At 33.0% G+C, this 144,179-nt stretch overlaps 2 pseudogenes; both read right to left on the bottom strand.

Moving 5' to 3' along the window:
• Window positions 1–32,251: 32,251 nt before the first annotated feature.
• LOC120597833 (cysteine and glycine-rich protein 2-like) lies at window positions 32,252–142,431 on the bottom strand (annotated as a pseudogene).
• On the bottom strand, window positions 59,375–59,493 carry LOC120597955 (uncharacterized; annotated as a pseudogene).
• Window positions 142,432–144,179: the final 1,748 nt, after the last annotated feature.

The raw sequence follows: 144,179 nt of genomic DNA, 5'->3' as shown, positions 1-144,179 counted from the left end.
CTGGACTCCAGACTGCGGGAAAATAAATTTCTGTTGTTTTAAATCATTACAGAGACTTTTAACTCCCAAAAGTAAACATACTGCCTCCAACTTCACTGAGAGAGGTTAGTTCTTCTGAATGCCCTAAAGAAACTGAAAATTATCAGTGCAAGTGTCTGTAGATGGCTTAAGCATGAATGTGCATGAAAAAAAGCAGGAACGTGGCACAAGTCTTAGGGTATAATTGCAACTTGGAATGAAAAAGCTATCTTTTATACATTTCTTAAAAATTAGAATCCTTGGCATTTATATATATTATTTATTTAGTTTTAGAACTTAATTGTTGTACTTCTGACACAAACTATCCAGATGTAAATTGTCACCTTCCTTGAGCCTTAGTGTCTTTATATGCAAAACAAAGAATTTTGAATCGCAAAAAAACACTTTTGTTCTAAAAAAAATCTCATTCTAATTTTCTAGTAAATTTTCAACATAAAATTAATTTTGTCATAAAATTATTAAATCGCTCAATAAAGTACGCTTATAGAGCTGATCAATTTTGATAAATTATTGCCATAGAAATTCATCAGTGGGTTATCTGCATTTTAATTGTTTATATTCAATCTATTTCACTCTCTTCCTTTGTGAGGTAGTACAACGATTTAAACACATGGGTTTTGTTAGCACTGACAAAATCAATTGTCGATTTGACTCTTCCTACTCACTGATACAACTGTATTATGTTCAATAGCATTGATTCCATGACCTATTTTACATATTCACTTATATTAATGACTAATTATCACTATGTATCCTTAACGTTGAGATGAGAAACCTGTCTGTAATAATTAACGTTTTATGGGACCATTAAAATCTCATTATTTGCTTATTATTAATGAAGTAAAGTAAATTTGCCTTTGTATTTGAATACAAAAGCTGACATATGTTAATAAATTGAGGATATCTCAATTGGGGATTTAATGGATGAAACATAGACAAATAGACATCAATAAGTTTAGTATTTTTTTAATTTACTGTTGTTCATTTCTGTACAAGAAGCTTTTCATCTTTAAGTGTGTACTCGATATTCATTTTTGCCTGTTCTAACTTACCAAATAACATGTTTTTTCCCGAATGCATATATAATTAGAATTTTTTTTATTTAGAGTATTTTAGATAATAGCTTATAAATATTTAGAATGTCTGAAAAAAATTAGTCATGAGCATCAGAATTTTTTTGCTTCAAGTATAAACTTAGTGTATAGATTATACTGTACAATGCCATATGTGACATTTGAGACTTCAAAATGTGAGTAGTCTAAATTGAGATGGGTTTTAAAGGCATAGCAATTTTTTTAAATTTATGACATAAATTTAAAGATATATTTTATTTTAAAGGTATAGCAATTTTTTAAATTTATGACATAAAAATAATAATTATCTCAATAATTTTATATTGACTTTATATTAAAATGATAACATTTTGACACTATAAGATTAAATAAATTTTGTGGTAGGGGTTTTCCAGTCAAGATGGTGGAGTAGGTAAATGCTACGCTTGCCTCCTCTCATGACCACATAAAAATTACAACTACATAACAGCCATCATTGATAATCACCTGAAGTCTAGCTGAACAGAAGTTCTACAACTGGGGACATACAGAAGAGGCCAATTTGAGACTGGTAGGTGGAACAGAGAAGCTGAATACTCTGTGTGGTGATTGAGAATCAGGAGAGATATCTCAGCTGTGAGTTTCCCCTGCTTAGGAGCAAGGGGTTCTGGCCCCACACTGGGCTCCCTAGTCCAGGGTTCCAGTACCAAGAAAAGAAATCCTCACACTTCTGGCTGTGAAAACCAGTAGAGATTGTGGCTGAGATAGAAGGCAGTGGGAGTCCAACCATTCCTCTTAAAGGTCCCACGTGTGAACTTACTCACTAACTGACTCACTCCTTCTCAGCTCCAGAGGTGGAGCAGCAGCTCGAAAGGTGCCAGGGACATAAGGGGAGGAAATGAATTGTCCAGCTTTAGGCAAGGGCTGGAAGAGCAGCTTTATTCAAGAAAGAAGCGCTGGCAGAATCTATTGTCTCTTTGTTGAGTCCTCCCCACTTCTGATGTGTAGATGCAGGCATCTACAATATCTGAGCTTCTATCAACCTGGCTAACACTGGTCACTCTGCCCTGGTAATTCCATGACATCCCACCCAACTTGAAGACTTACCCAAGCTGCTTACTGTGGCTTTTCCATACAAAAGGCCTGTCTTGGCTCATGCTGTGGCCATTCCTAAAATCTGTCAAAGGTTCACTATCTCAAATAAGTTCCTCTTGCTGATCAGCTTTATGTGCCTGGTACCTCTTGCTGACCAGCTCTGGCATTAGTGGCCACCAGCCTTGGTTGATGGGTTGGCCTCTTTAAGCACTTTAAAGCCTAGCATGGGTGGCAGCCATTGTTGAATTTCTTGGTGGCCCCAGGTCAGGTAAAGGTTGTGGCTGAACTGGGCCTGAAGCAAGACTCCTCCAATGAGGACCCAGGCCATCATGTCCGGTAGCCAGATTTGGACCCTGCTGGAGCAACACGCAGGGCCACATCCTAGGATAACACGCCCAGAGGGCAGACTGGGTAGACACCAGAGCCCTGTTAAAGTGAATCCTGCTTCATAAGATCAGCCTCTGCACAACAACTTCTTCACTATAGTCACAGACAGTCCTCACAACCAATGAGTCCAATAGTCAATCCCTCCCACTCATGTGCTAAAAGCAACTAAGGCTGACCTCTAAAGACAGCACACACAACCCATTCGAGAGACACACTTGGAGCACCTAGCTCAGGTGACCAGGGAAGCCTGTACCACTGGGACCCACAGGACACCTACTACATAAAGCCACTCTGCTAAGACTGGGAGACAGAGCAGCCTTACTTATACATAGAACCAAACACAGGGAGGCAGCCAAAATGGGGAGACAAAGAAGCATGTCCCAAATGAAAAAAAAACAAAACAAAACAAAACCAGAACAAAACTCCAGAAAAAGAATTAACAAAATAAAGATAAGCAATTTACCAGATGCTGAGTTCAAAACACTTGTTATAAGGAAGCTCAATGAATTTAAGGGAAGAGTAAATAAAAGGAAGAATTTTAACAAAGAGATAGAAAACACTAAAATGGAAATAGAAAACATAAAAAAGAACCAGTCAGCAAAGAAGAATATGACAACTGAAATGAAGTCTACATTAGAGGGATTCAACAGCAGATTAGATGAAGCAGAGGACTGAATCAGTAATTTAAAAGATAAGGTAGCAGAAAATGTCCAATTAGAACAGCAATAAGAATCAAGAATACAAAAAAAACGAGTATAGTTTAAGGGGCCATCTCGGATAACATTAAGTATACCAACATTAGCTTCATAGGAGTACCAGAAGGAGAAGAAAGAGAGCAAGGAATTGAAAACTTATTAGAAGAAATAATAACAGAAAATTTCCCTAACCTGGTGAAGAAGATAGACATACAACTCCAGGAAGCATAGAGTGTCCCAAACAAGATGAACCCAAAGAAGCCCGCACCAAGACACATCATAATTAGAATGCCAAAGCCTAAAGACAAAAAGAGAATCTTAAAAGTAGCAAAAGAAGAGCATTTAGTTACCTACAAGGGAGCTCAGTTGATTTCTCAACAGAAACTTTGCAGACCAGAAGGGATTTGGCATGAAATATTCAAAGTGATAAAAAGCAAGGACCTACAACCAAGATTAGTCTACCCAGCAAAGCTATCATTTAAAATTGAAGAACAGATAAAGAGCTTCCCAGACAAGGAAAAGGTAAAGGAGTTCATCACCACCAAGCCAGTATCACAAGAAATATTAGAGAAAGAGGAGGAGGAGGAGGAGGAGGAGGGGAGAAGGGGAGAAAGGGAGAGGAGGGGGAGGAGGAAGAGGAAGAGGAGGAGGAAAAAAGAAAAATATGAATAATAACATGGTAATAACTACATATCTATCAACAATTATTTTAAACATAAATGGAATAAATGCTCCACTGAAAAGCCTAAATAGATAAGAAAACAACACCCATACATATGCTGCCTACAAGAGACTCGCTTCAGAACAAAAGACACACGGAGACTGAAAGTAAAGAGATGGAAGAAGATATTTCATGAAAATGAAAGTTAAAAAAAAAAATAGATGAGGATAGATGGGGTAGCAATATTTATATCATACAAAATAGACTTTAAAGTAAAACCTATAAAAAGGGACAAAGAAGGACCCAGTAATCCCACTTCTGGGTATTTATCCAAACAAATCCAAAATATTACTTCAAAGAGACATGTGAATCCACATGTTCATTGCAGCATTGTTTATAATAGCCAAGATATGGAGGCAATCTGGGTGTTAATCAAAGGATGAATGGATAAAAAGAGGTGAGATATATATATATATATATATATATAATGGAATATTACTCAGTCATAAAAAAGAATAAGATCTAGTTATCTGCAACAATGTGGAAGAACTTAGAGAGTATTGTGCTGAAAGGTATAGAGTCAGATAGAGAAAAACAAACGCCATATAATTTTATTTACATATGCGATCTAAAGAACAAAATAAGCAAACAAACAAAACAGAAACAAACATAGATATAGAGAATATTTTGATGGTTGACAGATGGGAGGGGTGTTTAGAAGGTAGATAAAAATGAGGAAGGTTTGGGAAGTACAAACTGGTAGTTACAAAACAGTAATGGGGTGTAAAGTGTAGCATAATGGTCAATAATATTATAATAACAATGTATGACATTAGATAGATACTAGATTTATCAGAGTGATCATTTCATGTTATATAAATGTCTAATCACTATGTTGTACACCTGAAACTAATATAATATTTTATGCCAACTATAACTGAAAAAATGTTTAATTATTTTTAAAAACTCAATAAAACAATTCCATATGTTCTACTAAAAATATTAAATAAACTATAATATTAACCTGATTTTATCTTCATTATTTTTTTAATGCCAATACTAGAAAATGTATACTTAAATACAGTAACATTTATGGCTCATGACTTCCTGGATGGACAGTGATGGTCAATATAATAATTATTAAAGCTCCTGTACACTACATATTAAAGCTCCTGTACACTACATATTACAAGGAAAAGGTTTTATAAGAGAGGATAACATTTATTGAACTCATATTATGTATATGACTTTATCCTATTTCTTTTACATATGATCAATCCTCACAATAATCCTCTGAGAATGATGTCATTATTTTTTCCATTTAACTGTTAAGACTTCTGAAGCTTAGAGTGATTAGTCAACTTACCTTTTTTTATAAGCCTGGTTAAAAATAAAGTCAGAAGCCAGAGTGTTAATTATCTGCTACTTGCAATGTTCTTAGATTTAACAAATCAAATTTCTGGTGGAAGATGTCAGAGGTTGCTTGTTGTCTCCAATATCTATTTTCCCTTTATCATAGTAATAAAATTTCTAATTTTAGTCAGGCCCTGCATTTCTCAATCCACTTGCAGTTATTTATACTATATGACTAAGGTCTAGCCAATGTCATTTAAGCAGATGGAAATCTCCTCAGAAAGGCAAAGTGTGTCCTTTGCCCCTTCTTCTTCCTTTCTCCTGGAATGTGTGTGATATAAGGAATCAAAGTAACCAGTTTAGACTATAAGACAGCTTTAAGGATAAAAACCACTCCTAAGGATAAACGACAAGATAAAATAGCCTGTTTCCAGAAATTTTACACAGGAGAATTGACCTAAAAACAGTTAGATGGCTTACCTCAAGACTTTCACATGTGAGAAAAATAAAAGCAGATATTGTGTAAGTCACTGATGTGTTTGGTCTCTGTTATTTTTAAATTAATTTAATCCTGTTTGATAAGAATAGTAACTAAATAGCCTTTAAAAATTCAATAAAAAATGTTTCTGTAATTTTAATTTTCTGATAAACAGTAATTGAAAAGCCTGAAGTTTAATGATAAGTTGGCAGCAAGAAATAACAATATTTTAGCCAAGGGATTTATAGGGCTTTCTGGCCATGGTAAGAAGCAGAAAAGGTAGAAAAGGGGATAGAACTTAACACATAAACAACAAACAAGAAGATACAACCTGACAGAGTTTCTCTATAATTGTGCACAAAACCATTTTTTGCTTGAATCTCAGGGATACCTTTTACTCTTAACTAGTGCCATTTGGTGTTCAGATCTCTTTCCCAGCACAATCTTGAGATCAGAGATGCCATAAACATGCCTTTAAGTGGTAGACATATGCTAACAGCAAGAACAAGATCAGTACTTTCTTTGCTAACCTAAAGACATCAAAATGATAAAACTTCGGAGGAAAATGCTCATTTCTGATCTGTCTCAACTATGAGATCAGAGAAAATGCACAATATGTAAGAACAAACTCCCCTCAGACACCACTGCTATACAAAGTGTAGAGCTGAAAAGTAGTACAAAAATGCCAACAATAACTGACGTTTCCAAATGCAAAGTAGACAGCTAGAACGAAATGAGGATGCTATTTATTTTATTTTGCTACATGCTCAAGGCTTGATTTTCATTTCTCCCACTTTCAGATTGCCAATTTGCTCATGAAGTTTTTCATTAAACTTTCAGCTGACAGGCAAGTGATAGTCTTCAAACCTGGGATTAGTTGAGTAATAGGAATCTTCGCTTGAGGCTCTATCTGCATTTCTGAGGCAGAGCAGCATCCAGGAGTTCTGCCAGAGGGCATTTTTACAGATGGGAGCAAATTCTAGATGAGTATCTTTCCTCATACATTTCCTCCACCCAAACTTTTTCATTGAGTCTTCCTAAATTTCTTTAAGCAGTCTCGCCCCCTTGAAATTCAAGTGGAAGAAGAACAGGCAAGCGTAGAAACTGACAATCAGAAACAGTATTGTTTGTCACGCCTTTGTTGAAATACAATTGAGTATGGAGACCAAATAGCCAGACTTTGAGGAAGTTTACTAAATCTATTAACTCAGTTAAATTTGTAATTTAAATTTAATTATGCTAACAACAACTCTCAGTGGCCTATTTGAAACTGTTTTCCTCATTGACATTTTTTACTAATTATTCTAATTACATAATTTTCTTTAATTTATACACATTGTGTACAAAAATCAAACTTTCCCTTTTAAAACACTGGAAACTAAAAGCAGATAAAACGAAAACTTATTTGGGTTATTTTTCTACAGCAAATAATGTATTTAGGGCTAACGTATTTAAGAAATGAGAATTTTGCTTTAGAAAAGTAGAGAAAGCAAAAATCCAAGCAAAGTGTGAATTTGCAACTTAGAAAAACTGGGTTAAGGCTTTAAAACTAAGGAACAAACAAAATAAACACAATTATTTAGAAAATATTCTGTTTTCCTTAAATCATCTTAAAGTTTTAAAGGCGTTGCTTCTACACAAGTGCCAGTGAAACAATCTACTCTGCTTAAAGATTTAAAATAATTGTTAAATTTTAGTATGCCTGAGTTGTAGCCAAATATCTTGGAAAACCTATAAATATTTCTCTGACGACTTTGAATATATGAAGTGACTCTAAGTTAATGAAAATTGAATGGGGGCTGGAGTTTCTCCCCAAAGTCTAATGTTTAGAATTTTAATCTGCCATATTCAGTCAGCCCTAATTACAGGACTACAGCGCTATGCAGACATCTATCACTATGATATGACTCTGGGGAGGCGTGTGTGTGTAATTAATCATCACGAATACTTGCCATTCTCTCTTTTCCCCTGTGAAGATTAGGAGAGAGATGAGTAGAGTCACCACATTGTGTAAACAGCTCCACATCTAATCGATTCAATTATTTTACTTTCTTAGAAGAAAGGCCTTGTTTTAAAAAATCACTGTTTTTTTCACTTTTTAATATGTATTATATATACATAAATATATTAATATATGTTAATATATTATTATATTTTATATTGTATTGTATTAATTATATTGTATATTAATGTATTAATATATTTATATTTTATAATATTTTAATGTATTGATAATATTATTAATATTATTGCTAATATTAATATATTACATATATCAATATATTATATATATTTTATATATATTCATGGGCATTTTCTTCTCCTCACCTGAAACGGGTGAGCTGTTTCACTGGGTGAGTGTTAGAAGGTAGGTATTACTGACAGTCTTATGAAGAATGTACTGTTCTCTCTCAAAGGACAGCATTCCTCCATGTGAATCTCCAGTGCTTATCCATGAAACACCTGGCTTTTCTTTGGAGATTTCCATCCAGCTACTGAGAGAGTCTGACCTTTGTTAACTCATGAATTAATTCCAAGACTGCCAAATATGTGTTTGTCTCATAATTGCTCTTACAGATAGATCTGTGCCATAAGCTATGATTAAATACTGGGAGAAAGGTTATTAATAGATAAAAGAAAAATAGCTATTGATGGAAATTAATGAATTTAGAATTCTGTAGCACCTATATATAGATCACAAATACAGTGAGACAGTGAATATTATTGAACTTTAAATGTTGAAGAATATTTTTCTGCTTGACCATCAACAGTTTGTGAATAGCAACTTTTGCATATTCTATGCTGATATCATTACATACTCTGCAGAATAGTAAGGAGAAAAAGGGTGGGAATTGTCTTTCAATATAAAATAGTAAAGAATAAAGGAGTTTATTCTCTACACTTTCCCAAGGAAATTGAGTTACTCAGTCAAAATGTACTTACATTCAAAATTTCTAATTCAAAATTTTTTCCATCAGCAACTTAGAGTAGATAGAAACATAGGTCGCTAGATCCAAGGTTAAAAAAACCATTGAAAGTATCAGAGTGGACCATAAAAATGGTCAGAGTGAAGCAACTACTGGACTTTGAAGAAAATTTGCTTTTGTGGCAACTCTTCCCAGTAGATAAAGCAAGACATCTTAAAGACATAATGTTTAAATTTGGGGCCTTTGTTTTAAAGACAAATCAAGAGGTTCTTAGAGCTCTGAGGAGTAGTTAGCAAATGAGAGCTTATATCTGAGATCAGAAACAAACAAAAGCCCGCCAGTAAAAAAGTCCCAGAATGAATGCAGCAAGAGCAAATGTGAAACAGAAATTGCCTAAAGACTAAAGTGATGGCTGAAACAGAAGCAGAGTACTAGAACTTGAGTTATGAATTAGAATGTGGACTTCAATAAACAAAGACAGAATTAAATGAGCCGTCCGGATGCAAAGATCAGAGCTGATATTCTGCTTCTACCTATTTTAAGCTAAATTAATTCCTGAATTCCTTATTTAGAGAAAGCATATGTATGTTACCAAGACTCTTGACACTGTAATTTTGGCAATTTAGGATCTGAGGGAAAAGTCAAAAAAGAAAACACTAGGCATGCAGTCTGAGCAAATTTTAGTTAAGTGTTAGCTCCAACCCTTACTAGGGAAGCAGACTGTGATCAATCCAAAATTTGTCTCAGGTAGGAAAATATTTTGGAAGAGTAATTTTTATAGATTTTAAAGATTTTATTATACCTTCTTCTTCCTCCTCTTCCGATTTCAGCCCCTCCACAACTACTCTTATAAAATTATGATTAAGACACATTATTGGTAAGAAAGTTCGTATTTTGGAGAGTCTTTAATTTCTATTTGTTTGTTTATATTATTTTTCAAATTGCTCTAGATACTCAAGATCTTGGTACTCTCCTTACAATGTCGACTATCAATGATTTCATATTATGTAAACATTTTCCTGTTAGTAATTCAAAAGCCACATTGAAGCAGCTTATTTATTTATTATGTATGTATGTATGTATGTATGTATGTATTTATTTATTGTGACATTGGTTAAAAAAAATCCAATAAGTTTCAACTGTACACTTTAACAGTAAGGCAAATGTATATTTACTCTGCGCGTTCACCTCCCATAGTAAGATTTCTTTCTGTCATCACATATTTGACCTCTTAAACCCCACCTACCTCCCCACTCCCTCCTCCTCTTTATGCTCTGGTAACCACTGGTCTATAATCCATGTCCATGAGTCTCTGTTTGTTTGTCCTGTTTCTTTGTTGCTTTTAGGTTTATATCCCACATATAAATGATATCATATGATTTTCAACTTTTTCTGTCTGGCTTATTTCACTTAGCATGATTATCTCGAGTTCTATCCATGTCTTCGCAAATGGCTGTATTTCATCTCTTCTTATGGCTGAGTAATATTACATTGCATATATGTACCACAGCTTCTTTAGCCAATCATCTATTGTAGGATATTTTGGTTGCTTCCATGTCCTGGCCACTGTGAATAATGCTGCTATGAACATTGGTGTGTAAATACCTTTTCAGATATGAGTTTTCACGTCTTTGGGGTAAATACCGAACAGTGGGATTGCTAAATCATATGGTAGATCAACTTTTAGTTTTTTGAGGAACCTCCATACTATTTTCCATAGTGGCTGTACCAATTTGCAGTCCCACCAGCAGTGTGTGAGGGTACCATTTTCTCCGCATGCTCTCCAACATTTGTTATTAATTGTCCTGTTGATTATAGCTATTCTAACAGGTATAAAATGGTATTTCATTGTGGTTTTGATTTGCATTTCCCTAACAGATAGCGATGTTGAGCATCTTTTCATGTATTTGTTGGCCATTTGTATGTCCTCTTGGGAGAAGTGTCTGTTCAGGTCTTCTGCCCATTTTTGATTGGATCCTTTGTTTTTTGTTTTTGTTATTATTGAGTCATATAAGTTCTCTGTATATTTTGGATAATAGGCACTTATTGGAGGCATTGCTAGCAAATATATTTTCTCATTTGGATGGTGATCTCTTTACCTTGTTGACAGTTTCTTTTGCTGAGCAGAAGCTTTAGTTTGATGTAGTCCCAATCATTTATTTTTGCTTTTACTTCCCTTGCCTTTGAGGTCAAATTCATAAAATCCTCTTTAAGTCCAAGGTCCTTGAGTTTCATTCTTATGTTTCTTCTATGCATTTTATTGTTTCAGGTCTTATATTCAGGTCCTTAATCCATTTTGAGTTAATTTTGGTGTATGGTGGTAGATAACAGTCTGGTTTCATTCTTTTGCAGGTGGCTTTCCAATTTTCCTAGAACCATTTATTAAAGGGGCTTTCCTTTCTCGAGTGTATGTTTTTTGGCATTTTTGTCATAAGTTATTTGTCCATATAAATATGGGTTTACTTCTGGACTTTCGATTCTGTTCCACTGGTCCGTGTGTCTGTTTTACTGCCAATACCTTTCCGTTTTGATTACTGTCTCTTTGTAGTATAATTTGAAGTCGGGCAGAGTGATGCCTTCAGACTCGTTCTTTTTTCTCAGGATGGCTTTGGCAATTCAGGGTCTTTTGTGCTTCCATACAAGTCTGATGATCTTTTGTTCCATTTCTTTAAACAATGATGATGGGATTTTGATGGAGATTATATTAAATCTGTATCATGCTTTAGGTAACATGGTCATTTTAACTATGTTGTTTCTTCCAATCCAAGAACACGGAATATCTTTCCATTTCTTTGTATCTGCTTCGATTTCTTTTAATAGGGTCTTATAGTTTTCATTATATAGGTTCTTCTCATGTTTCATTAAGTTTATTCCTAGGTATTTTATTCTTTTTGTTACAATTGCAAAAGGAAATATTTTTCCACTTCCTTTTCTGACACTTTGTCGTTAGAGTATAGGAACGCTATGGATTTTTGAACGTTGATTTTGTAACAACAAACTTTACTGTATTTGCTTATTGTTTCTAGTAGTGTTATTGTGGAATTGTTAGGGTTTTCTATATAGAGAATCATGTCATCTGCAAATAGTGACAGTTTGACCTTTTCGTTTCCTATTTGGTTGCCTTTTATATCTTTCTCTCGTCTGACTGGACTCGCTAGGACCTCCAAGGTTATATTGAATAGCAGTGGCGATAGTAGACAGCCTTGCCTTGTTCCTGATCTTAGAGGGAGGGTTTTTAGTTTTTCACCATTAAGTATAATGTTGGCTGAGGATTTGTCATAAATGACCTTTATTATGTTAAGGTACTTTTCTTCTATACCAATTTTCTGAAGTGTTTTGATCATAAATGTATCTTGTCAAAGGCTTTTTCTGCATCTATTGATAGGATCGTATGATTCTTATTTTTTAATTTGTTTATGTGATGTATCACATTAATTGGTTTGCATGTGTTGAACCATCCCTATGTCTCTGAGATAAGCCCACTTGATAGTGGTGTATAATCTTTTTAATATGTGCTATATTCAGTTAGCTAGTATCATATTTAGGATTTTTGCACCTGTGTTCATGAAAGATATTGGTCTGTAGTTTTCTTTTTTGTGTGTTATCTTTACCAGGTTTTGGTATCAGGGTAATATTGGCCTCATAAAATGAGTTGGGAAATATTGCCTCCTCTTCGATTTTTTGGAAGAGTTTGAGGAGAATAAGTATTAAATCTTCTTTGAATGTTTGGTAGAATTAATTGGTGAAGCCATCTCGTCCTGGACTTTTATTTTTGGTAGGTTTTTGATGATTGTTTCAATTCCCATACTGCTGATCAGTCCATTTAGATTTTCCAGTTCTTCTTGTTTCAGTCTAGAAAGGTTGTATTTTTCTAAGTACTGGTCCATTTCTTCTAGGTCATTATATTTGGTGTTATTTTTTTTTCATAGTATTCTTGTATGATCCTTTATATTTCCACGATATCAGTTGTAGTTTCTCCTCTTTCATCCCTGATTTTGTTTATTTGTGTCCTTTCTCTTTTTTCTTTAGTGAGTCTAGACAGGGTCTTGTCAATTTTATTAACCTTCTCAAAGAACCAGCTCTTTGTTGCATTAATTTTTTCTATTTTTTTTCCTGTTTGTTTTCAATTTCATTTATTTCTTCTCTAATTTTGATTATTTCTTCTCATTTGCTGACTTTAGGCTTCATTTGTTTCCTTTTTTAGTTTTTTAAGATGAAGTGTTAGGTTGTTTATTTGGGTTCGTTCTTGTTTTTGGAGATAGGCCTGTAGTGATATGAACTTTCCTTTTATGACCACTTTTGCCGTGTCCCAAAAGTTTTGATGTGTTGTACTATCATTATCATTCATTTCTATGTATCTCTTGATCTCTCTTTTTATTTTTTCTCTGATTCAGTTATTTTTCAGTAGCATGTTGTTTAATCTCCAAGTATTTGTGGTTCTTCCTGATTTTTTTTATAGTTGATCTCTAGTTGCAAAGCATTATGATCAGAGCATACGGTTGGTATGATTTCAGCCCTCTTATATTTGTTGAGGCTGTCTCTGTGTCCCAGTATGTGGTCAATTCTTGAGAATGTTCCACGTACACTAGAGTAGAATGTATAAGCAGCTGTTTTGGGATGGAAGGCTCTTAAATGTCAGTTATGTCCAATTGGTCTAATGTATCATTTAAAGATGTTATTTCCTTAATGATATTCTGTTTGGATGATCTGTCCATATCCAACAGTGGGGTTTTTGGGTCTCCTACTACGATAGTGTTTTGGTCTATTTCTCCCTTTAGTTCTGTTAGTAATTGCTTTACACATTTTGGGGCTCCCTGATTGGGAGTATAGATATTAGGAAGTGTTATGTCTTCCTTTTATCATTGGAAGTGCATGATTCCTTTTATCATTATGAAGTGTCCCTCAGTAGCTTTCTTTACCTTTTTTATTTTGAAGTCTATTTCGTCTGATATTAGTACCGCTACTCCCACTCTTCTCTGAATGCCATTTGCTTGAAATATCATTTTCCGCCCTTTCATTTTGAGTCTATCTTTGTTTTTGGAACTGAGATGTGTCTCCTGGAAGCAGTGTAAAGTTGGGTTTTGTTTTTTAATGCAATCTGCAACTCTGTGCCTTTTTATTGGTGATTCAGTCCATTTACATTTAGGGTGATTATTGAAATACGATGTGTTCTTATAACCATTTTATCTTTTGCTTTCTGGTAGCTCGGTATTTCTATTGCTTCCTGGTCCTTGTGTTTCTGTTTTCTTTATTTTGATTGGCTTCTGTGGGTTTTCCCTCTGGTTCTCCTTGTTTTATGTTATATACTTCAATTTTGAATCTTTGGTGTGTGGTTACCATTATGAATGCATAAAGGATTGTTATATATATATATATATATATATATACATACATACATACATATATATACAGTTCTTCGTTTTCTTTTGTGTGTGCCTTATCTCCATTCTTATTTGGAAATTTGGATCTTTGAATCCTCCCCTTTTCAGTCATTGTTGTCTCAATTTGTCCCTATGTATGCTGAATATGCATTACTATCTTTCTATAGCAAATCTCTTCTCATTGTTTAAGCTTTTCATACTCTGTTCTTAGTAATGGTTGCACTCCTCTGCTTCTTTTTGCCTGATAGTCACCTTACTCCTAATTATGTTTTTTTTGTTTGTTTGTTCAGTCATTTTGTTTTAGGCGAGCTGACCTCTTTCAGTATTTCCTGTAGTGTAGGCCTCATAGTGGAGAATTCTCTCAATTTTTGTTTGTCTGAAAAGGTCTTATTTTCTTCTTCATATCTAAAGGAGAGCTTAGCTGGATACATTATTCTAGGCTAGTAGTTCCTTTCACTTAATAGTTTAAATATTTGATTCCATTCATTTTTGGCTTGTAAGGTTTGTGCTGAGTAGTCCGACAATAATCTAATGGGTTTTCCTTTGTAAGTTACCATCTTCTTTTCCCTGGCTGCCCTGATAATTTTGTCTTTGTCATTGAGTTTTGATAATGTTAATACGATGTGTCTTGGTGAAGGCCTTTTTGGGTTGAGATAATTGGTTGTTCCGTTGACCGTAAATTCCAAGCTCCAACTCATTCCTTAGCTTTAAGAAATTCTCATCAACTATTTGTCTGAAAATGCTTTCTAGTCCCTGCTCCTTTTCCTCATCTTCGATAATGTCCATTATTCTATGCTTCCTCTCCTGATGTTATCAACTAGTTCTTGCATTTTTCTTTCATTATTTTTCATCCTTTGGTTTCTCTCTTCTTCCTTCTGATTTATTTCTAGATTTCTGTCTTCATTATCACTAATCCTTTCCTCCAGTTGTTTGACTCTATTTCCCAAGCTTGATATTTCATTTTTCAAGTCTTACAGTGTGTTTTTTATCCCCAGAAGATCTAGTCTGTTTTCTTTGAGGGTTCAATCTCCTTGCTAAAAACTCATTCTGCTTATCTAGTTGTTTTTTCAATTCCTGAAATTGTTGATATGACCCATTTTTGATCTCACTGAGTTTTTTCAGAGGTACCATCCTGAATTCTCTGTCATTTAAGTCACATATTTCTATTTCTGTAAGCTTATTTTCTAGAGATTTTTCTCTTTTTCCTGAGCTCCTTGTTACCCTGGTTGTTCATGGTATTTAATGGACTATTTCTCTGCCTAGGCGTTAATGGAAGTGTATTCTGCTTTTTCTCCAGAAAGATTTATTACATAAAGGTCTCTTAGTCTGCTAAAAAGGTGCTTTTCTTCTGGTTTCCAGTAGGTGGCGTCTAAGGCTCTTGGAAACCTGCTTTATATAAAGCCCTAAGAATGCCTTTTTTTTTTTCCTTATAGATCTTTAATCATGCTTGCTACCCTCAGTCTCTGTCCCTGTCAGTGTTAGGCACAGTTTCAGTAGCATTTGCTCAGATTCCCCTGGGGCTCCACAGTGTTTGGTATTGGAGGGTATGGGGGGAAGGCCCCTCTGGTTTGTAGGATGTGGGCAATATTCAGTTTATTCTCTGAATCTATGACTTTGTTTCTGTTTTGTTTGTTCATGTATTTTGTTTTTTTAGATTCTGCATATAAGTGAAATCATATGATATTTGTATTTCTTTGCCTGACTTATTTCACTTAGCATGATACCCTATAGGTCCATCCATGTTATCACAAATGGTAAGATTTTGTTCTTTTTTATAGCTGAGTAATATTCTGTTGTATATATGTACCACATCTTTCCATTTCTCTATCAGTAGACACTTAGGTTGCTTCCATATCTTGACTATTATAAACAATGCTGCAATGAACATAGCAGTGTATATATCTTTTTAAATTAGGGTTTTGTATTTTTTTCAGATGATTACCCAGAAGGGAATTGCTGGGTCATGTGGTAGACCTAACTTCTAAAGCAATTTCTCCCTCGAATTTTTGGAGAGGATTTAGAAAAGGCTTAATTCCAAAAATGTTTTTTAAAAATATTATAAGAATATCAGTTTTTCCTTTGAAACAACAAAAGAGTAGAATTGACCATCTTTTTTGTAGAAAAATAATCCATAATTCACTTATGATTTCTAAGTAAAGGCAGAAAAAAATATATATAAAGAATGATACCGACAATGTGAAGGAAGCATTTTATGAAGTGAGAGGAAGCAAAGACAAAGCCTGATCGCCAGCAATTTAAAGACAAAAGCATTGAAAAGGAAAATGGATTATCTCAGGTGAAAGCTTTTTTCTTTTTCATTGTACTCATGTTTTAGGTCATCCTTTTATCCAAAAGTGCTGATTCATCAGCTTGAAGAAATGATTAAATTCAATGCCAGGTATAGTGTCATGTTCTTTATGGGAGCTTAGTAAACATTAATCAGGAGAGCGGACGAGAATTTACAAAGCAGGAAAACAGTGACATACAGAATTGTGACATACAGTAGAAATTGTCAAAGCCCTGGCATTTAAAATATGGGCTAAATGTCATTGTCTTTCTTATTTTGGTGACTGTTTCATGTGCAAGTGAACTCTGTTGACAAGTGAATAATTCTGTTTATCATGAATTTCTAATCACTTTATAACATAACGTTCTTTTTTAAAAAAGTGAAAAAAACTAAAGTACTAACATGTGTCTCTCCAAATTGTTAAAGATGTTTAACATCTTTCTAAGTCATGAAAATGATATTCGTAACTCTTCAGTACAAAAGATGCAATTATTGGATCTGAAGATTTATTATGTTCACAATTATACATTTTAGTAATTAAATAGATAAATATTTAGATAACTTACTATGAGCCAGCCTATCAACAATATGAATACCACTTCTGTCAATTATTAAAATTATAATTATTATTTAGCTGGTAACTGAGTTGCACACTGTGTGCAACTAATGTGTTAGGGGGCAAGGGAGAGAGATAAAAGAGGCACAGAGAAAGGGAAAGGCAGGACAGGAAAATAACATTTAGACATTCTGTGGGTACTTTCTTATATGTTATTTTACTTAGTATTTAACTTTACATCACCCCTGCAAAATAAAAGTGATTGCCCATCTTCCCTATATATTTTAAAAAATTCTTTTCTTAACAAATAAAAACAATTCTTGCTTTAAAGTCATGTGATTCTCCTAGCAATTAAGTTTGTAGGTAAGAATTGAAGCTATGTCTACTTTACTTGTGATTTTATAGTTTTAACCACATTGCTCCAGGATCTAGGGGGAACACTTCTGCTATCACATTGCAATTTAGCTGTGTTATATCATCCCTAGTTTAAAAAGAAACTAATGATTCTAGGAAACTATAGCAAGTTTGAATTAATAGCCCATTTTGCTTAATGACACAATTATTTGAAATTCCACTGTTTATCACTGTTTATTGTGGAAAATAGTTGTAATTTTCAGAAACCAAGCACATCAGTTTATGCATTATCACCTGTACTCTAATTTTTTCCCCATTTTGGACATCACCTATTATAATCTCATCTTTCATCTTCTTTGTGAGGGTCATGCTTGAAACACTATGCCCTTGGAAGCTCTGAATAATTAATTAACAATCCATTAATCTTCAGTCTTTCACTTCTGTTCGTTTCCTAATTTTATCTAATATTTAACCTTCCACTGAAGATAAGGCTTTGCCTACTTCCCTGAAATCTAGGAGTAGACAGGGTGTCCTCCAGTTTTAAAAGCTCCTTTTTAAGCATTTTTCTTTCCTGCTGCCACATTTTACTAGTCCAACTTATTCTACTGTATTAATTTTGTTCAATTATCAGTACGCTCTTGTCTGCATTTTCATTTTCACTTAATTTGTATGTACTGACATCATTAAAATGGCTGCATTGAAAATATTCACAGCTTTCTTGCCCACTCAGCCTTCATCATCCTTGAATGCAGGATCTTCCATCTCTGCACATGCTACTAAAGTCTGGAGGTAGCTGGGGGAACATATCACAAGCATGGTGATAAATTTCACTATTATTTAACAATTGCAAAAAACATACAGCACTGCAAAGGAAACTATTTTTCTGGTGGTATCTTTTCCCTTATTTTTCAAGTTCTCACCACCTCCTTTCCTTGCCACCCTTTACTCTCAGATAATAATTTCACTTCATATTTCATTGAGAGTAAATAAAATCTAACACAAAAAATGAACTATTATTTTTCAACCAATGCATTTATGATCCAATACAAATTTATGTGCTTAATCTTCTTTTCTCTTATTTTCTTACTATTATCAAAGTCCCTTCTTTTTATGTGGTTCTGGATAATATAATTTGTTTTTACTCAAAATTTTAGCTTACTCACCATACATCACTTTCTTCTGAATCATCAAATTATCTTGCTCCACTGGGTTATTAACATTAGTTGATCTAGTGTTTCCTATTAAATGAATTATAACTTCACTATCCAAAACACAAACTTCTCTTTGATGATACAAACCGTCCAATAACAGTTCATTTCCTATTCCTCCTCATAGAAAACTTTCAAAGCATCTTCTACAATTTGTGTCTGATTTTTTTTTTACGTTCTATTTTCTCATCAACAAATTTTAGTTGGCCTTCTGTCCCCACAACTACTGAGACTAAACTAACTATGATGATAAAGAAAAAAAAATCACATAGTCAAACTTATCAATGTTTCTTTAGCTTCATCAATCTCCCTTATTTCCTGGGGGTAGTTTCTCTCTTAGATTCCTTAAAATCATACATCCCTGACTTTTCTTTCCCCTCTCTCTTCTCCTCTCCAGGATAGACCTAAATAGAACTTTAAATATGAGTATGTCCCAGGGGTCAAGGTAGAGTACTTACTTTGTTTTCTATTTATCCTCCATTCTGAATGATTGTATCCAACACTGTTGTTTTAAATAATATTTATTTGTGATGATTACTCAATTTGTATGTTCATATTGCTAATCCAATATTTTATTAGACATCATTAGTTTGATATCTAATAGGCATCTCAAATATAGCTTGTCCAATACGTATTACTACTTGTATCTCTTCCCAGGAGTCCCCTTCTTAGTAAATCACATTGCAAAGCCCATAACTTGGGAAACATCCTTCTCACTCATGTTTTCTTTGTCTGACCCATTATTAAGTGCTCTCAGGAATAACTAAAATATTTCTAAGTATACCAACTTTCTTGTCTCATTTTCTAGTTCGCATTCATTCCATTTTTCATATAGCATTCAGAATGATGTTTTTTAAAAATCTAATTAATGTCTCTTTCTAACAGTAAAAATTCTTCAGTGACTTTACATTAAAAAAAAATCAAATCCAAACTTCTTACTACATACAGCCTTCAGGCCTACCAGCTGTCACATTCTATCTGATTCTTAACTCGTTTTTATTCACCATCCTATAATCATACAGACTTCCTGTTTGTTCCTCTTCCTTACCTTAGGGCCCTAGCACTTGTCCATCCCATTCTTTGCATTAAACTGCTTTTCTTGAAGACTTCATAGTACTGATACCTTTATATTTCTTATTATTCAGCTCATGTCTCAACTATAGAGAAGCCCTCCATTTACCATGTAGGCATGTTCCATTATTTTATTGTGTTATCTCGTTTATTCATTTTATTTCAAAATACCATATTATTTTTCTTTTCTACTTAATGTAAATACAGTCCCAATAGGATTTTCTCTATTCTGACAAAAAGACAAGACCTAGCGCTTTCTTGCCTAGAACAGTCACTTGCACATACAAGGGGCTCAATGATTATTTATTAAAGAATGAGTCAATGAATATGTCATGTCCCAGAATTATCATCAAGGGAATAAAAATGCTTTAAAAAAGAGGCTATAATACCTAAAGTTCAAAAGCTCATTATAATTTTCATTAGAATTTCTTTTGTATAAATATGATAATAAAGATGTTGCTATTTCTAGAGTATCAGCAGAGATAGTTACTAGTGCAGAATGTGGGCAAGATGAGTCTTAAAAGTGAGACATGAAAGTTCCAAAAGATATATAATTTTTTACTTCAGAAATTCTAATACTTTAAAATTTAGTTTTCTTATCATTTTTGGAAACGTCTTATGTTTCTTAAAATAGTAATGAGCCACATTCTGCACACTAAGTCTGTGTTTTGATTGAATAGGTACATAGCACATGCGATGGAGATGGGGATAGTTACATTAATAGACTTTCTGTTTTCTTTTAAGATTAGATCCATTTCAGAGATGCTACTATGTTTTTAACTCTAAATCCATTAATCTTCTTTTCCTCTGTTATAGACTTATTTTTTTCTTGGTATCTAAACCTTTAAATTCTGTTTCTATTTTAAAAGTTAAAAAATCACTCCACAGAAATGACAGAGTCGTAAATCAGTGGTGAGGTAAAAAGAACTCCAGACATGGGTAGATATATTCACAGTGGTCATCCTTCATTATCCAAAAGTTAAGGGCAAGTATATTGATTATTCCAGAATCTAAATTGATTGATTGTTAAGATACTCAATGGTGATTATTTTTTAATTATTTTAAAGAGTCATCGTTGGGATACAATTCTTCATGGATCTCCCATGTTTATGTATGTCTTGAGAACAAGGCTCTAACTGCTCTTTTTTCCAGACTGCCTTATCAAGGCTGTCTGTATAGCAAACAACGTTGGGAAATATAATGTCCCCTTCTTAAGAAAGAGATGGTCATACTGACTGTACAGTACAAAATATTGAGGGTGCCTATGCTCAGGGTTCCTCTCTTGTAATGAAAAACATTATTTGTGCAGTTATCATCAGGTTCTCTTTACACCGCCATGTGAGAACTGAGGCTTGGGAACTGATGCAAAAAATGATGATATTTGAGTTACTGCTATTTTTCTGAGTAGTCAACTCTTTTGTCTCTAATCCAGGAGTTTTGTGCCTTCTATCAATATTTGTATTGTGATGCCAGGCTAAATTGCTTGTGAGTAGGTAAAAATTTCAGATCCTTCACAGTTCTTAACAGTCATCAGTATTTATGTAGTATTCTATATGTTAATCGATGTCTTTTGTTTTCTAGTGGTAGTATCTGTTTATCTCCCATTATTGACTATTTGCATAGCATTATGGCATGTTTTTTATTGTATAAATCAAACCCTATTAAAATATAATTCTATAGTACTATATAAACATCTATACTACTCTTTTTTGTCTGTTAGAAATTAACTTTGACTTTTTGTTTTATTTGCTCAATTCTTGGAAAAAACATAAAAAATAAACATATTTTGAGTTAAATTTAGAAATTTTTATATTAGAGATGTGTTCCCACAAAAATCTGGAAATATTTCATCTAATACAAATCACTTTGGGGAAATTTGAGTATTTCTATAAAAAATATTATATATTTGATAGTTTCTGTGTATTTTAAATCTAGGTAAACCTCAGAATCAGATGGTTTAATGAAAAATCAGTCCGTTACATAAACTCATTCAGAAACACATAAGTTGAAATATATCACAAACTAAATTGTCATTACACTATGAGTTCTTCATAGCTTTATGAGGTATAAATTCTTAAATAATTACATTGTCTGTAACACCTCTCCCTGATTTGTTTGTTTGATTATGTACTTATTCATTCATTTTAGAGAACTCTAACTGAGATACCTGGACTTGTGCTTTTAGGCCTTTAGATAGAAAAATAGGATCTTATTTGCCATACATACATATTACTTTATTTTTAACTTCCTAAGTGGACCCACTCATTATCTTGATATTCGTAATTAGTTGAATAAAAATATATTCCAACAACTCATCAAATTTAAATGATTAAAAATAACTGCTATAAGTATGTGCATTCAAACAAAATGCTTTCTGTCTTAGAATTTAGATGCTACAGAGGAAGGTACATTAAAATAACAGGAGTGGCCAGCCAAGAACCTCAAAATATATGATTATCCTAATGATTTTCTAGGAAATCCACATATAATAAATTTAGCCATATATGAGAGTAAATAATTAGATAATACATGTTATTAGAGGATCCAGAATTCAAATCATAGTAGCTTTAAGAGAATGATATTAGAGAAACAAGATTTGAATTTAATAAATAAAAATTTGACCAAACATGTATCAAACTCTTAGTCCATTTGGACAGCTAAACCAAAATACCACAGAGTAGATACTTACAGACAACAGAACATTATTTTTCATAGTTCTAGAGGCTGGGAAGTTCAAAACACTGGCAGGGTGAAGGCCCTCTTCCTGGTGCTTAGCGCCTTCTCTCTGAATCTCTATAGGGTATCTTTTATAAGAAAATTAGTCCCATTAATGAGACTCCACCCTTATAATCTATTCAACTCTCAAAGGTCCTACCACCTAATACCATCTCGTTGGACATGAGGATTTCAACAAATGAATTTTCCAGGGGACATTTTCAGACCAGAGCATAAGCCAAATTTAGAGACTAAAGTTGTCTGTCATTTATCATATATATTACACATATATATATATACACACACACACATATATATATATATAACATAACATTCTCTATATAGTGTGTGTGTTTACCAAGTATTTACTTGTGCGTCAAGTATAGTGTATAAAATAATGATCAAAACAATTAAGAACCCTGACTTTGAAAGCTTACAGTTCAAGAGGCATTGACTAAGTAATTATTTAATTAATTTAAATACACAATTTTGCTAAATGCTATGAAATAACTATTCTGGTGTTATAAAAAAAAAGACATAATGTAGTTTCACACTAAGGTAGACCTTGTAAGGACATGTTGGACACAGTGGGGAGGAATATAAGTAGAAGTAAACATAACAGAGTCTCTCTGATGTTGGTCTTAAGGATATGTAGATTCTAACAACCGTGTTCCTTTAACAAGATTTCCCAAGTTGAGGGATAGTATTTGTTGCTAGTAGCTAAAAGAGATTTCTCGATATCTGCTAATTCCTTCATTCTGCTTTCATGATCACCAAACAGGCTTTTAATAATGTGGTACTTGATATAACTAGCCTTTAGTGAGGAAGAATATGAGTCATATTTCACATTCTTGTACATTTTATTAAACATTATTTGGATTATAATTTGACTTTACATGTTACTAGGCTGCAGGAAGAAAAAGTGCTAACTTCAGCATTCTTGTCACAACTGCAGTTTTATTACAAATTAGCCTATTAGCATTTGAGCTCTTTTCAATCAGTCTATATGAGCTTAGTTAATGTGGGCCCAGTTCAGAGACATGGATACTTTTTAAATGTTTCTCCCCAAGTTAGTCTGTCTATACTTAAATCTTAATCAAATTACAGAGAGTGGTGAATTCTTTGAGATAAATGTGTGCAGTAGCCAGATTGGGTGGCCAGAAGGAGCTCTTTAGTTTACACACTCTTTTCTTTGTAAAATAAGAACTGTTTATTCCTGTATAACTGATTTATAAAAGATAAGGGACCATCCGTTTATGCATGCCTGTCTAGTGATTAAAAGTGAGTAGGAAAAAAACAATAGAAGTTGTACTGGATTGTATAAGTTCATGTTTGATAGCCAGTATTACTTGTATACTCTTCCCAATGAAGATAGTATGCATCTTGTTAAGGAATGATAAATGTAAATTTAGAAATAAATAGAAAATAGACTCTATTTTTGATGTTTACAGATGAAAATTATCAAATGTAACTCTTAAAAATAAAATTATTGTAGAAAATTATTGATAGTGATAGTAAATATAAAAACAAACCAAAATTGTTGCAATAAATAAGTGTCAATGAAAATATATAGATAAAAATCCTTCCAAGAAATGATCTAATGCCTTCGCCCACTAACTCTCAGGAGGATATTTAGAGTGAACTTCCCTTGCTGTGATATTAGCATACGTGTGTTTTCTTACCTACTATAACCTTTACCACATAGACTATATTTCCCATATGATAATTTACTTAGCTGCATATTAACATGGCTTGTCTTGCATTATTCATAACGCTATATTCTACTGTACTCTCAAACTGACATCTCAGTAACAAAAAAATAATAATTGAAGATGGAAGTCAGCTAAACCACAAATCAGCATCCAGTGAATTTATCTCATTTATAATCTTTAAAATCCCTAAGGATATTAGGTCATAGAAGTTTGGGAGTTTTCCTAACAAAGCTAAATATAGCTGATATTCTTCCTTATTAGAAAAAATTTTAGTAAGGTTATTAATTGAGAAATTAAGTTATAATTGTTTGGCATTAATATTAATTCTCCTTATAATAGGCAAGAAATTACATGAGCTTAAATATTATTTGCTGCTTAATATATAAACATTTTATCTTTAATATTCTAAAAATATTTTAAATGTTGCATGATTTATGATACATATTCTTTAATGTTAACTTACATTGTAGATGTTTAAGAGTGATATAGAGAAAAATACCATACAAATAACAGCTTAAATATAGAAATATAAATTGGTATAAGCTGTATGAAAAATCCTTCCCTTTAAATTGTCACATTTAATAAACAGGATTAAATTTCAAGAATTGATTATTTACCTCATATTATGTTTTCGGATTATGTGACTATATAGACAGATTAATAATTATCCTAATGAAAAAAACTAATGTCATTTCCTCAAATTTCTAATTATGCTCTGTGCTTATTTTTTCCTTGGTTCAGGATTTTTAAGTTCACACTCAGTCCTGTTGTAACTTAAGCTTTTGGATGCATCTGCTACATTGTAATTTAAATAAATTTGCACAGCACTTGAAACTGTGTAAAAATTATTTCTGACATAAACCATTGTTGAAATAGTAACATGAGTAAGACATTCATAGAGAGAAAACAAACTAACAGATTTTTCCATTGAGTTTTAATACTAACCTTAATAAAGGCAAAAATTACTTTGTTTTTTCAGTCATGGCACTTTGGTTAAAAATGACAACAGAACTCAATCTATCCTTGGCACAAAAAGAGCTTTTTGACTCCAAGGACTAGCACTATCTTCAGGCATGGTTGACTTCAGGAATTCAGAGTCATGGGAAGTCTTTATCTATTTCTCCTTTTCTCAGCTTTGCTTGACTTCATTCTCAGATAGATGCTGTTCAAGTAAAGCATCGAGTTTCCCCAGGCAACTGCCAATTTATATGTTCCTTGGAGGTTGGCATGACAGAGAGAGGAAAATAAAAAGCATGTGTTTTTCCGGTTTTCTCTAGTGAAAATCCCAACATACAATGATATTTGGACTAATTTCTTGTCCATGGAATGAAGAACTGTGATTAGTCAGATATGTGCATCTGCCTATCACTGGGGTTCAGAAGGTATTTTCGAACCCGCCTAAACTAATCATTAATAAAGACAATGGTAAAATAAATCTTTAAAGACAGGGACCCTGAGCAGACCAGAAATGAATATTCTTGCTCTTCCTAGCCCAAATCTACTATCTGGAGGAATTTCAAATAATACGTTTTTTAAATTTTATGTTAAAAAATATACCTAAATAAAACTTTGAAAGTTTTTTCTGCATTTAGTTATTACCAGTAAGGTAAAACATATTTCTCAAAATATTTAATCTATTTCAATAAATGAAATATTTGCAAAGTATTCTGTATGCTGAGTAGCATTACATCCCAATTCTATAGCAATAGTTATATTTATAAATTGTGGAATAATTCTAAATTTGTGTTAAAATAATCAACTCAAGATTATTTGTAGAAACAAAACTGAGTTTGTGGTGATTCCAATCTCTTTGTTTTTTGTTTGTTTGTTTGTTTTTTGGTCTCTTATTTGCCACAAGATTTTACATTCCTATTAAATTTGCTATATAATGGCAGATACCTGAGAAAGCAGCTGAGAATATGAACTTTGAGATCAGAATTGATGGGGGTTTATAAGATTGGTCTTTTTTATTAGCTGTGCGTCTTTGAGTAAACGTCTCAACTTCTCTTAGCAGCAGTTTAGAGCAGATAGCCTATGGCCATATTCTTGCCAATGGCATCATTTCCTTTGCTCTAATGTCTCATGTAAAAATTAATCTAACCCTCTGACTTTTCTGAACATGAACTTATGAACAATTAAAAATAAAATAACATAACCAAGCAGGCAGGTGCTACTCTATATGTGTTGACTTCCATCTCCATAAGGCCTTCAACACTTTCTGAAAATTCTCTATATTTTCCATTCTTCAATTACTTCAAACCTCTATTTCTCTTCTCAAACCTCCCATATGATACTGTTCCTTTTCTTTTCAGACTCCACCAGCTTCTATCCTCCTTAACCCCAGGCTGCTCCACACTCTCACCCTTTGGTTCTATTCCTTCTGCCCAAGCTCGATGCTCCTCGTCAGCTTCTGATAGCATCTTTTGCTTCTCAGGACTATCCCACCATTGACTGCCCTTCTCTATAGTTCACATTTTTTTTTCCCTCTGTTACTAATACCCTCTGTATTATTTTGATATTGTTGTGGTAACAAATTACTATAAATTTAGTGGTTTAGAACAAGACAAATTTATCTTATAGTTCTGGAGGTCTAAAGTCTTAATTGGTCTTAGATCGCTAAAATCAAGGTGTCAGCTAAAATCAAGGAAGAATCCATTTCCTTGCCTTTTCCAAGTCTTCGAGACTGCCTGGGTTTCTTCACTTGTGGTCCCCAGTTAGCAGTCATATGTTTTCAAACTCTGAGACCATCATCTCATCTTCTTCTCTGGGTCTGACATGTCTGTCTTCCCTTTGTGAGAACACTTATTATATTGAATCCATCCAAATAATCCAGGAATATCTTTCTATATCAAGACACTATCTTAATAAATCTGCAAAGTCACTTTTGCTATGTAAGGTAACATATGCCCAGGTTTTAGAATTAAGATATAAACACATTCGGGGAACCATTATTCTGTCTACCACATTTTCCTATTGCCATTATTCAAGGCTCATTTCTTTTCTATCCCGATTCTTTAACTCAATTTTAATATCTCATTTCCGACTTCTTCAGAGCCAATCTTTCTGAGTTGTCTACACAATATTTTTTCCTCATCACCTTACATAAATACACACACACATTTTATGTAAACTAATTTCATCAAGGCCACCATGAATTTTCATCACAAAATTCTCAGTTCTTATTTTACTTCATCTTTCAGCAACATTAGCACCATTGACAACATGTTGCTTCTTGAAAAACATTCCTATAGGCTTCTATGATATCTACTTTTCTAGTTTTCCACCTATGTCTCTTATTTTTTGTTAGTTTGCTTTCAGTATTTTTTCCTGCTTATTATTTTTATATTACTTTTCTTAAGGTTCTGTTTTTAGCCTTATTCTCTACTCACTGTACACAATCTCTCAAAATTGTTTTAAAAATTTCATCATTTCAAGCTCCTTTAGGAATACCAATAATTTCCAGTTTCTAATTTTAGAGTAGACCTCTTTTTTTATTCTATATCATATACACAACTAATTACTATAATTTTAGATGGTGACAGCACTTTATGACTTAATCCTTTTCCATTCTGGATTTGTTATATTTAAACATTGTTACTAAACTCAGTTCCAACTGCTTGCTGTCCATAATTCAGTAACTCCGGAGATAAGAGTTTGGTAGAAGGAAAGCAGGTTTATTCAAGAGCCGGCACACTGAGAAGACTGCGAACTTCTGTCACAAAGGCCCTCTTGCTGCTCTAGTGCATGCTGGGTTATTATGGGGAGAGGGCTGAGCAAGGGATCAGGGGAAAATTCCAAAGCCCAGAGAGAGAGTTGCTTCTTGGAAGGGAGAGGCGGGCAAGGCCATCTATCTTGTCTTCTGGCCTTGGCTTCTTTTTCTGTCTCACTCACTGTCCTCATCTCTCTGTATTGTTTCTGTCCCTCTGAGTCTCTTTAAGTTCTCTCACTCTCTGCCTTTGAGAGGAGATCGCGCTCTGTATGTGGAGCGTTATCCCTTCTCTAATAAACTTTCCTTTTTGATCCTAATTTTGGCGTGCATTTGAATTCTCCCTTGCAACTCAGCCAAGAACTAACTCTCAGTGCAGGGCTTCAGCTTCCCACCCACCCGCACTCCCAGAAATTTGCCCTGTCTTGCTTCAAAATGGCACTCATCTCCTTCTACGGTAACTGTTATTTGCTTTACCACATCAATCAGAGGATGTTGAGGTTCATGGCAAAGTTTACTCATAGTGCATTATATAATTCCTATAGAATTATGAACCTTTTCTATGTACAATAGTTAATTGTGAATGGTTAACAAACAATAATTTTCTTTTTTACTTTTTTCAATAGAAATAAACCTGAAAATGCTAAAACTGTCTACTTAATATGAAATTGTGCCAACAAATAAAAGTTACCATATTTCTATTAATCAGAATTGCACATTTAGCAAATTTGAGAGAGACACTAGCATCTTGGGTTTTACTTCTGCAAGTATTGCAAGAGAAGGAAATATTTTTCAAATCAGAGTGCAAATCTTTAAAATTATAGCATTCGTCATTGATTAGTTTCTTTTTTGACTTTTACATGGATGGTGTTTTACAGTTATTCGAATATCTTTTTCATTCTGAGAAAGCAAGTTTATTGCTAGCTGAACCCTATGATGAGAACCAAAAGATGTGAAAAATTGAGAGTCAATTTTTCTGTCTTACTGCGATTGCCAAAACAATCCATATATAATCTACCTAAATAAAAGACAATGGAGAAATGGTATTAGCATAAAAGCCTAGAGGAGAGATATCCTAAAGTGTTTTTGTTTTTTTGTTGTTTTGTTGTTGTTGTTGTTGTTGTTGTTGTTGTTTGGTAAATGAATAGCAGTATGGTACACAATGCTAGAAATGCATTGAAATGTGAGCTTATGTAATTTCCTAAAGTGGATCAGGGTGGCAAATACTTTACTACATTATCTTGTCCTGATGCTTGTCTACATCAAGTTCTTCAGAGCTATTGGACAGTAAGATGGAGCTGAATTGGCTGCAACATTGTTACATTATCAAGACTTTATTATCATCATACTCTGAATGATGAGCATTATTCTCAAGGAGCCATGTTTACTAAGAATCCACTATGCTCAAGACACTAAGGGAATTGCAATAGGTAACAATCAATACAGTAATCTTAACTTGATTAATTTATAATTTACAATTTTTGTTTTAAATTATATTAAAGAAAAGCTTGGTACCCTCTTCCTTGTTATGCGAATGAAAACATGATTTTATTTTCTTAAGACTCTTCATTTATCTTTCTGTAAAGTAGTTTTGCCATATGTCTACCTAGCTTCATTAATTTAAGAACATTTCTCATATATTTAAAGAAGTGAGCAGGAAAATTAAGTTAGATAAAAACTTACTAACATTATGAGCTTTAACGAAGCTAATGTAAAATAATAAAACATAAAAACAATATAATGCAGTTAGAAGACCAAGAAAATCATTTAATCACATGACTAGAACCCGGGAAGAAAGAATCTGTATGCTGGACACAGATGTAGCACCAACACAAAAGACAGAGGTTCTCTTTAGCACTATTGTGTAACTTTATTTGGGTACAACGGAGGTGAGAGGGGAGTACTAGCAGTCAGATCCAGATAGTGTTCATGAAAGAAGTAGTGACACGTGATAACAGAAACTCATTTTTCCCTTCTAACAACTATCTGCTAAAGCAGAGTTGTCAGTCAGCCTTTGAGAATCTTTGCCCATTTACAGATGTCACTATACTCTTGGTGCATAATCAGATCTGTCATTAACACCTCCACAGTCCTCTATATTTGAGCAAAAAAGAAAGTGTTTCCCTCTTAGAGGGGAATTTAAGTATTGTGCTATACCATAGTCAAAAATAAAATGAAAATTATTTCTGGAAATCTCATTTATGTTTTATATGATCCGATGTGACAATTAGGTTCCTCCTCTACGTTATGACAAGTTTTGTCTGAATATATTCCTGCCTTAGAAAATGGAAGGCTAATTAGCCAGGCAATAGACTTTTTTTCACTCCGTGCTCACTTTTACCTTTATTTTCAATGCTATTTTACCCTTAATGATAATAACTCATTATTTGCTAAATGTTTTTCCTCCAGGTTAAAAAATAAAAAGGAAAGAAAAAAATATCTCAAAGTCCTATTGATTTTTCACGCATGTTCAGGTTTTGTAAGTTAGAAGATGGTTGGAGTTTTGATTTCTTGTTCTCCTCAAGAGCGAGGATAGTATGTTATTAGTAAAGTTACTATTGGGGCGATCTAAATCCAACATTGCACTGGTAACCCTAAGGGTTCCTCAGCTCTGATGCAATAAAGAATTACAGATCAGCGAGATTTTTAAAAAGTAAGATTTATTACGGTACATTTCAAGAGAGAAATGGGAGTACGCCAAAGAGGGCTATAGCCGTGGGAAAAAAAGGTGTGATTAAAGTATGCTCTGAGGAAGGGGCAGGTTACAGTAAAGAGAGGTTACACTTCTGTAACAGCAGAAGTGGGAAGTTCTGTATTATATTAGGGCTATGATGGGAAGTTACAAGGGTGGTGCTAAATCATTGGCATGTGAGGTCATTTTGGTTGACATTTGGCTGTTATATAAACCTTTGCAGTTACCCAGAATTCAGTCTGTTATAATTAGATTCATAAACTTCCAGGCATATGCATGATATTATAACAATGGTATGATGAGGCTAGGTCACAGGGAGGTTAGTGTAGGACTGATTGCTCACCAGTCACAGCCAGATTAAACTGGCTACTAGCTTATGGCTTCTTCCTCTTTTGTGTCTTAGGATAAAGAGGTAATTTATAACCATAAAATGGATGTTCCAGGGAGGTCCAAAGGGAGGTCTTTGGGCGGGGCCTTCATTCCCCAGTCACTCATGTCTACCTAACTACCTAACAGTAATACATAACTTAGAAATTGTTAGACATAGAATAGGCACTCAGGATATACAGAATCTAAAAGTTGTATAACCAGGGCATATCATGACAAATATGACACACTTTTTAATCCCTTTAATACCTGGTCACTCTCTTGGGTATGCTGTAGGATTGCACTTGTATCCCTGTTTTTGTTAGGTATGTTTAGGCAATTTGCTTCAGTTTGTGAAATGTAGGCAGAGGTGATATGTCACCTTTTGAGTGGAAGCGTGAAGAACCAGTGCATGGTATATTGCATTTTCTTCCCTCTTAACTGCCGTAGAAATCCTGAAAGAATGAGATAGGGCCTGTATTATAACAGAACCTACTGCCAACATACATCAGATATATGACATAGATGAAAAATAAGCATTTGATATTTTTAGCCATGAGAATTGGGATGATTCATTACTACAATGTAAAGTAGCAATCCTGACTTACATGAAGTGAGATCAAAACTCAGTCTAAAAGAATGAATAGGAGTTAATTAGAAGAAAAGAAGGGAAAGAATGTTCTAAACAAACAGAGATATCATAAGCAAAGGAACAAACAGATTTCTAAGTCCATCGGTGGGGGAGAAAACACTAAATTAGTGAGTTAGGTTTGATAAAATCAGCAGAAAAATCTCTTTACAAAGAGTAGGTTTTTAAACACATATTGAAGACAATAAAAGAATTGGTAGAAATTTTGAGGGAATGAGAGATGAAGAAAATGTGCAGCATATATTTAAAAGAATTAGATCCTACTTATCTTGGAGAGTATACGTTCTCTGGAAAAATATTCTGTTTTACCCTCCCTACTCTTTTCCATAACCCCTGGCAATTACGGTTGGTGAAGACTCCCCAAACTCAGCTTTTGACCTCTTAGAAAATCTGAATTTTTCTTTGGTGCTTTTTATAGCTTACATGTGTTTTAAAAAGTTCACGAGAAAATTAAGCCAGATAAAATTTATAGATGCTAGAGATTTATTGAAACTAATGGTCCAGTCCCAATTGCAAAACTATGTAAATAAGGTTGAAACTTAATGGAATAGAAGTTATGTTTATTTACTTTTAATTTTGATGTTTTTTAAATAATATATTTGAATAGTAAATATTGCATTGGGAATTTTTTTTGTGAAGTTTTATTTGAAATGTAGAAGAAATGTTTCTTGAAAATGTTAATGAATAAAGCAAAAGGATACAGTTTCCTGTTCCTCCTAGTCAGCCAGCCTATCCAAGATATGGTAACATGCAATGGTAATATGCAAGTTAAGTGCTGGTAGAATTGCACAGTAGTTTAGTGTTAGATTATCTGTGCCTATATTATGTAGAGATTCTCAGTGCGTGATTTGTTCAGGGTTTACACCTTTAGTGAGCATAAACAAGGAGTCCTACTCCTTGGCTATATCGAAATCCTTTGGGCCCAAAGTTCTTTGTATAGCATTCTTTACAATAGATTTCACCTTCTTTCTAGGGGTTATTGATTCAAGTTATTGATTCAAGACTATTCCTTCATTTGGCACATCAGAAACAGCTTTTGAGCCAGGCCTTTCCAGCTCTAATTAATCTTCTCAGCAGCATATGTGGAATCCTCACATCTGGAACACTTCTCAGTATCTTTATATTTCCGAGCAAATTTAGAAGTGTTTGGATTCATTGTGAGGTTGAACACTCTCTGGCTTGATGCCCAGAATCTCACCACTGTCCACTTTGATCTTGTGAGCGCCCCAGGTAATCAATGCCTTTTGGCTGAAATGTCTTTCCGTAGCAGGATCTGAGGTAATCTCATCATCATGAATTGCCACTGTTGTGCTGTCTGAATTTTTCCTGCAAATGATGCACAGAAAGCAGTAGTTGTGAAAGCTTTTCCCTTCACTTCTTACCCTTGATACACAGTTCTCATACAGGCCTCATACTATTTTTTACTTCCCCAGACCTGCATTGGAGTTTGAGGTAAGGCATTGCACCATAGGCAGAACTAAGAAGGGCGGAGGTTTTGCGTGGCAAATCAGAGAACCCAGGGACATTTTTACAAATTTTTTCTTAATCTATTTTATCTTAATAATGATTAATTTATATATTTAATTGCTAAATATTGGTCTTTAAAATAGCAATGACTATTTTCAAATTCACTGTTATTTGAAATCACTCTTTTTTTCCTTAAGAACCATATGTGTTGCTGTAGATTCGAGGTTCCAAAGTAGGGGGTATGAAGCTCGGGCAGTTGAAAGAAAATGTGGGGACCTGTAGGCAGCTGTGACATAGCTCTTTATTCCTGCAAGGGCACAGCCTACCGCTCAGGGCGGCAGCACCTTTTACAAGCAGGTTAAACAATAGAGGCACACTGCCAGATAATGGAAGCCAGGGCATACTACTGGGCACATGGTTACATAAGGGGGAGAAGTGCTGAGTCACTTCCACTCAGAAGCTACTAAGGGTATCAGGAGGGAGCTTGACTACTGCCATCTTTCTTTCTCCGCATACCATATTTATGTCTTAATACTATGCGTGTTCAAGTATTTTCTTTTTGGTTCTTAAAAAATAATAACTACTGAAAATAAAAACAATTTAAACAACATGTGCAAACTAATCTGGTAACCAATCTTCGAGATAATAGTCACATTTCATTGACTATTTGGTTGTTTTATAGTTAGTATGGAAATAGATGGACTATAAATAGGTGCAGGTGCCCTACTACACTAATGTAACCAGGCTTGTGGGGTATAAAACTAAACTAGTGAGGCTTACCTAGTTAGAAACTATTTATTTGTATTTCCATTAGTCATGAAAGAAATGCAGCAATGCTTCCATGTCACTTTTAAGTAGATGAACATTACTATTTATGCATATTCCCTGGGGGTATTGGAAATAGACATCTCCCACCCCCCAAAAATTAAGTACTAGGTTGTCTAGAAGCATAAATACAAGGGGTAAAACTTTACCTTTAGCTATGTTAATCCAAATCTGGTCACAGTCATGAATATATTAATTTTATTATCCTGGATCTGAGGTTGCTATATCAGAAATGGAATTTTAGCCCATTTATCCTGTGGATATAATACATTACATATGTACCAGAGAGCACATTATTTTTTTTTCCTTTTTTTTTTTCTAGTATTACAAAATATAGCTAGTGGTTCATTTTCTTATAGAATCTGAGAACTCTCTCCAACTCTGAAATGGTTATAACACCAAAAAGCTATCATTTCAATGTTAACCACAGAAGTGCTTGAGGCTACTGACATTGGCAGACTCCCTCTTTAGAGTTATCATATCGAACAAGATGACCGAATTGATCAGTGAGCTAAGTGAACCCCTGGCTAATTCCATGAAGCAACCCTACCTCCCAGGAAACTGAATTGTTTTCAGTCCTGATCAAATCGCAAAGTCATGGTAGTATTATATACTATAGATATTATATAGATAAAGTTACCAGACTTTGCCCATCGATTTTTTTAGATGGCCATATTTTCTATAAATATGTGTTAGAATGTGTGGTGCAGTGTGTGTGTGTGTGTGTGTGTGTCCCAGGCCTGGCTGGTTCCAGGTCTGGCTGTGATCCAGGCTCACAGCTAGTACTAGGACTCCGGATTTAGAATGTTACATTAGTGTAGTAGGGCACCTGCACCTAAAAAAATATGTAAAAATAATTCGGCTTATTGTATCACACATGTGTGGCTGAATGCCACTATTGTACTCTGATGTGTGTGGAGCCATGCGGTCCCCTGGGGAATACGAGGGGAGCACAAGAAAGGGGAGCAGAAGAAAAGCAGAAGCAGAAGCAGAAGCCCACTCCCTGCAATAGACTGCACTTCCCCCAACAGAACTGCGCTCCCCACAATAAAGTTTGTGCCTGCCATTTCATTCTCACGTCGGCCTCTTGTGTATTCTTCCAACTGCGAGTCTCACCACTGAAATCTTCCCTTCTCAATCAGCTCAGCGCTGGCAGTGTATGTTTAGAGGGGGACAAGAATCTGTGGTCCTTAGATACTATGTATTATATTATTGCACGATTATATTTCCTCATGAAGGGAACCAAAGTTTTGCCACCCTGAAGCTACCTTTTGGGATATTGACTTTAAGTTTTTAATTAAGAGACAATACTCAGAAAAAACTTCGATCCTGCTCCTTTTCCTGCTCAAGAGATTTAGACAGAGAAATCTGCTTCAGGGAAGAAATCTTAGAATGCTGCCTTAGCCTAATTTGAATTAAGTATGGTAAATAAGAGGACATCAGGCAGGGGCTGTTAGCTAGATACTCACCATGTCCCATTGTTTCCGAGTTGCCCGGCAAGATTTTGCCTGCCGGGTATGTTCTACTCTTCCTCAACTACCTAGAAATCACTCAGTCTCACTTTTGAAATCTAAGACCCCATTCCCCCTCTCTTCTTCTTTGTTTAAAATGACATATATACCCAATATTGGAAATCATGCTTATGTGAATTCCCTGTGCATGTGTATTAAAAGTTTGATTTTCTTCTTTTAATCAGTCTCTGTTAATTTGATTATTAGCTCAGCTAGAAGAACTTTGGTGGGAGGACAAGTATTATATATTTTTTAGTCCTTACCGTTACTTTATCCACTCAAAATATAGATGCCATAGGTAACAACTAAACACAAAGTCAGGCAAGAAAATGTAATTTTTTTGTGTGTTTCCAAAATAAAAACACACCAAGAGAATTTGAAACTATGTCTTCATTAAAACTAGTTTATATTAATATTGCTGACGTATATACCAAAAGCATTATTTTTTCCTGTCACTTATCTTACTTGTTTTCCTAAATTCCACAGCAAAATTATACATGGGGCCTGCTGGGTTAGTGAATTGTCCTGTATATACACACTGTATAATCTATAAATAATAATCCATTTTACTTGTCTAGTTGATCTCAAAGAAAAGAGATTATGAATCATAATAATCAAAGTGTTGTGTCCCAGTACATAAAGATTACTAATATTTATTGAGCAGTTTCATGGGCCAGGCACAATCCAAGTGTTTTACATGAATTATTTCTCTTAATTCTCTCCACAGCCCTGTGAGCTATGCACTGTTACTGCCTATTACTTGCACAAGAAGAGAGTAAATCTTGGAGAGCTTAAATCATTATTGTTAACTTCCCAAATTGTGTTCTTTATTAAGAAATAATTGACACACATCACTATATAAGTTTAAGGTGTACAACATAATGGTTTGATATATATATTTATATATATAAATATATATATAAATAAATATATATATATATAGTGAAATAATCACAAGTTTAGTTAACACCTATCATTTCATATAGATAAAATGAAAAGAAAAAATTTTTTCCTTATGTTGCATAACTTGTATTCTTAACATGCTGTAACAATGTGAGATTTTCCTCAATGTGAGAGTTCCCTGAATTGCAAGACTTATGTAATTTATGTAATTACCAATGTAAAATTCAAACCAAGCCTTTATTTTCTCTTTAACACTAACCACACATACAATTGAACACTGGATTTCTCAGTGTTGCATCTTTGATTAAAACACTCACAGAACAAAGAAAATGCTTTGACCAAAAGGTAAAAGAGGAATGCTGTGGAGAGATATTGAAAGAGGACTAACAGTATTTCCTAGGTTTTTTATCACAATATTGTACTTGAAACATCAGGTAATAGAGTGTTTAAAGAATCAGAGCTAATAGGTCAGTCATTTCTTTACATAAGGTGTTCTTATTCTTTTCGGATGTAAATTAGCCCAATCATATTAAACATCATGCACTGTGTGTAGAGTTGGGTAATGATCTCCGTCAAATAATGAGTGCAGAGGGTACACTTCACTCCCAGTGCCTTCTGTTCCAGCTGTTTCTACTTATCTTAATTTTTGTAATTGGGTTACAATTAGGCTGTGAATGAGACTTTAACATGGGAATTAGAGCTTTTCAACCAAAGGGTTTACTTCTTTTATTGTTTTGTGGTTCTTAATGTTCAGAGGCCTATTTCTTGCTACATGTTAATTAAAAAAAATTATAAAGGATTTAAGACAAGCTTGTCACATACAAAGAATAACCTATTTATATCTTCACAGATCTAACAATTTGGTTTGCAAAAAGAAGTAAAAAAAAAAAAAAGCACTGGTTGGGAAAAATTCTCCACTTTGTTTAGGACATGAGATAATGTTTATTTTAAAAACTATTCCAATATCTTATATTTGTTTTCGACATTGTCTTCAGGCCTGACTTTACTTCTAATATGAAAGCTATCAGCTGGACAAGATTTGAATTGCAATGGTAAAAGCGAAGTCTAAGCCCTTACTATTCAAAGTATGATCCTTAGATCAGCAACATCGACATCACTTGGGATTTTGTTGCAAATGCAGCATCTCAGACCTGGTTTGTTTCAATCTATTAAAACAGAATCTGCATTTTAATAAGATCCCCAAGTAATTTATATGCACATTAAAATTTGAGAAATTCTGTTAGAAGTTAATTATAGAAAAATCAGAAGCAATTCCAAATTTAAAAAAATAATAATTCTTTGTCTCTTCACGTATTCTGATCATACATTAAGAAAATGTGAAATCTCAGCTAGATGAAGAAGTCTAATGACAATTAGATTTAAATTTTTAAAAATTCATTACTTTAGATTAGAAAATAGGTTAAAATATTTAAAAGTGTTATGTAATAAAAGCACAGAGCCAGAGTTGTCTTGGAAAGTGTCATTATGTTGGTTCTTTAGACTGTTGTTCTATAAAGAAGCTAGGCAGTCCAATTTTCCTATCCTCCATGGATCAGCAGTGCTAAAAGTTTGAACACTGATGTAAAGCTATAGAGTCAGTGAAAAGTATTTTATTCCATCCATAATTTTCCTCACTATGTTGTCTTATGCATTTTAATAATCGTAGACCTTTTATTTAAGTTCACTTTACCCAATCGAGTATACTTTACCATTTAAAAAAATTAATTAATTATATATTTTCAAAAACCCTGTTCCAGAGGAACAGAATTCTGAAAAATGGCTGTGCAACTATTTCTTTGAGTGTCACCTGTTGCCAAGCATTGATGTCAAGGTAACTTTGCTAAGATATTTGCAGTTGTCCTGTGAGAAGCAGTACATACTTTTGAAGTTTCTCATCCTGTCAGCAGTCATTGTGTTATCTTTCTTCACTTTTTTGCTGTCCTGAGTTTTGAAAATGTTACCCCATAAGTTTCATCTTTACTTTCATTATCGGACTACCCAGGTCCTGGCTGAGGAGGGATTTTTTTAAATTTTTGTAACTGGTTTGATGGCCAGTACTGGTACAGTAACAAGTCATTGGAGGGACAATTTACACCAGTTTAATGATTATGTCTACTGCAATTTAAAACACACTTCATTTTATCCACATTATAATCAACATTCAGAATGTCTGTATGTCCCTGGCCTATCATTTCCTTCACTATCCTCATCGAGTATTACTTCTCTAAAGAGCTCAAGAATACAGGGGCTAGGATCCTTGTTGCTTCCATAATTGCTATAGTACCTGAATACCTCTCTTAATCTGTGGATGTATTCTGAGATAATGAAGAGATTGCCAATTTTTTTTTTTTTTTTTTTTGCATTCTGTCCACCTACTACATGTTGATTAAGGCAGCAAACCCTGTTTCTATATATTCCGGCTAAGTATGTCCTTCCTTGTTTCTACATGGTCTCTTCATCGAAAGTTTATATATTCATGATCAACTCAATTCCTTTCACGTATTTGTGTAGGCTTTCACAGAACATTTCTCCTACTGGATGGATCTCTGTGGCTTTCTGTACTATTTACTGCCTGAGCACCATTTTTTGGCCAAGGATCTCCTCGGTGTGTTTGCATCTCATTCTATCATCAGAGAATATAGCAAACTTTGTGGTTGCTCCTTGTTAGATCTGTGCATTTGTAGACTACCTGTGTAGAAAGTTGAATGAATCCCTAGCATTTGAAAATTTTTTTGTAGTGTCCCCTCCCTGGTAGCTTTGTCCTTTTTCATTGTGATAACTCTCTTTGTGCTGATTCCGGATGGGCTGTTTCTGCTCTTTGATGAATCTATTGTATGCTAAGAAACATGTTCACATTCTTAGTGCAAGCATCAGTCAACAATCTGGCCCTCACGCTATTTAATGTTTCTTGAAACAATAAACCCTAAGTAACATAGATACATAAATGACTTCATTGTCTCTTTGATGCTTTACTTCCTTGAAAGAATTTTGGAAAAAATGACAAAAAATTGAGATTAAATTTAAACCTAGGTTGTGATGTTAGGTGGTTAGGCAGACATAAGAGATGAGAGAACAAAGGAATAAAGGCCCAGTCTAGAGACCTATCTTAGGACCTCCCTGGAACATCCATTTTATAGATATAAATTCCCTCTGCATCCTGAGGAACAAAGGAATGAAGGGCCATAAACCTATAGCTGGTTTAATCTGGCTACAGACACTTGTGCAGTAAGGACTACTCTGACCTTCTTTTCACCTCAGCCTCATTATACTGTCATTATAATATCAAGCCTATGCCTGGAAGTTCATGAATCTAATTGCAACAGGCTGAATTCTGGGTAACCGCATGTGCAGTACACGGAGAGTTATATAATAGCAAAATGTTAATCAAAATGACCTTATGTGCCAATCATCTAGGACCACCTGTAACCTCCCATCATGGCCCTAATATAATACAGACATCCCCACTTCCACAAGGTTACAGCCCTCACTGTAACCCACTCCTCCTTTGGAGCATACTCTGTTTTGTCTTTTTACCTCCAGAATTCCACAGGGCTAAAGCCTTCCTCAGCAAAAAGAACTGAGAGACTCCTCAGTACTACTGGGGTAATGATGGATTTTAGATTGCCCTGATGGTAATAGTGAGTATGTGGATGTTTGTCATAGTCTATTTACTTTATTAAGAATTATGAATTGTTTCACAATAATAATATTTTAAAATGTAATTTTGTTTTGTTCAAATAGTTTTAAAGATTAAAAATGGAGAAAAATGCTAAACTACTATGAACAGCTTTGTCAAGCTTTTATAGCTTGCTATGCTACTGCTGACTTTAGCAAAGCAACACCAAGAAAATTTAAACTTTGAGCCAAGCAAAGTTTTCCTGTAGTTTCCTCTATCTGAATGCCCATGTACCCCCCAAACACAAATCTTGGTTCCTACTTACTAGATATTTCTAGATAATTGTAACCTTCTCACCTGTCCTGCTCCATAACTAATAATACTCTCATCTCAATTCTCCCTATTCTTCTTCTGTACTTTATTGTTCTCTACAATAATTAGCATTATTTTTAATTATATATATTTTTTATCGAATGGCTCCTACAAACTCCAAGAGGACACTGTATATCTAGTATTTCTAACATTATAAGCCTGCCACATGGTAAGCACTAAATAAATATTTGTTGAGTAGGGAAATAAACAAAAAAAGAATATCAGATAATATGCTTTTACTCCCTTAGGATGTCTTAGTGTGTGAGGGTTGGGATTAATATCTATTGGAAATCCTGTTGGGCCTTTGAAATTTCTTTCTTCTTGACATCTGTTGCTTCTGATGCTCTACAGCTTCTTGACATCTGGATTCAGACAGATCAATCTGTGGATGGTTTAAATACATAGATGCATCTGTTAAGATTTACTACCAACAGGAATAGATACTGCGAATTACCACAGTGATCCAAGATAATCTAACTCTGGATATAGCAGACACTGTGTAGGAGCTCTTATTTCTAGGATACTTTATTCCTTAGCCACTTCACTGTGAGTTAGCTGAAAAAAAAATGGGGTTCTTTCCTCAAGAACTACAACACCTAGGAGAATGGAAAATAAGTTTGATGTACTTTCTGGTCCTCAGTTGTGAGAACTAATAACAAAAACTGGGAAGGAAAAGAAATGGTAAGCACTCAAAACACAGAGGAAGTAATAAAATGGACTCAGTCCAGAGAAAGAGAAATAGCATTGCAATAAATATCTACTTTAGAATGTCACATTTCTGATTCTTTTTCATACTTTGAATTGCATCTTTTAGATAGGGATTTAAGGAAGATGTCTATACTGAATGAGCGATATGAAAGCTACCTATGACCTATAATAATATGCTTTCAATTAAGAATAACACTTCATCCAGTTATTAAAACTTCTGTTAAAACAAGATGAAAAGCATGCCAGCCCAGGTCATCTCTCAGAGCAATGGGTACACCATTGAATACCATCATGTGATGATGTAGATGTGGAGGATATTTAAATGATGTGGAGAATATTTTAATTAAACTAATAAACAAAAGTGGAAAAGTAAAAGGCAACTTTTTATATTACCTGTTACATTTTTCACAAACTTAGAGTAAAAATTTTTTTTGCATTTTTTGCTCAAAGAACACAATGGACTCTCTGTGACCTAGAAAACCTGCTATAGTAAGTGCATTTCTTTTTCTATGAAGTTGAGATCAAGAAGCAATAAGGCCTCCAGTTTTTAAAAGCAAGAAAAAATGGCTTTATGTTAGAAGCACATGGTGTTACTTGGAATAAGTCAATAAAAAAGAGGTGAACAGAGTCTGGAAAGATATTGTCTCTATTTGGCTTAAATACTTACTATAGAGATTATTCATTTACAATGAGCAAATATTTTGCTTCCTTGATACCATGATTTTGCCTGTGATTTTTTTCTCTTTTATAAGTATCCAATTAGGCCAATGAGTTCTAAAGCGTACAGAGCTCCTAATAAGAATTGTCTATTTACTAAGTGACTATATGAACACTATAAGCTCTTAGACTATAAACTCAACACAGGCAAAGTTGGATGCTACTGTAAACTGAGATTCTCTGTTGTGTTGGCTTTGCAAATATTTATTATTCCAGCCAAAAGAATCATGAATGTATAGGCTATTTAATTCTAGTCAAATTTAAAATATCAGACATTTTTCCAAAGATATTGTGTGTTCCATTAGATGATTTTGGGCTGAATATCTATCAATCGATGGATTCTAATTTTGGCTCTTTCAAGAAGAAACTTGAGAGAACTGATTATTGGTTCTGCCTTCTTGTTTTCTTTTCAATGAAATGAAGAGACCACCAGTTATGTGTTAGATAGGGTTATCTTACAGCTGCAGTTGGTCAGCTTTTATCTCCAGGAATGCCTGGAAGTCTGGTGCTGACATTTGGCCAAGATAAAAATGAGATATATTAGTTATTGGTAGAGCACAGCTTACAATTTGAAACTACCCTACAGGCCCCCAGTGCCAAATGGTCTCCATGGTTTAGGGACATGTTAATGGTTTATACTTGGTTCAAACTCGTTTAACCTAGTTCAACTTATACAGCCTAGCTTTAGCTGCAGAACCAGTAGGGTAATAAAAATCTTGCTATAAACTTTTGACTGGCAACCCTAAAAACAACACACCTTACATATATCTTGTTGGTTTATAATCTGAAGACAAAGAACATTTTCTGCAATTGAGAAATGAACATGGGTCTCCACCTGGAAGTGCCAGACCCTCTGTGTTGGTATGTTATTTCTCCTGCTATACTGTACCCTTTAGTTTGAGTAAAGGTTTATGTCAGTACATCATGTGGAGGCTTGTGAGTCCTACCAATTATTGAGCCCTTTGTTACCAATGCACTTGACCCTTTTCAGATACAATTGAGAGGTCAATTTAGATAATATATTATTACTTCGATTTTCTTCTTATACTAATTCTGACTAGAGTAAACATATTTGCAAAATGGACCACACAGAATTACTAAAGGATTTGTTCCTATTTCGAAAGCCATAAAGCATGTGGACCATGTTAGAGAAATGTCAGATTATAAAATATGAGGGTACATGATTTCCCAAGGAATTTTAGGGGTAAAAAGGCACTGAGATGTGGTGTTTGACATCTGTTTAACATCTGTTTTAACACAGCATAACAGATTTTTGGGGTTGTAATACATTCAGTATATTGATGCTCAGTGTCATATTCCTAAAAATCTGCCAGTAAAAACTTTTTAAATGAATTAACCAGTAGGTGTTCCCAATTCACAGACAATAATTCAAGTTCATATTTTAGGGAGAATGAACTTAAGAGTCTATAAGTGCCTTTTTGGCATCACTTCACTAAAATTTAATAATTAAATTTAAAAGAAAGTACCACTTAAGACAAGCATACTTAGTTTATGTTTAATTTATAATCATTGTTATTAAGCATTTTAAAATAATGTTTTATTTTATTGTTTATTTTTCATGGTGTCCAAGAGAATTATTGTTAGAGAGCCCAATAACTTTTTCATAAAAGCCATGATAATTTCTGGAGAATGTACGTTAACATCTGAAAGCCTCAATAGCGTTATAAAATGAATATTAAAAGGTACTCTTATATTTATAATTACCCAGAATAAAAGGTAACATTATTATTTTCATGCCAATTGTCAAACTTTCCTTTAATAAAAAAATACATGCATATATAATACATCATACCATACACATAGATACACACTCAGACACATATGTGCATGCACGTACACACATATGTTAAATTTTTAGTGCCTTGTTTTCAAACTCAGCAAAGGGAGAGATACTAATAAAGACTACTTTCTACTTTGTGCTCTTCCATGTTTTTAATTCCAGTCATTAATCTCTTTTGAAAAAACCTATATCATATACACCTACATTGAAGCAGAATTAATACATCATTTAGGAGACATATCTAGCCCTCAGGTTTCAGGACACAACAGAGGTTTTAACACATTTTTTCCAGTTTACATTACTTTCTCCTCACATCTCTCATTTTCTATTCTTAAGATTGCCTGAATAGAAATACTTGTATTTTTTTCTCTTGAAAGAACATTACTATGGCCTATTTTCTGAGATAATACTGCAATATTTTCAAAGTGATATTCACCTATGCTTTCTTGATCTTCTAACTAAACTATGTTTAAGGAGAGTTGAATTATTTTTTACCTTTAAAATCAACTTTAAAAACTATCCCCAAGAAATTCAAACACAGGGAAATTCAGCCGTGACAACTCAGTTTCTGATTAATAAAGGAATAGGTTTTATTCCTATAAATGAACGTCTCAGCTGTGGTTTGACTAGATTTATCAACATAAAAAAAACATTTTTATTTTTCTCATCTTCATTAAATTATAGTTTTTATTAGGCTTGGATGTTAAATGCTAAATGCATTCAGTGAGGACAAGAGTGATTTATTATATTCATTGAAAAATGCTGATATCTAATGAGAATAAAGCAGATGTTTTGCCTTTAAAATAAATTAAGGAAATTGTAATCAATATCTTCTTTTGAAACTTTGAGTAAACCTGAAGGCTGTGGTGGGAAGGACCAGGTGTTAGACACAGTAACTTAACGAACAAAGAAAAACAGTATCCCTCTTATCTAATTAGAAGAGGAACAGAGAAAGGCAAGCTTTAAAATAGTCTTCAAGCCCATGAAATTTTATTATAAAAAACAAAGCAAAACAATGATCTAGTATTTTTATTTCAACTATAAATAGACAAACCAAAAGGGCTTACGTCATAGCATTAATATATGAGATTTCTAATATCTTGACAAATGAAGAACACTATAAATTTTAATAGCTTATTCAATATATTGTTGAACTTTATCTGAGTATGTGTGGATCTGATGACTTTCAAAATCCTTTCAGTTCCAAGAGTTGCCAAGTAAATCAGAGTATCACCTTTCACTATTTGACTTACTTATAACTGCAAAACATCCTTCCATCATGTACAATAAAAACAGATTGCAAAAAAACTAGATGAAGCTAGAAATGTTTAATCTAATTTTATTTTACAGAAGTGGAGGAAAAAAGTACCTAAGATTTTATAGTGCTTGGGTTTCTTTTTTTTTTCCTTCTTTATAAGTCCTTTCCTTTTTAAAATAAAAACTGTCATTAGATAACTTTTTACATCTCAGTGGTTTGGGGTAGCTTTGAGCAATGTACAATATGTTCTCCTTTCCTTGAGGTTGTTTGATATAAGTGAATTTGTAGTGGTATAAATATATTAAAGAGAACGGATGTTTCACTGTTTAAAAATTGCTAGCATCAACACTTTCCTGTAGGGAGAGGACAAATAAAAGAGAAGTTTGTTTTATGTGTAAATTGTCCTCTTTACACAAACAAATTCACCCAAAAATAAAGTTTCCTTTTCAAAATAATCCTATTTAACCAAAATATAACCCAAAAATAGTGGATAATTTTTAAGTGTCCAGTGTGTGTGTGTGTGTGGTGTGGTGTGTGTGTGTAAAATCATTATATATTTGCAAAGAAATAACAATACCCCTGAGATGGGCTAATTTACCTTTGAAATCCCCACAACCAAGTAGCTGAAAATTTATCAAGTTTCCTGTATTTATTTCTGATTTACAAAATTCATGTTAAAGATTAACGAGTTATATTAGTGAGTTAGACCATGCATATGGCCCGTCCTTGGATGCCTGGGATAGTTCATATTTCACTTATGATAATAAGATTATTACAAAACATCCCTTTTAAAAAATCTATCAATCTATATTAGTTTTCTATTGCAGCTGTATCAAATTACTGCAAACCTATTGACTTAAAACAAAATAAATACATTATCTTACTTCTGGAGCTCAGAAGTCCAAAATGGTCTCACTGAGCTAAAATCAAATTGGCAGGGCTCCATTAGTTTCTGGAGGCTCTAGGAGAGAATCAGTTTTTTTGCCTTTTAGTTGCTAGAGGCTGCACTTCATGCTTGGCATGTGGCTCCTTTTTATCTTCAAAACCTGCAAGCAGTGGCCAGTTGAGTCTTCCTCATGATGCCATTTCTCAAATTCTAACCCTTTTGTCTCACTCTTTCTTATTTATGGACCCTTGAAAATACGTTGGGCCCACAGAATAATCCAAGATAATTTCTTTATTTTAAGGTCACTTGATTAGCAACTTCAATTTCATTTTCAACCTAATTCTCCCTTGCCATGTAATATAACATATTCACAGTTTCAGGGGATTTGAACATATATTTCTTTGGTGGCCATCATTCTGCCTAACACACTCATTATGTTCTTATACTAGGTATTTTATACCTGTATGTGTGTGAATGTGTTTGTGCAAAATATCACAATCACAATATAATGAGAAATTAAATTAATCATTCGCTTAATTGATTGCACCTTGTCCACTTTTGTTTATTAGTCTAGGGATTAGAAAAGGTTACCTACATTAACCACTATTGAATTGGTTTTTGTTGGAAATCACCATTTTGTCAGTGAACTGCAGTAAGACTGTAAATGCTGCAATTGCAGCTCCCTGAGGAATTAGGGAAGTGATGGTTGGCATGGGCCATCTGCAGGTTATGGTTTGCAGCCAATAGAGGCTTATCCACTCTCTCAGGCTGTTAAGAGCCACACTGATGATAACTTTGTTATTTGAATACTTAGCCTGCTTCTCTAGTATAAAGTATAAAATCTGCAAGAATAGAATCTCATTAAGCCTTGTGAAAGCTGATTACATTTGGTGAGAAATCTGTCGTTATCCTGGGTCACTTGCTATATTTACTTTGCCTTTTTTTTTTTAATTTGCCTCATAAAATGCAAAGAAAAATCAATTTTTTATGTGCTAAAATTATTTAAACAAACACATATGCTTATTTTGTCTCCAAAATGTTAGATTCAAACTTGGTAAGAAAGAGTACTCACTGTATTAGTATACTTTGTATCTAATATTTAACAGTAGAAGAAACTGCCCCTAAATATATATTTAGGTAGTAACTTGAATTATGCTCAATTTTTTGCTCTATTTTTAAATCATGCCTAACAATTCAGAACTAACATAAGCCACTGATTCTCAGCACAAAGAAAATATTTGTTATCAAGCAAGAACATTTCTCTATATTGTATAAATTTATTCTTGAGGAAAATTTTCTTTAGGATTCAAGTCATTTCTTGAAAATAATGGCTTAGAAAAATAGGCCTGAAAAATACAAGCAATGTCTACATGCAAAAAAATGTTGGACAGAAAATAATCACTGTGAGTGCCTATACTTATGACCTATATAATGATTATATGGTGTAAATGGAAAAAGGATAGGAGTTGTCAAAATAATTTAGCCTGCACCTATAAATTGAGGTGCATAAGTGCATAGAGAGGATCTCCTCTCAAGGAACCCTTCTAGATGTATTGTTCTTAATCACTCTTTTCCTTCAATGAAATTTTAATACCATATATTTACTTTAAAACTGTTAATATATGGTGGCCTTTGTAGGACCAGAGATTATTATATCTAAAATGCTACCTACCAAAGAAATAATTTTCATACTCTTATAGATAATATCATCCTCATTGAGACTATATAGTTCACAGTGATGGCAATGGAAGGAAGCTCAACAGACTGTTATTCAAAACCCTTCATTTTACTGGCAGGGACTTAGGACACAGAGAAGGAAACAGATTTGTCTAAAAGGATACATAATAGATATTATAGATAAAATAAAAGAATAAAAGGCATAGATTTGGTCAATTTACTTTAATATACAACAAATATTTATCAAAACAAGCAGCCTCACGGGAGAGGAAAAAACCCATAGTACCTACTTAATGCTTAAGTGATGATATAACTGTCAGGACACACAAAGTATTACATCTTAGTCTGATACTTTGAAATAAACAGAATGTAACATTATTTGAAAATTCAAAAACTAAATCAAGTATGATAATTTAAAACAGAAAAAAAAAAAATCCTTTGCAAGGAACTCAGCCACAGAGACATAAATACCAATAAAAGGCAAGCCCTGTTTAAAGGTCAATCACTCATATACTCTTGGTATTTTCCCTGAGTTAGAGCTTGTTCAACACAGTAAGGAGTTCACAACTGTCAGATGCTGGCATTTCAAAGGGTAAAAGACATCTTTGTGAAATAGGACAAAAAAATGTCTTAATGTACAATGATATATTAAATATTACCTGGAAAAGAGCATTAAAATTTCTCTTATTTATGAAAAAATATTTTCTATATTGGAATAATAAAAATAATAGTCACAATCAAAAAGTAAAACCATCTTTTGAAGTTAAGGTCTTTGTATTCCTGCTATAAATAATTGAAAAAATTATGTTGAGGTCAGAACAATAAATAGTGTATTATGATCAAATCCCAGCATGTAGCAAGAGAAAAAATAAGTCATATTCCTTAAATGTGAACATTTAAGATGGGGGAAAATTTAAATCATTTCTTCAATTCAATCAATCAATCAATCAATCATTGGTGTACTACCTAAATCTTGATTTTTCTTTATGGGAAGGATTTTGCTTATTGAACGAATCAAATTATTTAACAGATTTCTGTGTTCTCTTCTGTCAGATTTAATAATATGTGTTTTTCTAGAAATTTATTAATCTTTTTTCTAAAATTTCAAATTCATTATCATAATATGAGTTTTAATATTTGTATGACTGTATTATTAGTACTTTTCTTATTTAGCTTTTTCATTGATGAATGTTGCCAAACCTATCCAAATTTTCAGTCTGTTCAAATAACCAACTTTTAGTCGATTTTCTCTTTATAAATTTGTTTTATACATAATCGGGTTTTTTTCTTGCCTTTATTATTCTCTTTTTATTGTCCTTGGGCTTAATTATATTTATAAATTTTTTTTGGTGTAGTTATTTTTTTCCCAGCTTTATTGAAACATAATAGACAATTAGTTGCTCATATTTTCATTATCCAGTTCAATGTTTTTTTCAATTAAATTAGCATACAAAAATATATTTGTTTAAGATGTACAGCATAATGATTAGAGATTTTTATAATTCACAAAGTTATCATGCCACTAAATCTAGTACCCCTCTTCTACCTTACATATTTTTTATAACACTATTAACTGTTTTCCTTATGCTATACTTTATATCTTTTTGTCTATTTTGTAACTATCTTTTTGTACTTCTTAATCCCTTTGCCCTTTGTCGCCATCTCCCTCACCCACCTCATATCTTGTAGCCCTCCGTAATTCTCTGTATCTATTAGTTTATTTCGACTTTTGTTGATGTTGTTGTTGATTTTGTTCTTTACATTCCACAGCATGTCAAGTCATGTGACATTTGTCTTTATCTGACCCATTTCATTCAGTGCAATACCCTCTAGGGCCATCAAGTCAGTATCATTTTCCATCCCCTTTCTTTTAGTCTGTGTATATCTTTCAATCTGAAGTGAGTCTCTTATAGGCAACATATGTAGGGGTTTTGTTTTTTTATCCATTCAGTCACTCTGTCTTTTGGTTGGAGCACTTAATTCTTTTCCATTTGAGGTGCTTGTTGAGAGGAATGTAATTATTATTATTCTTTATTCCTGTTTTTGATACATGTCTTTTCTCCTTAAAGAAGACCCTCTACTATTTCCTGTAATACTAGCTTGGCGTTCATAATTCTTTTACCTTATTTTTGTTTAGGAAGCTCTTTATTTGTCTTTCAACTCTAAATGGTAGCTTTGCTGGATAAAGAATTCTTGGTTGAACCCAATCCTGGGTTTTCATCGGTTTGAATATTTTGTGCCAAGCCCTTTTGTCCTGCACAGTTTCTTTTGAGAAATCAGCTGCCAGTGTTATGGGTGCTTCCTTGTAGATAACTAACTGCTTTTCTCTTGCTGCTTTTAAGATTCTCTCTTTGTATTTAACCTTCTCCATTTTATGATGTGTCTTGGTGTGGGCCTTTTTGGGTTCATTTTGTTTGGGATTCTCTGAGCTTCCTGGGTTTGTATGTCTATTTCCTTCTGGTTAGGGAAGTTTTCCATCATTATTTCCTCAAATAGGTCATCAAATTCTTGTTCTACTTAAGGTACCTCTATGACCCAGATGTTTTTACCTTTAATTTTGTCCTATAGGCTCCTTAAATTATTATTATAGTCTTGGCTTCTTTTTTCTTGCCATTCTGATTAGGTGTCCTTGGCTTCCTCATCCTCTATATTGGTGGTTTGATCCTCTTCTTCATCTACTGTTTATTCTCTCTAATATCCTCTTCATCTCAGATAATATGTTCTTCATTTCTGACTGGTTCCCTTTTGTAATTTCCGTTTCCATTTTTATGTTTTTTATCTCTTGTTAAAATTTTCAGTGAGTTCATCTACAGTCCCCCAAGTTCATTGAATGTCTTTACAACTAGTGTTTTGAACCCTGCATCTCTTAAATTGCTTGACTCCATTATTCCTGGATCTCTGCTCTGTTCTCTCATATGGTTTCTGCTTCTTTGTCTTCCCATTTTGGCTGCCCTTCTGTGTCTATTTCTATGTACTAAGCAAAGCTCCTGAGTCTCTCAGTTGTATTAGTGTGGATTTCTGTAGTAGGTGTCTAGCAACACAGACCTGAGAAGGTTTCAGCTGCAGGCCAAGTTTAGCCACAGCCTGTGCCCCTCCAGGGCCACCTGTTAAGATTCAGCAAGGAATCCACAGATGCTGTGCTTACAGTTGCCTCAAGAGCCCACGCCAGATACTGAGGCAAACTGCCACCTGTGTAGGTCTTGGGGTTGGCTCAGTAAAGAGCACTGGACTTGCTGAGGATACAACTAGATGTGGCTTGGGTGAGGCCATGAGTTAGGGGAGGTGGAGTTTCAGGGAATCCTCTGAGCAGAGTGACATCTGTTATCCAATTCAATGACATTTCAGCTCTGTTGTTGCATCCATACACTGTGTGTGTGTGTGTGTGTGTGTGTGTTGAGGGGAGAGATGAGGGGAATGGTGAAGTGTTCAACAGAAGTACAAGATACAGCCAGCACTTCTGCCTGGGAGAAAGTTTCACCTCCAATCCTTGTTCCAACAACTCCGTGTCCCCCTGTAAGTCCCTGGTGCCCTCTGAGCAGCCTACCTGGCACTGATGCTCAGAGCAAGCTAGTCTGTCACCGCGGAAGTCTGTTCATGGACACAGCCCCTTTAAGAGGCATCTGCAGCTGCCGGCTGCCGCTGCCACAGCTCCTGTCCCACTCAGCTGCTTGGGACCGGGAAGCCTGGCATCTTCGTCCCCTCCTACCATTTATTTTTGCAGGTTAATTAAATTTTTTCTCCCTAGTTGTTGTGTTTCTGTTCATCTATATTCCATGCAACTCTTCTTGCTGTTCGCTCTGTGTTTCCGTCACAATTTTGATTTGGTCACAAGAGGTTTGAACAAAGTCTCTATCATCTATACCATTTTTAGGTGACTCATTTCTAATATTTTATATTGAAGATATCATCGATTTCAGCCTTTCTTCTTTTGTAAGACATGTAGTTAAGATTACATATAATTTCCCTTTTTATAGCTTCTGTTATAGTCGGTTTTAAAATGTTATATTTTTATCATTCAGTTTAATTTTTTAAAATTTTCATATTTTATGCCTAGGTTATTTAGTAGTGTTTCTTAATTTCCCCCAAATTGGAGATGTTTAGACTCATAGTAGCTCCCTTGAAGGGAAGTGTGTGTGTGTGTGGTGTGTCTATGTATTTGTGTGTGCGTGTGTGTGTGTGTGCTGCGTGTGTGTGTGTCTATTTTCCCTTACTTGAATTCATAGGGCTTCTGGACTCTGAGACTGGATGCTGTCTATTGTTTCTGGGAAATTATCAAACAATATCTTCAAATTTTGCTCTTGCCTCTCCTATGTCTCTCTGTTGGTCTCCAAATTAACTATTTTTAATTTTTCACTGTGCCACATGTGTCTATTAAGATCGTTTATGAATTGTTTCTTTTTTTCTTCAAGCTATAGTAAAAAGTTTTGTACTTATCTCCCAGTTCTCCCATCCTGTTTTTAGCTATGCCTAATCTACTATTAAATTTAACTATTTTATTTTAGTTTTATTTATTGTATTTTTACATTATAGAATTTCCATTGAGTAGCTTTTCTCATAGATTGCCATATCTGGAGAAATTACTCATCATTATCTTGAATAATTATCAAAATACTTAAAGTCTTTGATTACTCAAATTACTTAATCACTTATATATCTATTTCTACTGTTTTTGTTTTTTCACTTAGGTTTTGATCATTTAGTCCTGTTTTTATAACATTTCTCATATGATTCTATTGAATCCTTGACTTTGTATATACAAACTTATTGGACTGATTTTGAGATCTGTCTGGAATTATCTTCTAACAGAAAAGATTTCTTTTTTGTTCATGATAGGAAATTCAAATAGTTCTGTATAAATTTAACATAGTATGGGATTTAGATAGTTTGAGGCTGAGCTTCTTTCTTTGTGAGAGTTGGCAAATTTCTGCTTTTGCACTAACTTCTTTGGTAACAGTGTTTCTAAAGTCCTTTCTAGAAATATGCATGTATAAAGGTCCCTCTTTTTCAATCTCTGAAATCCAAATTTAGTCACCAGTTTAATAAAAGTATTGAAATCTATACTTACCTTCTGGTCTCTGAGTTATTGTATTTCTTTGTTTATTTGATTCTAACTCTATACAATACCAATAACAAATCAGAAAATGCCTCAAAGTAAAAATCATTGATGAAATTTCAACCTCATCTAGAGGCATTTAGTTTTCATTAGGATTTGAGCTCTTATATATGGATGGCTTGTTTGCTCACTGATTACTTGTAACAGGTGTTGATTGTTTATTTGTTTATCTTAAAGTTTGTTCAGCTTCCCTAGCTTTTGTTAGTGGATGAATTGGTTCTCTGGCAAATAATTCTGCCATTACTATAAGTGAGAATTTTTATATGCAAATTACAATAGTGGAAAATAGGGGCATATATATGTATGTTTATATATATATGTTTATTTACATTTATATATGTTTATAAATATATATATGTAAATAAGCATATGTATGTTTATTTACATTTAAATTTTAATTATCGAAAAGAGGCTTTTTTCCCTAATTGTAAAATTATTGAAGGGATTTTTATTCAACTATAACATAATAAGGTTTGAAACAGACTAATATTTTAAAAGCAAAGTCATATGAACTGACTCATCTCCAAAAAAATCATATAGCTCTCAATTTTAAGAGAGCCAATTAGAAGTCAGATTTTCTGACTTCAGACCCAGGCTTTGAACCACTCAAAACATTTTTATAACACAAACTCAAGTTTATAAAATATTTTCTATGGACTTCTTGGTTAATTGAGCAGCTCTTCTTCTCTATTCAGTAATCAGAGCACTATTTCCTGGGTAATAAAATGAAAAGTCATAGTTCGATATTTCCATATACCTGACTATGACAGAATAACATTTCAGGGGTCTACTTACTGAAGAGCCACTGAAGAAATAAAACCCTCTTTTAACAGTATTTATATAATTTTACTTTTACTTTCTCTTCTTGCCTGAAAATATGTAGCTTCATATCCTGTAGACTGTTGAATTCTCATCTTTCTATATGACAAATTACAGAACTGGTTTGGGGCCAAATTCTAACACACACACACACACACACACAGAGAGAGAGAGAGAGAGTAATAATAAAACATATTTCTAGCCAATCTTAAAACTTATAACCGAGTCTTCCACCTCTCCCCAATCCACCACCACTGCCATTTCAGGAAAGTAAGTTTGTGGTGAGTTATGGAACCATGATTCAAAAATAATAAATAAGACATAATTTCCCTTTTTATTACTGTGTTCTAGAATCTATTTTTAATTACCCTCAGATTGTAAAAACAGGTGTCAAAATCCAAATAATTTAAGATAGTTAATAAGAAAAGTCATACAATGTATGAGGATAATTTACTTTTAAGCAAACTTTCATAGAAAATAAATTCTTTCTTGTACCACCTATAGCATTTTGTTTTATGTGTAAAAGACTTTGAAATCTAAAGCGTGAGCAAAACGAAAAATCAAAGTATGTAATGTATCTTTTAGTCTTTATATTTTATTGAGCATTTTAAAACTTTCTTGTAGATGCTTTTCAAAGTAATATTTTTCTATCTTCTCTTTGAATTATATAAAATTCTAAGTAAGAATTCTTCTTTTATTTTCAAAATATAAAGATAACCAAATTTTCATTATAAATAGTCTCCTAAAGTATATGGTATTACTATAGCTGGACAGCAAATTTGACTTTATGAACATGATATATGAATTGTTTATGCATAACTTATGTAAAAACTTTCATTTCAATTACTTTAAAAATAAGCAAAATGATAAGAAAAATTTTGTGATATCAGTTCTGTTTTGCTCTGAATCATTTGGATAATTTTTTGTATATTGATGTAGATTTTAATCTTTTTCATTTTTATTAAGATTAAATTCTCTTAATTCATCCTTGCTATTCCTGTCAATTATGTTAGAAAGACTAAAAGTGGAATACTGAAGAGCATAATAACTAAAATCCTTTAAAAAGAATCTCCTCTACAAAACTAAAAATTAGAAGTGTAGAGCATTTCAACAAAAATAAAGCTCTAAATATATGTTATTGTGTGAAATAAGGATTAAATGCAAAAGACTTTATAAGCAACTGTGTGCGTCTTAGTAAACAGAGATTTGCAGTCAAAATGCATTACCATTCAGTCACGTATTAACTATATATTAACATCAGAGTGAGTGCTAGCATCTTAATAAAGAACCCCTACCAAATAATTAGTTTTATTTCTGATTCTTTCTGTGATTGGTTATTAAACTAATTGTAATATTATTCACCTTTAAGATATTATTCACTCTTTAAATATTTTTCTTATGGAAAGTATTCTCATTTTATAGAAACAAAGTACAATTATGCTCCAGTTGGGTAGAACAAACCTTGTGCTTAACATACACATATCAAGGCTCATTTTCTTTTCTTTCTTACTAAGTCTTTACATTTTTATGTTAAAAAAATGAATCTATATATTTTAACCACCATACATAAGCTGCACTTTATTTAGCATTATTAATGGAGCAGTTTAATATTAACTGGAATTTGGAGGATGCACAAAACGTTTTATTTTAAATATTGAAAAAGCAAGTTAGGTAATCATTAGTCATTGAAGTCATTAATTTTCACAGTACTATTAAAGCACTCTTTAAACTATTTTGATTACATTTTATGTACTTGCTTATTTAAATGGTTTCTAATTACAAAATGACAAGGGAAAATTACTCTCTATATTTTTTTTCCCTCTCTAGTGTCTTGGTTGATTATATTCCCTCACCACCTAAGGACTATAATTAATATTAGCACATTTTTAATTCTAAAGGATATTTGACCATTTTATTGTCTTATTTTTTATGATTTACATACATATACACATATATTTGTATGGAGGACATTTCATTAAAAGTTACTACTAATGCAAACTTGATCGTGTTTCTAATTACCTTGATATTTATGTGAGGATCTAAATAAAGATATAGATACCAAAAATAACTTCATAACTTAAACAGAACAGGAAACTGTACATATTTAGATCAAACTGTTTTTTACTGAGAGAGGAGAATATGTTCATTTTGCAGAGAATAAAAGAGGAGAGTAAGACACGTAGCATAAGTTGAAGAATATATGATAAGCCATCTGGTTTGACGTTGTAAATATATGATAAGTTCCATATGTAGTTCTCAATATTGGTACTAACGCAAAAGTAATAAATGAGTATTTTACCCACTTAAACATCTGCGAGGACTCTCATGCAACTAAAGCAAACTTACCTAGCTGATAATTGATTAATATTGTCAACCTGTGTGTTCCCTATACACAAGGCAAAGAAATCTGATACACTAGACCATACTCTGACCAAAACAATTCTTAAGCAGAATGTAACTGATGGGGTGGGTCTCTAAGAGTAAGCTATTGTGACACTGAAAGGGCAAAATTATGAAGAAAGAAATATACCCAGTTTGTAGAATAGTGTTTTTGCATAATTCAAAGAAACAATATGCTAGCTTTCATCTACAAATATCTAAAAAGGAAAATAGAATCAAAGAATCTGGAAGTCCATGAATATGCAATTCTGACTTGACAATCACATGTAGTACTCATTTGTTAATTTATTTAACAAATATAATTTATTTACTTCTGGGTTTTAAGCACAATGTTTTCTGAGGAGAAAGTAAAAAAATAAAATATGTACTTTAAGATGCTTAAAGAAGCCAGTGTATATTTTTAAAAAATTCTCCAATCAGTTCAGATTTTTATTTAATATATACAAACAATAGGAAATGAAAGTTAAGTAACCCTGGGAAACTTATGGAATCACATGAAAAATATTAAGAAGAGCTTATTGTCCACTGTTTATTACAAAAGAGGAGGAAAAAAAGGAAAAGACAATAGTCACTTCTCTTTAACCTAATAAAAAATAATCCTAGAGAAGAATTTGATAATTGCCTTTTTATAACAACAGTTGCCCAATTGGATGAACTCACTGGTTAACGATTAAGATTCTTTTCATTAAGAGATAAAGAAACGTTTGAATTTGTAACAATAATGACTAGTTATCTGATGATATTGCCAATATTTTCTTAGCAAACAATAAAATAGTGGTTCATGTGACTATAATATTTTAGCTAATTATCATAGGCACACAGACTCTTGCATAATTAGCATTGCTATTGATTTTACGTACACTTGCTTATTAGGTATGTGAACTGAGTAATGTACATGGACAATAACATCTTTATTTTCATGTATATATTCATTAATTCGACAAACATTCTCAAGCACCTACTGCTTCCCCAATATCTGATATTGTGAAATATCAGAAAATAAACCAGAATCATTGCCTTCTGGATATATTTTGAAGGTAGAGTCATCAGAATTCCCTGACAGACTGAATGTGAATTGTGAGAGGAGAAAAGAGTCAAGAATGACTCTAACATGATTTTCCTCAGCAAAATTATCATGGACTCATGAGAACAAATTTAGAAAAAAAATTGATTTGAGTGAAAATGAGATACAGAACAATTTCCAAAGGATGCAAGAATTAAAACTTTGGCACAACCTCAGGTGGTTCTCATAGGAACAAAAACAAGTAAATGAAAAAAATTAAAATGAGGAACAAAATGTAAATTTAAAAACTATAAAAAGTAAGAGAAAAGTGATAGTAGCAATAGAGGAAAAAATAAGCTAAGAGAAAATCTTACAGGGAGAAAAAGAGGAGGTAAGATAAAATAACCCCTTAATTCAGCAAAAGGAGAGTTTTACTGTGGTCTTAGATACACAACGGCCCACATGCACGTTAAACTTGACGCAAAGGATGTTCTAAAATCAGATGGTTCAAGTGTATTCACAGCTAGAGAAGTAGCATCAGTGAGAATGATAGAGGGGTCCCATTTAGAAGCTGAGCCTTGGGAATAAAATGTCACTAAAGTGGAAGAAAGAAGTGCAGAGAGAAGAGACAGATTTTGTAACCACATAATAATAGGCATGAAATAATGCAAAGTAATATCTCAAGGTAATACGCTGTGTGTGCTATGGAGAGAAGTGGAACAATGAGGAAAATATTCTGATTTCCTAATTCTGTCCAAAAATAATTTCAAGATTGCTTATTTTTACCATTAATACAGAAGACTGGACTTGTAAGGACAACAGATACATGTGACAGAGTAAAATTTTAAAATACTAGTTGATATTTTATTCCTAAAATTGCCTCCTTTTCTTGCCCCTTTCCATCACTTCATTCAATTAAGTAGTTTTGAAGTCATTATCTCAGGATAAAGGATAAGAGTTAGATGGAAAACACAAAATACTCTGTAAGTCTTTACTAATTTTTGTTTCCAAAATACTAAAATCTTTAAAAAAATCAAAAGACTTCATGCATATTTGTTTTGAAAAGTGAGGTTTGTAGATTTTGTATTTCCTCTAGAGCAGTGTTTCTTACCTGGGGGCAATTTTGCCATACACACCCCCTCCCTCCCGTCTGCCCCGCATCCCATTCAGAACATTTGGCAAAATCTGAAGACATTTTTTGATTGCCACCATGAAGCTGGGGCAGTGATACCAGCATCTAGTAGGTAGAAACCAGGAGTGCTGTTAAATATCCTGCAATGTACAGGACAGTTTCCTCCACAACTCCTAAGAATCATCTAGCCCAAAATGTCAAGATTGCTGAGTTTGGGAAACCCTGCTCTAGAGAGGTTGAAGAATGATTCTCTTAGTTTCATAGGAAGACAAGAAAATAAGGGTGAGTAAAAAGAGTATAGAGAGAGTGGTGGATTATGAAGGAAGAAATTCACTTCCCTGGTAGAGCCATGGATGTCGTGAGAACATCTTGTCTCACAAGCTGACACCTAGAGTCACAGCGAAGGCAAGACTATGCATTGACCCTACAAGTCCAGTCTTCTGTATTAATGGCCACAGTGAAGGAAAGACTATGCATTGTGTTCAGGACAATTGGGTCTGAGCCTGACATAAATAATGGTGCTCTCATGTGTCAGGAAAGCTATAGAATGATCTCATGCTTGAAGGCCCAGAAAAGATTGAGAGAGGTGACAAGAGCTGAAAATGTTAGGCAAAGGACAGAGAGGGGCATCTGAATAAAGAACCTTATGAAGAATCTTAAACAGAGGCCAGAGAGTGTTTTAGTCTGCCAATTCTTCAACAAAGTTGGGCTTCAAGTGGATACAGAAAGCCAATCCCTAGAAGAGAACAAACTATGTGTTAAGTGTAAAGAGGGTGCTGTCCAGCAACAGAGGAACGTGTTTTTTCAGGAAGATAGTTAAGTTTAGGAAAGTGTTTTGAATGAGGAAAAATTTTCATAGAAATAAGCCTAAAATACTTCAATTTCAGATGATTACACTTGAGCAAAGGACTTCGCCATGCATGCGAAACACAGTTAAAATTTCTCAAGCTAAATTTAAATACATCAGATTAGAGGATAGAAAAATTTTTCACTTTTCTCAAGTACAGGATTTAAATATTGGACTATGTTTTTCATGAACAGAGACAACACTTTAGTGATTACCAGAGGGAAGTGAGGGAAGGGGAGAGGTAAGTAACAGTAAGGGGGATCAAATATATGGTGACAGAAGGAAATTAAACAATGGGTGGTGAACACATAATGCAATATACACATGACATCTTTTTGAATTGTACACTTAGAACCTATATAATTTTATTAACAAATATCACCCGATAAATTCAATATTAAAAAATACATTGAACTATGGATGAAACTATGAATAAATTTAAAGTCTGGGCGGGTTTGTTGCTATTGTTTTTTACTTTATTTTAGTTTAGTTGTTTTTTTTTGTTGTTATTTGTTTGTTTGCTTAGACATTTTAACTCAGGTGCCTGGGATTGAAAACACTGATGGAATACCATTTTGTAAACTTGTAGTCATTTATTATGATTCTACCCTGAAGATTTCTAGCAGAGCTTGGAGGAATGGCAGTAGCATAGTTTTTGTCTGAATAACCTGATCTCTTTATGACTCTGTAAGGATATTAATGTTATAACTCTTTCAAAGGCACTATTTAAACACTTTTTTGGATATCAGATTCATCAAAAGTGATGTCACACCTTTACAGTATAATAACTAAATTTACTTTCTTTAAAATTTTTTTAAATTTATTCATTTGTTTGTTTGTTTGTTTGTTTGTTTTTTAGGCAAGGCAACCCTTGGTTGATCTCACAGATTGCAAGGACCTTGTCAGCTTACAATCTCTTATTTTTTAATTTTTCACACCTACAGCGCCTGGTCTTCCTAGGTGGTCTCCTATCCAAGTACTAACTGGGCCCAACCCTGCTTAGCTTTCGAGATCAGATGGGATAGGGCTTGTTCAGGGTAGCATGACTGTAAATTTAATAACTAAATTTACTAAGCACTATGTATATCCCAGCCATTATACTAAGATTTTGCATGTGTTATCTCATTTAATACTTGCAGCAACACAATAAGGGAGCTCATACTAATATTCCCATTTTTAACACGAAGGAGCTGATGTGTAGAGTTGTGAAGTATCAAAAAGTATCACAAGGCTAAGAGTGGAGAAATTAGTATTCAAACCGAAGCAGTCTGGTTTCAGAATGGGTTTCAGTGGAGTAGAGCCACCTTTATTCCAGGATGGAAAGTTCCTAGAAGCTGTCAAATAACATTTCCACTTTACGTCCTTAACTAGGACATAATACCACCTGCAAGGAGACAGAGAAATAAAATCTTTATTGCGGAAACTCATGTACCCATCTAAATATCTAATAATATCTAATATCTATGAAAAAGGAGAAATCAGATTTGAGACAACTAGAAGTCTGTCTGTGCCCCTGGCTAATTAGAATAAATATTTATTGTATCTCTTGTGTATAACATTATCTTCATCTTGCCTTTCTAGCACAAGCATCAAAATTTATGAACGTGTCTAGATGATCTATAGGTTCTATACCATATTCTATGGCTTGAATCCTATGCCAGATTCTCTATGTTCGATGCTGAAATAATTCATCTATGAAGATAATTGTAAAATCAAAAAATTAAACATTTTGTTACCAAATATGTCCTATATCTATTCTTGAAAGGCTTCTGTAAAAATGCCTGATGAATAATTGTAAGATAAACATCTAAGTCACACCAACTTTTAAGTAAAATAACAGCAGTGATGAAATTAACAACCAAAATACCATGTACAATCAGTGCAATTATTTTCTTTGTCATGTGAAACAATATTTTTTTCTAATTTTCAAAGAATGCATGATCTCTTCTTATCGTGTCTACTGGCTTGAACTCAGAACTGCTTGATGCCAGAGCTCACAGGTTTCACCACTATTTCTGGTCAATGATACTGTGTGGTAAATCCTATAAGTATCTTATAATTGCTACTTTTATAAACTGCCAAGTCTTTCCCAGTAGTTTTTCAAGAACTGTATTTAATTCTTTATTATTAATTAATTAATTAATATGTATATGAGCAATATATAATACCGAAGACTGTGAAACTCTTCAAATAGATATAAAATTTAATCCCTTTTTTAAATTGCATTTTCTACAACAGCATTTAAATTAACATTAAAACAAAGAGGTACTAAATGATATTATTTCCTGTTTCTAATTTTAGTGAAAATGAGTCAAGAGTTTAACTATGAAGATTAAAACTGGCCAGGACCAATATATCTCTGAAATTATGTTTGAAATCTAAAGATTTAGTGACAGAGCTATGGAGCTCTCTGAAATTAGTATATTGACATTAAAATCAGGAAACAGCTGTCCAGGCAGGTGCAAGATTCACTAAATCAGTGTGAAGAAGAAGCTACACACTAGAGAAAGATCAGACAAACATACATTCCTGGACAAGTTAAGACATGATGGTTGACCATTAAATCATGACTGGTAATTATATCATGATTAGCAATTCTAACTACAAACTAGTTACACTATATTATAATTTGTCTTTATTTTCTGTGTTTATATTTAAACTGAATACATATTTAATAAAATTATTTGTTTATATTATGTAATGTATTGTAAACAATCAAATTTAGTAATAAATAAATGCATTTTTATAGAGAGAAGTCTTAGATTAACATATCAGTATAACATTGTAATGATCATTCTGGTGAATTTATTTAAGAAGTAAAATAAGACTTTACAGGATGGTTTTCAGAAGTCCTGTTGTGATTATGCAGTAAATAAGCCTACAAGTACATCAGGATACAGAGTCTATTTTCTGATGATCCTTTCCGAAAATTGAACCACATCATTTTATTACTATGTTTACTTGTGAAATGTTTATAATGTCATACTCATGAGAACATTGAATGTTGTGTTCTTTAGAAATAACATGTTTCTCAAACAATGTCAGAGTTGTTGATCCTTCATCCACAAACATAATTTCCATATTTGGAAATTGACTACATGCAGTTTTATATTTTCATTTTTGTAGATAATCATGAATAGTTAAGGATAAGTAGATTTTTTTCCTTCTAAATGATTATGTTGTTAACATATTTGAAAGTATATCTTCCAACACACCATTTTTTTTCTTTCAACATAGACTTTCAGTAAATTTGTCAACCTGAAATTTCTGTTTCAATTTCAAGTACTATTTTAATTCTTCTACATTTGGATCAAAATTACACTGTGATTTCTGTGTAACTCTGAGTACATGTCTGTCTTAGCTTATAGACTAGACTATGATTATTTGTTTCTTTATAGCTTTTTCTAGTGATTTGCTCACAATTTTCTGAGAAACCTTTATCACTGCTCCACATGGATGTTATAAGGAAGTTGATGCTTACATAACTTCTGCTGGTTCTCTCACTTGGTGATCTTCATTCCTGTGAAAATAGTCTGCTTTCTTTTCTTTTCCAACATTCTCCTCAAGTTTATTCAAGTTGTTTAGTAAATAATTTTCATGTTCATATATTCTTCTGTCTATGTTAATATTCCTTTATTTGTATCATTGCACATATACCCTCTTTTGAATTAATTATTCTTAGAATGTGTAACAAAAAGTATCTTTAAAAATAATTTATTCTCTGTGATTTCACTTGGAATCTAAGGAACAAAAAGAACAAACTAATCAAAAACAGACTCACAAATATAGAGGACAATCTGATGACAGCCAGAGGGAGAGAGTTAGGGGGCTGAGGGAATGGGATGAAGGGCTAAAGAAGTACAAATTAGTAGTTGATAGGTGGTCACAAGGGTGGGGAGCACAGCATGGGGAATGCAGTCAGCATTAACGTAATGGATAGGTGGAGAGCCAGAGGAGAGAAAGAGAAATTAGGGGGATCATTTTATAAACTATTTAAATGTCTAACCAATGTACTATATACTTGGAACTAATAAAATAAAATTTAAAAAATAATTTATTCAAACAGAACTGGAGGGACAAGGGAAATTTGAGGACTTATTTTCTGATATCTACAATGGCTTTGAATAGCAGACAATTCCACAGTGGCTTTCATGTTCTTTTTAATTCTCCATTAGTGTTTTAGAATAACTGTAATTTTCCTTTATGTTTCTGATAGAGTTAGCCTTAGTAATTTACAAATATGAAAAAAAATGAAATTACTAGAGATTTTCAGTGCAAATTCCAAACATATTTGTGGAGTTGAACATTGGAAAATATGTGAAAGGCCTTAGATAATATGGAATCAGGAATCGCTTAGCTTAACTTTTTTATATAAGTCATCATGTTAATGACCACAGCTGATTAATGGGAGGGAATAAACATTTATTATATTATGTCAGCATATAAGTGCCTATCAGATTTTACTCTTTCACAACTGTACCTATAATATGTAAAGCATATATTCTCTTAGATTCTGTCTTAAGATCAAGAAGCAGTTACCTTCCATTTTAGGTTTTTAGAACAATTATATCTCCTTCATGTGACCTTCCTTAGCAATTGTAATTTCCCCAACTTGACACTAACTCCAAACATTTGTTGAACTTGCTCTCCATTTATTTCCAACACTTAGACTAAGCTAATTCCATATTAAGTTATTGATTCAAAAATAGTTTTTAAGAAAATATATATATGGCAAACAAGCATATGAAAAGATGATCAATATCATATATCATCAGGGAATTGCAATGTAAAATAATGAAATGCTAATAAATACGTATTATGCTGGCTAACTCCCAAAACACTGACAACCAAATGCAGGTAAGGGTGTGTAACAAGAGGAACTTTCATTCATTGTTTCTAGGAATGAAAAATGGTATAGCCACTTTCATAAAACGGTGTAGCAGTTTTCACAAACCTAAACAGACTATTAACTATACAATGCAGTAATCATGTTCTTTGGTATTTACCCAAAGGAATCGAAAAAATGTCCACACTAAAACATGCACACCGAAACTTGGAAGCAGCCAAGCTGTCCTTCAACAGGTAAATTTGTAAATAAACTGTGATACATCTAGAAAATGTAATACTATTCACTGCTAAAATGAAATGAGATATCAAACCATAAAAATATATGGAGGAAATTTGCATGGATATTACGAAGTGAAAGAAGCCAATCTGAAAAGGCTACATACTGTAGATTCTAACTATATGACATTCTAGAAAAGACAAAACTATGGAGACAATAAAATAGTGGTGTTTGCCAAGAGTTCCGGAGAGGAAGGAAAATGTAGTCCGAGCACGAGGGTATTTTATAGCAGTGAAATTAATCTGTGTAATACTGTAATGGTAGATACATGTTATTATATGTTTGTTGAAAGTATATAATGTACAACACAAGTATATAATGTATATCAGTGAATCCTGATATAAACTATAGATTTTAGTTACCGTATCAATACTGGCTCATTGATTATAACAAATGTGCTATGCTAATGCAAGATATAAATAATCAGAGAAACAGTGTGTGTGTGTGTGTGTGTGTGTGTATGTGTGTGTGCAAGGCTAGTGGTTGTGAGGGGTATATTATAACTCTCTATACTTTCCATTCAACTTCTCTGTAAACCTAAAAGTTTTGTTTATGGAAAAACAAAGTCTAAATTAATAATTTTGTAAAAAGTTGTGGAATAAAATAATGTTTTGCAAAATCCGATTATATCTTCAATTATCTCAAGTGTTTTAAAATTTTTTAAATTTAATTTAAAATTAGATTAAATTAATTTTAACATTGAATGCTTTCAATGGGAAATCTGATTGCTTGGCAGTGCCCAGCTTCAGGTTTGATTGAAGAACAAATTTTCTCCAAACTGTTGAATACAATCTGAGATCTTTTAACTTTAATGCATAGTTTCTTTGGGATCCATAAGTAACATGGGAAATTACACTATTTCTGTGATGTGACAATATAATGAATAGTGCCCCAGTGCACTGGAGCTGGTTCACACTGACTTATGGCAGTAATTTTCTTTTCTTTTTAATTCAGTGATGCCATGTTGTTTGCTTGAATTTGGTCATGGTGGAGTATTTACATCATGAACATCAGCAAATGCTGCAAATAAATTTTTTTTCTTTTTTTGGTTTATTTTAGAGAGCTGGCTTACCAGCATATCATTAGTTAATATGATATCTCAAGCTTATACACACACACACACACACATATACATGTATATATATAGAAAATATTTTGCCCAAATACAAATAGATTATAGAAAAAACTTCTTCCCAGAAAATATATTTTTACATACTTTCATCCTCTTGATTTCCTAGAACCATGGTAGTAATTTATTTATGAAGTTTCTAAATTACATTGTTATAACAGAAATTAATCTAAGAGATTATCATAGCCTATAGGCAATATAGATTAGGGATTAACAGAGGTGCCCATAAATGATTACTTGAATAATGGAAGGAATTAAAGGAGACTGTATATGTAGATGCCTCAGGCACTCAAAGGATTCTGCCTTAAGGTAATTGTCAAAACCTAGTGATGTAAAAGTGATAGGGGCGAATGCCAAACGTTTCTTTCTTTCTTTCTTTCTTTCTTTCTTTCTTTCTTTCTTTCTTTCTTTCTTTTTTTTTGCATATCTAGTGTACTTCATGTTCGTTTATACTAAGCCTATAAAAATAATGCATTTTGAAAGAATTATAGCACTAAATTGTGAAATTCCAAGTAGCAATATAAAGGTTAATGGTTAATTTACCACAAATTGAGAGAAAGAAGTACATAGGAACTGAATGCAAAGGCAGTGGCAAATGTGTAACTTTGATTATCGAAATCAAATAATACATTAATTTAAAACAAACAAAAAATAATTGTGTCAGGCAATACATTAGATATAAGAAATACAAAAGTGTTTTGTGGCAAAATGAACTCAGAGCTGGTAGGAATTCTTAACTGATGCAATATAATAATAAAGAGACTATAAACTCCTCTGGAAACAGTAACAATGTCTAAGACAATTTCTTACTATGTTTGCTTTCTATGATCTTGATATTTTTGAAAACTATTTTGCAAGTATTTAGTAGAATGTCCTTTAACTTGGATTTGAGGGTTGTTTTTTCATGATTGGACTTGGGGTTATGCAATTTGAAAAATACCACGGAGGGGAGTTTGCCTTCCTATTGCATCACATGATATCAACATTACTACTGGTAATGGTAACATTGATCAATTTGTTAATTTTAAGGTGATGCTGCCAGACTTCTCTACTATAAAGTCATTCTTTCCCCCTCCCACAGCCCCTCGTCTATACTCTATTCTTTGAAAGTTAATAAATTCAGCCTATACTCAAAGGGAGAAGTAAATTCTACCTCCTGGCAGGAGTATCTGCATATATTTGGGGGATTCTTCTTTAAGGAAGATTTATATTTTGTCTGCCATTTATTTATTTACTTAGTAATTTGTGTATATCACTATGGACTTATTGATAGTTATTTGATATTTTGAGTTATAATCCAATACTATGTTATCTGTTTTTTTCACTCAATTGTTCCAGTTTTGTACATTGAGAACTTTTTTACATTGTCTTCTGTATCCTTTTTAACGTCTCTCTCTCTCTCTCTCCTTTTTCTTCCTGTTTCAGCACTTATTAACTTTTAGTATTATAAAGTGTTCCAGTTCATTATGTCTTTTCACTGCTCTAGGCCTAGTATCAGTAATTTCCTCAAGAATATCTAGTTCCTGTTATTGGAGAATGGATATTTATAAACTAAAACCTGAGCAGTAGGTGTGCTTATTTCAACTAAGATGCCGCTGCTTCTAAATCCTCTCTACATATACTATATTTGTAAGTCTGTATTCCAGGCAGGGATTCTCCAACATCCTGCTTGATTTTTAAATTTTCTTATATTAAATTTTATTCTTTACGACATAAAATTATATAGATGTTGACAAATACAAAAAGTCATGGTTCCACCAACCCAGTACTATACAGAAAAGTTACACAACCTTCAGGGATTCCTTGCACATTTCTTTTGTAGTAAATCTTCTGCCTTCTCAAAATCAAAACTAACAAACAAAACCACATTAAACTCTTTTCCTTTTCAATAGTATTGCCTTTTTAAGAATACCATATACGTGGAATCATACAATATGTAGTGTTTTGAGTATGGCGCTTTTTTTTTTTTTTAGTAAAATACGTTTAAGATTTATCTATGTTGTTACTTGCATCAATAGCTCATTCTTTTTTATCACTGAACAGTTTGAAATACTATTACACACAATCATTCATACATTGAAAATCTTAGTTGCTTCCAGTGGTTAGAGATTGTAAGACTGCTATAATCACCTACAGGTTTTTGTGAGCATAAGTTTTAAATTCACAATGTAAATATCTAGGAATGTGATTGCTAAGATTGTAGACTACAACTTCAAGTGGAATGTAGATATCTTATCGCCATTTACACTCCTTTACCCTCCCTCCTTTATGATGTAGTTGCCTGAAATACATTGAGAGCCAGATTAAACCATTTAATAATTATTTTTCCTTTTAATTGTAAGACACAACTTTAAAATATCAAGAGAAAAAATCTACTATATTTACTTAAATGCTTATCCTTTCCATTACTTTCTTAATTCCTAATATTTTTTATTTCCTTACATTACAGTTTATTTTATCTCTGCCCTTACCCAGAAGATCTTGTGAATGGTACTTTGACTTCTACCCTCCTTACAATTGAGGTGGCAACCCACCCACATTTGAACCATACTACAGAAGTGAGCTAGCAAATGTATTCTGAACCTAGCAAGTTAGCTATCTAGACTAAAAGACATTTACAAAGAAACAATAGTCTTATAACACAAAATATGTTCAGGATACAGTGCAAAATTACTTGTCATTCTAAGAATCAGGTATATCGGGGCAAGATTTAACCAGAATATTTATATGAAGAAGTTTATTACAGGGAATTGACTTACGCAATCGTTGAGGCTGGCTAGATAAGTCTAAAATTCACTGGATAGGCTGTCAGGAAGAACAGGCTGGAGCTTTTAGGCATGGGCTAACACCGCTGTCTTCAGGAGATAATAAAGTTTCTTTATCCTATAGAGAAGCCTCAATTATGCTTTTAAGACTTTTCAACTGATTGATTAAACACAACTATATTATCTTAAATCATCTTTCCTAATTAAAGTTAACTTATTTTGGTCTTTAATTACATATACAAAATATTCACAGAAACATCTAGATTAGTGTTTGATTCAAAAACTGGGGACTATCCCTGTAGTCAAATTAATACATCAAAACAACCATCATACCAAACAAAAATCTCAATTTGATTGAGAAAAGACAATTAATGATTACTAACACTAAGATGACACAGGTGTTGAAATTCTCTGGCAAGGATTTCAAAGCGGCTGTTATTAAAAATATTCTAATGAGTAATACACTCTTGAAACAAATTTAAACTATCAAAAACCTCAGCAAAAAAAAAAAATGAAAGACATAAAGAAAGAAGAATCAAATTAAATTTTTTGAATTAAAAAGTACAAGAACCAATTTTTTAAAAAAATCAGTGAATGCACTCAATATCAACATTCAGAAACAACCAATAAACTGGATAAAGAGCAATAGAAATAATGCAGTTTTCACAATGAAGAGAAAATATATTGAAAAAGAATAAATTTATCCCAGGGAATTGTGAGACAATAGCAAAAACTTAATAGAAGAATCAGAGTCCCAGAAAAGAAAAAAGTAATTGTGGAGTAGTTAAAAATATCTGAAGAACCAATGACTAAAGCTCCCCAAATTTGGTAAAAAGCAAAATATAAGCCTACAGATTGAACAAGTTGAACAAAGTGAAAGCAGTATAACACCACATAAATCTATGCCTAGACACTTCTTTAATTTCTGAAAATTCAATAAAAATCTTGAAAGCAGACACAGAGAAACTATGCATTACTTAGGAGGATAAACAATTCTGAGGGTAGCAGATTTCTGATCAGAAACCGCAGAGACCATAAGAAAGCAGCACATATTTAAGTGCTGAAAGAAAAGAACTGCATGCCCAATATTCTATACTCCGTGAAAATGTACTTCAGAAGTGAAGGTGAGATAAAATTATTTGCAGATGAAACAAAGCTGGAAGAACTTGTCATCAGCATATCTGCTCTAAAGAACATCTAAAGGAAGCTCTTTAAACTCCAAACTTTTACCAGTTATTATTTACAATAATTAGAAGATTAAGAGAAAAAATTAAAGCACATATATTTATTGCTCAATTGCTCAGCAATTCTAATGCATGCATTATTTAATGATTAACACTTTAATGATAACTATCGCCTTTAAAGACTTCTAAGTATTAATTTTGAAAGCATCCAAAACAAGAGCAAGATTATAGTCTTAATATAATATCTTCAGATAATGCAAAGCTTGACTTTATAAATTGAAAAGCAAAAGAGAAATACTACCTTAAAAAATTGGCAAAGATTATGAATAGACAATTTATAGACAAGTAAATCCAAATGTTACTAAATATATGAAAAGAGTCTCATTTCCCCAAGCAGTCAGAAACATATAAATGAAATAACAATTAGTAATTACTTTATACCCATCAGATTAAAAACAATGAATGATTCCATTTGCTGGTGCCAATGATGATAGTCAGGGGATATGTACTTACTATTACTGGTGGATATGTGATAGGCTTATATTAAATATACTGTATATATTAATGGTGGATATACTTTGGGGAAGTAACATTCAAATAGTTATTAAAATTCCCATAGCCACTCCTAGGAATCTACTTCATTGGCATAAAATTACTCACACATAAAGGTGTTCTTTGAAGCATTATTTGTAGAGATAAATATTAGAAACAAAAGAAATCTCATCAATAAATGGACGGTTGAATAAACCATGACACCTCAATGTCTAAACACAGAACACTATACTAACTTTAAAAATGATGATGTTAGATACATAACTGACTTAGATTTTTTACGACATTAAAAATGATAAACCAAGATGCAGAAAAGTATATATAAACAGATATATTATAACATATATATATAATATATTTTAAATATCTATAACCATGGAGTTAGTTATACAAGAGTAAACATCAAAGAGTTAACATCCATTACCTGTGGCAGTGGGTCGTAGCCATGGGACAGCAAAAAAAAGGAGTGTATGTGAGATAAAATGACTCAGTATATTTTGATAAATGGTTAAGTTAAAACAAATAAAAAACCCAAAACTATAAATTCAAGAATAAAGTCCCTGAAACAATAAAGAAACAATCTAAGCACAAATTAAGAGGAAAAAAATATCTAGTGTAGAACATATTGTACAAGTTCTAAAACTGTCCTCATATTGACTGTCTTAATCAAACTGTGTGGTAACTAACCACACTGGTTCAAGATTATTAACAGTTTTGTAGCGATGAACATCTGAGAATTAATTTCTGAATATATTTTATATTGTAAATATTAGTTTGTATAGAAATATGTGTGTACATTATATGGAATTTTCATTTAATGAAAATAAAACTACAAAGCTTATTTTTCTTATGTACTTACCGATTTTATGCCTTTGAGCACAATGTATTCGTGAGTGGTGAGAAGGGAGTGCAGCAAAACAATGAGAAATTCTCCAATGAAAGCATTTATTGTGCTCCTGAAATTGTCAAATTTCTAAATATGCCAGATTCACACTTAGTTTAAATTGTTTTGCATGGTTTACACTCTGGATAAGACAAATCAACTTTTGAATAAAAATTGTATGGAAAAACCCATTTGACCAAATGCGATTCTATATCAAAGCTAATTAGTCTACTAAATGTGTTGAGTGAGCTGGGACTCCAGGCAGTTCTTAGCTGATAGAATTACAGTATCTGCAGTGATTTCCCTGCCAAACTGCACTGATCTAAAATTGAATGAAATCTGAGTTAGAAGTGTTCTCTACCGATTCCAACAGAAAGGAAGGGAGGGAAGGAGGAAAAAGAGGGAGGAAAGGAAAGAAGAAAGAAATCAAAGAAGGATCTTCCCACTGCGCAAAATGAAAAATTGTTAATTTAATAGCACAAAATAAAGGCAATTGATATTACTGAAAAGGAAATTTGAAAGGTTTCCATTATCATTTTTGCCTTTCAGAATGAGTAACAATCAAACCTAGATTGGGGATAAGTGAAAATATGTATCCAGTATGGTAGCTTTGAGCAAAAAACTTTTTCATAAGGCCATAAGATGATATCTCAAACTCTGAATTTCTCCTGTGATGTAAATTTTAAAAGCCCTCTATTAAAATAAAAATTCCTATATCATGAGTTATAAAAGCACTCAGGTGTTAAATTTATATTTGCTGTAAGACTGCTTGAATAAACATAATGTAAATTAAATGGGACATAATGCATTTAAAGAACTTTCTCAGTAAAAAGACAGCTGTGATACTGAGTTCACAGTATGGAGAATCACATAGACAGTATAGTTAATATTAATGAACTGTGTTTATTTGACAAATATAAATATAGCTTGTTTTTAACATTTTTGACAACTTGTACTCCAAGTTTAACTGGATAAACTGCAGATTAAAAACATTACTTACAAAAAAGAGTGGAAAATTCTACCAGAGATTTTTATGCAATCTTTTGTATTTATAAACTTATTATGACAATTGTTTGGAAGGTAAATCATCAAACAAAAACTTACTGTTTTCAACATTTACCAACTGACTCCTCTTCAATGACAAAGATTGTTGATCTACTAGGAATGCTCTTCTCATAAAGTTGGAGCTGGCAATGAAAATGTTGTCTACCCAGAACTAAATCCAAAGAGCTGAGAAGCTCATGAAACAGAATAGGGTTGAAAGATTACCAAAAAAAAAAAAAAATTGGTCAAAATAGTCAAAGCCACAGAGACACAAGAACTAGAATAAAAAAAAAAAAAAAAAAATCCAGAAGACAATACATATCAGATTGGCCAGCCAAACAAAACTGTGATGTGGGGAAGAGCAAGAGGGCTGTTTCCCATAACCTTCTTCCTATGGATGATCCATTTAATGGGTATATTCTTGAAAACTAACTATAATGAATTTCATTAAAATATCTCCCATCTTAATTTCAATCAGAGGTAGTATCCAATAAAGATTCTTTTTTAAAAAGGTGAAATTTAAGTCATGTTGAGTGAAAAATCGGTTATCTCTGTTTTGTAGATGAAGAAGGATAGAATACCAAGAGAGCAAAACTATGGATGAGAGAAGCAAACACATGATGAGTTTTTGGCATTTCGGTTATAAAATATGATTTCATATTCTATTTATTCATGAAATAAATATTTGCTGAACACTTAGTATATGGATTACATACCAGTTAACACTATGTAACACCGATTAAATGGTAGTAATAACAAATGATCTCTAAATATCAAAAAGCATTATAACACACTACATCACAATTTCACTGTCAACAATATATCATAAAAAATATTTCTTATAAGTAAAAGCAGAATATTTTCCTATAAGAAAACTCAAAAATTTCATATGTGATAGATAAAAGTTAATCTTTATATTTTATCTTAATTTCTAGTGCCAAAACATAGATTTTGGTAAAAATGTTATAAGCAATTAAAAATCATGCCTTTTATAACCTTCTAATTCTAAATAGAAATATTTTTTCACTAGATTTAACACCAAAGGACAAACACTCTTTAAAAATATGATTAGCCTATTTTACACCACCACATTTTTATAAGAGAAGTCAGGTTGGCTTAGCAAAAAATGTTACAGTGGACAGACAACTCACTAGAATTTTTAAATGCTCTAGAAAAGCTTAAATGCACAAAGTTATGATTTGTTCAGGAGAATAACATTCAAATCAAGCAATAATTAAAATAAAAAAACAGCACATGTAAACATGACAAAGCTGTTTAAAGAAGAAAACTTTTGGAGAAAGTTTTTATACATTGACTGCAGGATGAAAACAAAGTAGAAATCACAAAGAAGAATAAACAACTAGATAGTACAACAGAACTAGATGTACAGTGCTTTCAAAAACTGGTATATGTGGAATACTTGTATCACATATTCTCCTCAGTATAAAATCGAAGCTATAACAAAAATTTCTGAACAACATTAAGAAAATATTTAGTGTTGTATATAAAATTCAACATACAGCTAGCTGACATTCTCTCCTTTATGTACAAAGATAACTACCAATTCCTTATGGATAGTATTTGAACTTTTATTTTGTTGTCATGATAATGGTCTCAATAATTTTTTCATTAAAAACTATTGGGGTGACATTAATAAAGTCAAATAAGTTTCAAGTTACAATTCAACAGTATGTCGTATATATATTGCATTGTATGTTCACTACCCAAAGTTAGATTTCCTTCAGTCACCAAATATTTGATCCCTTTTATCCCTATATGTCTCCCCCATCCCCCTTCTCTCTGATAACCAGTAATTCACAGTTCATGTCCATGAGTCTTTGTTTGTTTGTCATGTTTGTTTACTTCTTTCAGTTTTATATCCTACATATTATAAGTGAAATCAAATGATTTTCAACTTTTTCTGTCTGACTTATTCCTCTTAGCATGATTATCTCGAGATTCATCCACATTGTTGCAAATGGCAGCGTTTCATATTTTCTTATGGCTGAGTAATATTTTATTGTACATATGTACCACATTTTCTTTAGGACCTTACAATCAATTCAACTGGGACTCAGTAGTTTACTAGGACTAGGGCTCTGGTCTGTGGACTTAAGGGTAAAACGTTTCATGTGAAAACTAAAAGTACAATTGACAAATTAAAATAGTAAGATAAAGCTCCAATAATATTATGTCACATTTATTATGTATTTGAATTTATATCACACTGAAATTTAATCTAAATTTGTACAATTTAAACATGCCATATTAATTATACACAAAGACACTTGACATTATTTGATTCTTATTAAATTTTTTCAGTTAAATTAATTCTCAGACACTCCATAACTACAACCTAAAATTTTCACAAGGAAGTTGCAAGTAGCAAACATGTGAACTAGAATAGGTATAAGATAAGAGGACAGTGATCCCAACATTTTTTAAGAGTTTAGTTCCTATTACTATTTATCATCTATCTATCTATCTATCTATCTATCTATCTATCATCTATCATCTATCTATTTATCTGTCTTTTATTATTTTCTTCTCTTCATACATTCTTTATTGCTGATTCTCCAGACTGGAGGGTGGAATATAGTCAGTTCTCTATTTTAGTGGTAAGAGGACCCCCTCATAAAACTCTAGCTTGTTTGGGGAGCTCTATTCTAGCATCTGGCTGCTTTGGTATAGACACTAAACTCTAACCATTAACCTCTGTGGTCTGTTTCCCCTGCGGAGACAACTAAAAATTCGAGTTTCTCTCACAATTCTGACTTTAGTTATTTTTGTCATTTATTGCACCCAGGACTCTCTTTTTCTTTCTTTTCTAGTTCATATTTATCATTTTTTTAATATTCTAAATTTTTTTGTTTGATGAGAAACAGGGTAAAAGGGGTCCAATATAGGGGAGTTGGGGGAGGGTGAAGTGGATAAAGGGGATCAAATATATGGTAGCTGAAAGAAACTGGACTCGGTGGTAATCACACAATAGAAGATATAGATGTCAAATTATAATGTACATCTGAAAATTATATAATTGTATTAACCAATGTTACCCCAATAAACTTAAAAAAAATCTAAGGTGAAGGAAACAATTTATAATCAGACAATAAAATCTTTTACTTGAATGTAAATTATATTTCTCTATTCCACTCCACTGCTAACATGATTTTAACTATATTTCATTCTAATTATCTTCTGCAAAATATAATATCGAAATGAGCACAGAGATGTTTCCATTGGGCCAAGAAACAATAACAGGTACCAAATGTACTTTCCTACTTGAAACATCTAAGTATCCACACAAAATGCATGGAAAAACAGTTTTGAAGACATGATGCATAAAGCAACAAAGAACAGTCAGTAATCTTTAAAGACAGAAGACAAATGAGGTGAGCCCTATAATTTTTCTGGCATATTGATTTGAGAGAGATTCTAAGTGCTATCATAAAAAGAATGAACCCAGCTGGACCCTGGTATACTCTTTTATTTGAGATACAGCTGAAAATCTGGAAGATCAAGGAAGCTAGAATTTGCAGTATGAAATAATGGAGAGGAGACAGCTGCAGAAAGGAGTGCTCTGGAGATCTTTAGAGAGTCCGCCTGATCACTGCATATAGGTGAGGAAGCTACCTGAAGTAAGGGGTAGAAACAATGACATATGAACATACTTAAGGGAATGACACTGGAAGACCACACAGGGCCAAGAAAGTGTCTCTTCTAACTGGCAAGACTAGAAAACAGTATTATTTATAAGGTATTGGGTGAAATAATCAGAAACATTTTGCCTGCATAGTTGGAAAGAATCATCCTTACACTAAACACTTCTCTGTTCCTATCAAATAAATATTAAAAGCAAATGTGAGAGGATCAAACTTTTCAAGAAATTTGTCCTAAAACAAAACTCAAAAAAAAATTACAAGAATATAAAAATATCCAATACTCAACAAGTGAAATGCAAAAAGACTGATCCAATAAAATATTATCAGCATGCAAAGAAACATAACACATGAAGAGATTTAAATTCCATTAATTTAAACTGAACAATCTATAATAAATGTTAGAATTAACAGAGAAAAACAGTAAATGTTATTATAGCTCTATTTCATGTATTGAAAAAGCTGGAAAGAAGATGAGTATGGTGGTAAGAAGACAAATTAAATGTTACAAAATTAAAATTAAAATTTGTGAGATGAAAAGTTTACTTGATGGGATTAATGTCACATTAAATTCTATAGAAGAAAACATTAGTACGAAGATACCTTAATAGAAATCACCCAAATCAAAAGTTAAGAGAAAAAAGAATATTTTTAAATAACAAATAATTAGCAAATTGTTTGACAACTTCAAGCCTGCTATACAAGTAATTTTAGTTCCCAAAAGAGAGAGATTTAAAGAAAAAACTTTGAAGAAATTATGAACATTAATGAGCATTAATTTCTCAAAGCTGATTAAAACTAGAAATCCTCACATATACAAACAAACCCAAATACAAACAAACAAACAAACAAAAATGTGAAAAAAACTCTCATGCGACGATAGTTCAATTCACTGAAGTCACTGATAAAGAGAAAATCCTAAAGCAATCAGGAAAAAAATAAAAAGAAAAGATGCAATAAAGTAAAAAAAATGAAGCTAAAAAGAAGAAAACTTTCAAATAAAATGTGTTCTATTCTGTTAGCTTGGCATTATACATTTAAAATGACATATATAGAAAACTATGTCTAATGATAGTTTGTATGTATTGGGAAGTTAGTCATAATTTCAAAGATGACTGAATTTATTTATTGTTGGCCATGTCTAGGAATTCTGAGAGTGATCTAATAATGTTTGGATTATAATAAAATAAAGACAAACATAAATCATGAATTATTACATATTTTTCTCCATAACATTTCTTTAAATTTTCTGAGTATGAAAATGGCTTATGAATTAAGTTTTATAAATTGAATATAGAGCAGGACACTGAAAATATAGAGAATCTGATCTTTAGTAGCATATCCATGTGGCTAGTAAACATGATATTGTGACCAGATAACAAGCAGATGTTCTTTAGACCTGCCTCTTATTCTATGTAACCAATAGTTAAAGAAATTTATAATTCAATGCTACATTTGCATAAACTAAGTCTAATCTCCTCTTCATCTAGAAAGAATATATTTTATATATTGGTTACATCATTGCAAAAATCTACTATCTAATTATCTAACATAATTGTCCTTAAAACCTAATTCCTACTCACTCCCTGCCCTAAATTTGGAGATAAGCAGTTTAAAAATTAAACTCATCATTGATAGATAGATATTTTCTAAGACTGAGATATATCACAGATACCTAATTCACATCCCTCTTACTCTATACTAGATTAAGATTCTGTTGTATTAACTCTTGTTACATACTATAAATGTTCTTTCTCAACACTTACTTACAATTAATTATTTATGTAATTTATTGTTGAATGGCTCCCTCTGCTCCTAAGCTATGAAATTCATATGAACTCTGAACTCTTTTGCTTATTGTTGTAATTCCAGTGCTCAATGAAGAGCTTCATTCAGTGAATGATCTGAAAAAACATGACAATGCAAACCTCCAAATTAATTCATTATCTACATATATATTTTGTGATTCGTCCATATTAGACATTGTTTAAAAACATTATTTAAAAATTGCTGAATTTTCTATTATAATGTAGTTAGATCTCACGGAAAAAAAAAAAAAAAACTTTTAGCTCTCAATCATAGGCATAGATGTTCTCTTCTAAATTATTGGCCTTTCATCTTAAGGACTTTATATATCATGAAACTTACTGTGTTTTCCTCTTTGTTTTAGCTTCTAGAAAGCATTATGACAAAATTTCAGCCTACAATGAGAAATTGTACACATTTTTTTAGTGTGTATTTTGGGTATTAGCCTTATTTCCAGCCTTATTTTACTATCCATGGCTCATTTGTTTTCCATTCTGCATTACTATATTCATTTACTTTAGTTTTTGTTATGTAGTCTTATAACCTTTTTATACAATTAGTGTTATAGAATTAATCCTTCTGTAACAGGAAGATATAAATAAAATAATAGAAAAACAATGATCAAATGATCTTATTAACTTTTTTTTAAAGCCTACAGCATCTAGTACTCCTGGTTAGTACTCCAATCCAAGTACTAACCAGGCCTGACTCTGTTTAGTTTCTGACATCAGACAAGATCAAGCATGTTCAGGATGGCATGGCTATAGTTAATGTTTATTTTTAATGGCTTTTGAAGAAATAAGTGCTATAAGGATATAGATAAATAAACATTAACAAGGAAAATAGTTCCAAGAAGAAGGGAAAATAGGAGCAATCATTAAACTTACTGCTATGAGGTCAATATGACATCTCCATTCAAACTAAATAGACATAGGCATTGAAGAGAAAGAATTGAGAAGAGTCTAATTTAGTCTCCTAAGACACAGTACTGTAGTTTATAGGAAAATAACTTAAAAGGATAAGTATAAAGGAAAAAAAATTTGTGTGTATTTTGGTTCACATATTTTAAGATGCAGGCTAAAGATCTTGAGGCTAGTGTAGTATTTTTTGTTCAATAAAGTTTTTCCCAATAAAAATAATATCAGGCCAATCCTTAGCCTGAAAAGAGGCATCGATGTTGGGAAAATTATAAAAAATTTTACATGAATCAAGAAAGCTTTAGGCTCTTATCTTTCTGAAAACTAAGTATGAGTTATCAAGGTGCCAGTGCTAAAAGTTGCAATATAAATTGACTTCATGACATTTTTTTCTATAGCTGAAATTATCCATCCATGATAATAATTTTAATGGGTGAATTGTCTTATATAATTCCTCATCTTTCTAACAGTGCTACCATTTAACACTTTTTAAATCTTGAAACCGAAGTTTAAAAATGGAATACTCATTATTAAAGCTATTATAAATATAAAAAAAAAAATAGACTTAAACTAACATTGCTTTTTCAAACATGTTCTAACTTCTTCAAATTCAATTTTTTAAGTTAAAAACCCTCACATACAAAGCGGTGTAAAAGTTCTGTAGCAAAACCCATGAAAACTCTTATCACTGAGAATTATTTTATATATCGAATGTTTTGATAACGTAGTAGTTGAAAAGCACTGCTCTAAGTATTGGGTATACAGAAGTGAACAAAGCAGATTACAATTTCCTTGTCCTCCCAAATCTACGTTTTACTGTATTATAGACAATTAACAAAATATATAAATATATAGATATAGATATAGATGATATAGATATATAGATATAGATATATAGATATAGATAAATGATAGATATAGATATAGATAGATATAGATAGATGATGTAGATATAGATATAGATAAATATAGATATATATATAGATTAGATATAGATATATAATTTAATTTACTGAAAATTTCTAGGGAGAAAAGTAAAGTAGAAAAGTAGGATAAGATGTGTTTTGGAGGGACATGTGCAAATGAAAGCTACCCTGTGAATTTGACATTTAAGCAGACATTTGAGAGAGAATCATTTAGGTGTCTGGGAGAAAAGCATTTTAGCAAAGGGAATAGCAAGAGGACAGTCCCTGTAATAGGAGCAGGCCTGGTTTCTTCAAGTGACAGTTAAGAGGCTGATACAGTTTGGAGAGAGTGAGATGAGGGGAGAGTAATTAAAAGATGGATTGCTTATGTTGAGCCTGTCGTATCCCACGGAATGGTTATGTAATATTTTTTTAAATTAAGACTATGTTTTTAGAGCAGTTTAAGATTCACAGTAAAATTGAGGGGAAGGTATAGAGATTTCCCACATATCCTTCTGCCACAAACATTGATAGCCTCCCCTATTATCAATATCTCACACCAGAGTGGTACATTTGTTGCAATTGATGGATATGTCATACTCACCCAAAGTCCATAGTTTACATTATAGTTCATTCTTGATGTTGTATATGTCATGGGTATGAACAAATATATAAAAACATGTATCCCAAAATTGGATATCACACATAATATTTTCACGGCCCTAAAACAACTTCTGTGATAATCAAAGTTTTTAGATAAACAAATTAAACTACCTTAAAAACACACTCAGTTATTCAGACTTTCTCAGTTCAGGCAGAGCTAGAAATGCACAATTATATGTGGCCTAATTTTCTAACATTTGAAATAGATAATCATGATGTTAACATGAATCTTGGTTATTTCTAAAAAGTTAACAACTGAATAGATGTTACCAACATTGCCATTGTAACTGATTATGTGACTTTCTCTACATGTTCTGAATTTTACTCAATGAAAGTTTGGACAGCATAGGATTTGGGGAAGCAGAAAGTTGAAAGAAACAGTCAAGACCCTCTACAGAACAATCTCTGATTGGGTCTATAAATTTAGAGTAAGGAATTGACTAACGACATTAGTTTCATTGGAATATTATCCATAAAAGCTACATTAGTATTCCAAAGGATTAGAAATAACTTGTCTGTGTTCACCGTAACTTTTGTAGAATATATTGTCTAAAAAAAAAGTATCTATTGTCTAAGGCCATGCTACCTTGAACAAGCCCGAACCTGTCTGATCTCGGAAGCTAAGCAGAGTTGGGCCTGGTTAGTACTTGGATGAGAGACTACCAGGAAGACCAGGTGATGTAGGTGTAAAAATAAAGTAATAAAGGATTGTAAGCTGACCAGATCCTCGCAATCTGTGAGGTCAACCAAGGATTGCCCCGCCAAAAAAAAATTATTTTTAAAATATTTATTTAATCAACATTTGTCGAAAATATACCTAATATTAATCCTATATTTACTTATTAACTTTCAGTTGGAATTCTTCAGTAATAGTTATTTCTCATCAGGAGTTTGAAGATATAAGCTAAATTTTGTCTCACCTTTATTTTTGCTATTCAGAAGTTTGCTATGTAAAATAAGCAATGAGCGTGAGCTTTTGGATTATTTTTCTAGTCGTAAAAACTAAGAATTCTTTGAGGAAAAAAAAGGTCACTGGTTCTATGTAAGTTTGTATGGGTATGTGTTGGGATGGGAGTGGAAGTCACAGATAAAGTGAAAAACCACAATGAATCATGAATGTGGGCTAGACTGTGGCTGGTAGTCTACATTTTCCTGACCAAATTATTTCTTGCTCCACTTCATGCTAAACAGAAGACCCAGCATCAGCAAGAATCAGTAGTGGTGGGGATGAAACAAGCAAGGGGAGGTGGTTGGAAGTAATACCTTGCATGGCTGACAAGCAAACCATCGCTCACCAGGCATGCTGGATCCTAGAAGCTAGGCAGCTCCTAGAAGAATGCATTACCCTGACTGGTGGCATGGAAATATTCACTGAGATGCAGGCACTCAGGAAAAAGGAAGTAGTTAACCCCAGATTGCCACACTAGAATTTTTTACTTTGAGGTCTGACAGTCTGGTTCATAAATTCATCTTGATAAACACAAACTTCATTTTCTTGTGCTTTCATGTCTTCCCTTGGGTATGTATTGAAAGACAATTGAGCAGATAATTCTATGTGAAAGTAATTTTTAATTCATATCAAAAATATTTATTGAAAACATGCTGTGAGCTAGACATTCTCAGGTGTATGAAAGGCATTAGTGAATAGAATATCAAAGGTCTATGCCTCACTTAAACTTCTACATTAGAAGATAGAAATAAAGTAAGCAGTAGATATAATAATGCAGTAAATTACATAATACACTAGAAAATGAAAGAAGAAAAAAAGAAGAGTAGTAGGGTAGCAAGTATGGGGTTTGGGCTAAGGAGGAAAAAGGAAAGCAGGCATTAATAGCATCCTAGGCACAAGCAGACAGTGGAATGATGTTGCAAAGGCTATTAATACTTAAAATTGCTCATCAAATTAAAATTTTATCTAAACATAAGGGTAAAAAAAATTTTAACAGAGCGAGTTTTACTGAAAGATCTCTTGGGAGAAGTACTTTAGCAAGAAAGGAAATTGTTATGGACTGAATGGTGTCCTCCTCCCCAAAATTCCTGTGTTAAATCTCTAATCCCCCAAGTGACTATATTTGGGAATAGGGCCTTGAGGGAGATAATTAAGGTTAAATAAGGTCATAAGGGTTGGGCCCTAATCCAAGAGGGCTTGTGTCCTTATAAGAAGAGAAACAGAAACCAGAGATTCATGAACACACACAGAAGAAAAGGTCATGTGGAGTCACAGCAAGAAGGCAGCAGTCTACTAGCCGGGATGAGAACTCACATTAAAAATCAAACTTGACAGCAACTTTGTCTTGGACTTCTAGACTGTCACAAAATAAATTTATGTTATTTAAGCCACCTGCCTCTGGTATTTCGTTATGGAAGCCCTAGCAGACTAATACAGAAATAAAACCAGGAGGAAGTGCATGTGGTAGATAATTGTGAGTAAATATTCTTACTAAATTGTTATTTTAAATACACTGTGATCAAAACATTTAAAAATATATTAACCAACAAGAATTGCTAAAATAAAACAGATGGAAACCACTAAAGGTTGGCAAGAATTCAGAGTAATCGAAATTCTCATAGATGACTGAAAGTCGATAATTAGGACCACACTGTAAAACTGTCACTATTTATTGAAGCTGACTATATACATATGTTCAGATCCAGCAATTCATACCTAGTTATATTCCTATAGAAATTAATGCATAAGACATGCATAAGAATGCCTGTAAAAGTTTTATTCAAAATAACTACAAACTAGGAAAAAATAAACCAAATGTCCATATTAGAATGGATAAATAACTATAGTATATTAGCATAGTAGAATTGTATGCATCAATGGGAATGAGTTGTTGACAACTACATGAAGTATAATGGAAGAGTCTCACAAATATAATTTTGACCTAAAGAAGTCAGACACAAAGAAGCATATGATTACATTCATATAAAAAAAAAAAACAGGAAAAACTAATATAAATTGTTGGAAGTTAGGAGAGAAATTCCGACAGTTGCATTTACTGTATGGAAACCTGAGATGTGGCCTTTGGGAGCTGGTTATGCTGTTACTTGATGAGAACGTTTTACTCAAGAGTATTGTGAAGATTCATCAAGCACTTAATATAAGCAAGTCTGTATGTATGTTATACTATAGTAAAGTGTTTTAAAATCTCAATATAATTTAAAATTAAAAATCTACATAGTCAGAGGCTGAAAAGGTTAGGTGAGAGCAAATAAAGGCAATTGCCTTGTTTGAGAGGAATGCATTAATATGAATAAACTAAAGACCTTGACAGGTAAAAGTAAACATAAATATCTGGCTTATGAATTATGGGTAACCAATACATGAATAAAAATAGAATGTTCATCTTTTAAAAGTGCCACAAGAAAATTCTATTTATCTAACAGAAATCGTAGATGAAGAGAGAAAAAGAAATAAGTCCTTATATGTTGACTTTGTATCCTGTAACCTTGTTAAAGTCACATATTAAATCTTATAGTTTTTAAAAATGATTTTGGTTTGATTACTTAGAGTTTTTTTCCTGGGACAAATATGTCAAATTCAATTAGACACCGCTGAATAGTCTTTTTATATTTATCATTTTTGTTTTCTTTTATTTCATGAGTTGGGATCTTCAGAACAATGTTGATTGAGGTAGTAAAAGTGTACATTTTTTTGTCTGTCCCCAATCTTGGAAGGAAATTATTTGTCATTAGCTACATGTTGTTTTTTATAGGTAAACTTGATGAGTTGAGGAAACATCTTTTTCTTGTCAATTTTCTAAGGGTTTTATTTTTTGTCACAAGTGGATATTATCTTTCATTCTAATAATATGTTGAACTACATTGATTAATTTTCAAATGCTAAACTAAACTTGCATTCATTGGATAAACTTCATCTTTATGATGTATTAGTGCTTTTATGTATTACTAGGTCAGTTTCATTGTTCCAATAAAAAATCAACAGTTATTAAATTTTGTTCCCTTGTATTTATTCTCTGGATTCTTTCAGGTTTTCTTTTAAAATAATCTTTGGTTTTTGCTGTTTGTTTATGATATAACAAATCTTTTCTTCTTCTTCTTTATAATCTGCTTTGGGTGTACTAGGATTCTAGAATCTGTCTTTTCTTTTTTTACAAATTTGAGAAATTTTCCACCATTCCTTCAAATACCTTTTTTCTGTCTATTCTCTTCTCCCGGGTCTTAAATTTTATGTATGCTAGACTATTTGATCTTGTTCTACAGGTCCCTGAGGCTCTGTTCATTTTTCTTCAATCTGTGTTCTCTCTATTCTCCAGATTGGAAATGTTCTATTGATCTGTCCTCAATTTTATTGTCTTTCTTTTGCTATCTACAATTGGATATGAATGTCATCTATTAATTTTTTAAATTCCGTTATTGTGGTTTTCAGTCCTAGAAATTCCATTTTTATAATTTTTACTTATCTTGGGAAAGTTCTTATTTATTCACTCATCACACTCATATTTTCATTTATTGAAAAGTTGTCTTTTTAAATTCTTTATCACATTTATAACATGTATTAATGCTTATTTCTGCAAAATTCAATACCTGTACCATCTCAGGATGGTTTCTATTGACTAAATTTTCTTTTCCTTTTTTTTTTAAATTAAGTTTAATGGGTTAACATTGGTTAATACAATTATATAATTTTCAGGTGTACATTATCATTTAACATCTGTATATTCTACTCTGTGTTCACCAACCACAGTTCAGTTTCCTTCAGCTATCATTTATTTGATCCCCTTTACCCACTTCGCCCTCTCCCTAGCTCCCTATATTTGACTCCCTTTACCCCATCTACCACTCTCCTCCTCCCTCACCCTGTACCCTTTGGTAACCACTAGTCTATAGTCCATGTCCATGAGTCTCTGTTTGTGCTGTTGCTTTGTTGCTTTTAGGTTTATATCCCACATATAAATGATATCATGTGATTTTCAACTTTTTCTGTCTGGCTTATTTCGCTTAGCATGATTATCTCGAGTTCCATCCATGTCATCACAAATGGCTGTATTTCATCTCTTCTTATGGCTGAGTAATATTCCATTATATATATGTACCACAGCTTCTTTAGCCAATCATCTATCATAGGAAACTTCAGTTGCTTCCATGTCCTGGTCGCTGTGAATAATGCTGTTATGAACATTGGTGTGCAAAAATCTTTATGGATATGATTTTTTAAGACTTTGGGGGTAAATAGCCAGTAGAGGGATTACTGGATCATATGATAGACCAATTCTCAGTTTTTTGAGGAACTTCCATACTGTTTTCCATAGTGGTTGCACCAATTTTATTGAGTGCATTTTCTATTGAGTATTATTTATTGATTTTGCAGCAAATGGAAACTCCAAGGACTGTCTAACCAAGTCAGACTTTCTGGAATATGCTATGTTAACAGTTCCTAGAACAGAATCTGATAAATAGCAGCCCCTCAGTAAATATTTGTTTAAGTGAACTAATGCATAAATATGTGCATCCTTTTGAAGATATGAATTTGTAGATCATTTTTCATTCTAGGGTAGAATCTAGTCCTGCTTAGTACCATAGAGTTGTTAGGAAGAACCTATAGAAATCCAAGTAAGTCTCATAACAATTAGTAAGTCAAGCAAAAGGAAGTTTTACTACTCTAGCTATTTTGCATATAGTCTACTCAAATATCTATCCAAAAAATCAAGAAAAGGCAGAGAATCATCACGTGTTCCTCTTTACCTGAATAAACCACTAGATTGTGCTTGATGTTTATCTTGTGTGTGTGTGTGTGTGTGTGTCATAGTAACAATACTAAATAGAACCAATAGTTTTAATTTAATTTTAAATATAAAAATTTTATTGAATTATGTCTCACTCTGACAGCCAAACAGATAGCCAAGACACTTTAAGGAATGCTGAGTTCCAGCTTGTTCTTTTTTGTTTTTGTGCTCATTGTCCCAGAAAATTATTTATCCTATAAGATTTAATATGTGACTTTAACGAGATTACAGGAACAACTAGGCAACTACTCTCTCCTTGCTTAATCTTTACCAGCGTTTGTTATATCTCATCTCATCTTTTTGGAATAGAGGCAAACATTGGCATTTTGGCTTTGCCATCTCTTTCTATGTAGTCCGACCACTTGTTTGAGGAAAACCATACAACAGAAGTAAGCTTCTTTCTGCTCAGAAGATATGATATACCATAAATAGGTCTAATAACTATTAATAAAAATGATCCATTATTATTATAAATATACAGTAAATTTTTATATTCCATCTGCAATTCTCATAGTATGTTAGTTAATTTTTGAAACTATGCCAAAGGAAATGTCCCATATGCACATATTGAGAATTAAATAATGTTCACGTATTGTTGCCAATTTAAAGAGTAAAAGTTTACATTAAAGGTAAAAGTTTCTTTCTTAGTAAAAAGAAAATACAAGAATCTACAACCACTTGGAATAGCATCAACTAGTTTACAAAATACTTGTGATTTAGTTTTCAGCTTACTGACTTTCTATAGTTTCCTTTTAGTAGTCTCCATTTAAGATAGAACAAATATTAAAAATACATTTTCGTTTATAAAAATTATATGATGGGTGCATTTTTTGTCAAAACTGATAATGAAATTTGATTTTGAAAAGCCATCAGCAATGTCTTATGAATACAATTTTTAGAAGACTAAGTTAAAGACATACTCTATAAAATTTTGCTCAGGAAGTAAACTGGTCTATTCAGAAATCAAAACTATGGTTATTACTCTTTAGCACCCTGCTTTAAACTACTGCCTAGATATTTGGCTAAATATGTATTATATAAGCTTGCTTAAATGTCAAATAGCAAAATCTCTGTCTGCAAGCCTTGCTAGTTAAATTTTATTTATTGATATCAGAAACTTTGAAGCCATATGTTAGCTGAGAAATGGCTTTGCGATTTTCAAGGTATACAATAAATAAATTCTAAGCGTAAGAGAGAGTAATTAAAAAGATCCATTAGAAAATTGATGACTTAGATATATATGTCTTTCATTTTAAAAATATATACACAGTCTCGAATGAACATCTGTGAGCACATTGTGGTGACATTGCTGTGACTGCGTACACAGTCCGTAGGACTTACCCAGTCCTCAGGCCATAAATCATGACATAAAATAGCCCTATGAAGGAGTCTTCTGAACCTCCTTAGTTTCTTATTTTTCTAACGTACTCAACTACTTCTAGCCTTAGGTGGTTTCCTTGTCAATAAATTTAGGATAGTGTTTTATTAGTCTGTTCTGAGGCGTGCAGGTATTTTTTTTTTTTCTTTTATTCTCGGGGCATTTCCTTTAGGATGTACAATGCAATTTAGTGAGGAAATACTGGAAAATAATTTAACTTATTTGTAAACTACTTTTGAAGGGTAGAGGAAATAAATATGAATCTTCCTTGTTTTTTTTTAAGCAGATATACCCTTTGGACATTAAAAAGCATTGTAGAATATTTATACAATTCTAGTCATTGTTACACAATTTTGTTGAGAGGGTATAATTCAGGGCCTGGCCTTGCCTGTACAACTCAGAATTAACCCTTGAGCAGCACCCTGAACCCCTAGTTTCAACTCCTGGTAATTAACATGAAGCCTTTCTAGTATGGAAAGAGATGCCCAGGAATAGCTTGATTTGTTCCTAAAGTCTCTAATTCTATCTCCGCTGCTTTCCAAAAAAACTCATTACTCTGAATGTATCATTTTGGGTCTTACTAATTTCTATCACTCAGAGAGAAAAAACGTTTTGATCCCTAATGTTACCAATTCAACAAAAGTCCCTTATTTGTAAATATACCTTGCATTAATTCTTTCATATATGTTTATAATTTTCACAGAATAAATTTAAATAGTTGCTATACTAGAAGGCTAATAAAACTTCAGTTTTAATTATGTGTTAATTATGTAGGCTAGAGATGACAAGTACTTTAATGTATATACATACATACACACAACTCATAAATTTGCTCGTGTGTTCTATTTTTATCAAATTCTAATGGTAATCAGTTTATGTAATATTTCCTATGGTCATGCATTAATCTGTTTCAGAAATATCTTAAACACAGTACAAGAATCTCTTTTACTTGTATTTTTTAATTTTTAAATTACAGCTGACATACAATATTATATTATTTTCAAGTGTACAACATAGTGGTTAGAAATTTATATAACTTACAAAGCTATCACCCTGATAAATCAAGTACCCATCTGACACCATACATAGTTACCACAATATTATTGACTATATTCTCTATGCTATACTTTACATTCCCAATACTATTTTGTAGCTACCAATTTGTACTTCTTAACATTTTCACCTTTTTCACCCACCCCCACAACTGCCCTTCCATTTGGCAACCATCAAAATGTTCTCTGTTCACTTAGCATAATACCCCCTGGGTCCATCCATGCTGTTGCAAATAGAAATATTTCATTCTTTTTTATGATTGAATAATATTCCATTGTATACATGTACTACTTCTTTATTATCCACTCATCTATTGAAGAACACGTAGGTTACTTCCATATCTTGGCTATTGTAAATAATACTACAATGAACATATGAATGCATTTGCTTTTTGAATTAATGTTTTGGGTTTCTTTGGATACATACTCAGAAGTGAAATTACTGGATCCTTGTTTCTTGTTATAACCTTTGTTTTAAAGTCTATTTCATCTGCTATAATTGTGGCTACCACATTTTTTTTTCCATTTCCATTTATATAAAATATCTTCTTCCATTCCTTTACTTTTAGTCCATGTGTGTCTTTCAATCTGGAGTTAGTCTCTCATAGGCAGCATATGTAAGCAGCTTGTTTTCCATTCAGCCACCCTACGTCTTTTGATTAGAGCATTTAATCCATTTATGTTTAAAGTAATTGTTGATAGATATGTAGTTATTGCTATTCTATTGTTCTTTTTTTTTTTTTTTTTTTATCTTTTCTTTCCTTCTTCTTAAAGAAGTCCCTTCAACATTTTCTGTAATATTTGATTTGGTGGTAATGAACCCTTTATTTTTTTTTTTTTTTTGTCTGGGAAGCTCTTTATCTGTCCTTCAATTTTAAATGATAGCTTTGCTGGATAGAGTAATCTTAGTTGTAGATCTTTGCTTTTCCTTATTTTGAATATGTTGTGCCAATTCCTTCTGGCTTGCAAAGTTTCTGTTGAGAAATCAACTGACAGTCTTATGGGGGCCTCCTTATAGGTAATTAACTCTTTCCTCCTACTGCTTTTTAGATTCTTTTTTCATCTTCAACCATTGGCACTTTAATTATGATGTGTCTTGGTATGGGCCTCTTTGGGTTCACTTTTTTGGGGACACTTTGCACTTCTTGGGTTTGTACGTCTTTTTCCTTCTCCAGATTAGGGAACTTTTCCATCATTATTTCTTCAAATTAGTTTTCAATTCCTTGCTCTCTCTCTTGTTGTTCTGGTACCCTTATGATGCAAATGTTGGTAGGCTTGCTATTGTACTAGAGGCCCCTAAACTATCCTCACTTTTTTGTATTCTTTCTTCTATTGCTATTCTGAGTGGGTGTTTTTACTACCTTATCTTTTAAATCATTGATTCAATCTTCTGCTTCATCTAACCTACTGTTGATTCTCTCTAATGTATTCTTCGTTTCAGTTTTATTCTTCATTTCTCAGTGGTTCTTTTTATGTTTTATAACTCCATTTTTAGATTTTCTATCTTTTTGTTGAAGTTCTCACTGAGATCACTGAGCATTCTTATAACCAGTGTTTTGAACCCTGCATCTAGTTGATTGCTTTTCTCCATTTTGTTTAGATCTTTTTCTGAAGCTTTGTTCTGTTCTTTTATTTGGAATATATATATATATATAATATATATATATATATTATATATATATATAAATAATATATTATATATATATTTTTTTTTGCCTCCCTGTGTTTGTTTCTATGAATTAGATAAAGCTACTATGTCTCCCAGTTTTGATAAAGTGGCTCATGTAGTAGATGTCCTGGGGTGCCCAATGGCACAGTCTCTCTCATCATCTGAGCCAGGTGTTGCAAGTGTGTCCCTTGTGTGGGTTGTGTGTTTTCTCTTGTTGTAGTTGAGTCGTGATTGCCATTGGCACGTCAGTGGGAGGAATTGACATTCAGTCTGGTGGTGAGACCTTGCCGTGACTACAGTGGAGGAGCTGTTGTGCAAGGGCTGACCCTTTACTTTAGCAGAGCTCTGGTGCCTGCTGAGTCTGCCCTTTTAGATGTGTCATTTGTGGTTATAGTTGGATGATGCTCTGGTGTGGTCTGAAGCTGGCCTCTGGGTGTGTTGGTTCTAGGACCTATTGGAAGGCCTTCTGGTGCAGGGCACTGCCTGTGCCCTGCCTAGGGCCATTTGGAATGAGCTACAAAGTGATATGCAGGTGGTTGCCTCTATGCTGGGTTTAGAAGTGCTTGGGAGAAGTTAAGCTGTAAACTGAGTCTAGCTATCCTTACTGCTGATCTTGGGGCTGCTTAGCAAAGAGGTACAGAGCACACTGAGGCAAGCCACTGCTTATTTGCAGTTTGTGAACCTTTGAGAGAATTTTAAAAAGTCTACAGCATGAGCCATTTGTATGGAAAATCCATTGGAAGTGGCTGTTGTGGGCCTGCAAGTTGGGTGGATGGGGTTTCAGAGATTCATCATGGCAGGATGAACCATGTTAGCCAGGTTGATGAACACTAATATGGCAGCTGCCTGAATTTGCATGATGAGGAGGAGGGCAGGTATGGGGAGCTCAACGAAGGAAAAATGGTTTCTACCAAGCCTTTTGTCTGGGAGAAAGCTGCCCTTTCAGCCTTCACCCTGAAACTAGACAATTTAGTTTCTTCTCATATGTTCCCGGTGCTTTTCAAGCTGTTGCCCCAGCGCTGAAGCTCAGAGCGACTCAGTTTGTTAGTGAGTAAGTCCATGCGTGGGCCCTTTGGGAGGATCACCTAATCTTCTAGCCACCCATTGTCTGTATCAGTCATAATAATCACTGCTTTTCACAGCCAGTAGTTATGGAGACTTCTCTTCCTGGCACTGGAACCTGGGCTGGGTAGCCTGGTGTGGGACTCGGATCCTTTCTTCTAAATGGGTGACCTCCACAGCTGAGATAGCCCTCTCAATTTTTAAGTGACACTTGTGGGTGTGGAATCAGCCCATCTCACTTCTCCACCCCTCCTACCAGTATCAAGGTGGCTTCTTATGCATGTCCTTAGTTGTAGGACTTCTGTTAAGCTAGACTTTAGGTGATGCTCAGTGACAGTTTCTCTGTAGTTTAGCTTTAATTTTGAGGTAGTCAGGACAGGAGACAAATACATTTACCTACTCTGCCATCTTGTCTGGAACCCCACAGTACAAAATCTTTATTGAGATTAATTTTATATTAAGTTAAATGAAAAATCTAATGATATATTTATGAAGGCCAGATAAAAATTTCCATGAAAATCCCAAAGTGCCAAATTTTTCAACTACTCCAGAACTTGTCTGAATGTTTGAGCTTTCCTTTCTTTGTACCCAAAATAAAAACACTTCCATAGAGGCTGGTTCCTTGCTTTTTCCCCTCATATTATGTGCACTGCCTTTCAGAGGCGTTAAAAATTACACTGAATCCCAAAGTTCTTCTCCGCCATTAATATTAAAATCTCCTGGTAGTATGTGTATAACCTGCTGACATTGCTTCCTTCAGAGATTGTGGGTGATGTAGTCACTGAGGGTTGCTTATCAAACACTCAGTACATGGCTCAAAAACTGACATAACAACGCAGAATTTGGAATGCTTTTCTTTGAATCTGAAAAATAAAATTAAAAAAAAACTCAGTTGTGTTCTCCTTCGGAGTCTTGCAAGCAATAATCCACAAGGTCTTTCTATCTACTTAGTCTTCTGAGTTTTGAAGCCTCTTCTTTGACTTAACTATATTTTCTCCAATGAATATCAATTCTTATTATAGAATATAATGAGAAATTAGAGATAACCTTAACTATATTTGGAAATCTAGGCTCACGATACCAATGTGATTTTGTCACATTGCAATTTACATAAGCAATGCATATGTTCAAGGGCAAATTCAAACTAGAATTTACACTTTCTGACTCCCAGTCCAATGTTTCTTGTCATGTATTTCTTTGATTATCTTACAACAGATGGACTCAATATTCTCTTGGTTTACTCTAAAGTTATTAATAATGTAGTAATATGACAAGTCATTATAATATGGTATGGAAGGTAGAATATTAGATCCCATCCAATGATGCCTATGTTGTAATACCTAAAACCTGTGAATATATTCTCATTGCCTATGTTCTAATCCCTACAACCTGTGAATATGTTCTCATTGCCTATGTTCTATTCCCTAAAACCTGTGAATATGTTCTCATTGCAAGGGAAATTAAGTTGCAGGTGGAATTAGTGTTGATATTTAGCTGACTTTAAAATAAGGAGATTATCTTGGTTTATACAGGTAAGCCTGATACCACAACAAAGGTCCTTTAAATGTGGAAGGGTGAGGCAGGAGGTTAGAGCCAGAGAGAGATTTAAAGATGCTTTGCTGATGGCTTTGAAGATGTAGAAATAGACCACAAGCCAAGGAAAGTGGGAGGCCTCTGGAAGCTGGAAAAGACACAGAAACAGATTATCCTCTAGAGCAGTAGTCCCCATCCTTTTTGGCATCAGGAACTTGGTTCCTATGAGTTCTAATTCCTGATGCTCTGAGGTGGAGCTGAGGTGGTGATGCTAGCACTGGGGAGTGGCTGCAAATATAGACGAAGCTCTACTCACTTGCTTGTCTCTCACCTCCTGTTGTGTGGCTTGGTTTCTAACAGGCCATGGACCAGTACTGGTCCGCGGCCCTGGGGTTTGGGGCCCCTGCTCTAGAGGCTCCATAAAAGAATACAACTCTGCTGACACCTGGATTTTTAGTCCAATGAGACTCATTTTACATTTCTGGATTCTACAGTTACAAGACAATAAATCTGTGTTGTTTTAAGCCACTAAGTTTGTAGTAATATGTTACAATAGCAATAGGAAACTAATACACCTACTTAGTGGCAGAGAGGGTAAATAATAGTTCAATTTCAGACTCCAGGCTTACATATATCAGTTGCTCTGGAGAACTTTAGCAGTCTCATTCTTTTATAAGTATAACAGAAATAACTGTTGATTCCATAAGGGCGTATCACACACTGCCCAGATATTACTTCACTATCCTGAGTCAGGACGGCTTCAAGGGCTTGAAAGGGACAAAAGTCCATAAACAGTTACTTATATCTTTTCTACACATGAAGAGATGACGATGGATATTTTTAGTTAAAATGCATACACACATTTTGCTGTATATTTTTTCTGATAATACATATATGTTCAAAATGCATTCCCAATTTGGAGAAAGATAAACTTCCTCCATAATCAAGTCTAATTCAATAAGAATCATTAAGGATTTGTATTTCTATCTATTGTTTTTTTTCCCCCCCGTGGGGTTTATTATTTTTCTACCAGTCAGGTAATCAGGTAACCTATTCAAATATTTTCCTTATATTTTTTCACTTTTCAGAATTATAGATATAAGCATATTTTCCAAGTCCTCAGAATTTTTGTTTTAATACTGAGATTATTGCTTTAATACTAAGAACACCAAGCGGTCATGCATTATACCCATTTACTCTAAAAGAACTGAGAATGAAAAAAAAAAATTTCTACTCCCAAGATGAAGAAAAATAACTTATGACATCATAACATAACTTACAGAATTCTATATGACTACTAATATAATACATACTTGGAGAACTGAATTCTGAACTTCTGGTATGCTATTAAATTAACTTTTTGACATGAATTTGAATCAGAGAAAGTCTATAATCAAAAAAGGTGAAAATACCAAGCATAAATAGAATAGAAATAAAATATGAATATGTCTGTTTCACAACAGAATTCTCTTGGAAATGGCATAATTTTACTAGTACTTTAAAAATAAATTTTAAAATTAAAATATAATAAATATATAAAAATAAGTTCTACAATTCATGAAATTGTAAACATTTGCTATGGCAGAGTAATAAATTCTTCTAGGATAGAACCTTAAAACTGAATGTTTTATTCTCATCATGGCTTTCTTATATGTATTTACTATAAGTTATATATTAAATTGTTTTTTATTAGCTCATGAATAAACTTAAAGAGCAAAACATGCAAATTTGCTTTTGTTTTATGTAATAATGTTTTTTTTAGGGGAGGTTTACATAAATTGTCATGTTGCATAATTTACTTTAAAGTTAGTATTTTACAAGCATTTGCATAGCTGTATAAATTAGAATACATATTTTTTAAATTATATAAAGAGACAAAATAATGAAAGTATTAAACAAAGGATGCTGAAAAAGTCAATTAAATGAAAAATACCCCAGTATGATATTATGTCTAATTTTATACTATCTTGGAAAATAAATCTTCAATTATCACAAATTATTTTAGGCAAATCTATGATACTCTGAATAATGAGCCTATTGATAATACATGTGATAATTAAGTACTTGTACCACAAATACGTCTTTTATTTACATATATTTGTTAATGTTTCTAAAATAATATTTCAAAAATTAAGTAATTTGAATGAGTTAGCAGTGAAAAAATTAAATTAACCATTTTTCTGTACTTTACCATGCTACTTTTAGTTGAAGATATTAAACTTACTATAAGTCAGGGTTTATAACATTGTTTTCCAATTTTGCTTATAAAATGTAACAGATGTTTCTTTAGACAAATTTTTATATCTTAGAAAACTAGATTATCATTCAAAAGAATTTTCTCCACCATAAAACACCTCACATTTCATTGTAAATTACATATATTTTGAAATAACATTTAATGTTAGAAATAGTCAGTACTCCTAGATGAAAAAAGTATTTGAATTTACCTAATCATATATATGAGGAAATAAGCCCGTAAAAATTGAGTGACTTGCTAGATAGCAGCAGAATCAATAACAGAAACGAACCAACTGATCAGACAGTGTTATTCCCACAAAACATTATAACTTACTTGAATTGAACAAATGATTACTTAAAAGAATGGGAATTTTGAACTTAGTTCTGGCACAAACACCAACTGCACAGATATTTAGCAAGTCATTAGATTATCTGAATCAATTGTATACCCTGATAAAATGTTAAGACTCATAAGGATATATTTTGTCATTAATAATTACTGTGAAAATATTCTGAACAATAGAGTAAAAAAGTATATATAACAAGACATAAGAGTAACTCAAAGGGAATAAACAATTAATTTAGAGGAACATTTTAATACTAAAAACAAAAGTTACCAGTCTAGACTCATTGGCTGCTAAGAGCTACAAAAGCATCTAAAGCAAATAATATCTACACTTCATAAACTATCCAGAAAATTGACAATAGATCATTTCCTAAATCATTTATGAAGTTGGGATAACTTTCAAACCAAAAGCAAGCAATAATGAAATAAAAAATGTAAATATTGACAAATTTTATCTACAAACATATGGGAATACGGAATTCTTAAATATTTAAATGTGTATTTAAAGAATAACTCATTACCAGCTCCAGCTTGTCCCAGATGTACAAGGATGGTTCAACATTAGAAAAGTGTTCAAATTAATAAAAGCTCTTAGCAAAGCCTAAATAGAAAAAAATTTTCATTTACTAATAAAGCATATTTTCTGAGAATATAGAACATCAATAGTCCTTATTGGTGAAATACTAGAAACAATACCATTTAGGATAACAATAAAATAATTTCCTGCAATTAAATATGAGGGCATGTAGTAAGGGGAGTTCTATTCAATGTAATTAGCTTTTTTGTTATTTTATATTAGTTTCAGGTATACAGTATAATGGTTAGATATTTATAGTTTAAGAAGTGATCCCCTGATTACTCTAGCACCCATCTGGCACTACACAGAACCATTACAATAATATTGACTATATACCTTATGCTATACTCTAAATCCCAATGACTGTTTTGTAACTACTAATTTGTTCTTCATCCCTTCACATTTTTCACTCATCCTCACAAACCTCCTCCCCTCTGACAATCATCAGTTTGTTCTCTGTATCTATGAGTTCGTTTCATTTAGTTTGTTTCCTTTGTTCCTTAGATTGTGCTTTTAAGTGAAATCATATGGTATTTATCTTTGTCTGACTTATTTCACTTAGCATAATACCTTCTAGGTTCCTCCATGTCATTACAAATGGTAAGATTTCTTTTTTTATAGCTGATTTATATTCCATTTTATATATGTACCATAACTACTTTATCTAATTGTCTATTAATGGGCGCTTAGATTGCTTCCATATTTTGCCTATTAAGAATGGTGCAACCATGAGCATAAGGATGTATAGATCTTTACAAACTAGAGTGCAATTCCTGGGTCAAAAGGGAGTTTTATTTTTAATTTTTTTGAAGAACATCTATACTGTTTTCCATAGTGGCTGCAGCAATTTACAATCTCACTAACAGTTCACAAGGATTCCCTTTTCTACACATCCTCTTCAGCACTTGTTGTTTGTCGATTTATTGATGATAGCCAATTTGACAGGTATGAGGTGATATTTCATTGTGGTTTTAATTTGCATTTCTTTGATGTTTAGTGACCTTAAGCATCTTTTCGTATATCTATTGGCCATCTCTATGTCCTCTTTAGAAAAATATGTATTCAGGTCCTCTGCCTATTTTTCAGTTGGATTGTTTGGTTTTGTTGGTGGTGGTGGTGGTGGTAAGTTGTATGAGTTCTTTATAAATTTTGGATATTAAACCCTTGTCAGATGTATCATAGGCAAATATCTTCTCTTATTCAGTAGGTCATCTTATTATTTTGTTGGTGGTTTCTTTTGCTGTGCAAAAACATTTTAGTTTGATGTAATCCTATTTGTTTACTTTTTCTTTTGTTTCCTTTGTCTGAGATATATAAGAAAAAATTTACCAATAGCCAATATCAGAGAGTTTAGTGCCTATGTTTTGCTCTAGAAGTTTTATGATTTAGGGCCTTACATTTAAGTCTTTAATCCATTTAAAATTTATTCTTGTATATGGTGTAAGAAGGTGGTCCAGTTTCATTTTTTTGCATCTATCTGTCCAGTTTTCCCAATACCTTTTGTTGAGGAGACTATCTTTACCCCATAGTATATTCATGCCTCTTTTGTCATAGATTAAATGACCATGTAGGTGTGGATTTATTTCTGGGCTCCCTATTCTGTATCATTGATCTATGTGTCAGTTTTTATGCCAGTACCATACTGGTTTTATTGCTATAACCTTGTAGGATAGTTTGATATCAAGTAGTGCGATACCTCCACCTTTGTACTTCTTTCTCGAAATTATTGTGGCAATTCGGAATCTTTTATGCTTCCTCAAAAATTGTAGGATTAATTGTTTAGTTCTCTAAAAAATTCCATTGGTATTTTGATAGGGGTTGTATTAAATATATAGATTGCTTTGGGCAGTATGACCATTTTAACAGTGTTGATTCTTCTTACTCATGAGCACTGTATATGCTCTCATTTATTTGTCTTCTTAAATTTCTTTTTTCAAAGTCATACTTTTCTGAGAACAGGGCATTTGCCTTCTTAGTTAATTTGATTCCTAGGCATTTTATTTGATTCCTATGCATTTGTAAATGGATTATTTTCCTAATTTCTCTTTCTAATAGTTCATCATTTGTGTATAAAAATGCAACCGACTTCTGAATATTAATTTTGTATCCTGCTACTTTACTGAATTCACTGATCAGTTCTAACAGTTTTTTGGGGGTGGAATCATGGGATTCTATATATAGTATCATGTCTTCTGGAAATAACTATTACTTCTTCCTTTCTAATTTGGATGCCTTTCATTTCTCTTTTCCTATTACTGTGGCTAAGACTTCCAATACAATGTTGAAGAGGAGTGGTGAAAGTGGGCATCTTGTCTTATTCCTGATCTTAAGGAAAACACTTTTAGCCTTTCCCCATTGAGTATAATGTTAACTATAGTTTTGTCATATATGGTCTTTATTACGTTGAGGTATCTTCCCTCTATTCCCACTTTGCTGAGAGTTTTTATCATAAATGAATGCTGGATTGTGTCAAACACTTTTTCTGAATCTATTGATATGATTATATGATTTGTATATTTTAACTTGTTAATGAGGTGTATCACATTAATTGATTTGTGGATATTAAAACAACCTTGCATCCTAGGAATAAATCTGAGTCGATCATGATGTATGATATTTTTAATGTATTTCTGAATTCGGTTTGCTATTGTTTTGTTAAAGATTCTTACATCAATGTTCATCAGGGATATTGGCTTCTAGTTTTCTTTTTGTACTGTCTTTGTCTGGTTTTGGAATCAGAGTAATGGTGGCTTCATAAGAAAAGTAGGGAGCTTTCGCTCCTCTTGAATTTTTTGTAGTAGTTTGAGAAGAATAGGTGGTAATTCTTCTTTGAATGTTTGGTAAAATTCATTTATGAAGCCATCCAGTCAAGGACTTTTGCATTTTGGAAGTTTTTAGATTATTGTTTTGACTTTGTTGGTGGTAATTGGTCCGATCAGATTTTCTGTTTCTTCTTCACAGTCTTGGGAGACATTTCCAAGAATGTATACATTGCTTCCAGAATGTCTAATTTGTTGACATATAATTGCTTGTAGTATTTTCTTATAATGCTTTGCGCTTCTGTGGAATCCATAGTTACTTCTTCTTATTCATTTCTGATTTTATTTATTTGGGTCCTCTCTCTTTTTTTTCTTGATGAGTCTGGTTAAATGTTTATCAATTTTGTTAATTCTTTCAAAGAACAAGTTCTTGGTTTCATTGATCTTTTGTATTGTTTTTTCTAGACTCCATTTTGCTTATTTCTACTCAGATCTTTATTATTTCCTTTCTTCTACTCATTTTGGGTTTTGTTTGCTGTTCTTTTTCTAGTTCTTTTAAGCATAATGTTAGATTGTTTATTGAGATTTTTCTTGTTTCTTGAGGTGGGTCTCCATTGCTGTGAATTTCTCTCTTAGCATTGCTTTTGCTGTGTCTCACAGATTTGGGGTCATCTTGTTTTCATTTTTGTTTGTCTCTAGGTATCTTTTGATTTCCTCCTTGATCTCATTGTTAACCCATTCATTGATTAATAGCATGTTGTTTAACCTCTATGTGTTTGTGTATTTCCAATTTTTTTCTTGTAGCTGATTTCTAGTTTCATACATTGTGGTCAGAGAAGATGGTTTGTATGATTTCAATCTTCTTAAATTTATTGAGACTTGTTTTGTGGCCTAAAGTGTTGTTTATCCTGGAAAATGTTCCATGTGCACTTGAGAAAATGTATATTCTTCTACTGTGGGGTAAAAACTCTGAAAATATCAATTAAATCCATCTGGTTTAGTATGTCATTTCAGGCTGCTATTTTCTTAATTATTTACTGTCTGGAAGATTATCCATTGGTGTCAATAGAGGTGTTAAATTCTCCTACTATGAGTGTATTACTGTCAATCTCTTCCTTTATGTCAGTCAATAATTGCTTTATATATATGGGTGCTCCTATGTTAGATGTGAGCATGTTTACTGAGGTTATGTCCTCTTGTTGTATTGATGCCTTATCATTATGCAATGCTCTTCTTCACTCTTATTATAGCCTTTGTTTTAAAGTCTATTTTGTCTGATATAAGTATTGCTACTAGCCTTTTTTTTTTCTTTTTTATTGCATGAAATATCTTTTACCATCCCTTTACTTTCAGTCTGTGTGTGTAATTTGATCTAAAGCGGGTCTTTTATAAGCAGCATATACATGGGTCTTATTTTCTTATCCATTCAGCTACCTTATATCTTTTGATTGGAGCATTTGATCCATTTACATTTAAAGTGATTATTGATAGATACATAGTTATTGCTATTTTATTATTTATATTTATAGGTTTGTTCTTTTTCTTTTTATAGAAGTCCCCTTTACATTTTTTGTAATTCTGGCTTGTTGGTGATAAATTCCTTTGGCTTTTTCTTGTATGGGAAGTTCTTTATCACACCTTCGATTTTGAATTGTTAGACTTGCTGGGAAGAGTAGTCTTGGTTGTAGGTTCTTGTTTTTCATCTCTTTGAATATTTCGTGACAATCCCTCTGGCTTGCCAAGTTTCTGTTGCAAAATCAGCTGACATTCTTATGGGAGTACCCTTTTAAGTAACTAGTTGCCTTTCTGTTGTTGTTTTTAGAATTCTCTTTGCCATTAACTTTTGTCATTTTAATGATGCTGTGTCTTGGTGTGGGCCTCTTTGGGTTCATTTTGTTTAGGACTCTGTGTTTCCTGGTTTTGTATGTCTATTTTCTTTGCCAGGTTAGGGAAGTTCTCTGTCATTATGTCTTCTAGTAGATTTTCAATCCCTTGCTCTCTCTCTTCTTCTTCTGGTACACTTATGATGCTGATGTTGGTATATTTGATGTCCCAGATATCTCTTAAACTTTCTTCATTTTTTTCTCTTTTCTTTTTGCTGTTTCAATTGAGTGTTTTCTGCTACCTTATCTTCCAAATCATTGATTCGATCCTCTGTTTCATCTAATCTACTATTGATTCCTTCTAATGTATCCTTTATTTCAGTTATTGTATTCTTCATTTCTGACTGGTTCTTCTTTATTGTTTCTATGTCCTTTCTTATACTGACTGTCTCTCTGTTGAAGTCCTCACTGAGGTTATCTAATCTCCCCCTAAGTTCATTGAGTATCCTTATAAACAGTGTTTTGAACTCTGTCTCTGGTAGCTTGCTTGCATCTATTTTGTTTAGTTTTTTTACTGTGGTTTTCTCTTGTTGTTTCATTTATGGCATGTTTATTTTTTTTCTCATTATAGTTAGCTCTCTGTGTTTGTTTCTATATATTATGAAGATTTGTTAGGTCTCCCAGCCTTGACTTGTTGGCCTTATGGAGTAGGTGTCCTATGTGCCCCAGTTGTACAGTCTCCCTGATCACCTGAGTTAGAGGTTCTGGGAAGCTTCCTTGTGTGTGTTCATCTGTTGTAGCTAAGACTTGATTGCTACAGTGTCAGTGGATGGGATTGATCTTGGGCTGACTGGCTTTGGGGATTGGCCACATCCACAGAGTATGAGCTACTCTGTGGGGGTTGAGTGTGATTTGCCCCAGCATCCCTGTATATCAGTTGAGACCACCATTTGGAAGTGACATTATGGGCCTAGTCAGGCGATGATCTTTTGTGGTTTTAGGCCAGCCTTCAGGTGTGTTGGTTTGTGGCCCCTTGGGAGGGGGTCCGGGGTGGTCCAAGTTCAGCTGCTGTCTTGATTACTCAAGGCTACCTGGTAGGAGCTACAATGTGATCTGAGGATGTTTGCTTCCTGTGCTAGATCCGGAGGCAAGTGGGGGAGACCATACTGTGAGCTCAGGTCAGTTACCCTCAGTACCAGGTCTTGGGTGGCTTAGCAAAAGGAACAGTGCATATCAAGGCCTGGGCTGTCTGCAAAATTCTCATATGACTCCGCAGCTGGAAGAGCCTTTGGGTGCTATGTGATTTGGGTGAGGTGGGTACTCAGGGAGTCACTGGAGTAAAGTGAACAAATTTTAGCTGGCTAATGCACTGTCAAATTTCATGTCAGTGCTGAATCTGTGGCTTCTTGTAAAACAGCAGTCCCCAAAGACTGGTGCTCCTATGAGAATCTAATGCCTGATGATCTGAGGTAGAGCCAAGGTGATAATGCTTGTGCTAGGAAGCAGCTGCAAATACAGATGAAACTTCACTCGCTCGCCTACCATTCATTTTCTGCTGAGCAGCCTGGTTCCTAATAGGCCACGGACCATAACACGTCAGTGGCCTGGGGGTTGGAGTCCCCTTCCGTAAAATATTCCAATTGCAACAAGGCCAGTCACTGTCCTTCTCAGGCCCTCAGACCTCCATGATCTTCCCAAGAGATACTGCAGCTCAGGCTGGCACCAGCAAGTCACCACCAAAATGTGTGTGCTGCACGTGGGCTGCATGAGCTCAGAGCTGCTGCCTGCAAATAAATGTGCAGCCCAAGGAAGATGCAGGGTGGTGCTGGCTGCCCTGCAATTGGCCGCCACAGGCACTTTGTGGGCTGAGGGGCTCAGGGTCCCAGGGAGACATAGAATGGAGTGAGTTGATCTCTCTTTCAGTGAGCCAGTGAAGCTTCAGAATTGGCCATGTTGAGAGAGGGTTCAACACAAGCAAGATGGTGTCCACCTGTAGACTATTCCAGAGGAGTAATAGTGGCTATCCCTCTAGTCCTTGCCCCAATGTCATGCAACTCAGTTTTCTCTCATATGTCTCTTGTGCCTCCCAAGCTGCTGACCCTGGCCAGAGACCAGAGAGAGTGTCTGCAAGCAGGTGAGTCTGTGCTCTGGCCCTTTAATAGGAAATCTGGGTTTTCAGGTTTTTTCTGTCTCACCCAGACAGCCAGAGTCCCCACTGCTTTTTACAGTCAGACTTTGTGGGAACTCCTCTTCCCACACTAGGGCAGCCCCTGTGTGGGGTTAGAGACCTTCATTCTTTCAGGGGGGCCTCTGCAGCTGCACTCTCCCTCCCAGTGCTCAAGTGCCACATGCAGGTGTGGGACCAGCCTGCTTCATGCCTCTGTCCCTCTTGCCATTCTCAAAGTGGCTTTTTCTTAATATCCTCAGATGTATGTGTTAAGAGCAGCTATACTTCAGATGGTTCTCCAAGTTGTTTGTTTTATAATTTTGCTGTAATTTTAATGCAGTCATGGAAGGAGGCAAACCCTGCTTTTATCTAGCCTGCCATCTTGACTGGAACCCATATTCAATGCATTTAGATAAGGGAGAAAAGGAGCTATAAATGTCAGTAAAGAGAGAAATAAAACTTACATTTGTCCAATATCTATATTGTTTAGGAAACCAGGAAAATAAATTTTTAAATTATTAGAATGAAAATGGTTTAGAAAGATGACCATATATGCCTTTAAAATTAATAATTTTTCTGATTATTAATAAGCAATTTAAAAAGTAATACCACCCACTGAAACAGTTATAATGTGAAGTATCTGTGAAGATAGATGATAGCTAGATGGAAACAGAGAGAAATATGTAAACTATGCATAAAGAAATTTATACAAATTTTTCAAATGTTATTTCTTCTTCATTTAATTTATACAAGAATTAAAGCCTAATTAAATTCTCTGAAATACTTTTGAAGGATTTACCTGAAGGAAAAATATTTAATAGTACCAGAAATTTTGTAAAAAGTCAGATTTCAAAATATACTATGAAAACATATATATCAAATCATCTTTATAATCAGTAGAATACAGTATTTCAAAAGGCAAGATAGATAGCAGCTAAATGAAAATTTGTTAATTCTATAAGTTCAAAAGCCATTGAGGGGACTGAGGGCACCCTCCCCCCATTAAAAGTCATAATCCCTTGTATAATCGCTGAATCTAAGTATATGTTCAGATCTGTATCCCAATGGCTGAAGGAAGAGGCTCTTTCTAAGAAGAAAAAATCTGGCAATTACCTTTCAAGATCAGACAGTAATTATTCCCCTCAGGGATCTATGGCAGTTTACTCAAATGACTGTATAGTGAGAAAACGATAATACCCACACATTTCGAGGGCTTTTGGCCCAGGGTCCTTGTTGACACAGATACCTAATGACCCAAAACATTAGTATGCTCCCAACCCCTACCCATTTTGAGGTGAGGAAATATAGAGGTTACTAATAAATGCAGTCCTGGCCCAGATCTGGCTCACATTGGGTCCATTTCCATAGTTTTGAAATGGACTTTCTTGGTATTTGGCAGAACCCTCACATGGGACCCTTTTTCCATGCTATGAGAAAAGAGTTATAGTGGGAAAAGGCACTATATCTGAGATATAGGTACTTAGGTTCATCTGGCAAATACTTTCTTCATCTCTAATAGGAAGGAGGACCAGACCAGAAATAGTTTGTATTTACATAGGATAAGCTAAAGCCTGTCCTAGATTCAACTTAACTCTTCTATCATATTTCCTATGTGTTTGTGGGACACATACATCACATTTGTCTACTGCATCCATGGCATTGGTTAATCTGAACAGATGAACAAGAGTTGATATGTACATTAAAGTCCTTGGGAAAATAAGTCCTTGGTAAGTTCCAGATGACAGAAGATAATTCTATTAGAGAATTGCATCATCACTGAAGTTATTAGGAGTCCAGTGGTCTGGGCCATGCTAGAATACCTCTTAAAAACTAAAAGACAGAGTACTACATCTTGTACCTCTCACAAACTAAGAAGGAAACAACACCTGAAAGGCCTCTGGGTTCTGGAGGCACCATATTGTGCATTTGAGATTACTGCCCCAATTCTTCGAGTGAAGGAGATGGAAGACTTCTGATGTCAAGTGGGGCTGAGGAGATCAAAGGACTCCAGTGGTTTTCTAGGCTGGAGCTTAACCTATTCTGCAGCTTGAGACATACGAATTGAAAACCTACAGGTATCTATAATGGGAAAGGACAGTGTAGAGTTTATGGCAAGCTCCAGTAGGAAAATCATAATGTAGACTCTTGACTTCTAGAGAAAAGCCCATGTCATTTGCAACAAAGAATTATATATTACTTGAGAAACAGCTGTGGCATAGTACTATAAACTAAAAATATGAGACATCAAGTAACAATGTAAAAGTAACTTTTCATCAGGAGCTGGGTTCTCTCTGACACATCACAAAGTAAGAAGGAGCCAGCAGCAATCCCTGGTAAGATGCACATAGTATTCATGTTGTCATGATCAAGGCACAGAAGTACAAGTAAAATGTACAAACAGCCAACTCAGAAGTTCATGTTACCTGCCATTTTTCTACCAGCACCACTCTCTAAACTCATACCTATGGATGAACAGAGTGAGAGTATATACAGCTGACAATGGAGAACAAGTCTCAATTTGGTCACAGAAGGATCAACTCAGTATGTGGGTATAAATGAAATGATTGCTACTACATTACAATCTCATTTAGTGGTGTCTCTGAATGATTTAAGTGGCAGCTGCAGTGTGGTAACTTCAGGCTTATTGTGCCAAGAGACTGGTAGGCAAGGCAAGACATCATCTTCCTGGCAAGGTTAATTGACCCTGACCATCAGATAGAGACAGTGGACACTCTTATGCAATAGGAGCAGTCAAGAATATTTTCGATATCTAGGAGACCCACTGGGGTGTCTCTTGACACCCCTGCCCCAAATCAAAGGTAAATGGACAGTGTGCAGCCATATTCTGAGAAAGGCATGATGACCAGGAGATCAGACTCCTAAGGGGCATAAGGTTATGCCCCAAACCCAAGACACCATGCTTCTAATGACTCAGAGACACGGGAATTATAAAAGCCTAGTTCTGTTGCATCAGTTAGGGACATCTCATGAATGATCAATACAAATTCAGGATTTCCTGTGGGATTGTCTAAGGTATTTGTTGAAACTGCATACTGGTTCAACTTCTTTCTCTGCCTAATCATGCTTCCATAGCCCTCATATAGGATTTGTTTCTGAGAGTATTACCCAATGACCCATCTTCAAAAAGTCTGTGTCACAATGTTTTTTCTATGAGAACAGGAAACTGACCTACAGCAGAGTATAAATCTATTTTTGAGAACAATTTAACGGTATTAAAATATAAATGCATTTGTCTATGATTTTGCATTATCATTTCAATGAATGTAACATATACAAAACTCATATGTACACTAAGATTTGGAAAAATATATATATTAAAATATTAGATTTAATATTTTAAAATAGAAAATTTTAATACTAGCAGTAAGAGAAGATATAAATAATGGTATACCATATTATGGAGTGGTAGTAACCATTAAAAAAATGAATCACTTATATTTACTGACATAATTGTAAAACATTTTTTATTGAAAAAGAAAAATTTAGAACAATACATGCAAAATAACACATTAATTTCCAAAGGCTACAATTACAGATACTCCTTAATGATTATTCTGAGCCTTTTTCCCCCTCAATCAAATCTTCATAATTAGTGTAATTATTACATATTCTGAATCCCAGATGATTTTCTATGTAGGGAATAACCTTCAGGAAAAATCTTTAAATAATAAACAGAAAAACTCATGCTTTGAATTTTTAAAAAGAGTTTAATTGTCAACTCTTTAAAAGTTTAATTCTAACTATTATAGTAGTCCCACAGTTGGAGGGGCTACTATGGATAAGAAATGACTGTGCCATTAGTTCTCTGGCCAGGAAAAATTAATTATATGGTTACCGATCAGGTTACCTGATTCTAAATAGCTTTATTTATTATATAATTAAGTTAAACATATTATCAAATTTATAATACCAATGTGTTAATAATTTCAAACATCTAATTTAAAACTACATTTTTAAAAAGTCATTTTCACAGAAATATTTATGGGCTTTATGTTACATTAATGATGTGGTATTGCATGTAGTAATAATGATCTACTCTTATACTTGAAATTTCCTTGTATGGTTTATTAGATAAATTAGTGAACAAATATTAATTATTTAAAAATTGTCTCAAACCAACTTCCCAGTGTGGTAACATTAAGTATTGTTTTCTGCTGAATGTTAAAGTAGACCAAAATAACACTGTAGTTACTATTTTATCTATCTGATTTAAGTGACATTTAACCAGTCTAACATTTCAAGATATTTAAAAATGGGTGGTTTCATTTATCAAAGCTTTATACATGCTAGCTGAAAGATATATGATATTATAATTTGACATGGTTATTCTTTTTTCTGTCATATATATTATTAACCATTATTTACAAGTTTCGTTAATGTTTAAACTCCTTTCATATTCCTAAAAAAAGTCATACTGTATGTTTCTTAAAAACTCTATTTGTTGCTTTACTATTTTCAAAAATAAATGTCATAATAAGGTAGAATGATTTAGTTGATAAATAGTTTCTAATAAAATCAAGATAAGCAATGTACTAATATATTTTAGTTATTTTTAAATTCTCTACATAGTATTAGGGCTTAGTTAGTGTAAATCTAGATTATTCAATAATAACAAAATAATAGATTAAACATTTTAAAATTACCATATAACTAAAATAAAGGGATGCCACATAACCACTATAAGTCAATGATTTCATCTAATAGAGGATACATGTAAGTTGCCACAGGAAAATTTCTGGTTGCTAATTAAAACAGAATAAAGGTGTGCATGGCAGAAAATAAGTTTTTTCCCAGACTGTGATTTATTTCCCTACAGCCTCTGCTTATTAAAATATGTGGGTACATTTAATTCTTAAGAAAAATTTTTATCAAACATGGACGAATGCATATTCTGATTTATCACATTGTTTAAATAATCATAAAGACAATTGCTTAGCAAAAAAAGTGCTCAACAAACAATAACTTAATTTAAAATAATTAATAGTCGCAGTGCCAAATAGCAGTTGCGCTGTTGGAAGTTTAAGACAAGTAACTGCTGATCTCCTCACCTAATGTTTAAAAGATGCAAACAGTCATTAGAAGGTATTAAAAAATGAAAGAGAAACAACATATTTCAAGGCATCAGCTTTACAATGACCTTTATCTCTTCAAAATGATCTAAACCTAGTATGTCAGACTTCTGATCTAAACATGAGAATGTCATACGCAATAAAGAAAAACCTAAGTAAATAAGTTACAGAGTTATAGTCATATTGGAAGTCTAAAAATTATTATTCTTGATGGTGTTGAATTTATATATGAGAACTACAGCTTATCTAGACTTGAAAGGACTTACATAATGCCATCTAATGACATTACTTTATATCTAGATGAGGAATCTGAGCACTTTTGTACTAGGTAAGGAAAAGAAGGGAAGTTTAAGGAAAAGATTGGCTTTGGAATTAGTTATTCTTGGTTTTGAATACAAGCTAAGATGTATGTCATTGTATAAATGAGTAACTTTACTTCTTTGAGCCTCTTTTTCTTTCTCTGCAAGATAAGAATATCTCAGAGTACTGTGTTGCTGATCTAATCGCACAAAGACAATGTAAGACTTTACCTAAGTGCTGTGCTCCTGGAAAACATTAGTGAGTTAAAAAAGATTGACTGTATTTGTTTATGCTTTCTCTCTTCTCTTTTACTCATCTATCCTCTGTAGAATAATATCTTCCCTATCACTCTCTTGAAAGTGCTTTCTTCAAGAAGGTAATGACATTCTTCTCATTAACTCTAATGGATTCTTTTCAATCATTATCTTATTTGATCTCTCAGCAGCATTTGACCATGTTAACATTTTGAAATACTATCTGAAATCCTTTACCCATACTCTACCAGTTTTCATTCTGTTGATCTATTTTCATTTAGTATTTTAAGGAAGTTTCATTTGAAATTTCTTTTTTTTTTTTCCTTTTCCACTACTATTATTATTTTCTCTGGATCTGAAAAAAACATTAAGTAAGTTTTAGGAGAAAATTGAAGTGCCCCAAAGGGTTCACACCTACCTAAGGAAAAAATAACTAAAGGACATTCTAAAAGCACACAAGTGCAAAGGTAAAAAATATATATATATATATATATTATTTATGTATACATTCCTTAAAAATGCAAGTGCCTGATGTATTTTGGTAAAATAAAAAAAATAAAAAAAATAAAGGAGAAGTTTCAGAAGAAGGGGTTTCATGCTCGGTAGTTGTGGTAGATTATATTATTTATTCGAGATTATTATTTTCTCTCTGCCCATGCCATACTTCCCTGTAGGAGGATTATATTTTTTCATTGACTTTTGGTTTGGCCATGTGACTTTCTTTGATCAATGAAAAAATTACTTGACCCAATGAATACATTATCTAAACAAAATTTTTATGTGTATTTGCTGGTTTGATTCTGTTCTCTTACTTTTACTCTTCATTGTGTGAAGCATATACCATATTTTGCCTATTCCTTTACCTTGGCTTTCAGATTGAGAAGACACATGGAGGTGAGCCTTGTAAGTACAAATGAGTCCTGACAACTCAGCACACCCACAGCCAAACAATAGCCTCACATAGCAAGAGAAAAATGTTCACTCTTGTGATACTGAATGTCTTAGTCTGTTTAGGCTGGTATAACAAATTACCATAGATTGGTAAATCAATCTTATTTCTCAGTTCTGGAGGCTGGTAATTCCAAAAGCAAGCAGATATGGCATTTGGTGAGAGCCCTCTTCCTGGTTTACAGATATCCATTTTCTGGTTGTATCTTCACATGGGGTAGAGGAAAAGAGAGAAGAAAGAGAAAGGGTAGGAGGGAGACAGAGAGAGAAAGCCCTCTTGTGTCTCTTCTTATAAGGACACTAATCCCATTCATGAAGGGTTCCCCTCATGACCTAATGGCCTCCCAAAGACCCCACCTTCCAATATCATCACATTGAGGCTTACTTAGAACTTCAACCTATAACTTTGGCACAAACACAAACATTTAGTTCATAATACTGAGATTTTGGGAATGTTTGTTACTACTGCAAAGACAGATTAATAAAATATTACAACAGTTAAACATGTAGTTAAATATGAATGATTGCATTAAATACTCAAACAGTGCACACTAAAAAAGTCATTCATGGAAAGGGCATATGTATAATTCAATTGTTGATTGTATAAACCATAATAAGTTTAAATTTCTTATGTACTAACAAAGACAATGATGTGAGTTAATATTTGGTAAAAGCATGTTAAGTGTTTAATTTTATCTAAGGTGGAGTGAAAAGATATCATTGATTTCAAAAATTAGAAAAATACTGATAAAAATATAAGCAGTGAAATATAAACAAAATATATTTTATATAACATAAATGTGTAAAACATGAAAAATAATTATAAATCATTGAATATATAAAAAATGAAGTACAGGTCATTTTACAAGTCACAGAAACCAAACTAATAGCAAAAATTAATAAAATATGTTAATGATCATTACGATCTTTAAATAAGATATATGATAGTAAAGTCTTTTGCATGCCTACCACACATTGAGCATGCATTAAGAATTTATGCATTTTCTTAATCTTTATATGATTATGAGGTAGGCATTAATTTTAAGCCAGTTTGCTATTTTGGTTTACAAGACATACATCTAAAACAAAATGACTATGATTGTTTACAAAAGAAAAACATAAATAAGTATATAAAATATTAGGGGTAGCTGAATTAACTTAATACTCACAAAGCAATGCAAAAATCCTAAAAAGAGGAAGACTATCAATCTCTATATTAATAAACTATTTGGCACATAGTGAAGATTCTTAATTGTGAATATGTTAGTAATGTAATATCAGAATGTATAAAACTAAAACAGCTGTAAATATCAGAAAATGATAGAAATGCAATATGGATGGAAGACTATAAAGAAGTCTTAATCTATAACAGATATTAAAAATAAACAATTTTAGTATGTTTAGTAAGTATGATTAGTATGTATATTATAATTTATACCTTACAGAATATAGATTTATTTTTAAAAAGCCCAGGAAAATCAAAAAATAGATTAAAAAAATGAATTCTGAAATGTAGCATCATATAGACCACATTCTTTTGCCATTATCTTATGACACTAGAAATGAATAACCAAGTGTCAATATTTAAACCTCAACCCTTTGGCATTTATAGAACATTAATGAGTTAAATAAAAAATAAAAAGTTTGATTATACAGATTTTAAGATAACATATAGAATATAACATGTGCTTATTTGAATGCATAATAATACAATACAAATTATGTGTATAGCTGAATATATATGAGCATATATATGTATATGTTATATATGGATATATATTATATATGTATGTGTATAGGTGCTATATATGTACTATATATATTCATTCATATATATACTTATATATATATGTGTATATATATATATATACACACATATATATATAATTGGTTCAGTTCATCTTGTGCCGGCTAGGGATTGTGTCATGGGTCAAATGGCTACTCCCTGGAGTATTGGCTGTGGATAACACGAAATATGGTTTCTTAGAAGGCAGGTCAACTTCCCTTTGAAGATAGGTAGGCAAACACATAACAAATATCTATTTCTAAATCCTAGATATTAAAGATTGTAGGATATACCCCCAAAATATCTATAAATAAAAATGTTGTTATAAAGTTAGAAAAAATGAAATACATTGATGTAAGCGTACAATTTATAAAGTTGGAAAAATAAAAGAGAACCAACATAACGTTAAAAGCAATAACCAGTGAACTAAAACCAGGAAAGCTTAATACATGATAAAAAGTTTAAAGATAGTTATTTGAGAAAAATAATAAGTAAATATTATCTGGCCTGGAAGTTTTAATTAAAAACAAAAACAAAAACAGAAAACATGAAATGGATGTAACTGGTTTTTTTAAAATTCTAAGTAGGTTAAAAATGCAAAGAATATAGATACAAGAAATGACACAGCAAATCTGATAATACAGTTGAAGTAGAACACTGTTATAAAATATAAGAATAAACACAATTTACTCATTACAAGATAAAATCCTGGATAGATCAATAACCTTGGTGAATATTTTTAAATTAATAAGGAATTACATCAACAAAGTTACTGGAACCAAATGATTTCATAGGAGAGTTACTTGAAACTTTTATGAAATAGCTAATCCTCATTCCATAAAAACTATTCTGAAGCATAGAAGATGTGATCAACTTAATTTGTTATATGAGGGTAGCATATTCTTGATACTTAAATATTAGAACACAAAAGGGAAATCATAAAAGACAAGTCACAGTTAAGAACATGGATGAAAAACATAAATTAAATAGGAACTTACAAACTAAGCCATCTATCAGTGAATTTTGGTTGAATAGGTTTTATCTCTACAACATAGGACAGTTAATTAAATCTAATAAATTTGTAACCTTATTAAGTCCCACTAAAAAGACATATTTTATAATATACTAAAACAATTAATAACATTGAGCAAATATTGTTGTTAAGAATTCTTAGAAAATAATTTTTAGAAAAAATAAAATATTTAAAAATGATTTTAAAAGGCACTTATCAAAAATAGAATACATATTCCTCTCAAATGGATATGAAAGACCAACATAGAATACATTCTAAAATCTTTCATTTGGGTAGGTTTACTCAAGATGAACATAGGCACAAAAAATATTTCTATAAACAAAATTTAATTGTACATAAAACAATTTTATTCATGCTGTGAGATAATTCAAATCAGAATTGAGTGACTTTAGTTACATTACTAGACAGTTTGGCCGGATGAAAACTTGGGTGCACTATAAGGCCAAAGGGAATGCTGGCTATTGAATCAATGAAATTACTTCAGGTTTTCGGGGACATTTTTTTCTCCTGAACCTAACATTTTTGAGACACAGACTAAAAATTGATAAAGATGAAAATCATGCAGCTGAAACAATATTTGGTACACAATAGGCATGTTGTTTTATGTCTTACATATGTTTCTACCAAAAATTTCCGAGAAAAAGAAAGGTCCTAAATAATAATTTGCATATTTCTTGGTGATAAAAGAAGAAGAGAGAAGCAAGCAAAGGAAATGGAGAGATCATTGACGAAATTGTCACTTATGGAAATTTCTGGCAGGAAAGATAGAAAGTTACTTTGACAGGTAATTCATATGAATACCACTTTCTTCATCTTAAATAAATAAATAGCCCCTTTTTAACACTTTTTTTCTCCCTATATTCTCTTTTCTTGATACTTTTCTGCTCTTGGTATTTTTAAAGTTATTATTAATACAAGAGCAAATATTGGAATCTTCCAATGGAAAGGAAAGTAACACTGTTTATAATCATTAACAACATATTAATTAAAAATAACACCACTTTTTGAGTTCTTAAAACGTGCCAGGCACTAGGTTGGACTCATTATATATACATTATCATATTCATCCTCATAAAAATTTATTCAAAGTAGTGTTAGCATTCTCATTTTATCAAGGAAATTATTTTCAGATGTCCACCAGTAGTAATTGAAAGGATCAGAATCCTACCATTCTCCTTCACTTCACTCTAATTGTTTGAAAATACATATTGTTTGATGACATGTAGGCTCCACCTTTGTATGTCTGAGAGAGCCAACTAAAGAATTCCATGTAATGATCATTAGTACATGATTTAGATTTTAAGAACTCTAAAATGACAATTCCTAGGGTCAATTGCACAAGTATGGAAGCAGAAGAATTTCCTGTGTCAAGAAGGCAGCATCATTCTTTCCAGCCTACAATTTAGACTTTTGGGAAGACTAAGCTACTTAACTCCCTAGGTACTTCACACCACCTTAATTGCTCTAAGAACTCAACACTCCATTAGGAAATATGGAAAAAGGAAACTCACCTTTGATTGGCTCTGACTCAGACACTTTATTCAGTGTTTTTTATACTTTATTTCATATATTTCACTGTACAAAGAGCATCTGAATCTATAAATAATTCATTTCTGGGTTTATTTACCCAACTTTTGGTTTACTCCAATTGTTTTACTTTTAAGGCATAGAATACAGATAATAAGTCATATCACCAACACTGATATAGAATTTATCTTCTAGTAAGACTGTATCTCTTACAACTAGGGTGATATTGAACATATAACAATTTTATGGAGAAAGCAATGACCAATCAGAACAGATGCTCGTGGGGACCTAGATACATTTTGGTGTGCCAGAAATTTTCCCTGGATTGTGTCAAGGTACTCAGAGCCTCTAGGAAGAAGTCATAGTGAGTACAGATGACAAGTGATCCTCAGGGACTGGAGCTTTGCATCAAATGATAGGAAGTCATTTCAGTATTTAACGACTGGCATAGGAAAAAATTGGCCCCACCTTAGAACTACAAACTCACCTTATTTATGTGGTTGATTTCCTCTAAAGATCCTATGTAAGGATTACATTTTGCAATCTTAAAGATACAAAATCTCATTTAAATAATCAAATTGGTAGCTTTAACTAGTTGATACCAAAAAGACACAAAATCTCATTTAAATAATCAAATTGGTAGCTTTAACTAGTTGATACCAACCAATCTTTTTTTGTGATTTTTATATTGAAAATGTGTTTTCTCTGCCTCATCAAGCCAGCAACCTAGCAAATACAGGTGTCTAGAACAAATGGTTGATGAAATTAAGAGAAATATATGTAAATAGAATTTCAGGTGTGAGCCACATAGGTATTACTCTGAGGACAATTGGGAGTAATCCCTTAAGTTTAGAAACCTCAGCTGAAACCTCATCTCATAGTTGTGTCAAGGTAAATTCTATTTTTTGCGTGTGTTTGCTTTATCTACTTTACTAACATTATTCAGATTTTTCAATACAAAGTTGGTAAAGAGCTAAAATATGTTTTACTGTTAAATAAGTTGCAACACAAATATTCTGCTTGAGGAAAACTAAACTGCCTATAATTAAATTTAAATATATGATATACAAAAGATTTAAAATAATTTTGATTGCTTTATTCATCTTACATGGTTTCATTTAAAATAATTTTGATTGCTTTATTCATCTTACATGGTTTCGTTCTCTGCATTATGAATTAATTGCATAGTATTCTCTTGAGAATTAAATATAATAGCACTTTAGCTCTCGCAAAGTGTAAAATGTGGAGACAATAACATTTCAAATGAGAAAAAAAGAATGCATAAATGTTAAAAGAATCCAAAATTAAATTTAATTACTTAAACGAAAACAAATATGTCAGGTGTCTAAGGAAGGAATAAAATTGTTTATGATCTTTAATTAAGACTCAATAGTGATATGTCTAGAAAAGTTCCAGTTCCATTCTGAAATAGCAAAGGATGAACATCAGTATGTATAAAATTACCATTTACACATAATCTAAAGTTAATCTGCATTTTTCAAAGTGTTCAAATTAATATTGCTGGGGTGCTGCAGTGAAGTTATGACACTGACTCTACAAATCTTCCAATGCATTACTGCATCTTAAAAATTCTGAAAAGATATTCTCTACAATTGTTTTTTAACTTATGCTGTTGGAAACAATGAAATTATTTATATGGTGGCTGCAATAGAATGAAATTATTTAATTAAACCTTTTTAGCTGCTTGGAATTAATCCTATAGTACAAAGTAATAGAGTGTAATTAATAGTTGAATCAACAGATAGCCAAATTTGGAAGCATCCAAAAAAATACTATGACTCACAAAACATTTGTATTTACCCTTCTTTTCTATGTTGCATCTTATCAATCCTCATAAAACAAACAAAAAACAAAGATTATCTTGTAAATTATGCAACGATAAAGGAAAGTAAATATTTCAAAAATAGCCACATGAAGATGCATATTTTATTAGCATTTTGAGTTAAAATATTCAAATGATTTGTCTATTATGTCTTTAACATTTTTCCTTCTTAAATACAAAATAAGTGCTATGTTAAAAATTAGCTATAGCTGTCTATATGGGGAAAAGAATGGAATAGGAAAGCATTAATCTCCATTTCTAATAGTATGAAATAAATATCCAAAAACTAATTCAAACCTAAAATATATTTCTGAATAATAAACATACAGTTTTTAAAAGGCTGGATGTCAAAAATAAAAAGATATAAGAAATTAAAAGGATAAGTAGGTCCCAAAAATACTTATTTCCTCATGATGTCTGCCAATTTTAAGAATCTAGATCCTTGGATTTTATAGGATATTCAAGAACAGAACTAAAATGGGAAGTTGTAATTGAGACTATCTTTTAAACTCAGGAAACTGGAAAAGACTGCATATTCAGTAATGCACTTTTGTCTCGGAAAAAAAAAAAGATGATAAGGAAAATTTACTAGGATCTGGGTAGAAAAATTAAAACATCTTCTTTTGTAATCTGTAACCAATGGTTTCTGTAGGTTTGAACTCATATCCTGTAGGTTCCAGGACACTCAAAGTTAAAAAATTAACACATATCCTGGGTTGACAAAACCAAAAAACACCTGCTGTGGCAAGGGAGAAAGGAAACAAAAGTCAGTATTCTAAAAAAAACTAATGTAAAATGATTTTATCATTTATCTCTTAGTAGTTTCATCATTTAAATAAAGGATGTGACTATATTTTTAATGTTTGACTTACGACAGCTTTTAGGCTTCACTTTTTTCTCTTTCCCTCTGTCCCACATCTAGACAAGCATATAAGGAAGCATAAGTGCTGTTTCCTTTAGCACTGGCAAGACGTTCATGCCATAAATGAGATCTCTGACCCCAGCCCCACCACCTAACTACCATAAGCATCTCAAGTCAATAATGTTTTCTTTCTCTCTCAAGCCATTTTGGATCTGTTTAGAAGCCACCCCATTCTCCCAAAGAAGCCTCTAAGATCAGGAACAAGACAAGGATAATTACTCTTGCCAAAGGATGTCCTAGCCAGAGCAATCAGGCAAGAGAAAAAAATAAAAGGCATCCAAATTGGGCATAAAGAAGAAAAATTATCATTTTTTTGTAGAAGACATGATTCTTTTTATGTAGAAAACCCTAAAGACTCTACCAAAAACATTATTAGAAACAATAAACAAATACAATTAAGTTGCAGCATACAAAATTAATACACAAATCTATTGCATTTCTATATACTAATAATAAAATATCAGAAAAAGAAATAAAAATCAATTCCTTTTTCGATTGCAACAACAACAACAAATACCTGGGAATAAATTTAACAAAAGATGTGTAGTACACTAAAAACTACAAGACATTGTTAAAAGAAATTGAAGAAAGAAATAGAAAAGTATTCTGTGTTCATGGATTGGAAGAATCACCATAGCTAAAATGGTCATATTACCTAAAGCAATAAACAGATTTAATGCAATATTCATTGAAATCTCAATGGCATTTTTCAAAGAAATAGAATAAAAAATTATCAAATTTGTATGGAACCACAAAAAAGACCCCAAATGGCCAAAGCAATCCTGAGAAAAGAGAACAACGCCAGAGATATCGCATAGTAATCAGAACAGAATGGTATTGGCAAAAAATAAACACACAGACCAATAAAACAGAATTGAGAGCCCAGAAATAAACCTACATTTATATAAGCAACTAGTTTTGGACAAAGGAGCCAAAAACATAACAATGAAGAAGAAAAAACATAACAATAAATGGTGTTGAGAAAATTGGAAGGCCACATGCAAAAGAATAAAACTAGACTGCTATTTGACACCATAGACAAAAATTAACTCAAAATAGATCAAAGACCTGAATATAAGACCTAAAATATAGAAGAAAACATAGGTAGTAAACTTATTGGCCTAGGTCTCAGAGAGGATTTTGTGAACTTAACACTAAGGGCAAGGGAAGTAAAAGCAAAAATAAATAAACAGGACTACATCAAATTAAAAGGCTTCTGCATAGCAAAAGAAATCATCAACCGAACAAAAAGGAAACCATGTGAATAGCAGACTCTACTTGCAAACAATACGTTTAATAAGGGGCAATATTAAAAATACATGAAGAACTCATACAACTAAACAACATAAAAAGAAATAATCCTTTTAAAAAATGTGCAGAGGATCCGAACAGACACTTCTCCCAAGAAAACATAAAAATAGCGAACAGGTAAAAGATGCTCAATTTCACTAGCTCTAAGGGAATGAAAATCAAAACTACAATGAGATACTACCTCACACCTGTTAGAATGGCTAATATCAATAAGGAAAGAAATAACAAGTGTTGAAGAGGTTGTGAGGAAAAATGAACCCTCATACACTGCTGGTGGGAATGTAAATTTGTGCAGCCACTATGGAAAATAGTATGGAGATTCCTCAAAAAATTAAGATCAGAGCTACCATATGACCTAGCAATCCTTCTTCTGAGTACCTACCCAGAAACTTTGAAAACATCTATCCATAAGGGTGGATGTATCCCTATGTTCATTGCAGCATTATACATGGTAGCCAAGACATGGAAACAACCTCAGTGTCCTTCAATAGATGATTGGATAAATAGATGTGATACATATATACAATGGAATAATAGTCATAAGAAAAGATGAAATACTGCCATTTGCAACAACATGTATAGATCTTGAGAGTTACCATGTTACGCGAAATAAGTCAGAAACAGATAAATACCATATGATGTCACGTACTTGTGGAATTTAAAACCAGAGTAGCCAGAAGGAGGCAATGGCCAGAAGATGAAAAAGGTAAAGGGGTCAAATTTATGGTGATGAGGAAGACTAGACTTTGGTGAGCACACAGTGCACTATACAGATGATATGTTAACGAATTGTATACTTGAAACCTATGTAATGTTACTAATCCATGTCACCACAATTAATGTAATTTAAAAAAAAGAATCAAAAGGAAATTCTAAAAAATACTATATTAGATGAATAATATTTTTGACAAATTTTTGGTAGACTTGCTATGGGAAAAAAAGAATCAATAAGTATGAGACTAGATCAGTAGATATTAGTCTAAGCAAACTATAAAGGAAAAAAAATAACAGTGGAAAAGAAAAACATAAAGGAGACCCTATGAATTGTCATACAATATCACTTGGTCAATACATTGAAATTCCAGAATGAGAAAAGAAGAACAGAGCTGAAGAACTATTTGACTGTATAATAGCTGAGAGTTTCAAGAAAATAATGAAATAATAAAAAGTTACAAATCCAGGAAACAGAGAAACTTAAGTAGGATAAATATACATACACACACACAAATAGACACGTCATACTCAAACTTCTGAAAAAAGAAAGATAAAGGACAAATGTTAAAGTAGCCAGATAAAAATACATATTATGGATAGTGGAACAAAGTTAAGAGTGAAAGCAGACTTTTCTTCAGAAACAAATGTCGGAGAAAATGAGGCAGTATCTACAAAGTACTAAAGATACCTGTGCTTAGTGTGAGAGCTAGCTTGAAGAGATTACTTTAGGGTTAATTCTATCTTCAATTTTCAACTAATTCCTACCAGTTCGTGCTTCTCTCTTAGTCAGATTATCCAGTGCTTGCTAAGTTTGTTGTAGGGGCAAGGGGAGTTCTGTGTTTCTCTGGTCCAGCCTCAATCTTATGCAGGACACAAGTGTCTACATGTCAATGTTGGGGATTCTTTTTATGTTCCTGTCTCTCTTTTTTTTTGGTAGCCAAATTCTATGTTTTATCTGTGGTGGTTCTTGTATAGGAAATATTCTTGCCTTGCCTACAGAAGAAGAAGATCTTTAATTGTATTAGATTTGAAATTTGAGCTCAGAAGCTTTCCAGCCCCTCCTCTAAAAATAGTTTTTTATGTTCTCTGTTACTTGTATCTTGGGGGTGAGGGTGTTTACTGTCTCTTCAATAGAGACTTAAGGCTTTTGGGAATGGATCCCAGGAAGGGGTCAGGGCTGAGTGCTTTTCTTATAGCAGCAGCCATGTCCTCTCCCATCTCTGACAATGGGGGTTCTCTTCAGAATATTTCTTACAATATTTTCTTTTCATGAGTATCCAGTGGAAGGATAAGAAAACAAGCTCGTGAGTGTGTGTAAACTCCTCCGTGCCTGCATCTCCCAGAGGTTCTATACAATTACAACAGCCCATTGTTACCCTTTAGCAGTTCATTAAAATTTTACTTGATTTCTTCTTGCCAGTTTCTATGATAGCTATGCAGTGGCAACTGACCTATGCCCATATGAATAAGATGTCATCCATTCTCTTAACTTGTTCATGGCTTATCTGCCCTATAAATAGCCACTCAACAAAATTAACTAATACTTGAACTATTCTGAGAGGAGTCGAGAAGAATTCTCTAATTCAAATTATCTCTAAAATTTCATTTTTTGGAAGCTCTTCTTCAGAACTGCATAGCCTTTTCTGTCTTCAGTAGATCTCTGATATTGTACCAAAACCCTTGAAAATCACTATTAGATATTACATATCCTATTTATACCATAACAGAATATGGGAGCCAGGATAGAAATTTATTCATACAAAAAAAGATTTCCATTCACTATTTTGACAAGTACTGTTAAATTAGTAATATCAGCCATTGTGTTGGGCTCTTGGAATACAGAAGCATAGGACCTGCTTTCATTGAGTTTACCATCCGGTGGGGGAGAGAAGTATGGGAAATACATTAAAAAGTAATTTCATACTATTTATCAATAGAGTCTAATCATATGCATGTATTTAAATATTTCAGGCAATTACATACTCTATTGCATGCAGGAAATAGAAAGTCTAGATTTGAAGCTGAAGCAGGATGTATGAAACTGATCTTGCCTTAGTTTTGGAAGGCTTTTAAAAGTATGACATTTTGTCACATGGAGTACAATTCCAGTGTCTGAAAGTACATATTTTTTATTTACATTGCATCTAAATACAAGACAATTACTTCATATAAGGTATTAGAAGAAACAGTAAACTGTTCCAGTCTTGGAGGAATTATCTCACTAGGACTTAATGAGACATGAAATATTCACCTCCAATATCATACCTTTCCAAGGAATTTCAAAACATGTTTTCTCTTAAAAGCTAAACTTATTTTTTAAAAAATCCACAAAATATGTACAATATTTATCAGTAAATGAAGAAAAATATAGTGTTTTACAAAAATAATATGAGGATATAATCTAATTAAGAGGGCTCTCAAGATATAATCTAATTAAGAGGGCTCTCAAAAGATGAGGCCTTCCTAAAGAAATGATACTTACCTGATAAGTAGGACTAACTTAGGCAAAATAAGATATGATTAGATGTAAAGAAGGAAGCAGGGAATTGGGAAGGCAGGCAGCATATATGAAGTTTCTAAAAAAGGAAAAGAAGAAATATGTATGTTAAAGAAGCAGAGAAAAATGCTATTCTGTATGGCAGAAAAATGATAGGAAGGACAGTGACTAGAGACAGAAGTTAGGGTCAATTATTCAGGTTTTTGTATATTTTATTAATAATTTTTAATTTTATCTTAGGAGAAATTAGAAGTGTTAAGAAGTTTTATCAAGGCATTTCTGTGGTCAGATTTATATTTGCACTTAGTCTAATTAAAAGATGATAGTGATTTAGACAAAGGGTAGCATGAGGAGATATCAGGAGAAATTTTAAATTGACAGAATGTGAGTAGATGTTATATGAATTACATGTTTATGTCCCCACACCAAACTAGTATATTGAAATTATAACCCCCAATTGGATGGTATTTAGAAGTGGAGCCTCTAAGAGCCAATTTGGTCAAAAGGGTAGAGCCCTCATAATGGAATAAGTACCCTTATAAGAAGAGACACAAGAGAGCTTGCTTATTCTCTCTCTCTCTACACCATGTAAGGATACAAGGAGAAGACGGCAATCTTCTGACACTGATCTACTGGTGCCTTGATCTTGGACCTCCAGATTCCATAACTGTAAGAAAAAAATTGTTTGTTGTTTAAGCCATTATATTCTATTATGAGGAATATCAAAAAACAATTTATTGGAAAATTTAAAAATACTTCAGTTTTGGGACATAAAAAATTGAGATGCTAATGTGACATTCAAGTGAAAATGTCAAAAAGCAAGTATATATATAGATCTGGGATTTAGAAGAGATGACTGGCCCGGAGATAATGCTTTGGGAATTGTGAAGTTACAGAAAGTCTTTAAAGCTATGGAAAATGGATTCAATCATCTATGAAAAGATAAAACATGAGCAAAAAAGATGGCCTGTGACTGAGTCCTTAGGAACTCCAATGCCATTAGAGAAATCATCTACACAAATTTGTGTAAGTTTATACAAGTTTGATCTCCATGAGTATATGGTGCATCCAAATCTCAACTAAATACATACCTAGAATTTACATCTCATAAATGCCAGACATTATGCTGCCCATTCATTACTCATAGTAACAGACCATAGTTAGATTTTGTGATAGAGAAAGCAGGAGCCTAAACTTCAAAAGGAAGAAGAGTCATTGGGGCGCTGGGAAGTAATACTAATGTTAAGTTTAAGACTGTAGAGTATGGAGTGCAGACAGGCTAAAATTGAAAATACAGTGCAATGTGCATATTACTTATGAAAGCATCACATTCTCATTTTAAAATACAATTTCTGAAAATAGGAAAATTTAAGACAACTTAATTTTCCATATTGCCACCTGTCTGAAAACTTAAATTCAAACTATGTTTTCTTTATTCATTACTATTTCTACAGACACAAAAGTATGTCCACTAGTATTCACTATTCTGGAATCTCTAGAAAATGCATAAATTACTTGAAAATTCTATGAATTCAGCAAAGGCTTCAAAGTCACTAATGAAATGACAAAATATTGTGGGTAAAGATATTTCTGCCAAGTGATTTGGCCTTGATTTCTATGAAAGCAGATGCACATATGCAGACTACAGACAGGGAAGAATATTTTAGGCCAAACCATTTCTGAACTAGAATCAGTTCAATTATTCTAAAGCTTATTGTGCCATTTATGGATTATCTAGCCCTGTTCCATTTCTTTTTCTTTCTGATCATAGGTTTTTGCCAAATTTTCTGCTTATTATAATTCTTCCAAAAGGTGATCCAGGGAAAAGAAAAAGATAAAAAGGAAATTTACATAAAAACATGACTATTTGTAGAAAGCTATCTTGCTTAGGAAAAGAATGTCTAAGAGGGTAGAAGGGTGAATATATTTGGTAAAATTAAATTGAGAGATTATAGTACGTGGATTTAAAGTATATATGTCTCAAATTATTTTAGGAAAGTATGTTTACATAATTTTTTCCTATTTGCTGAGGTTCTTTTACATTTTAATCTGTCTTTAACATTATTTTTCTAAGTTCAATCTTACAAGAGACTTAAAAAACAAAACAGAAATTATTACATTTTCTTTGGGTTAAGAATGTGGTGGGGTCCTGAAGCTACACTCCTTTGAATCACATACACATACACAAATGCATACACAGTCACAGACAAACTCATTCACACACATGTATACACATGCATTCACATATACTCATATACACATGCATACACAAATATGCATGGACATAACACACCCATATACATATACACATACATATACACATGCCAGCCCTTAAGAAAGCCCTTTGGCTATCTCTGCAGAACTCTAGGATTGGATGTAGTTTGAAAATTTGAAAATTGCTGTTGTAAATTATAAAGATTATGTCATGAAACAAAAGTTCTTTGATTTTTTTAAGCAATGAAGAAAATTACATGGTATGAACAGACACAAAAAGAAAAGAATGAGTATCATAATCAACTAAAGCAGAGGATAAAAGTGGTATCTGGTGCTTAATGAAAGGCTTACTTATAATTGTTACCCAAGTAAATGGACAGATCGGTCAATTATTGTTTACGCAAATAATGAGTATTAACATTCCATTATGCAAATGCCCCTTGAACAATATGAGGGTTAAGAGCACTGACCCCTATGGAGATGAAAATTTGTGTATAAGTTTAATCAACTCTCCATCCACAGTTCCCCAATTGTGGATTGAAAATAATGTCTTCAATCTGCATTTGGCTGAATCCATGGATTGGAAACTCATGGATATGGAGGGCAGATTATAATTATATTTATTGAAAAAAACCCACATATAAGTGGACCTGTGCAGTTCAAACTCGTTCAAAGTTCAACTGTATAACTTCATTGCACATATTGGAATTGACATCTACAAGAAAGTGAGAAATAGCCAAAGGCAGAAATGTTCTTCTGCCTTTCTAAAGAACACAGGATCATTAACATATCCAGATCCTACTTTCTCAGTAGCAGATAGGTTTGAGTAGAAGGTCATAGAGGAACATTCTTGCTCTTCCCACTCCAAGGTTTAATAAAACACTTTGGTGAGCAATGTGCCTTGGTACCTTCATCAAATTTCTCACTCCATATGGGGACAAAGTTCATTATTTAACTATATTGAAGCAGATTTTTCAAGCACTAAATTTAACTTGTAAATGGCTGATAAACTTTCCATATCAGTCAGAATGGTTTAGCTGCAAGTAAGAAAATTCCCAAGTGAAAGTAGCTATTAAAAAATAGGATATAATGAAAATTCCAGAGTGTGAGAGTTTTACTGTTTAACCTGAAGATAAGTGCGTAACTCCACTCTTTTTAGTCTTTCAATTCACTTCTACCTTCAGCCTTGATTGTTGCTCAGATCAAAAGCTATATGGTTCCACACCTCTAGAAGAGTAGTCAGTCTTTCTGAGGGAAAAAATACAGGGGTCTAACACCTACAGAGATATAGGAGTCTAACACATCCAAACGATGCTCTTCCTGTGATCTTTGCAATCTGCCTTCCAAAGTGAACATCAGAGTACATCAGAGCCTTTCTTGATATAAATTTCCAGAATGAGCCTGATTTTTGTTGCTTCTCCACTCCCACACCAATTCTCCAGAGCTGATTTAGTTTCTAACTATTCTGTGATTTGCTTAGCCGATATAATATTTTTCATCCTCTTTGTAATTATCAGAGTGCTATTATCTCTTCTTTTATCATTTTTTTTTTTATATGTGTGGAGTTTTGGGAAGGAGAGGGGGAAACATGCTAGACTTAACTGCAGCTAAGAATTATTTTATACTACAGAGGCCAAAATGACAGAATTTTATAGGCATAATTCCTATAACATTTTTTTAAAAATCAACAAGTAAACTAATGTAATTCTAACTTGCTTAGACTATACTGCTCTCGACTTCAGTAATACTGCTGCAGACATTTATTGAGAACAAGCAGTGATTTATGTTAGACTATTGAGGTAAAATAAGTTATTGTTCATTAACTGGCAAAACTATAGGATAAGACAAGCTGACAAAACAATTTCGTGCTGATAAATTGTTGTGTACTTATTTGCAAGGCTAGCATAAATAATCTTATTTCTTCAAGGTGCAAACAATAGATAGCAGGAGACCATTAGATGTCATGCCAGTGACAGGCCAACAGAGCAATATAGCATCCTCAGGGCCTACTTACAATGAGGATCATTAACTTATTTTTTCTAGTGTGTGGGCTCATTTCTAAGAAAGTCAAAAGTTCAGTTCTGATAACTTTCAATGATAAAATCGTGTTGAAAAGAACAGGTCTAGTTGTCTTTGTGCTATTATTTAGAAAAAAAAATTTTTGATCATAAAATTAATGTATTTTTCCTTGAATTCTAACATGAAGCAAGAAAAGCAATCATTCTGAGCGGATATTTGTTCAGTCATCACTATTTTTTGTTGGTTTGCCCTAATTTTAAAATTAATTCTTTTAGATGGTAAATTTATTATTTGTAGAGCTGAATGTTTTAAAAATATTCAATTAAGTAACTCTGCCATATTCAGAAAGGAGTGCTTATACGTAGTAAAATATTAAAATATTTGAAGTACAAGATATTATCATTACAGCTGAATATGCTACTATAAACTATAAGAATTAAAATAATTTCCTCAGAGTAATATGAGAGTTTGAACTTTATTATTAATTAGAAAATAAATATAGAATCTATTGCAGATTAGATTAAAAGGACACTTTACTCAAATTGAATATAAAAGTATCCTTAATTTAATTTTATTCTTTGAAATAGTTTAATCATTCTGAATATATTATTGATGAAAACCTTTTAGATAAAACTATAAATTTTCATTTTATTTCTCAATCCTTTGATGCAAAAAGAGAAAACACCTGGGGGAATATAGAATACAGAACATTGGATGTTGCACCCACTGAGTTTCATATTGAAATTTATGGGCTGTGTCTTGAATCTGTTGGAAGGCTGAATTCCATTCTAGTGTTCTACACTATGATTAATTCTTCACATATGCTCTATGGCCTGTTTTTTTCTCCACAATTTTCACATCACCCCAATAGGTCCCATTCTAGTCGTGTAGGCCAGCTTTGTCTTTTAAACAATCAATGTCTGCTTCTGTTCAAAACACAGTAAGTTCAACAGTTGTTTTAAAGTATAGCCAATAATGTGCTCCAAAATATGATTGAAGATGTCCAGCAGTGGCTGCCTAATTTAGACACTTTTCATGTGAAGTAAACTTGCTTTTTTAACAAGATAATATTATTTAATGCCTTGATGTTTCCAAAATCCAACTGTATATTAATGCAAAAGCAGACTGTACAATATTGAAAGAAAGTTGTTATTAAGTAATTTAGATAATTTTGACAGACTAGAAACACCTACTTCTGGCTCTATTAATAATCCATTTTAGGGCCCTACAAAGCTAATTCACAAATCTTTATCTATATTAGCCCTTTGTGAAATCACCAAAAAAAAGAATTTTATGAGATTTCATCAGTTTTGTCTTATAAAATTAGAGGAAAAAAGTTGAGATTTTATCAAGATTATCGAATGTCTAATCTGATTTTATCTACTTTGCCAATTCTAGAAAAATGTCATTTTAAATTATAAAATTACATCAATCCTAAGGAAAGTGTATGATTTATTGTTAAAAAACATAATACACAGGAAAATAAGAAGAAAATTCTTGAGACACAACGAAAAAGAGTGTACTTTCCCAACCTAACAAATCTATTAAGTAAAATGGCTCAGACTTCTCATATTCAAAAATATGAGTGATTTTCTCTCCCACGCATTTTAAAGCTTTTTTCTTTGCATAAAGAACTAATTTTATTCTTTAGTGTATGTTCATCATCAAATCCTTCCTTCAGTTTAAATATGTATATGAATATAATAAGGAGTGCTAAAAAATCACTTTGAGGGAGATTAAGATGAAATCTATTCATTAATAGCTATTTATCAAAATTATGTAGTTTATGTTTAACCTTCCAATGATAGATCAGCATTTTAGCATGACATAAATCAGTAGTAAAAATTATAGCACTTTATTTTAGTTACTAATTTTTTCAGGAAAATAACTTATAAATCAAGTCATTGGGCTATAAAAAAATTTCGTAGATCAAAGTGTTTTTTTAAATCTTGCTTTGCTATACAAATTTAAAGCACATCACCCTGTCAAGCTCTGATTATTACATTTCAAATTATCCTTTTCTAGAACATATTCTCCAATCCTATTGGCAGTGAGACTGGAGATACCCAGATATGCTATATTAACTTAATTATGTCTTGACCTGCTATTGTATTCAAAGCACTGGAATTAATTAAAGATTGGAGGTAATGAGGAAACCAAACAATATATTATCATGGCTTCTATTTTCATATAATGGAATAAATGAGACTTCTAAAAATGTACAATTTAATTAAATTTGGTATAAAAAACAAATAAGTGCATCTTTTCATGTATAAGATATTCCTTTGATATTAAAAACTCAATTATGCACTTATGAGTTTGTATATATATATATATATATATACACAAATAATTATGCACTTATGAGTTTGTATATATATATATATATATCTATATATATATATATAGATATATATATATATATACAAATAGTATTTCTGGGAAATACATTCTAAATTATTTACAATGTTTGCCTGTAGACTGTAGAAAGACTTACTTTTTATTAATTTTGCTATTGTTCTATTTGGGTGGATTTTGTTCATGGCATGTATTATTTTCTAAATCCACTTTACATATAATTTACTTACATTAAAACACAATTGAGTAAAATTTGTGGGTCAAGATGTATTTTGACAAAAGACATACAGACTCGAAAACACAATCTTATTATTCAATCAAGCAACTACAGATCTTATTTCATCACTATAGATTACTGTTGCTTCTTCTAAAACTTCATATAAATAGAATCATACAGTATACACATTACTGTTCTTGCCTTTATTCACTTTCTATAATGATTTTTGAGATCCATCCATATTACTACATGTATCAGTAGTATATTATTTTTTAATGATGCATCATATTTTATTGAATGAATAAACCATAATTAGTTCATCCATTTACTTGTTAATAAGTATGAGGGCTGATTCCAGTTTGTGGCTTTTGAGGACAAATTTATATGAATATGTCCAAGTTATTGTGAAGTCATATGTTTTTATTTTTCTTGGTAAAATATCTGGAAGTATGTTTGTATGATAAGGGTATTTTAACTTTATAGACATTGAAAACTAGTCAATGTGACTATACCATTTTGCATTTCCATCAGAAATAGATGAGCATTTCCTTTGTTCCATATTTTCACCAATAGTTGGTATCGTCAATTTTTTTCACTTTAGCTTTCAAGTCGATAACATATCATCGCATTTTGTTTTGCATTTTTTGATGTTTGAAGATATTGAGCATCTTTTGCCCATTTTAGTTTGGTTGTTTGTCTTTTAATTATTATGTTGTAAGAGCTTTTTACATATTTTGAAGTAAGCCCTTTGTATTACTAGATAATGTAAATAAATTCTGTCATTATTTGGTTTGCTTTTTTATTTTTTAACGTTCCCTTTTGAAAAGAATTTTTTAGTAAGTTCAATTTACTGATTATTTTTACAGTTTGTGCATTTTTTGTCCTAAGAAATCTCTGTAAACATCCACTTCACAGTGAATTTCTTATGATTCCTTCTGGAATTTTATAATTTTAGGTTTTTATTTAGGTCTATAATCTATTTTGTTAATTTTTTATATTTTATGAGATAGGGGATGAAGTTCATTTTTTCTATAGATCTATCCAGATGTTCTAGGAAAATTTTGATGGCATACTATTAAACCTTGATAAATTGATTTTAATGTATTGAAATTCTTAACATTAAGTATGTTGTTATCCTTATCCTTATCTTCTATTATCCTTATCCTTTATTATCCTTACTCTTTTTTTCTCTAGGTTCTGTAATGAATTACTGATACTGCCACGGTCATTCCTGATATTATTACTTAGTGATTTTTCTTCATCATCAGTCTAGCTGGAGGTTTATGAGTTTAATTTTACATTTCAGAGGTGCAAGCGTTTTTCCAATAATTTTTATATTTCATTTGTTATTTTTTTATTATATTGATGTTCACTCTCATACTCATTATTTCCTATTTTCTACTCTGGGTTCAATTTGTTTCTTATCTAGCTTCTTAATTTAGTGTCTTAAATGATTTACTTTAACTATTCTTTTCCAATTAAATTATTAAAATACAATTTTTATCTAAGCATTGCTTGAGCTGTATTTCTCACATTTTATTATATGCTATATTTTCATAATAATGCCATTCAATTTTCAAATTTTTTCTAACATCCTCTGTGATTTCTTCTTTGATCCACCAATTATTTGGAAGTATGTTGCTTAATTTCTAAATATTTGTAAATGCTCCAGATGTATTTTGGTTATTGATTCATAATTAAATTTTATTTCTTCAAGGAATACATTTTCTATAAAGTCAATTCTTATAGATTGACTAAGACTTGATTTATTGCTCAGGATACTGTCTGTTTTGTGAATATCTTAATTTTATTTGAAAAAAATGTGTCCTCTGAAATTGTTAAATGTAGTATCCTATTAATATTAATTACTTAAAGATGTTTAATAACAATTTGAAGTCTTCTATACCCTTACTAATTATCTATGTATTTGTACTAAGTATAGAGAGAAGAATGTTGAAATCTCCAACTATACTTCTAAATTTGACAGTTTATCATTTCCATTCTGTCATTGCTTCTATGTATTTTTAACTTTTGTTCTTAGATGCACATACATTTATATTTGTTTGCCTTCTTTTTTATTTTATATTTTTATCATAAAGAGATATTTTTGTCTGCTAATATTTTTAACTGAAGAATATTTCATGTGACATTAATAGAGCCACATCAGCTTTATAATGATTAGTGTTCGCACGCTACAACTTTTCCCTACTGTTATTATTTATCTATGTATTATTTACCTGTGTCTTTATATATAAAGCCTATGCATTTTTAATATCATATTATTGAATCTTTCTGTTTATATTTCAGCATGCATTTACCTTATTTGTAACTTCATTCATTTGCATAAGTACATTTTCTAACTTGAATCATGTTTTTTTGCCCTGAAGTACTTACATTATTTTATTATTTTACAGGACAGATCTGTTGTAAATAATATTTTTTCATTTTATTTATTCATTGTCAAATATTCCATACTTATATATAATATAGAATTGTGGTAAAAGAACAAAAATTTTGCATACCCATATAACCAGTATTAACAATTTTTAAATATTATATTTTGTGTATAGAACACAGCAGTAAAAAAAAAATATTCTAATTAATTTATCCATTCTCCAGCTGATAGACATTTTAGTTGCTTCTTTCCTATTCTCCCTCCAGCAAATATTGATGTAATGAACATTCTTATGAACAATTCCTTGTGCAGTTGGTTATAGGTTTCCCTAAAGTATAAAACTGTAGTAGAACTATAGCACCAAGGCTTAGGTATATCTTCAAAACTTCTTTTTATGCCTTGTTTATTACAAGGCAGTTGTACTAATTCTATTCATCCTTGGAGTGTAGGTAGGAATCAATATTCAGAGTTGCTATAATATATTATATAAAATGTCCAGTCTTCAACAAAGCTTAGGAGACAGAAAGAAATAGAAAAGTGTGATTCATTGTCAGGAAAAAAAAAAAAAAAAAAGCAGTAAGAAGTGTATTTGAGAGGGCCCAGTAATGGACTTAGCAAGAAAAACTTCCAAGAAGCTATTTTAAATATGTTCAAAGAATTAAAGGCAATCTTATCAAAAGAAAATAAAGAAAAATGTGATGAAAATGTCCCACTAAATAGAGAATATATCAATAAACTGATAGATATTATTAAGTAAGTACTAAATGAAAATTTGGGGATGAAATTTTAGAATTCTGAAAATTTCTGGAATGAAAATTCCATATACAAAATGAAAAATTCACTAATGGGATCAACGTAGATCTGAGATGACAGAAGAAAATAATTGAACTATATAACATCCTGGAAAATGCAGAACAATAGAAACAATAAAAAGATGAGTGGTGCCAAGTGTTTGAGAGGTGGGGGAGGATGTACACACAGAGCACAGGGGATTTTTAAGATAGCGAAATTAATCTGTATAGTGCTGTAACAGTACATACATGACATTTTGCATTTGGGAAACACATAAAACTGTAAAACACAGTATGAACCTAATAAAAACTGTGGACTTTAGTTAATAATAACATCAATTGTAACCAATGCACTATACCAATGAAAAATATGAAAAATAGAGGAAACTGTGGGTAGGCAGGGAAAGGAATATACGGGAACTCCCTGTACTTTCTCTTTAATTTTTCTATAAACTAAAACTGCTTTAGAAAATATCTATTAATTAAAATAGCATATTTAACTTTTATTAAACAAGAAAATGATTTGAAAAGACATTTTCCCGAAGGAGATATATAAATGCTCAATGAAAATATGCTCAACATCATCATTAGGAAAATACTAATCAGACAATAATATGATAGTTCATTTCACAAATGAGGTTGTTTAGAAGTTAGACCCTTCATTCATTGCTGATAAGAAAATAAAATGATGTAGCCCCTTTGGAAAAGTTTAGCAGTTACTCAAAATGTTAAACATAGAGTATCCATGTGGCCCAGCTATTCCCCTTCTAGGTACATAGCCAAGAGAAATAAAATCATGTGCCCACAAAAACCTTATACATGATTGTTCATAGTCACATTATTTTCAATAGCCAAAAAATGGAAACCGCAAATATCCATCAACTGATGAATGAATATACATACTGTGCAATTTCCAGATCATGCAATATTATTAATCAATAGAAAGAAATGAAATACTAATACATACTACAATATTATGCTAAGTGAATGAAGCCAGTCACTATACACCACATATTATATAATTTCATTTTTATAAAAGATCCAGAATAAGCAAATACATATTAATAAAAATTAGAATAAGAGTTGCTAGGGACTTAGGGTAGGGGGGGAATAATAAATGACTGCTAATGCATGTGGGAAAATGCTTTAAATTTAGATTGTGGAGATTGTTGCAAACTCTGAGTATATAAAAAACCGTTGAGCTGTATCCATTATGTGGATGAAGTTTAAGGTATGCTAAAAGCAAGAAGGCAGTGTTTCTTAGCCCCATTGCAGTAGAGTATGAAGAAAGAAAGTTGAATCAGATGATAAATGATTGACTTAGGCTCCCACGAGACTCGATTTCTTGAGATAAACAAATTAGTATTCTACATCATTATAAATAATAGCTGGTAAAGAATTATTAGTTAATTCCGGACTGGCCTTCTGACTGAATGAGTGATAATAACTCTGTAAAGACATTGGTAAACAGAGATAGATTCAAAAGGAATTATTAAATGGTAGTCATCACCTGCATCAATAAGAGTAAATGAAGACTTTAAACCTCACCAAGATAGCCTCAAGAGAATATAAAAAGTATGTACAATTAATACATATCAAAATAGAATTTTGTTACCAAATATAACAAGGTAATAAATTTTATTATAAACTTTATTTAAGATTGCTAACTATTTCATTTGATATTAGAGTTTTGTTCTGTTTGCTATTTTGGGTTAATTCCCCATCATCAGATAATTTGGACTAATATAAGTGAAATTATACAGACTAAAAATAAAATGTAAATTTCCTAAATGGGAGTATTATTCTCTGAATTATTTTAACTTAGATGTTTGCATCCTCTTCTTGCAGGAAAAAAAAAAAAAGTTTGAAATTTCATTGCTTTATGTATTTAGAAGAGGTTCCAGAGTCAGAGTGATGGAGGATCGACCAAGATGCCAACATAGAGGGTTCCTAACTCCCCTCCTCCCATGAACACAATGAACACACTACATGCAGAGCAATTACCTTTGAAAGAAAATGAAAAACTAGCTGAGTGACTCATACACATCAGACAAATGAGAAAATACCCATGTCCAAGTAAGTAGGAGAGGTTGAGACATATTCTCAAAACAACCCCACCCCCAAGCACTGTACCATACAGTTGGAAGGGAATTTCCAGTACCCAGCTTATCTCTGAGCAGTGAAGGGTTTGGACTCTTAGCATCACCGATTTTTAATACTCCCACTGGAGAAATGGGCTCCCAAAACACCTAGCTCTGAAAGCCAACAAGGCATGCATCCATAAGACTCACAACATATACCAAACAAAAAAGCAGTTGTTAACAGGCACTCATTGGTTCCCTGTGGCTATGTAGCCTCCAGGGTTGAGTACAGAGAGAGCAAGAAAAATTACCCATTACTCTGAAAAGGTTCCATCTGCATACTTTAAAAGCTGCTGCCTGAAAGTCAGGTATCAAGTATCTAGGGACTAACAACAATCCTCCCCAGAGAATGAGAAGCTGGCAGACACTTCTCCAACATTCTCCCTCCAACCTGCTTCGAGTCCTTAGTATTTCCCTGGGAGTTTGTAGTCATGTCTGGCATCCCAAATTTTGCTGTTTTAGCCAAGGGACAGCTCCTAGATCACATGGCTCTCATAGCCAATGGTGTTTGCATTTATGAGTCCCATAGATGGGTGTAGAGGCACTTCCCCTATCCCTCTAGTGACTAAGCACTCGAGCCTAGCAATGAGGGAGCTGGCAAAATGCTTGCTTCCCAGTTTCTCCCTGGAAGGGGCTTAACTACATACTTTCCCAGAAGCTGCCTAAGAGTTCAGGTTTTTATCAGCCTGAATCTAGGTGCTGGCTGTGATCTTCACCTTTGGATCACTGACTGGTCTTTGCATGCTCTCAACTACTGGGAGCCACTAAGAACCAAGAAGGCAGATTGGACAATCTCAAAGATTTGAGATAACACAGAGTTGAGGCCTAGCTAATTGATAAGATTTATCTCCTACACAAGATCATTCTGTCAAGAATGGAAGAGGTGGCTATTTTATCTAATGAACAGAAACCAACATAGACAGTCAAGGAAAATGAAGAAACAAAAGAATATATTTCAGAAAAATATATCCATAGATCTTAAAGAAGTGAAGATAAGTGACTTATCTTATAGAGATTTTAAAATGACAGTCAAAGAGAGAAAAAAAAATGACATCAATGATAGAGGCTTTGTTCATCCCTCTTGCGACCAAATCAAAGTTGCAAAAGAAACACAGAGCAAACAGCAAGGAAAGTCACCTAGGAGCTAGATAAACAGAAGCACTACAACTAGGGAGAGAAATAATCAACCTGCAGAGAGTAGGAGGGAACAAAGATGCAAGGCTGCCTGGTCCCGAGCAGCTGAGTAGGACAGAAGCTGCACCAGTGGAAGCTGCAGATGCCTCTTAAAGGGGCTATGTCTGCTTTTGCAGTGATGGACCTGCTCATTCTGAGCACCAGCACCAGGTCAGCTGCTCAAGGGGCACCAGGGACTTACAATGGGACACTGAGTTGTCTGAATGAGGGCTGGAGGCAAGCCTCTCTCCCAGGCAGAAGTGCTAGCAGTATCCATTGTTCCTCTGTTGAACCTTTTCCCCTCTCAATGTGTGGACTCAATGCCAACATAGCTGAGACATCATGGAACTAGATAACAGAGGTCACTCCTCCCAGAAGGTTCCTAAAACTCTGCCTCCCCCAACTCATGGCCCCACCCAAGCCACATCCACGTGTGTCCTTGGTGAGTCCAGTGCTCTTTACTGAGCCAACCCCAAGATACACACTGGTGGCAGCTGGCCTCGGTTCCTGACGTGGTTTCTTGAGGCAACTATAAGCAAAGCATCTGTGGATTCCTTGCTGAATCTTAACAGGTGGCCCTGGAGGGGCACAGGCTGTGGCTAAACTTGGCCTGCAGTGGAACACCCCCCCGCCCCCGGCCTCAGACTGTGTCACTGGACACCTACTACACAAAGCTGAACTACTAAGACCAAGAGATTTAGGAATTTTGCTCAGTACGTAGAAACAGACAGAAAGGCAGCTAAAATGGGAAGACAATGAAGCAGAAACCATATGAGAGAACAGAACAGAGATCCAGGAACAATAGAGTCAAGCAATCTAACAGATGCAGAGTTCAAAACACTGATTTTAAAGATGTTCGATGATCTTAGGGGAAGTGTAGATGAATTCAGTGAGAACTTTAACAAAGAGTAAAAAAGCGTAAAAATGGAAATGGAAATAATAAAAAGGAACCAGTCAGATATGAACAACACATTATCTGAGATGAGAAGTATATTAAATGGGATAAACGAAATGAATAAAGAAAATCAAATGTCCTATAGAGAGGATGGGAAAGCCAAGGGCACGCGATCAGAATGGCAAGAAAAAAGATGCTAAGATTACAATAATAATTTAAAGAGCCTATGGGACACTATTAAATGTAAAAATATCTATGTCATAGGGATACTTGAAGGGAAACAAAATGTTGAAGAGCTATTTGAAGAAATAGTGATGGAAAACTTTCCTAATCTGGTGAAGGAAATAGACATAAAACCCCAGGAAGCTCAGAGAATTCCAAAAACTAGGAACCCAAAGAGACCTATATCAAGACACATCATAATTAAAATGTCAAAGTTTAAATACAAAGAGAGAATCTTAAAAGCAGCGAGAGAAAAGCAGTTAGTTACCTACAGAGGAGCATGCATAAAACTGGCTGCTGATTTCTCAAAAGAAACTAGGCAGGACAGAAGGGCTTGGCACAAAATATTTGATGTGATGGAGACCCAGAATCTACAACCAAGGGTATTTTGTACAGCAAGGCTATCATTTAGAGTTGAAGGACAGATAAAGAGCTTTCCAGACAAAAATAAGCTAAGGGAATTTATCAACACCAAGCCAGTATTATAGCAAATGTTGGAGGGACTTCTTTAAGATGAAAAAATATGTATCAAAAACAGGAATAAAGAATGGTAATAACTATATTCCTATCAACAAGCACCTCTAATGGAAAAGAATTAAGTTTTCCAACCAAAAGATGGAGTGTCTGAATGGATAAGAAAACAAGACCCCTACATATGCTGCCTACAAGAGACTCACTTCAGATAAAAAGACACAGACTAAAAGGAAGGGGATGAAAAATGATACTGCCTTGATGGACCTAGAGGGTATTGTGCTAAATGAAATAGGTTGGTAGATAAAGACAAATATTGCATGATTTCACGTACATGTGGAACTAAAGAACAAAATAAACAACAATGAAAGCGGAAATAAATTCATAGATACAGAGAATATTTTGAAGGCTACAAGATAGAAGGGAGGAGGACAGATAAAAAAGTCAAAGAGATTAAGAGATACAAATGGATAGTTGCAGAATAAACATGGATATGTAGAGTGTAGCATGGGGAAGATGGTAATAATGTAATAAATATGTAAAGGGGAAGAGGGATACTTGATTTAGTGGGGTGATTGCTTTGCAAGTTATGTGGAGATCTGATCACTGTGATATACAACTGAAACTGGTATATTAGTGTATGCCAACTATAATTTACAAAAACTTATTGAATTGTTCATTGTAAATATGAACAACTAATTGTCTATTATATTTCAATAAAGCCGGGGGGGTGGGTAAAAAATGACCGGGGGGAAAAAAAAAAAAAAAACAGAAAACTGTAACTGAAAAAAAAATATGACAGTCAAAAAATACACACTGAGAGCGGGAGAGCAATGCAATTACAAAGTGAGAATTTTAAAAAAGATTTGGAAAATAGAAAAAGTACCAAACAGAAGTCATAAAGCAGAAGGATACAATAAAGCTGAACTAACAAATTCAATAGAGAGTTTTAAGACTAGATCAAGCAGAAGAAGGTATCGGCAAACCTGAATACAGGGCAGAGGAATTCATCCAATTATAGGAGCCAAAAATAAAATAAAGTGATAATAGCTTAAAAGATTGATGGGATATTATCAGATGGATCAATATAATTTACATAGGGTACCAGAAAATGAGAAGAAAGGGCAGCTAACTTACTCAAAGAAATAATAACTGAAAACTTCCCTAACCTAGGGAAATAAACAGATTCAGGAATTCCATAAAGTTCCAAATAAGAGCAATCTAAAGAGACTCATAACTAGAAAGATTAAAATTAAATTGGTAGCAATTAAAGTCAAGGACAGAATCTTTAAAGCAGTAAGAGATTAGCAACTTGTTAGGAAATCTTACAAGACTATTAGCAGTTTTTTTTGTTTGTTTGTTTGTTTGTTTGTTTTTAGTAGAAACCTTGCAGGCCAGAGGGAATGGGCTGGTATACTTCTGTAATGAAGAAAAACTGTCAATCAAGAATACTTTTCCAGCAAAGTTGTCCTTCAGAATTAAGAAGACAAAGAGTTTTTGCAAGCAACAGGAGCTAAAGGAATTCATCGTCACTCTACCAGCCTTATAAGAAGTGTTAAAGGCAGTTCTTCAAGTTGAAACGGGACACAAATTAGTAGCAAAAAAATATATGAAATTATAAAATTCACTGATGAAGATAAATATATAGTTAAATTCAGAATATTCTAAAGTTGTAATGGTACTCAGTAAATCATTTATAACTCTAGTAAAAAGGTTAAAGGAAAAAGGTATTAAAAATAACGAAAATAATTTGTTAATGGATACATACACTGTAAAAATGAGCAAATAGTGACCTCAAAAATCTAAAAATGTGGAAATGGAGAAGCTTATACATATATTCAAAGTTATTATCTGCTTAAAATAGGCTATTATAAATATAAAATGTTTTAGATACATCTTATGGTAATCACAATGCAAAACCTATAGTATAGATATTATAAAAATATAGACATATATAGATATAAAAATATGTAGATATTTATATTTATATTTATATAGATATTATAAAAAATAAAAAACACAGAGAAAGAAATCAAAGCATACCACTACAGAAAATCCTCAAATCACAAAAAAAGAAACAAGAATTCCAAGACAATCAGAAAACAATTAAAGTGGCAACAGTAAGTCCATTCCTATCAACAATTATTTTAAATGTAAGTGAACTAAAAGCCTGGAGAAACTATATTTAGACAAAATACATTTTAAGCCAAATGCTGTAACAAGAGACAGAGGTCATTACATAAAAATAAAGGGGTCAATACATCAAGAATATATAACATTTGTAAACATTGATGCATCCAACATAGGAGCACATAAATGTATAAAGCAAATGTTAACAAATCTGAAGGGAAAAGTAGACAGCAATAAAATAATAATAGGGACTTCAGTACCCCACATTCAACAACAAAGAGATCATCCAAGCAGAAAATAAACAAGGAAACGTTGAATTTAAAGTATACATTAGATCAGATATTTATAGAACATTACCCAAAGGCAGCAGAATACAAATTACTCTCAAATACACATGAAACATTTTCCAGGGTAGATCATACATTTGATCACAAAATGAGTCTTAATAAATTTTTTTACCTGACCTCTCTATTCCTTGTTATTTTTTAAATCGAAATAGGGATAATGATACCTATAGTATATTTTGAGAATTATGTAAATAAATATGTTTAAATGATTAGAATAATGTCTGACCCTTAAAAAGAACTTAATAGTAAATGTTATTTAATATTTTAGTTGTTGCTATTTTTATCAAGTATAAGTACAAAACCTGTGTATGTTTTCTATTGCTGTTGTAACAAATTACCACATAAGCAGTGGCTTAAGCAACAAAGATTTATTGTCTTACAGTGTGTAGGTCAGTGAGACCAACATAGGTCTCACTGAGCTAAAATCAAGCTGTCAGCAGGGCTCCATTTCTTTCCGTATACTCTAGGAATGGAGCCATTTCCTTGTTCATTTGGGTTGTTATATGAGGAACTCAGTTCCTTGCATTTGTAGTACTGAGATTCCAGTTTCCTATTGACTGTCAGCTGAGGTCCAGTCGCAGCTTCTAAAGGCTAGCCACATTTTTGGCTATAGCCTTCTTCTATTGCTTTCAAAGCCAGCAATAGTAAGCCAAATCCCCATCACACTTCAAATCTCTTCCTTTTCCATTGTTACGTCTCTTTGACCCACTCTTTCTTTGTCATCCTCCACATTTAAGTGCACACATGATTAGATCGAACCCACCCAAATAATCCAACAGACTTTCCCATCTCAAAGTTTATAACATTAATCTTCAAAGTCTTTTTTGCCATGTAAGACAACATATTCACAAATTCTGGGGATTAGAGGTAGGAGACCATTATTCTGCTTATTATACTCTAAATGACCTGGATGTGGGGAAAAAGGAACTGGACTGAGAAAGTCCCTGATATAAAAGCTTTGGTGTAGCAATAATACAGCAGGTAAACCACTGAGAGGAGAATGCAAAGAATAGGGTCTAATCTCATATGGAAAGCACGAGTAGAAAGGAGAGATTCCTTCTCTGAGGCTTATGAGTGGACTTTTTCAGACTTTTAGTTAAAAAGTCCTCAAAGAGACCTGTCCAGTGCTACTGCGGCTTCACTGAAAAGATACTTCAGAGATGCAGGTGGGCTCCTCTAAATGTTTCCCTTGAACTTGAACTCCCTTAACAGAAAGGGTAAACTTTTGGGAAGTTTGTGAAGGCACATATGTTTTAAGTTGTCCTACCCCTGCCCTCTACTGGAATACCTAGCATAATCTCATTTAATATCATTGTCTTGACAATTGTTTGCATAGGCCTTGAAAATGAAGAGTAACTAGAAAATGCTCTACAATGGACATAAAATGGCAAATAAAAATTTTACCTTAACGATTAGAGAGCTTACCTAACATTTGCAGACTGCATTTCTAAATCCAGCCTCACATTATTATCCAACCTCTATAACTGTATACTAATGTAGTTGACATATTTCTTTCCACTCAAAAGTAGAGGTGAAAGGATGTTTTATGTACCTGTTTTTCATTTGCTAAATTTCACATTCCATACCAGTATAAAGGCCACTCTCAAAGATGGAATTTCTATTTTTAACTAGATCATTTCTTGTTCTAAAATCCTTAAACTCAATTCTCCAGTCAGGTACAAGCAAAATGTTTTACTGGTATAAAAATTTTAAGTGTTTACAACTCCAAGTTTAAGCCTCTAAGCCTCTAGTGTTTTAATGTCTGTAACCCATGCCTGATATCAGGATCATTGTAACGAGAAACAGTGAGATATAGTGCCACTGTTACATATCTTCTGTAGAGTATCAAAAAAACTTTCAACATCAATATTAAAGCTAAAATCACAGGAGGAATTGGTGACATGTTAGAGTCAATAGTTTAATCTGAACAGGTCATTATCGTTAGTCTGGTGTACTCACTGGCTAAGAAAATGGCTCCTTTTCATAGCTTAGAATCAAAATGATTTTCCAGTCTTTGTGTAAGTCCAAGCCTTTCTTTTCAAAGTCATTGACTAAGCCTTATTTTCATGATGAGTTCAGCATGAAAGCAGAAGCAAGAGTAATTTCGTATTCTCAATGACTTTTTAAAACGTACTTAAACAGGAATTATTGCTTTGTAAAGCACCTCTTACTTTTATCCTAAAATTTATTAAGCTCAAACATTAGTACTTAAACTGTTTTTGAGGACTCTAATATAATAAGGTTTGATTGCTTAATTTAATTAAGCAAACAACATTTAACAGGCATGCAGTATTTTCTCCAAAGAAACTACTGACTTTCAATCATTGAATTCTTGAGGGAAAAGATAATTTTGCATTCAGATATTTTTACCACATAACATCTTGCACCATGTAATTAAAACATTTGCATTTGTTATCCGGTAAACTACCTGAATGAGGCCTACCTTCTTCCCTTGATAATAGAGATATAAATTGAAAGAAAGCATTCAAGAACTAGCAAAAATTTAAAATAGCCCCTATGGAGATTTGAAAAGGAGGTCAATTAGGAATAAATAAAAGGATTTACAATTAGAGAATAGGCTGCAAAACTAGGTCTCCTACATTTGTAGCAGAGCCAATAAATAAGACTATGGAATTTTTTTCCCTCTCAAAGCAATTCTCAATGTCACAAAAAGATGATAAAAACAAGAATATAAATAGGGGGGATATTTATGAAGATGAATAAACAGTACTCGATGATCTATTGGAGTAAGAATAAGGGCTGTCTGGGATGACTCTAGGGTTTCTGTCTTGGGAAATTTATGGGCAGTAATGTTTTTCCTTAACACAGAAATGTCAAGACAAGATGAAAATATGGTAAAATGGAGACGATAATCAATTCACCTTTAGTCTCTTGAGGTCAAGTTATTTGGGAGATTTTCTGGTGGAAAGTCAATGAAATGCAGGCATTCAAAGTCAAAATAAAATGAAATTTATTTAGTTTGGCTTCCAGTTGTTGACTAAACTGGGCCTTGGCAAAAACTGTTGGTTTCCTTAGGAATAAAATACTTCATTCTAGAAGAGGAATAAAAGGAAATTGTTCCATAGTACAGTTATGACACATTCTCGAGAGAATGATATTGACAGTTCTATAATCACACAGTCTGAAGCAGTTCCCAGAACACTATTGAATATACAGGTTCTGACGGAGAATCTATAATACTATTTCCTATATAACTCCCCAAAATATTTGATGTATTTTGAACTATCTCATTCAAATATGCTCAACTATGGAGATTGTTAACACTTACTTTAAACATTTTATTTTCTAATGGGAATGACAAACACATGAGGAAGAGATATGTCTTCCTATTGGCCAACTCGGTATTCCTTATTTTTTATAACATTTGTCATCTATCTGAATAAGTTGCCACATATATATCATGTAGAGAAAAGGTTTATAACATTAAAAAAATTACATTAATATTTATTTTAATATTGGTTTGCCATTTATATTCAAGTTTTATATATTTTAGGCTTTAGGGTTTATAATTTTACTTGAAAATTTTAGAAAATAGCAAAAACTATCCACTCTTCCTTAGAAAGTTATAAAGTAAATGAAAATCTAGCTGTCCAATTCCTTTCCCAGAAGTGACCACATTAACAATTTGTTTAATTTTTCAGTTCTTGCAAACAAACTCATTAGGGTGAGGGAAAATGATCCCAAACAAAAAAATAGAAGTATAAAAAGTAAAAAGCAAAAGCAGAAAGAGGAAATTTGAAAGACTACCAATTGTTTAAAGCAATAATGTTAACAAGTCATGGTTGTGTTTATAACATATCTTGAAGTAAAATATACATGTACACACACACATACAAATATACATGCTATGTAAGCATACAATGCAAGCAAAAACAAAACTCGTTTGCCTCTAATAATATTTTATATACTATATTTCTGATTTATAGTAACATAATATAGCAGAAAGGGACTTTCAGGTAAGAGTAACAGGGAGAGAAAGTGGGAGCATTTCATGATGATAAGTAATTTAATAGGAATATGTAACATTAATAACATAGCTTTAAAATATATAAACCAAAAATGACATAATTAAATGAGAGATAAATAAATTCACAACGGGAGTTGAAGATTTTAAAACACTTCTCTCAGTAACTTATAGCTAAACAACATGATTAACCAATTACATCTAACAAATGCAAAAAATTGTATCTTTTTCAAGGGCACATGGAACATTTATCAAACTATTCTGGACAATGAGTCATGTTGCAACACATTTCAGAGGTTAAAAATAGAACAGTGTATGATCTGTGAATATTGCAGAATTATGATAGAGTTCAAAAGAAAAAAATAACTAGAAAATCTTCACATTTGTGAGAAGGAATCAGAACACTTCTACCTATGGGTGAAATTTTTTTTAAGTCAATCACAATGAAAATTTGAAAATATATTTAGATTTCTGGTCAAGAAGGCAATCAGTAAATGCAGTGCTCACTTCCTCTCACAACCTGATCAAAATTACAACTAAACTACAGAACAGTCATCACTGAGAATCTCCTGAAGTCTAGCTGGACAGAAATTCTATAACTAAGGACATACAGAAAAAGCCACATCCAATCTGATGAAAGAGGTTTCTTTGTTGAGTCATGGAATAGGCTGGTGATCAAAAATCAGAAAGGATATCTCAGCTGCAGAGGTCCCCTGAAGAGTGAGGGTTCCCAGCTTCATACTAGGCTCCCAAACCCAGGATTTCAGTGTCAGGAAGAGAAGTCACCACAACTTCTGGCTGTGAAAACCAGCGGAGATTGTGGCTGAGTGAGATAGAGGGCCATTGGAGTTCCAGGCATTCCTCTTAAAAGGCCCAGACACAACTTATTGATGGACTCACTCACTCTAATCTCCATTGCTGGGGCAGCCATTTGAAAGATGCCAGGGACATATGAGGAGGAATTGAATTATCTGGTTTTAGGTCAAGACCTGGAGAGGCAGTTTTTTTCCCAGACAGAAGTGGAGGCAGAAATCATTTTTTTATTGTTGTTGTTGAGCCCTCCCGTCTTTTGCATGCAGACTCAGGTAGGTGCCATATCTGAGTGTCCATCACCCTAGCTATTACTGGTCACACAACCTTGGCAATTCTCTGAGACTCCACCCCACCCAGTCTGTGGGCCTACCCAAGCCACTTCCAGTAGTTCACTGGTTTTTAAGTACAAACAGCCTGTCTTGGCTCATGTTGCAGACTTTACTAAAATCTCTTAAAGGTTCACAAACCCCTAAAAAGCAAGAGCTAGCCACAGCATGGCCAGTACCTCTTGCTGAGCAGCTCCAAGTTTAGCATTGGCAGCAGTCAGCCTTGGTTTGAGGACCGGCCTCTCCCAGTCACCTCCAAGCCCAGCACAGGTGGCGGCCATCTGCACATTGCTTTGTGGCTTATGCCAGATAACCCTGGGTAGGACACAGACTGCAGATAAACTTGGCCTATAGAGCCTCCCCGCAGGAAACCCCAGGGCCTGCACACCTGTGGCTAGCTTCTAACTGAGCAGGAGTACTACCCGGCTGCCTCTGTGGACCACACACACAAAGGGCAGACTGGCTAGGCACAGAGCTATGCAAAAGTGAATTCTGCTTTGTAGAGTCAGCCCCTGTCTAGCAGCTCCTCCACTGTAGTCATGGCCAGTCCTCACAGCAAATCAGCCCAAGGGGCAATACTTCCCATTGATGTGCCAACAGCAACCAAGATTCATCCACAACAGGAGGGCACACACAACCCACACAAGGGACAGACCTGGAACACCCAGCTCATGAGGATAAGAAAGACTGTGCCATGGGGCCCCACAGGACACCTGCTATATAAGGCCACTCTGCTAAGACCGGGAGACAGAGCAGCTCTACCTAATACATAAAAGCAAAAACAGGAAGGCAACCAAAATGGAGAGACAAAGAAACATGTCCCAAATGAAAGAACAGAACAAAGCTCCCAGAAAAGGAATTAAACAAAATGGAGACAAGCAATTTACCAGATGCAGAGTTCCAACCACTAGTTATTAGGACGCTCAGTGAATTCAGTGAGAATTTCAATAAAGATATAGGAAACAAACATGGAGATACAAAACATAAAAAAGAATCAGTCAGAAATAAAGAATGTAATAACTGAAATAAAGACTACATTAGAGGAAATTGACAATAGATTGCACGAAGCAAAGGTGTGAATCAGAGATTGAGAAGATAAGACAGCATAAAACACCCAACTTAAGACCAAGAAAAGAAAAAAATGCATTTTTTTTTTTTTTTCAGGTTTTTTTTAAATTGGGAGAGAAGGGAGTCTAAAAGAGAAGAGAGAACTCAAGATTGAAACATGAAAGGGAGAAATAATGTCAGAAAACTTTCCTAACCTGGCAAAGGAAATAGACATACAAACCCAGGAAGCTCAAAGAGTCCCAAATAAGATGAACCCAAACAGGCCCACACCAAGACACATCATAATTAATATGCCAAAGGTTAAAGACAAAAAGAGAATCTTAAAAACAGCAAGAGAAAAGCAATTAGTTACCTTCAAGGGTGCTCCCATAAGACTGGCAGCTGATTTCTCAAGAGAAACTTTGCAAGCCAGAAGAGATTGGTATGAAAAATTCAAAGTGATGAAAAATGAAGACCTACAATTCAGATTACTCTACCCAGCAAAGCTATCATTTAGAATCAAAGGAAAGATACAGAGCTCCCCAGATAAGAAGCTAAAGAAGTTCATCGACACCAAACCAGTATTACAAGGAATATTAGGAGGACTTTTTTAAGAAAAAGGAGAAAAAAAGATAAAAAATATGAACAAGAAAATGACATTAATGACATATCAATCAACATTTACATTAAATGTAAATAGATTGAATGCTCTAATGCTCAAAAGACATGGGGTGGCTGAACGGATGAGAAAACAAAACCCTGACATATGCTGCCTATAAATGACTCACTTAAGATTAAAAGACACACAGACTGAAAATAAAGGGATATAAAAAGATATTTCATGAAAAGGAAAAAAAAGCTGGGGTAGCAATACTTATATCAGACAAAATAGACTTTAAAACAAAGCCTATAACAAGAGATGAAGAAGAACCTAGGATTCTCACCTTCTGAGTATTTATCTGAATAAAAATAAAACACTACT

Source organism: Pteropus medius, unplaced genomic scaffold, assembly GCF_902729225.1.
Source record: "Pteropus medius unplaced genomic scaffold, Ma_sr-lr_union100, whole genome shotgun sequence".
Lineage (NCBI taxonomy): Eukaryota > Metazoa > Chordata > Mammalia > Chiroptera > Pteropodidae > Pteropus > Pteropus medius.
This window is presented reverse-complemented; position numbering and strand designations above follow the sequence as displayed.